The 144179-nt window shown below is 38.3% G+C and overlaps 1 protein-coding gene and 1 long non-coding RNA gene across 2 annotated transcripts in view; both read right to left on the reverse strand.

The window, feature by feature from the left end:
• Positions 1–34124: 34124 nt before the first annotated feature.
• Positions 34125–91114, reverse strand: LOC122798848. The gene is made up of 3 exons (XR_006364311.1): positions 91035–91114; positions 34548–34615; positions 34125–34234 (listed from the first exon to the last, which is right to left on the reverse strand). It is a non-coding gene; the product is annotated as an uncharacterized LOC122798848 (long non-coding RNA).
• A 25608-nt stretch (positions 91115–116722) lies between these two features.
• Positions 116723–144179, reverse strand: part of LOC122797666 (vitelline membrane outer layer protein 1-like) — a 190691-nt gene continuing 163234 nt past the window's right edge. Inside the window, exon 4 of the mRNA XM_044066207.1 lies at positions 116723–117174. Coding sequence (XP_043922142.1) covers positions 116877–117174 — 298 coding nt within the window. The 3' untranslated portion in view covers positions 116723–116876. The remainder of the gene's footprint in view (positions 117175–144179) is intronic.

A 144179-nucleotide genomic window follows, 5' to 3' on the forward strand; every position in this document is an offset into this window, starting at 1 on the left:
GTGCTTGAATTGACTTCATTAAGTATGCAAGGTGGGGATCAGAATAATACAACAGAATGCAGTGAATTGCAGTGGATACTACTTTTACAAGCTCACCTCCCACCAAGATTGAATGGGGCGGTTTTGTTAAAGCCAGTTTTGAAATACCACCCCTTAATGTCATTGAATTACCCTTCTGGGGCATGGCTTGTAGTAAATATTTGATTGGAGGACTTATCCATGAATGAACAGTCAGCTGATTTTGTATTTTAGAGATTGATTCTTTTGTGTTCTTTTTAGATATTTAAATGAGTTTATTTTATTGGTTTATGTATGGTCTGATGAAGCAGATTGTGAATCTGTGAAAGTGCTTACCTTTTATTTTACTACTTTGTTATTACTAGTTTACTTTTAGCCATATTGATTGGAGTGTTTATTCTTTTGGCATACTTTTATATAAAATACTTCTTTTTTGTCTAAACCACCAAAAAACTGTAGATTTATGCTTTTTTAATAGTTTTTATATTTTTTAGTTTGAAGGTAACTAATAGCTACACTGTCATTGTACTGACTGTTCTGCCAGTGTTGCATTTTGCCATTTTCTAATGACCGTTCTAACTTGAATTTGGCCATCCTTGGGATTCAGTAAACTCTGTGTAGGCTTCATGTGAAGCCTACGTGGAAATTACATGTGGTCAGGGTGATGTGTGGTGAGCAGCAGTGCTAATTACATATTTATGTTGCACACCGTGTTTGAATGTAAGCATGGTTTTGTGGTTGGCAATAGTGTTGCCAGCCAGGAAACTGTGTAAAGCAACATGGATAGCAAGCCTGGTTACCTCAGGGCACAGTAGCTTAGCGGGATTGTGCCGAATGCCACAATGATTACCAGGGCTTAACATATAGTTATATTTATCTTTCAAACACAATACAGGATAGTGTATACAGTGCAGAGTATTATGAAATCCCATTCCAGGTATTCTGTACAGACGTTGTTTACATTATCTGTAAGGGTACATGGACTGCCATGTGAAATAAACAGTCAGGGGAAGTGTGTGCATTGAATAGGGACACAGAGATAAATTGTAGGAATGAACACAGGGAGAGAGGACAAGTGAAATAACCTAATGTACAGCAGATGAAGGCATGTCAATTGTCAACGGAAGACAGTTGTAGCAGGAGCACCAATCACATATCGATATGAGACGGTACGACTGCACAGTGAAAATGTGTATTATGTGACTGTCACACAAGGTGACATAACAATGGGGAAGATGTCTTTGTGAGATAAGCATCCTTACATGAACAATGCAGAGGACATCTATCATGGATGTTGTATACACCTAGGGTAGGGTGCATATTGTGAAGTTGTGCAAACTGATTTGCCTGAATATGAGTGTAATCTCAGCAGAGGTCTCCAACAAGTGGGATGCAAGTAAAGGCTCATGAACAACAGTAAAAGAAGCAGACACAGTCATGGACTATATCAGAATAATACACCAGTAACCCCATTTCTCTGACATAACATATGTGATTCTGATTGATCAGAGATGGTTCTTCGGATATACACTTGTACAACTATTATGACATGTCACCAATCTATAAGGGTAATCATGCACACTGTCCTGACACTGTAACATCTGCTGGAGGTGTTAGTAGGGACACTGTTATACCTGTATGTGACACTATTATCAATACAGGCTAGATGTGTTGCTGGTGTGCATGGCATATATATATATATATATATATATATATATATATATATATATATATATATATATATATATATATATATATATTTACACACACACACACACACACACACATATATATATATATATATATATATACACACACACACACACACACACACACACACACACACACACACACACATATATATATATATATATATATATATATATATATATATATATACACACATACACACACATACATAATATATACAGACATATATGGCACAATCCACACTGTCACAAATGTTACCCATGCCATCAGTGTTGTTAAACAGCTATACATCATTGGAACAGGTACTATACATGCATATGGTGTTAACAACTTGATGGGTGGTCTGCACCATCAGACAGTAATGTATATGCAACAAAAAGAATACCTAGGTATGGCTTGTAAGAAGTGTGACAGCTCACCGTGGCAACGGTGGTACACTTCAGTTACACATCACTGGAAGATGTGTAGGGAGGTACATGAAGAAGGGTGCATTGTACTCAGTTACTGGTGTGATGAAGGCTGTGAACTATGGAGGTATTATGGCTTTTGATGTGGATGTCCTTTACATACTCAGTAGTGGTGTTACATACAAGTGAGTAGTCAGCACTATGGCTTTATACTGGTGGGCGCTCCATATGCCATCTATCCCAGGACACATGTCACACACCTATTGGTCTGATTATAGGGTCTGATGTCGAAATTATCCTTGGGTTGTGCATTTGTTCTCATGATGTAACAAATCGCCCCAAGTTTTTGTTTCTTTGCAGGTGTTGTCATGGCTGTGGCAGCAATCTTTGGTGTGTGTTGATACTGTCTATATTATACGAATATCACCATTGGAGTCAATGATCACCTACAACCTGTAGCTCTTCAGACAGCTGTTTGGACACAGGATGTGCATGTCATTCGTGATGTCTGTTACTTAAATAATGGACAGGGAGTAGCTGACAGCCCTGATGTATGGACCTGATCACTGGACCTAAGATACAGGTCACTTCACACATGTCAACATATTTAGATGCCATGTATGTGATACACTGGTCTATTCACTTGGTGATATAGGTGTTTACGACCACATCTGACAGTGCTGAGTGAATACCTCAGTCTGGATTTGTGTTAAATGCTTTGGGTTTGTCAAGTTCAAAAGGATATGCAGATATCATTGAGAAACTCTTCCAGCTGGGAATTAACCCTTATGTCACTAGATGGGTAATCAGTTGGCTCAAGGACAGAACACATAATCTGAAAGTTGGTGAATCAACCTGTACCAGTAGAGCTGTCACCATTGGTGTATCCCAGGGACCTGTGCCTGGCCCTTTACTGTATGGAATCTATTTCTCAACAGTTTAGGCTAAAGTATTTGGCCTTTGGCTTACCACATTTGCTGATTCCTGCATATTGGGTGCAATCATTGAGCCCACCAGTGATAATATACTACAGCAGGGGTTAACACAGACAAATGATTGGTGACAAAGACACACAGTCTACAAATAAACACAAAAATTTGTCTTTATTATGTCCTTCTGCAAAGTGCAATTCTCTGCTAATTACAGCATTGACAATACTCCCACTCTGCTGAAACTCAGTGATGCAAGACCAGGGAAACACACACAGCAATCTGAACTTCAACCACCAAGTGTCCACAATGGTAAGGAAAGGTTATGTTGTGCGCATCATAAGTCACGCCATAGTGTTCAGATCTGAGGATTATATAACAGCACTGTACTCAAACATCATCAGAATACCGATAGAGTGTAATGCATGTACATCACCAGATACATGCAACAGCTGGAAAGACCACAGGGGTTTCTCACTAAGAAAACGCAGGGCCTACAAACCATGCCATGATGTATGTGGATAGACAGAAAGCCATGCCACTGTAATCTGTATTGTATAGGATGAGGTGACTTTTGCCTGACCTACAGGCTAGTCTCTGACCCTGCCCTAGTGAGAATAATGAACATCCACAAATCAGATATAGGTGATAACATCAGCAGTGTCTGGTGAGGAGAATATGATAATAGCAGTGTCCCACATGCTGGTGTAAAAGGCTCTGTCTAATGTGATGCAGCTGCACAAACACACACACACACACACACACACACACACACACACACACACACACACACACACACACACACACACACACAGTTGACTGCAGTGACAACAGAACCCTTATCTATCTAAGTACACAGACTACAGAAGTTTGCATTTACGGCAAGCTCCACAGGTCAAGTCCGACTTGGAGCGTCTCAGACGTTTTATAGGAGGTGACATCAGCAGTGTCCAGTGAGGAGAATATGGTAATAGCAGTGCCCCACATGCTGGTGTAAAAGTCTCTCTCTAATGTGATGCAAGTGCACAAACACAAACACAAACACACACACCTCAGTTGCCTGCAGTGAGAACAGAAACCTCTATCTAAGTACACAGACTAGGGCTACCAACCACAACTTTGAGCTGAGATGCTAGATGACTAGAGGCTTCTGAGCTTCCCGAAAACCATATGCTGCCTGTTTTTCTGCTTATTTATGCTATTTATTGCCCTTATTATTGCCTGCCGCCTACATTTATGCTGTATTTTTAGACTGTGTACTACACTGTTGTACTGCAATTGTCTGCCTTACTGTGCCTGTTAAATTGTATTTTATTGCGTTTTCTCTGTTTACAAAGCTCTTTTTGCTATTTTCATTAAGTATTTAATGGTACTTTTCACTGTTGTAAAGCAATCTGTTCTGCTTGTTCTGGTTTTTCCATCAAGCGGTGTTAAAATAACTGATTTGTTAGCTGTTTAAAACATTTGTTAGAGTCTCCTCACTGATTTTCTGTTGTTTTAAACATTTTTAGTGTCTCACTGCTATTTTCCTGCTGTGTTAAAGATTATCTAGTGTTTCCCACTGAAACTAGGGTAGCTAGTAGCTGTAGCACAGTCCAGATACAGGTTTGCTCCATCTGGGTCTTTTTGTAGTGGCTACTTGTTCTGGGCATGTTTTCCAGGCCATCTTGGACTGGAAGGGGCCTTTTTGTACTGTAGTGAGAGAAGTGTGCTGATTGTAACCTGTCTGGTGAAGGGTGGTTTGTCTAGAGTTTGGAGTAAGTATCCTCATTGGTCCTTTTGAAATGTTTTAAAGTTTTTTTCAGGTTTTTAGCTTCTGTTATTTAAGCAGGTTTCTATTTGTTTGCACATTGCACAGCACACCACACTGCTGTGTTGTTCTGCGCCATAGTCAGACAGATACATTCAACAAATTTTCCCTTAGATACAGCATAGCACATTACTGTAGCACTCATCCTTAGTACTTTCCCGGTCAAAGAAATACTGCTAGTGAGCTGTAACCTATTAAACAACCAGCAAAAATACCCAGGCAGAAATATCCATCCACTGAGCTCCTCCTTGATCAATCCTGAAAAGCCCCCCTTAGTGACAACAGTCTTCAACCCAGCATTATGGACAGGTGGACCACCCTTGTTTCCTCTGCCAACCTTTTTGACTTGGGTCTCTTGAGGCAGTGTAGCAATTTCCTCATGTACACCGACAACCCTCTACTAACTCACTCCAGTACAGAATGTGAAATGTATCTACACCAATAATCTTGAATCCATGCTGTCTCACATTCAGAACAGTAACGCAGAAGAGGTTGTCAACCCATCCACCACTACGCATGCACATAGTACCACTACTCATACACACAGTATGCATCAAACACAAAAATCAACATATGCGGAGGTTCTCTCAGAAAACTTACTGAAACACCAGAGACCTCCAAAACACAAGACTGCTACAACTAACACAGTTCCCACAGCACCCATGACACATAGTAACACCAGCGTCTCACCTACCAAGCCCGTAAAGCACAACACTCAAAAAACATTTTTTTTTTGTCAGTGGAGACTCAATAGTGAGGCACACAGATGTCCCACTCAATGGGTTGGACAATGAGAAAGTTACGATCAACTGTCTGTCTGTGCCAGGATTCATCAGATCATGTATGCACTCTGGTCTCTCAACAACAAGTACCATTATGACTCTGTCATAGTTCATGTTGGGGTTGAACGACCTGAGATGTATCTCACTGGAGTATATGAAGAAAGACATGATTGAGCTCTCTGAGTATATGTGCCAGGTAGGTATGTCCCTAGCCTTGAGCAGCATACTACCCTCACCTAGAATGATGCCACAGTATAAACAAAAAAGATTGATTTCAATCATTAGTTTTTGGTGTCATTCAAAGGGGATCTAGTTCTTGTCAGCATGGGAAGCCATGGTTGGCAAATCTTGCTTCTTTGCCAGAGACGGTCTGCACCTGACACCTCTAGGCTTTCAGCTGCGGGTAAAGGCTCTTGCCTCCCCCATAGTGCCTTTTTTAGGCAAGGTCTCGAAAATAAGCTTACCGATGTGAAATTTGCCAATCATAACCAAAATAAGGGTCATGCTGCTAAATGCTAGGAGCTTAAACAAAAACTGCACACCCTGGATGCACTTCTGTCACTAGAAGATGTAGATGTGTATGCAGTCAGAGAAACCTGATTCAAGGCCTCAGAGAGTACCCTTGCCTTACAAGGCTACAATGCCTTCTGCACCTTTAGACTGCAAAATGAAAGTGTGAGAACCAAAGCAGACAGTGTTTCTATTTATATTAGAGATAGATTCACCTCCCATCTAGTTAGACTGGACAACTCCATGGAGTTACTGCAAGTTCAGGTTATGGTTGGTAAGACCCCCATTCAAGTCATAGCCAGTTATAAATCCCCCTCCATGGCTCATAATGCACATGAAACCTACTTGACCAAACTGGAGACAATCCAGATTTTACCAAAAACTCTGGTTATGGGGAATTTCAGTTCTCTCACCATCAACTGGGAAACCTACATCAGCCCTAACTCCCTAGCCCAAAAGTTTATTGACTTTGTTAACTCAAATGCCTTGGAACAAATTGTTCATATCCTGACAAGATGAACAAACATTCTAGATCTAGTCCTCACTAACATGTCAAAAAAGATGCACTGCTACAACTGTCGGACCCTCGTTAGTTAAATCTGACCACAAATCAGTCACCTTTGAGCTGACACTAACACCAGAACTCACAAAGGGTGAAATCAGACTGAAAAACTTCACCAAGGCAAACTATACCCTCCTAGGTGAAGTTATAAATGCATTCCAAGCCTCACCCTTAGCTGGAAGTGGTAAATACACAGAAGCTTACACTAAAGCCCTGTACAGTCACTTGCATAAGTGTATAGATTCGGCTGTACCAGAAATAATCAAAGCCAGAGCTACAAGTAAAAACAAGCCACCATGGTGGACATCCAGCATCACCAAACTTTACAATAAACATAAAAGGTTGCTGTTCAAGAAAAAAAAGGTGAGGCCCTAACAATGGAAAAATGCCCTCCTCAGCCTTAACAGGTAATTAAGACAACTTGTCAAATCATCTAAGGGCTTATTTGAGAAAAACTTAGCAAGTACAGCCAAAGCTAACCATAAGGCATTTTACAACTACATATGTAGCCTAAAAGGTAGGACCCAAGCATGTGCAGAACTAGTGATCAATAGTATCAAACACACTGACCCCACAGAAATAGCAAACCTACTAACGGATAGGTATGGTGAAAATTTCACTTCCTTATCCCCTCCAAACTTATCATCACAAACCTTCTCCCAAACTCCTCCCCACCCTATATATCTGAAGAGCAGGTCATCAAAGCCTTGTTCAAGGCAAAAAACACAGCCCCTGTGGGATCAGACGGCATCCCAGGCTGTCTTCTAAACAGGCTAAAACATGAACTAACATCACCATTAAGTACCCTTTTCAATCATAGCCTAACCACAGGCTTTGTTCCTGTGGAATGGAGAACAACAGTTATTCCCCAACACAAAGATGGACTAGTAACAGACCTGGGGAATTACAGACCCAAAAGCCTGACCAGCCTCATCTGTAAGGCCATGGAATGTATCATTATGGACCTCATAAATAAAAACATAGGCGATCTCCAAATCCTGGATTCTACCCAATTCGGCTTCATCAAGGGCAGATCCTGCCTGTTAAATATGGCGGATTTCTTTAAAAATGTGACCAGAGCCATTGATGAGGGCAAATCTGTTCACACAGCATACCTCAACTTGGCAAAGGCTTTTGACACAATCCCACACTCAGGCATTACCAATAAACTTAGCAAACTGAATGTAAACCCCTTCATTGTAAGATGGGTTGCCAATGGGCTCACAAACCAGACACACACTATCAAAATGAGTGACTCCACATCAACCAGCAGACCTACTACCAGTGGGATGTCACAGGGGTCAGTGCTGGGCCCCCTACTGTTTGGTATATACTTCTCAGAAGTTCAGGTCAAATCTAAGGGGCTGTGGCTGACCAAGTTTGCAGATGACTACAAACTAGGTACAATTATTGAATCCTCAAATTATGTCAGTATAATCCAGGAGGGTCTTACACAGACCAATAACTGGTGTCTTAGTCATGGTCTCAAACTGTAAGCAAAGTCATGCATCATCATTCCATTCAGCACAAGCAATGTCCCTTCAACTATCAAATCAACAACAATACCCTATGTACTCATGAAGTGGTAAGGGACGTGGGATCACAAGTTGACTGTGAGCATGTGTCTACTGTAGTAAAGAAGGCTTTCTATATAGCACACTTGATTAGTAAAGGGATCACCTCGAGAGCAAAAGAGATTATAACCCCTCTATGCTCGGCACTAATCCATCCCATAGTTGAGTATAACTCCCTGTTCAGCATGTACCGTACAATGCACATGAAGCAGTTGGAGAGACTTCAGAGGTTTCCAATAAAGAAGATCAAGGGACTCCAGCACATGTGTTACACAGACCGATTAAAGTCCCTGTCACTATTATCTGTATCGTATAGAGTTCTTAGGGAAGACATATGCCTGGCGTACAGAGCAATCCAAGACCCAAACCTAATGAACTTGCTGCATATCCATAAATCAAATGGGACTAGGGCTACCCATTCCAGGGACCTAAATATGGTCTGTGACTTAAATAGGACATGCTAGAGGGACTGATTTATCTCCAACTGACTGCCACATCTTTGTAATAGGCTACCAATTCATGTGAAACAAAGCACCTCTATGACACTATTCAACAGGAGCCTGGATGAGTGAATGGGGCATCAAAAGTTCTTATCAGGGATAGCACCCACAGCCCTCCTGGACATTAATAGTCATTACTAAATGTAATCTTGGATATTGACTAGCATTTCTATGGTATTACATTTGGATAAAATGGCTAGGCTTGAAATGACCTCTTGGTCAATAGCCTACTAATCTCCTATATTCCTATGACTACAGAACTCAGTAGTTTATGCAAGCACCATGACACAAGTCTTACTTTTGCAAGGCTGCAGGACAACTTATAGTGGACAACATCAGCAGGAAATGTTGGAGAGATGATTTTGAGATGCCTGCATGAAATGGATGTGTAGGCATGTGCAGGTGTCAAATTAGTGTCAATCCATGGGATTGGAGTGGTAACTATAGGATGCACACTTATGCTATTTTGGCTAGGTGATAGACACACACACACACACACACACACACACACACACACACACACACACACACACACACACACACACACACACACACACACACACACACACACACACACACACTTGACTGCAGTGAAAAGAGAACACCCTACCTAAGTACACAGATTACAAAGCTCAGTACTATACACAAGTTCCATGGCACAAGTCTTAACTTTTACAAGGCTGCAAGACAACTTATAATGGATGACATCAGCAAGGGATGTTGGAGAGAAGATGTTGGGAGCCCTGCATGGAAATGGATGTGTAGGCATGGCACAAGTCTTACTTTTACAAGGCTGAAAGACAACATATAGTGGATGACATCAGCAGGGGATGTTGGAGAAAAGATGTTGGGAGCCCTGCATGGAAATGGATGTGTAGGCATGTTCAATTGGGAAGATAGTTCTAGTTCTGCATGTTACCAGATTGAAGTGCATTGTATATCGCACAACAGTTGTTATTAATTTATGTAGTGTAGCTGATATATTTGTGAACAAGTGCTGAGAGACCAGGGTTGCAGTGCATGGGGGGAGGTAACACATGGCTGCATTGTAAATATGTGACATATTGTTAGATAGGGCCTTCAGTTTGTTATGTTTCCACATGTAGTTTCATGGCATGAAGTGTAAATGGACAGTAAACAGCACTAATACATGCTAATATTGACTTAGCATATCACAGCAGTGAGCAATAGGTTTGTGCGATGGATGGAAAAGTATTTGCACAAGCAAGATACACATTTCCATTACTTTCCCTGTTTGAAAGTAGTTAAGCAGTGTGCAAATGGGGTGCTCATTGATAAAATTCTGAGAGTTAGTATTGAGTGCATGAAACACACCTGCTACTTAACTGACTCTGTGGCAGCAGGTGTAAATGCATTGACACATTTCTTTTTGAGCCCAGATGAAACTAGGTTTGAATCCTGGTGTATGTAATACTTTGAAGTAAACAGTGATAATGCAATGATGTCATTCTTTATAGTACACTCAGCATGTGTTACCATGTGTTGACCTAGCATGACTGGGTTAAGCGGCATTGCACAGAGGTAACTTCAGCATTGTAGAGTTGCTGACCATTGCTTGGCATTGGTATGCAATGCCAAACTCCGTGCCAACACAGAGGCCAAAAAGTGAAGGGATCCATTGCTTTTTCTGTTACTTATGTGTGTTGTGTGTGATTCTATTTTTTACCAGATTATAGGAGTTAAAATGGGGTAGATGGGAAAGTGGTGAAATGGGGAGTATTTGGGGAAAGTACAAAGGGAAAGCAATACAGGAATGTATAGGAGGGAGATAGGAAAGAACAACATCTGTCCATTTCTGTAACAGTGTAAACTGAAAATATATGCAGAATATTAGCTGAATTTGGACAGTCACCTCCAGAAAGAGGGGTGACAGCAAAGTGATCATGTTGTATAGCCAAATGGACTGAATCATGTGTGTCAAGAAGATACATGTGCAAAATGGAGAGATATGTGTGGGTGATTTTTTTTTTTTTTTTTGTGGCACAGGTGCCCATTTTTTTTAATTCGGTAAGAGACAAATGCTGTTAAAGGGACATTCATATTTCTGGGTCAGGTAAGTTGGGTAGGTGAGGAAGCAAATGCAAACAAGCAAGACAAATAAGACAAGACTCAAGAACAGTGAGGGATACAAAAGTTTAGGGGACACCATGATTGGGATGAGGGGGAGACATCCCAGGCTAATGCCCATCAAACATGGAGAGAGTGAAAATCTAGTCCTCAACAACTGGACTGTAATCACTGTCCCACTACTCTGCTGGTGGCTGGAGTACTTGCTGTCCTCTTATTCTGCTGGTAGCTGGAGTACTTGATGTCTTCTCCTGCTACATACCATGAGAGAGCAGCCTCTTCATCTGGCATAATTGTAATGGTGCAGTGCACAACCCTATGCACAAACCCTGGCATCATCTGGGAGGTGATGAAATCCTGACCTCCACCACTACTCCAGTAGGGTACTATAGCACCAGCTGCCAGAGCAGTACTACATGAGGACACAGGTAGTGCAGGGGTAGCAGAGGCATTGCTGCCAGTTTAGGTCCCAGATGTGCTGGGCATCAGTGCTGGAGCCAGTGGAGCAGGGGCAGGCTGATCTACTAGGGATGGCCTACCTCACTGTGCTGTGAAGCATTTGATTTGTTACAGATGGATGACATTGAGACATTTTGATGCCATAATAGAAAATAAAAAAGAGAGTTAGGATGAGAGACAAAGAGATAAAATTAGTACCATCGTATGTGACATACAATGCATTAACACAATTATACAACTATTTTATCTGAATTATTATATTTAAGTATGCATCCTAAAGACTACACACTATAACTACATAACTCCGAACCTAACCAAACCAATGACAGTCCCAGTCACAGAGATATGCACTGAACACGAAGATGTAACCACTTTCCTTTTATTTGAATGTTAAAATAACAGCAAAACTGTAGTAGATTTCATCAGAACCATTGCCAACAGCCATAAACCTCTTTATATATGGTCCTAAACCTTTCAAAAATTGAATGCATGTATATTTTATAGATTAATTAATTGAATGATTTACATAAATTGATTAAGATTTAAAGTGCTCAGTGCATGATTCCACGATGTCTACCTATCACTTGTTTCTTTCCTTTTTTGCCTTAATTAAAACTTGTATTTAACTTATTCATCAAATATAATTAATATATGATATCCCAATACTACTTATTTACTACTAATACATATACAATTATACATACAAATTATTAAAAATGTTAAAAGTCTAAAATGTCCAATAATTATGATACTGTGATTATGCAGTCCCCTATACTGAACTAACCTGTCTTTACTTCTAACATAGCTTCTAGATATAGTATCAGGAGCCCCGGAGGAAGTAAAGCATTTGCTTAATTTGCCATCTTGTTTCCTTCTCTCTCAATGATAATTTTATATTCCTTGATATATTCTAATATACCAAATTCAAAGGAGTTACAGCTACTGTTACCATTAAGATGCATTATTTGTATCCTGTCTTTTATCCTATAATAATGCTCATATATTCTATTCCTCAGACATCTAACGTCATACCTACAGTAATAACAGGGACATTTTGTGCACTTGGCCAAGTACACCACATGTGTTGTCCTACAATTACCTTTTCGAAACCTTATAGTTGTACATTGGTGGTATGATGTGTTTACACTCATTACCTCCCCACTAGTTATTCCCTGTCCAGTTGGTTTATACCCCATACTCTTTTCATCCCAAATCTTGTCTTACACCACTATTCCTCCGCCTAATACTGGCTTATATTTTCCATAATAATCCCTTCGGGTATCCTCTAAGTCATTCCAGCAGCCGGATATACATTGCCTTTTTATTATCCTCTTTTGTGTGGGGGATGACAGCTTGTAACTCTTGAACCAAACAAAGTAATTACATCTGGTATTGAGATAGGTTATAAATTCATTAATAGTACTTTCATTTCCACACACTACAAGACGCCATCCAAAAATCTTAAATAACATGAGGAATAGATTACATACATGGGGCACAGGCAGCCCCATTTTCCTCTAAGATGCTAGAAAAAAAAGATCAACTACATCGGGTAATTAATGTGCAGTCATCAGTAATATATTGATTATCCAATCTCCCTAGGGAATCCATACGGTCCTTCACAATATGACCAATCTTTTGTGTTTAAGTTTTTAACAACCCATCACTTTACCAAAAAAGAAAGTTTTAGATTTGCTCCGATGATGATTCTGAAAAAGGAGGTTCTACTATATTTTTGTGGACTTTTGAATTTTAATATACTTATTATTTTATTATTATATTCATCGACATTATATTACTACTCTCCTCCTTATCAGGCTTCATTATTCTAAATATTGTTACTGGCCTGAATTTGTTTCATATTTGATATTCTTTATAACATAAGTTGTATTGATATTTTATACCTTTGTTCATATATTTATATAGCTCTTTAAGAACAACTTTTATGTATTTCATTCCTTTAGATAACAGTTTAAAATCTTTCCTTAGTTTGGTTGGTCTATAGTTATATATATGCTAAAGTCCCATACTATATAGTGTACATGTGATTCCTTTTCCCCCCAACTCAACTGTTTCCCAGCTGTCCTGTCTCCTCCTGTTCCACTTTGTTTTTGATCTCTCCATTTGCTTCCTCCTAAAAACCTTTTGTGTTATAAAATCCACCTTTTCTCCCAGTATTGTGTGTAGTGTTCCCCTTCATTCCATTCGTTTGTCAATTCATTTCTATCAGCATTATTCATGTTTCTAGCATAATATTAAAACTATCACCTTCACCCCTTTTCATACTGTTGCAAATCTCTCCTCAATTTTCTACATTTTCTAACATACTGTTTATTAATTTGATTTCACATTTCAAATTCATCAAATAGTAAGTCATTTGTGATAATTTGTCTAAAGCGTTCAATTTCAGACAGGACTACAAATTTTTCTATCATTGCATGATATTATGAATTTCATAAGCGAAAACCAAATTCATTAAACATTTTTGTACATTCATTCACCTTCTATTCATCCATCCATTTGTAAAATCTCAGGGAGGGAACAACATTAGTATCCAGACATTTCTTTAAATATGTATTATCTAACTGAATGTCTTAAGTTTCTTGCCAAAATCATAAATAATGTCCTGTTGTCCACATTCTCAATATCAGTCTCAGCATCCTCAGTTACTTGTTGTTACCATTAAAATCATAGTCAATTGCTAAAAAGTTAGCAGTGTTGTATCTTTTTTGCCTTTCATTACGTGAATGCTTATTGGTTTGAACAGTACCTTTAGCCATTGTTTGTCCCGCCATTGCATAGGTCCTCTTCGGTACCGTCCATTTTGGTCTGAGATGTTATAATGACCCTTCTCCCAATGTTCACCTATAATCCATTTGGATCCACACTGACTTCCTGCTAGCGGGTGACGTCCTCCTTGAATCTTCCCTTCCTTTGGTACCTCGACTTCCCATCTGGCTGACTAGCTCTATCAACCGGGTTAACTCTCCTTTCATTATTTGCATCCGATGGATGTCATCTCCTCGGTGGAAAAAAAATGGTAAATAAATCGTCAAGGAATCCATCTCACCACGACACAAAAAAAAAAACTTTCGACTGGTCAGCCCAACTATATAACTCGAACCTAACCAAACCAATTTGAATGTTAAAATAACAGCAAAAACTGGGTTGAGCTTTCATCACGGTAGTAGATTTCATCAGAACCATTGCCAACAGCCATAAACCTCTTTATATATGGTCCTAAACCTTTCAAAAATTGAATGCATGTATATTTTACAGATTAATTAATTGAATGATTTACATAAATTGATTAAGATTTAAAGTGCTCAGTGCATGATTCAAAGATGTCTACCTATCACTTGTTTCTTTCCTTTTTTGCCTTAATTAAAACTTGTATTTAACTTATTCATCAAATATAATTAATATATGATATCCCAATACAACTTATTTACTACTAATACATATACAATTATACATACAAATTATTAAAAATGTTAAAAGTCTAAAATGTCCAATAATTATGATACTGTGATTATGCAGTCCCCTATACTGAACTAACCTGTCTTTACTTCAAAACAACAAGTGGAACAGGAGACGAGACAGCTGGCAAGGAAACAGTTGGGGAAGAACAAGGAATCACATGTGAATAAAAAGATTATCACAAATAATGAAATTATACAACATAGTGATGTACACTATAGTATGGGTGACTTTAGCATATATAACTATACACAGACCAAACTAACTAAGGAATTTTTTAAACTGTTATCTAAAGGAATGAAATACATCCCTAATATAGTGGATTATGTTATAGATTTTAAAAATTTTAAGTTAAATTTAGCTGTATATTTTAAAGGGAAAAATACAATAGAAAAGGATGAATTCAAGAAAAAAAGTGTTTTTACTCCCCCCCTAAACAATACCTTGGCTACATATGAAAAAGTTGTTCTTAAAGAGCTATATAAATATATGAATAAAGGTATAAAATATCAATACAACTTATGTTATAAAGAATATCAAATAATGAAACAAATTCAGGCCAGTAACAATATTAAAATAATGAAGCCTGATAGATGAATATAATAATAAAATTAATAGTATATTATTTGATTCAGGCAATTATGAAGTTATATCTATCAATGAAGTCAACATAGGATACCACAAAATAGATTTAATTTTAGAAGAAATGTTATTAGATAACAGAATCAATATTAGTTTATATGAATTTTTAAAGGAAGATTCACCCATCATCAGTACTATAGTGGTCCACAAAAATATAGTAGAACCCTTTCCCGATCATATCGGGATCAATCTAAAACTTTCCCTTTTGGTAAAGTCGTGGATGGTTGGTTAAAAACCTTATACACAAAGATTGGTCATATTGTGAAGGACTCGTGGGATTTCCTAGGGAGATTGGATAATCAATATATTACTGATGACTGCACATTAATTACCATCATAGGTTCATAGGTTCATAGGTTCATACTAGGCTATCTGCCCTAGGGCATTTATAAGCCTAGCCAGAGTGTGTTTGGCTTATTTTAAATTAATTTTGCTATGCCTTTTAATCTCCCATCCACTCATCAAGATTCCTCTTGAAGAGAGTCAATGTCTGCCTAACCTGGACTGGGATTTTCCAGCATGTCCTATTTATTTCAGTGCTGAGGTTCAAGTCTCGAGAGCGCTCTCGATGGGATTTGGATTTTCTGAGGTGCAGCATGTCCATTAATTCGGGTTGGACATGGCTTTATACTCAGGCACAGATCGGCCTCTGAACAGGCGGTATGCCACTGAGTAGAGCTGGAGTTTTTTTTAACGGGCAGCATATGGCATCTGTTTGAGCCCATCCCAAAGGGGCATTGTACTCAATTATGGGCCTGATGAGGTGATCTAGATGTGAATCCAATGGATTACCACCTATGTGGTAATTTGGGCACACTGTTTTTGCCAAAGGGATGTTGGCCTGTACCACGAAAAATATAATACGAAACAAGAGGTCCCAGGACTGAGCCTTGTGGGACGCCACTTGTAACTGGTTTGGAGGCACCACCTGTGGAGGAGAGGACACACTGCTGCACGCCACTCTTTGGGTACATATCCTGTGATGTGCTTTTTTTTTTGCTTTGGAGGCTCTCTTACCTGATGAGAGATGTCAGGGGCAGCACTCTGTCTGGATAGATATTGTCCTTTTTGGTGGGGAGGGGGGAGAAGTTTGCACTGAACCTGTCAGCTAGGATGTTGGCAATGTCTGTGGTAATTCTGAGCATATCTGGGAATTCATAACTAAAGAAAGCCTTGTGATTATCCTTAGTGTCAGATTTTATTATGATCTTACCAGTGTGAGAGGGATACACCTGGTCTGGGGCATAGTGTCCCATGTTGTGGTGATGATCAGGTCCAGTCTTGTGGGAGTGGTAACAAGTTGTTCCATAGCATTTGAGTTTATAAATTTAGACTTTTGGGGCTAGGTGTTGGAGCCAGAGTAATGCTCCCAGTCTATGTTTTTACCCAAGTTGCACATGGATAGTCTCTCTGATGCTTAGGTGCTGTGCCACCAACCTGGAGGTGTGGGTATCTTTATAACCTGGGTGCTCGGCGTGAGCTCGGACTCTCGTCTGTTACCAGGACATATCGATGTTCTCTGTATGCTGGAGAGTTTGCTAAGAGTGCGCAGTTTGAGGTTTAGACTTTCTGGCATTGAGCATTATACATTTAGTTTCTTATATTGTGATACCCATGGAGGTGGTGGGTTTGTGAGCCTTTTGCCTAAAAAAAGGCACTGGGGGGTAGCAAGAGAGCCTGCCAATATCCGAAAGCCAGGGATGACAGGCTGACAGGCATTGGATCCCCTTTGAATGACACCAACACTAAGCCAATCGTTGAAATTGATCATCTTGTCTTCATATTTGGGCATCTGGTGAGGGTAAGATGCAACTCAAGGTCAGGGTTTCAGTCGCCGGGGGGCTACATGCTCAGAGAGCTCATGTCTCTCTTTTTCATATGTAGCCAGGAGGATACGCTCAGGTCATTCACCAAGGGAATAAAAAAAGGAGAGTAGCAATGGGGGCTGCCTGTGCTATGTATGCCAATCTATTCTCTTTAAATTGGAGGGAAAATTTATTCTATCTGTTATTTAAGATTTTTGATTTCGCCTTTGTGTGGGGAAATGAAAGATTTGTAGTGTGCAGGGAAATGAAAGTACTATTAATGACTTCACATTCAATAAGGACAAAAGAGTATAGCATTCTTAGACACTAGAATCACAATAGGTGACCATGGATTTAAGTCCAATTTATATGTCATCCCCACACAAAAAAGAGGAGCATGATAAAAGGGCAATGTATCCGAGCTGCCAGAATGAAATCAGTGTAAACACATCATACCAGTTACATGAACCCTGAAGATCCCCAATGTACAACTATAAGGTTTCAAAATGTCCCTGTTATTTACGTAGCTATGACCGTTAGATGAAGAACTTAGAGAAGCTATGTTAGAAGTAAAGACAGGTTAGTTCAGTATAGGGACTGCATAATATATTTGATGAATAAGTTAAATACAAGTTTGATTTACACTATAACTTCAGATTGTTGAAATTCATCCTTGAAATGTGCATATATTGCACATATGCTTGGTTCAATTCTACAGATTACAATTAACAGCAGGGCATTTATGCCACTTGTATAGAGTTTAATTTATGTAATTATTATTAAAGAAATGCAATATTATATAGTTGTTACTCATTGTATTTGAACCCATAATCTCTGACTCCAGTCTTGTACTTGACTAATGGTTTGTGCTACAGACTAATGCAGGCATACTTTCTTTTACAGGTAGGATATGCATGTTCAGTATCCTATAGCTGTATAGAAAACCCAAAATCTATCTTTAATTTTTAAAGCTACAATACTACTTCTCTTGTGTTATATACATACCACTTGCTTCCCTCAGTCTCTCCATTCGGTCAGCATGAGCCTGGTGATTAAAGTCTATTTCGGCATTGGCTGTGGAAAGAACAGAAAAGAACAGAAGAGCATTATGCATACTAGTCTTGCCTATCTTTAGCTTTCTATGTATTAAAAATACTCTGTTATTAGCATACTTACACAGCTGTGGAATGTCAGCAGTTTGAAATTCAGTCAACTACTGCTTGAGGGTATCTCTCTTGCATCTTTGTAGGTCATTAAAATGGTGCCTACAGTGTTCTCCAGTGCATGGGATGCCAGTTGCACTGGATAGAGCCTGAGCCAAACTATTCCAAGCCTCAGACTTGTACTGGGAGCCAAAATAGTCTCCCTTAAGAAGCCTTTGGCTGTGGTGTTTTACCAGGAGTCCAATAAATATCCTGGATGCCTGAACACCCCACCTCTAAATCCTAAACAGGGCACCTTTCCATTCCCCTCTAACACCAGACATGTCTAATACCAGAACTAGAGCAATGGCAACTAATGATTTCCCACCAGTTTCTGTTATCTTGTTTACTGGTAGTGTGTAATGCCGAACAATGATGCCAACCACATTTGCATGATGTTAAGAGGAGAGCAGGAGTGCCAAGCAGGGAGGACATAAATATTTTAAATTTGAAGGTTAATCTGAAACTTGACCATAGTTTGAGGGGTGTCTGCTGTTGAAGCTTATATTTTGAAAATTGGAAAGTAACTGTTAGGTGAGTTAAGTTTGCAGACATGCACAGGGGCATACATTTCATTACCTGACACATTTTCTTTTAGCTTCATACACTGATAAAATTGATTTTTAAGTATGGGATTCAAACCTAAGCATAAGGGACAAAACATTTTCTTCCACAGTGGTGATTTTTCATCTTTGCCACAGAAGTGCTACTAAGACATAGTCATGAATCATTCATAAGTACAGCTGACAGTTGGAGGTGTTACAAATGTATGAGTGTGACCTGACAAGGTTCTTATATATAGATCCAGTCGTGTAGTTGTTTTATTTAATAGTGAAGGTCATCCAAGTTCAGAGAGCAGAATTATACTTACAGAAATATAGTAGGCAGTATACCGTCAGTCATACATCCAAAAACACAATAAGGGTGTCTTAGCCCTCATACATATAATTCATATCATCTCCACTATCTAAAGTGTTATAAGTGAGAGTAAATCTAATGAGAAATGGAACAATGGTAAAAATACCTGGGATGTCCTCTATTAGAACCCAGGACCATGTGTATAGCAGCCCTACACTTACATCTGTTGCCACAAGAATGTTGAAATAACATTTTCATTGCTATAAACTAGACTGTCACAACAATAATAATAGGTTGCACACTGTGTACTAGAATCCAGGACCATCTATATTCCAGTCCTACACTTATACCTGCTGCCACAGGAGTAGTTACATGACAGTTCTATAATTTCCTATTCATTCGTACCTTTTGTGTATGAACCGCCAAGCAACACCACTTAGTGTGTTTGTGTAATGCCCCATAGAATTAATTAAATGTATCAGTTTTCAATTATTGACTGTTTGCATCCTGTCTTGCTAACTACCAAGAAATGTCACTTTGTGCCATTGCGCAATGAAAAGCAAAAATTGCAACAATGCATCCTTTTTGACCTTTACACTTTTACAGACACCCTGTCTGCAGGTGTTCTATCTGCTTCCTATGTGGGCCACTAATCTGGGTTTGCGTATTGCTAAGCATCGTCCAAACTCTGCTTCCCTTGTTTGCACTAAGCTGTGCAATGCGTAAACACTGGCAAAAAAGGGGGAAAGGTAGTTGAAATGAAGAAAAGCAATATATGAAATAAACAACACTACAAAATGTTTGTTAGTACACATGACATATTTTTACATAGTTCTTCATTTAAACTCTCAAGCCAGTGAACCTTTAGAATACAGTAAGGGTGTTGTATCCCTCTTTGCCACACAAAAAGCTTTACAGCAGGAAACTGAAATTATTCTGCATACAAGCAACTGCAACATCATTTACAGTACTAACAAACCATATGACAGTTATTTGTATATGTATTAATTTTGGATGTAGTGCACTGAGTGATCACACAACCATTTATGACTATTGCTTGCAAAAATGCAGCTCTGTCTTATCTCTCTGTGTTTATTGCTCATTCTTGTCTTATCTGACCAGTAATCTGAGGCATGGAGTCTGTAAGGCATTCTATATCACTGTACTTATGTGTGAGGATATTAAATGGCAATAATATACAGTTGTCAACAAATGAAGGGGAGGTTGGATGTTAATGAACAGAAACTGTGAAATGTGTGCTGCTTACTTACATTTCAAACCTTGATAAAATTACGTCTACACTTCGTAACTCTAACCTGACACACCCACTGGAGGTAGGGCAGTCTGCATTGCTGTTGTGTTTTCCTTCTCCCTACCAGTAATCATTCACAGTTGCTATCCATTAGCAACAAACACTTAGGGAGTGCCTGCATTATCTTTCCATCTGCAACATGGAGCCAGGTGTTTGAGATTCAGCAATTCTAATGAGTTCACACCTGATTTTCATCTTCACCTTGCTCACAGCCCTGAATCTACACCATAAAAAGGCAATCATGTAGTGAGGGAGCCTGGAGGTGATGAGACATGTTTATGTGGAGAACAGAGAAGAGACTATTACTATGGGATATTTCTGCATAGAAGACTACTGACCTTGAGAAGGTATGCTTGCATTTTTCAGCTAAATTTGTTAAAAAAAAAAAAAAAAATATATATATATATATATATATATATATATATATATATGTATATTTACAGATATATCATTTCAGCATTAGCAAATGCTACTTTTATTTGTATGCATTACTTAGAAGTGTACTGATGGCATGGGGCATGTTTGTCAGCACATTCCACAGGTATACATGATTAGCAATAGCTTAAAATGGAATTTTCTGTGTTAAATATGTAGGTATGTGTCAGGAACAGTTCATTTGATAGCACTTTTAGCATTTCACTGATAGTTTGTGAGCAAAATGTGTCATTTGCCTGTTCATTTGGGGTGGGGGAGCAAAGATGCATTTCTGTTTTGGCACAAACAAGGATATGTTGCTATTGTTACTTTCCTTTGTTTTGCATCAAAGCCTTGCTTTGTGTGTGAATGTAATATGTTACAACTACACAATTCCTGTTTTTTATATTTCAATATCTTGTTTTATGTTTCTCCAGTGGGTAGATGCTACATTTTCTTTTTTATGTAGAAACATGACTTTTTTAGTTATGTGATACTTATGCGTATCTTCCTTCTGTTGTGTTTTAGGTCACCTAGGACTATGGCACCCAGGTATCGCAATGTTTGAAAACTCCCCTTTAGTGACCTTGAGAATCAGGTCATTGTGGAAGCTTTTAGGCAACATGGTGGCCTTCTGCTTGAGAGGGGATATGGAGATATGTCTGGAAGAATGCACATTTGGCAACAGATAGTTGCTGATGTGAATACAGTAGGCAGCCACAGCAGAACATATAATCAGGTGCACCATAAGGCCACTGACATGATCTCATCTGCATGGAGGAGTTCAGCTGGAGTGACCCATGATCAGATGGGTACTGGGTGGCCTGCACCTTAGCCACCACTAACAGCAAATGAAGAGTTCCTGTCCACTGTCAGGGATCCAGACAGCTCCCAGAAGAGTACAGAACAGCATGTCCTTGACAAGAGGAGCTTCCAGGTAGGCTTATGTATCTCAATCACTAAATGTTCTTGTATAGTAAATTATTGACAGCAATATAACAGTTGTGTTTAACAAAAAAATTGTTTGTGGGGGGAATTGCAGATTGCTACAGTTAACAACACATTATGATTGATTACACATGGGCTTAGGTTGGACTTTTCATCCAAGTTCTTGTTGAAAGTATAGTTAATAGACATATAAAGGGCAAAACGTTTTAACCCCCTGTGGTACTATTAATTGTGATGATGTTGTCCTTAACTTTTCTTAACTTCTTCCAGGACCATCGTCCATGAGAAGCATAGCATCAGTTTCATTGATAAACCAAATTTCTTCTTTGTCAGTGGTGATGAGCATTTCAAAGAAATATATAATTTTACCCGTATGTGTGATGTGAGTGTCAGGACTGTTGTGTGTATTGCTGTACTGTTTGTAGTAGTGGCAGCACTGTTACTTTGTTAGCAAATATTTGACTATAGCAGTGCAGCTATTATTTTTTTTCCTGTTTTTGAAGCTTATTATCATAGGTGATCCTGACAGTGGAAGTGTAGGACTCTTACCACCTGATGTCAGAGTATCATCAAACTCTGATGATGATAGTGGCTGAACAGAGGCACAATTAGGGGGTGATGAGGTTTAATCTGACACTGAGTTTGACATTCAGCCAACCCCTGTAATTCCACTGGACACAGCCAGTAGGCCTACTCCAACCCATTCCAATGAGCTCTCAGATATTGGACAGGTGGTGGGTGAGACAATCAGGAAAGTGTGGTTACTGCAGCTTCAGTGCCTGTTGACTCTGGCTGTAGCCAAAGTGTGGGCGAGCTGACATGCAGGAGGGTTGTTAGGGGTGCACAGAGAAGGCCTGCTGTCCACCCTCCACCTGATCCAGGTGTATCTTCCTGTGACACAAAATGTATGTTTAGGGCCATCATGGAGGCACAGACACTTTCTTATAGGTCCTACAGAGAAATGCTTAGGGTTGTAGATGTGTTGCAGGCTCACATGCGTGACTGCCTCACTGCATTGCAGGTTCAATGGATTGGATGACTAACACATTGGGACAGGCAGTGACTATGATGGAACATCTGCAAGGGTGGGTGGCATCCTTGTTTGTGTAGGTCAGTCACATCATCTGCTGTTAGCCACTATGGCTGTGACTGATCATGCTCCCATAGTGGCACTACTTCCACTGCACTGTCAGTGGTTGAGGTGTCCACACCCAGACATGGCAGCCCATGGAGTCATGGTCCTGGGTGTCCTTGTGAAGGGAGCTCATCCAGCAGACATCAGTCACATTCAGGTAGCAGCAGTGCATCTGACCGTGGGTGTGGATGTGCCAGTGCAATTCCTGGCAGAGCTAATTTTTGTGGTCAGGTACGACAGCGATGAATTGCCACGTCTACCATGCACTGCTCACGCCTGTCCGACATACCAAGGTGTAGAGCTAGCACAGATCTTGGCTGTGTTTATGCAGACACTCACACAACAATTTAACCTGGAGGACCCATACAGACACACACACAGAATAGGTACATGGTTCAGCTGTGAAGCTTAAAGCTCATTTTATCTCATTGGCCATTTGTTCCATTATCCAAATGTCTGCCTGCTTCTTTTTCTTAGTCATGCACACTCACCATCCTTTTGTGTCAGCCTAGGCTTCCTGCCCCCCCCCCCCCACACACACACAACACCCTCTGCAAGTGATGATAACTGTGCATATCCCTGTTTTCTATCTTTTGGACTTAGGGGGTCCCCTGCACCCTAGTGGCAGGAGTGTGCAGTTAGAACTTGTCTGATCAAAGACTGCTGGAATGGGGCTCAGTTTTTAGCTTTTTATTGGTTAATTGGTTAATTTGTTTAAATCAGTTTGCTCATTTGCTACTGTTATATAAAAAAAAATACACTTTATGCATCGCGGCTTAGCGAGGGTTAAACTATTCCCAGCGCCATAAAGTCTGCTCTTCAAATTTTCCCTTAGAACTAGCCAGTTCTTTAGTTTTAGCACTCAAATCTGTTTCTTTGAGCTCAGCACTTGTTCAGAACTCATTGTAAGCACCAAATAAGCTACAAATTACTACAGCACTCAACTTTCCTCACTTGTCTAGAGGAAAACAGTTTTTAGTACTTAATAAATAAGCACCTATCCAGGCATGTCTAAGGGTCAGCTCCCGGTGTTTTCTCCTGTCTAGACCCTATGCACACTAGGTTTTTAATTCTGATAAATTTATATAAAGGAATTATCAATATACATAAAAATACCCCTCCCCCTTTTTTAACAAAAGAGTTTTTAATAAGAAATTTTAAAAGTATAATTTCTTTTTATATTCAAATGTATCTATTAAACTGATGTATTTTACATGTAAATGCATATGACTTTGAATGTGATGTCATGACTGATTTATTTTGGTGATTGGTTACTGACATTTGAAGCTACTATTTAATTTTGTCAGTTGATGTTAGATGCTTGAAAGTCTGATGAAACGTTTTTTAACGTGAAAGCACTCACTGTTTTTATCTGGATTCATTAAATTGTTAGTGTGCTTGAAAATCTGCTGTGGTGCTGCCCCTTTGTGTGTTTTTGGAAATTTTGTTTGTTTCTAAGGGGCACTTTATCCAGGACTGTTGTGTTTTTTTATTCTTTTCTACTGTCTACCTGATGAATCTGGACATCTTGGGGCAGTGCAGCAATTGCCTAATGTACACAGACAACCCTCTCATCCCACCACCCAACACTGCAACCTGTGAATGATGCACTTATATAGCCAAAGTGGAATCAAAGCTGTCTTCACCCAACACTGGACTAGACAGTCAAGAGGAGAAGGTAAACACTTGCACCACACCACACTCATCACATAGTCCCTCAAAACCTACATCACCAAAATACACACATAGCAACACAAAACACACACCTACATTCACGGAGGCTCTCTATAAAAATCTTCTCAAGTAACAGAGACCTCCAAAGCAGAAACACAAGCAGCCTCCACCCCCCAACACAACCCAAATGACAGATAGCCCACAAACTCAGTATGCCACTCAACCACAGCCCATAAGGCATAACAACATACCCAACACTCTAGTCATAGGTGACTCTATAGTCAGGCACACTGATGTTCCACTCACCAGGCTAAACAAGGAGAAAGTTACTGTCAGCTGCCTGTTGAGTGCCAGGATCTGCCACATAATGCATGCACTCAGGTCATTCCACAATAAGTACAAATATGACTCTGTCATTGTCCATGTTGGTGTAAATGACCTGAGATGTACCTCCCTGGACTACATGAAAAGAGACATGAAGGACCTCTCCGATCTTGTAGCCCAGGCAGGTATGACCCTAGCCCTGAGTAGCAGCCTGCCATCACCCAGAATGATACCACAGTACAAGGACAAAATGCTTGACTTCAACAATTGGCTAAGCTTCTGGTGTCATTTTAAGGGGATCCAGTATTTGTCTGCTTGGGATGACATGATTGACAGACCACGATGCTTTGCCAGAGATGGCCTGCACCTGTCGCTCTTAGGATTCCGGATACTGGCTAAGAGTCTTGTCACCCCTATAGTGCCTTTTTTAGGCAAGGTTCAAATGACAAATTCACCACCGTAACAGGTACAAGCAAGCAAATTCTGGGGGTAGTGCTACTAAATGCTAGAAGTCTAAACCTCAAAATGCATTCACTTGAGGCACTACTTAAAATGGAGAACATCGACATCTGTGCAGTGACAGAGACTTGGTTCAAGGCTCCAGAGAACACCCCTGCATTACCAGGCTATAATTCATACCACACCTTTCGGCCATCTAACCTGGAGGTGTGTTCATATTCATTAAAGATATCCATACCTCCAGGCTAGTTGCTCAGCATAATGCATCCAAGATTATCCAAGTACAACTAACTCTGAGCAAGACCACAGTCCAAACTGTAACTTGCTACAGATCCCCCACCATGCCCCAGGATTCCCACTCCTGATTTCTTGATACACTGGAAAATATTAGAGTACAACCCAACACCCTAATAATGGGCGATTTCAACTACCCCACCATTAACTGGGAAAACTACTCATGTACCAACTCTTTTGCTCAACGTTTTCTGGAATTCATAAATTCCAATGCCTTGGATCAACTTATCCACACTTCCACCAGGGACAGCAATATCCTAGACCTGGTCATTACCAACATGGGCGACCGGTGTTCCACACCAGAGGTCAATTCCTCGTTGGTGAGATCTGACCACAAGCTAATCACCCTAGACATCCACATCCCGCCTCCACCCTGCATTAGAGAAACCACCGTAAAAAATTTCTCCAAATCCAACTTCACGCTTCTTACGACAGAAGTGGCAAACTTCATAACACCCATGCAGATGGACAGTAGAGGTACGACTGCTGAATCCTACACAAATGCATGTTATAAGCACTTACATGAGTGCATGGATCATGCTATCCCTAACAGAACCAAGATGCTATCCTACAAAAAAAGGAAGTCAATCTGGTGGTCCCCTGCCATAAACAAACTATACAACTGAAGAAAGAAACTGTTGCAAAAAAAGAATAAAATCCCATGACTGGAGGAACTCCCTGGTCAGCCTCAGTAAGAAGCTGAGATCCCTCATTGAATCCTCCAAAGCTAGTTACGAAAACAAAGTTGCCACTGATTCTAAAGACAACCACAAAGCATTCTATAGCTATGTCAAGAATCTCAATAGCAACACTCAGATCTGCTCTGAGTTACAGCACAATGGCACTAAATATACAGAACCAACTGATATTGTCAACATCCTGGCAGATAGGTTCAGTGCTAACTTTACCCCCCTCTCACCCCCTAAAGGGACCATCTCTATACAGGAAGAATGCAAAGTTCCTGTAATCACGGCTGCACAGGTAAAAACCACACTCTCCAAAGCCAAGAAGACAGCATCCATGGGGCCTGACTACATCCCAGGCTGCATTCTACATGAACTACAGGATGAACTGGCACCCCACCTAAGCACCATGTTCAGTCATAGCCTCACCTTAGGCTTTGTGCCCACTGAATGGTGCACAGCAATGGTTATCCCACTCCATAAAGGGGGAGCTACCACAGACCCTGGGAACTACCGCCCCATTAGCCTAATGAGCCTGGTCTGCAAGGCCATGGAACGTATCATCATGGAACTTATAAACAAAGACAGTGGTAATCTCCAAACTCTGGACCCCACCCAGTTCAGGTTTGTAAAAGGCAGATCATGTCTCCTAAACCTGATAGACTTCTTTGAAGCAGTCACCAAAGCTGTAGACGAGGGTAAGGTGGTTCACACAGCCTATCTAGATCTCGCCAAGACTTTTGACACCATCCCCTACTCTGGAATTATAGATAAACTCACTAAACTAGGTATACATCCCTATGTCACAAGATGGGTTGCCAACTGGCTCACTGACAGAACCCACACTGTGAAAGTAGCAGACTTCAAATCCAACTTCAGACCACTAACAAGTGGAGTACCACAGGGGTCAGTCCTGGGTCCTCTCCTGTTTGGTATCTACTTTTCTGAAGTACAGGCTAACACAGAAGGTCTTTGACTAATGAAGTTCATAGATGACTGCAGACTAGGAGCCATAATCGAAACACCTAATGATGTGGACATCCTACAAAAGGGCCTCACTGAGACAGATGCCTGGTGTCAAAGCCATGGCCTCAAGCTCAATGCCAAAAAGTGCATTGTCATCCCCTTTGGTAAAAACTCTGTACCCATGCACTACTACATAGGTGGTAGTCTACTTAACACTGAAAGTGTGATAAGAGACCTTGGGACACAGGTGGACAGTAGTCTCTCCTTTGATAATCACATCGCCACAGTAGTCAGGAAATCATTCTACGTGGCACACCTCATCACAAAAGGTTTCTCATCCAGGAAAAAAGAGGTCATTGTTCCCCTCTACTCATCACTCATTAGACCCATTATAGAGTACAACACCCCTTTTGGTATGTACCTCACAAGACATATACAACAATTCGAAAGGCCGCAGAAATACCTCACAAAATTATGATGTTATGAGACATCAGTTTCTATATATTCCTGATAGCAGTTGCACTTTCAAAGTGTTAATAAGTCAACTTACAATGCCCCCAAATGAAAATCAATTATAAGGCAGAACTTCAGACTGTAACAATATATTCATGGGTTTATGTGGTGCCTATGGAAGGAAGACACATATATGTGTTATGAAATGAATCTAAAAACATCTCCACTAATAATGGGTGGGAAATTATAATAATTAATTAGCATGTCCAAAGTGAAAACATGGGCTGTCTGTGTCTTTATTATGTTTGTAAAAATATCACAGGCACTTTCTTTAACTCTTGGAACCCTCAGTTTACCACAAATATGCCCATTCTAATTGGGTACACCTTCTGTGAAGAGGTGGCATAAAATGTTCACAAACTAAAGCTATGGTGATATTTTTTCAGACCTCCAAGACATGACATAATTGTATCTTAACCAAACCTAATAATCTACACATAGGTCTCATTCTCTCTCTCTCTCTCTCTCTCTATATATATATATATATATATATATATATAAGATCAAAAAATAAAGAGGAGGGTTTCTAAGAATAAATCAAATAAAAAATTAGGATTCTGAAATACTCTGAATTATATGTTGTACTCAGAAATATGACTACAAATTCTATACACAAAATTCATGGTTGCTGAAATTTTAACTCTTTATTGGCAACTATCTTCAGCATAGGTTATTATGATTCTGCAGGAAGCTAGGAGACTTAGTACTAGAAAGGTACAGCTCTCAAAAGGGAAGATGCTTCTTCACTGGTGCCGAGTGAGGGAGTGGCAGTGGATCAGTTCCAATTGCTGGTGCCACTGAGGTACTGTTGCAGGTGCTGGGTCAGAGTTTTATGCTCTTCCTTAACCATGATGCATTGCTCATATCAGCTTATGACCTTGAGAGTTTTGCTAGACTGCCATTTTAATGCAAAGATGTTTTGAGCAAACGGCACTAGCTGAGGATATGCATATTTCCACCTTGTCATGACCTCATCAGCACAGCACAAGCAGAGTGTTTGACTAAGGTTTGGTTTTATTGGCCTGAAATTGTCAATTAAAATGGTGAAACAAGTTATGGGCATTCAGAATCGCCAATTAGCTGAAACACATGATGTTCTTAAGGATCATTTGCATATATCCCATGTGCCTGTGATACAAGGTTTGGGAGGTCACTCAGTGGAATTCTAGCTTTGCTAGAGTTTTCATTTTGTTTTTACTGATTGTTTTTTCAGTGACCTTCTTACTCATTGTTTTAGTTTGTTGTTCGGGATATATTTGCAGTGACCCTAATGATAATGGACATCAGCTGGGTATAACAGCCCTGTGTTTATAATGCTTAGTCAAACACTGTGCTTGAGCTGTGCTGATGAGGTTATAACAACTTTGAAATATGCAGATCCATAGCTAGTGGGGTTTGGCTTTATTGGTCTGAAATTGTCCATTAAAACGATGAAACAAGTTATGGGCATTCAGAATTGCTAATTAGCTGAAACCTGTTCTTAAGGATCATTTGCATATATCCTATGTGCCTCTAATACAAGAGGTTTGGGAGGTCAATCAGTCAAAGTTCTAGCTTTGCTAGAGTTTTCAATTTGTTTTTACTGATTGGTTTTTCAGTGACCTTCTTACTCATTGTTTTAGTTAGATACAAATCTATAGAATGTTCTCCTAAATAGCTTTATAAGTAGCTACTCTGTTGTTAAAATAATTCAAGTTGAAATAGCTAAAGTACCACAAAAATAAATACATAAATAAAAATAAAAAAGCTGCCTGCTCATGCCTTAAACAACTTGCAGCAGCCTAAACCTTCAGCCAGACTACTTTGCCTCTTCTGCTCACTGCCCTACTTCACTCTTTAAGTAGTAACAAGCTGATGAATAAAATCCTCACTTCATGTATGTGATGTATATAACAGTGCTACTGTCCTGTTTATTATACAGTTTTACAATACTTTACTACACTGCAGTCATATACTGTTTATATGTTCTATCTGTTTGTGCATGATTTCATCAGCATACACATGCTTTGAATAAGTGAAAGTAATCTGTCTCTATTCACTTTCTAAATTGTAAACAGAGTAAAGAACATATTTTCCAGTCAGCATAAAAATATCATTCCCTGACTGTGGCTAAAAGGAGTCTATTTTGGATCAGTCAACTAACTAGTTTAACAAAGTTAACCTGTAAATAAAGTTAGATTCGGAAATAGGGAAAATGGTTGTTTCAGTTTAAGGATGCTAACAAACAGTTTAGGATTTCTATTTTATTGACTAGGCATTTAGAATGGTTAGTCAGAAATGTATTTCTCTTGATGTAAACAGAATAGTTATTCTGGTAGGTAAGCAGACCATCTCTGAATGGTTGGTTGGTGGCATTTATTTTATTTTATTTTATTTGTTTAATGGGGTAGTACACCAATCCCAGTGGACTATTTGCAGGCAGAGCCCGGATGAATAGCATCACATAAGAAATTAACAAAACATATTTGATATAAAACATATACATTTTACTAGCACAAAAACATGCTACAACATTTAGCTCAAGAAGCAGTCTTTTTTTATTTTTCTTATGTTGAGATAATCTGTCTATCAGTCATAGCTTAGTGACTGATAATAAATTAACCTGAGGTATTTACTGTAACAGTAGATATCTGACCCTAGTTACGTCTCTTTAATGTTCCTGTCCCAGCCTCCTTTGTACAGGTAGGTATGTATCTAGTTAAAAATATTTAATGTATGTTAAATGTAGCTTTTTTCCTGCTCAATACAATATTGAGGGGTGCCTGGGTGACGTAGGAGTGCATATGAGTTACAGATTTGGTCTTGGTAGGGACTGCTGAATATAATGGATTTCAGATGTGTTGACATTTTGAGAGTGATACAGTATGGACCCAGTGTACTGTTACACTGTTAGTATGGTCACTGAAAAAAAGCTACTTCTCTACTCTTGTTGGAGGAGTGTTGGCAAAGACTGACCTGGAGAGTTCCCTGATTGTGGGTGGAACTGTTTGCCAGATATAGGTTGGATACCTTTGAGGGTATTGGCTCAAAAGAGTTTAGGAGCTAGCCTTCCAAAAATTCTATCAGCTAGATGCTAAGAGGAGACATGTGACTCATCTGCCATAGACTATTGGAGAGTATTATCATTGCTAAAAGTGCCGGAACTAGACAGTAACTCCTGCGAGTGTTTCTATGCAACTATTATTGTTACAAGGAGAGAGAAACAATTTAGGATATATGCTGTTATGGTTATGGTGAGCATCTGATGCAAGTGTAGTGAAAAAAAGAAAGATTTGCTTTAATGGGATGTGAAATTTTTATAGTTAGAAAATACAGGAATGAGGCTGATAATCAAGTAAAAGGTTAACACAATGTAAGGTCTTCAGAATTTTTAAATTAAAGGTATTATCTGATGCAACCAACTGTATACATGTTGGATTAGTTTGTCTGATGACAACACTTTAATCTTTTGACATACAGTAAAATCAAACAGTTTAAAAGACTGATGAGAAGTTTAATCTTGTTTGGAAAATAATAAAATAAAACAAATATTTGATATTGTATGTATTCATTTTGGTAAGCATGAAAGATATGGTACAAAAAGTGAGCTAATATAATTTACTTAAAAGCACTGTGAACTTTGTGGGAGATAGGTGTAGATGACATGGCCATTATAAGTTAAGTATACAAATATTTTGATGACCTGACTCATGGAGGAAGGAAGCTTCTTCAGATGCTGGAGCCTGGACAGTAGCTGGCATTTTGCTCCTTGATGCATCTTGTACAATATGATTGAAGTACAGATGCAATTATGTTTTACAAAGATGCCCTTGAATGACTTAACTGATGCTGAGTGCTAAAATGATGCAGCCTGCAGTCAAATACATAAGTAAACAAAGTATGTTATACTAAAATGTATGTGTTAAACATTAAGAGAAGTAAATATTTGCTTTGTATTGCACATGGTAAAGTCTTCTGTATTACCTTAGGTAGTCTCCTCATGTGCTCCTATGTGCACAGCCTCTAACATTCTGTTAAAACTTGAGGAAAGATCTGTCCTCTGGACATGGAAACTAAGACTGAAGTGTAATGCTAAGGTGACACCAAGCATATTTTTCATATTAATGACCTTGAGAAAAACTGAAACATGTACTGCGTTGCCAGTGTTGGCAGTTCTTTACTTTTGGTCCTAGTTAACATGTGTGTAGATTTAGATAGATAGATAAATAGATAGACAGGCATGTTTTCTGCTGGGAGGGGAACCAAACAACATAGAAAAAACACATACAGACACAGGGAGGACATGTAAAATATTTTCTTAATCTCTCTCAAATTGGTTTTAGCCCGGATCCCTCTTTATTTGTATTGTTTACTAATTTTTAACTGGGATAGAACACTGACACCCATATACCTTTTTTTTCATGTTAAACCCAGGGTTGCAAACTGAAAGACAGGAGCCATACCTAGCAATTTAACAAGAAGAACAAAACACATTAACAATAAGCAAAATGTGCCTCTACATTTCACTTTAACAAGCACATTAATTAGCAACCTATTCATCATGACATAGTTTTAAGATTTAAATTATATTATGAGTAAGTACTTTTTAGATTTGCATTATATATTGAGTTCATAACTAAAGAAAGATTGGAATTTAGTGTTGGATAGTTTAGAGAAAGAGAGGGCTGTGGAAAGGACAGGAGAGGTATGTAATTATGTTTGTAAGCCAGAATGGAAGGAGAGTCAGGAGTTGGAATGTAGAAATTGAAGAAGGAAGACTTCTACTTGAGAACAATGTTAGCAGTTCCATTGAGCAATATAGTGGGGAGGTGGGATTCAGACAAAAGCAGAACATGACCATGCTGTGATAAATAGAGTAGTAATGTTAGCACAATGTGGCAGTATAGGGATTAGGAATGCATGAGTGGCACCATAGTGTGGTCATGCTGGGTGCCATGCTTCCTAATGAATCTTCACAGCCACGAAAATGGCATTAACCATGCAGTTGAGATGACTGCATTATGACTGATCACATGACCTGGACACACACACACACACACACACACACACACACACACACACACACACACACACACACACACAGCTGGCAGCCCACATGTATGTGCCAACTGATTTTGTTATACCAATGGGAAGGAAATGGGGATATAGGACTGTTAAAATGAGGGAGAGCAAGCAGAGAAACACATACAAGGATTACAGTAAGGGAAGAATTATGTGGTGGAGAAGAACATATTTTTGAGTCAGGTATCCATTTTTTTGTAGAAGGATGGTGGGATGGGGGGTTAAGGTAGCATGGGGAAGTTGTGTGTAGGGAGGAGGGTATAGGAAAGGGAAAAGACTAGATAAACAAACATACAGTGAAGACAAAGACTGGCCAGGAAAGTTAGTGACACATCAGAGGGGGTGACAATGGAGAGATTCAGAGTGACAGAGAGTGAACAACTGGTGAGGGGTTGGATTAGAGTGCAAATAAGAGATGAGGAGTGACAGGAAAGGATGGGTAACACAATTATGAGAAATAGAGAGGAGTGAGGAAGGCCTGAAAGCTGGCCCAGAGGAAAACCCATCCAGAAGTCAGAAACCTTTGTAGTTGGAATAATGGGTTGGGATCTGACTCTGATGGCCAGTTGTTTGGGGTCAGAAAGCTGCACAGCTCTACAAACCATGTGGGTGGGGGGCTCCAGGATACCAATGCAGCCACTGAGTCACTGTACTACCATGGGTGTCACCAACTAAAGAACCTCACACAAAATGACCCAGGAGGACCCCCCTCTCCACAGCACTGTCTGATGAGCAGCCTATGGCTATCACCAGAAAAGCAGCAATGGAGACCATCGGTAAGCTTTCCTGGTCACCTCCTATAGGCTGACCTTCATCACTCTACAGAGATGCAGGCCTGGAGACTTCTTCTTCTTCTTCTTCTTTTGGCTTTTCCCAGTTAGGGGTCGCCACAGCGAAACTCCGGTCCACTAATGATTGGCAGTAGATTTTTACGGTGCCAAGGTGCCAGCCCCTCGCCCAACCTTCAACGAAGGCATGCCCATTCACACATGTCTTTTGAATGCCACTCAACCGCGGGGAGGACATGCAGACTGCCGGGGACATATTTGTTGGTGTAGTGGCTGGTGCAGAGCTTGGTGGCTGCCTCCTCACTTCTGGCTCCATCACAGCTGCTCCTGTAAAAAAGAAAATAAAAGTAGGAAAGAAAACCCATCAACAATGCAACATAATAAGAGAGCAGCAGAAAATGATAAAACAAAAGAATGATACAAATATAATTGTTCAGTTATTTGCTGTACATTTTATAAACTACTGTGTTAAATGGAGAAAAAATAAAACAACAAAGCAAGATAATAAATAGAAATTAAAAACATGAAAATACACAGTCATATTTTCTACAGCTTATTAAAATATAAAAAAGAACTCAGTCATATGTCGTACAGATTAGTAAAATATTGCATCACTGACAATACTCTGCACTATGCTTACTCTAATGCCTGGAGGTCTTGGCTTGCCTCCTCTGGCAGTCAGTCATGTTGTTCTCAGTCTTCTGGGTGCTGTAAAACAAAGCAAACAGTAATGAGTTCAGCATATCCCTGTCAACAGAAGACAATTCTAGCTCCAAGTGCTAGGCTTGCTGTATACTGACAATGCAAAAAGAGACTGCACCCAAGAAAAATATGTCTGTTCCTCCCAAACCTCTCCTTTCCACTGGCAGAGAAGGTTTGAGTGGTACCCCTTCAGGTCACTTTATTATGACAGCACTGCTTGCTAGAGCAGGTGATGCTAATGGCATCACTCACCACTGTGGAAAAGTGGTGCCAGGCATCTACTTTATAAAGGGGCTTCACATTCCCCCACCAGGGTGCCATATTTTTCAACCACTTAGCATATGAATTCTAGGCAAATCCAAAAATAATGGGGTTACAAAGGCCAAAATCAGGGACAGCTTTTAATTATTGTTCTTATAAACTTAGTTGATAGAATAACAAGTTTTGTATTAGTATGCATTTTCTTAAAGATATGAAGTCTGAAACTCACACATCTGTAATTATTTAGAGGCTTCAGTCCTAAATGATTTGCCAGAAAACATAGCTTTTATGAGGAACAGATCAAAATTATGAATAAAAAAATCTGGACATTCTGCAAAATTCTGGAAAGTTGAGATATGGCAGATGCAATGATTTTGCAGTTCCTACTGCACCAGGTGGGAGTACTGACCAGGTCCGAGCCTGCTAAGTCCATGTCCACTCACAAGGTCAGTTCCAGGAAAAAATGATAAACGGTGCATGCCTACCTGTCAAGGACATTACATAATGCACATCGACTGGCAGCAGGATAGCTCAAGGCCTGTCAACAGTAGCATGAAAGATGCGTGTGGTTTGTAGCAAAATGAAAAGTGGCATTAGCACAGCTAGGCTCAAAAGATACCCACTCCATACATAACCTCAAAGCATGTGAACATACATGATAGACACCAGGATAATGCAATGACTATGGTTGCTAACATGATGCAAAGTGCAATTCGCTTAGTCTGGCTGCAGAGATATGCACACCCTATGTGACCCCCCCAGAGCTTGTGAACAAGCAGGAATGGGCCCTGTGTCTGAGAATAAGAGTCACAGTTTTTCTTTTTATTGGTGTGATTCACAGATGAAGACACTAAATCACCTTATTAGCACAACTGGCACATGATGTGTCCCATTTTAGTGTAATACGAAGCATGGTCACAACTTTGTAGGAGACTGCATTATAGCCAACAATGCAGAGAATCAGAATAAAGTAGATATATGAGTTCACCACCATATAGGGAAACTGACAATAGACAAGAGAGCTGGTAATGAGCTTCAGGACTGCAGTCACTACTCAAAGGAGCATGGCAGCAACAGGCACTGTCACACAGCAGTTGAGTGTGGAGGGGAAGACTGCATAGAGCATGACAGTGGACTAACAATATGAGGGCCTCAAATTGACCAGGCACAGGGAACACAGTCAGGCACAGTCACAGTTGGGACCATATAGGTGATGCCACATTGCATTATCTGCATATGAGCAATGGACTGCAAGCATAGCTATAATGCCCACAGCTGCTACACTATGGCACAGTGTCAGAGCAGTTACATTATGTGCACAGGCTGTGGCCACCATAATTGTCCTAAGCATTGTATGCAGGCAGTGGTTGGCTAGCACAGATTTTATGCATACACACACACTGATCCACATTTGTAAGTCACAGGCATACATGTCCTAACATGGACCAAAGGAATGTTAAGAACTGGAGAAGTTCACCACACAGGAGGCAAAGGTGTTTCTATAAGCACTCTGCACACATGGAATGCATATCATTAAGAAAGGTAAAGCTGACAGGGTCTTCTGGGGCACGGTGTGGAAGGGATTTGTGCTGGGCATCAATGCAGAATGATCATAATAGGACAATACAGCAGGTATGTTGCAGGATCACTGATATGTTACTGAATGCCAGGACTAGGGCACTAACATTTGCCAGAAACAGGTTGACCACTGAAGGTGCACCACCAGCACAAAGACATCTTACAGAGGTGTTGGAATTCCAGGTATCACTTATTGTAGAAAGTGAGAGAACTCTCATACCTGGTGGTGGCTTGGATGTGGGTGTTACTTTTGCCGTCAATCAACAGTTGTGCTGGTTATGGCTCCAGGCATAGATGGCCACTCTGTGTGAAAGATGTTGAGTGTGCTGTGTGGCTTGATGATGACCTGCAAACACTGTCAGGAGTGCAGGGCATTCTACAGCAGATGTAGACTGACATTAGAAATAGTGACCTAGAAAGGCACACCTGGTGAGAGCTGTGATACCCCATTTGGGAGCCATTGATGCATCCATGTGAATGCCACAAACCACCCAAAGTGGTTGTGCTAAGGGACAGATGTGCATTACATAATTGCACTCCAGGCTTATGCAGTTGGTGCACACCATTCTGGACACATCTTCACTATTCACACTGTCTATGGCTGCCTCTGCCCCTGGGCACAGACATTCCCATGGACAAGGCTGATATTCTTCCAGCTCTACTGTGGACATACCCCACTGGCATGGTAATTAAGGTCCCACAGTTAAAGACATAATTTTCTCCTGTAGTTCTGCCATGTGTAGTACCTATCTGTACCCATACACAGACACATTGGCACCAATAATCTTCTGGAACATGGCAGTAGACACCATTGCAGGGTTCCTACACATGTACCCAATGCGGTCTACTATGTCTAGGACAGGATGTCTCTGGTCTTGACACAGTATGGCCACATGGTACAACCAGTCAGTGCTCTAGCTAAGGAAGGTCCATCTTATCACTAAGTAACCTGCTAGTCATGTGCATAGCTACCACATCCACCACCCATGACCCCTTCTGTTGTACTAGATTTGCTGTCCCCTGCCATTTTGCCCCGGTTTTGCAAATAATGATGACTGTGTCCTGCCCACCCCTCTGGCTTCTGAGAGTATGCAATATTTGATACTCAGTGTCGCCCATCAGTGCTCTGTAATGCATAGCCTGGGTGTTTTTGCATGCATCAGTTTCATTCTGTGTTACTATAGTCATGGCTTATTGTTGTGATCCAGAGGCTGCTTCTTTGTTAGCAATACAATGTATCACACCCATCTCTGCCTCACATGATTTCATGCCATAGCTGGTTCCTCTGATGGTTCCTCACCTGGCTCTTCCTGTGTTGCAGCCATAAGTATGTTAGGTAGTTCTGCGGCATTGTCATGTTTGTTTTTGTAGCACTATATTATGAGGCATGGGGCACACCACAAATATCTTCTTGCAGGCTTCTGGAGAATTCTGCAGTCCACCACCAGATGTATCCAGCACATGCATTCAGCGATGTTACATGTCTGTGACAGTGTTGTTTTAAAAACCATCTCCACTGTTGTGTGGGGGCTGCAGATGGTGGCCATCAGCCACAATTCCATAGTGTAGCCATCTTCCCCACAAACACAGTGGTAGACATTATTATAAATGGTCTACTGCCATGATCATGGGGCCAGAATATGGAGTACTGTGTGGCTTGCAATATGTGCAGCCACCAATTAGATGACCCATTTGATAGTCACTCCACATGAAATGCTGGCACAAGTTACACATACACCATATGTGGGGATCATGGGAACTGCCTGGATGACACATAGGCACATTGACTATAATACCTACTGCACTGCATGCCACCTGACTGTTGATGGAGTTGAAACTTTTCTGGTTGACACAGAGGATACCATGTGGAATATATAGAGCTTTGATGGCAACATGGATGTAGTCAGTACCCCCAGGACCTCAGGGAAATGGGCAATGACATGGTTCTCCCTTCTGCTGTTCATGGCAACTAAAAATACTCTTCCACATGCTGTAGTTTCATAATAAGGAAATGATATAGGATTTATGAGGCTGATTCTATGAAACTCCTAGTGTGTGTCCTACCAGATGCTGAAAGGTTTGTGTAACAAAGACAGTTAATGCTACACAAACATTTGTGTCCAATTGGATGTGTAGTCCAAATATCCCCTCTGATTCCGCATGTGGACTGCACATGTCTACTAGCTATGATGTCTGTGCCTACACAGTAGTGGTTTGCAGTGCCCTGGTCGTGGAGACTGTGGCATGTCAGCCACTGGTGAACTCATCTGTGACTCAGGGGGAAACAGTGTACCAATTTAGAGATACTGGCTCCTAAAACATGCTGACCAGCTACAGCAGATGCTAGTCCTGCCATCCATCTTAGTTGAGCGATACATCTGCACCCTGACAAATGATGGTGCTGAAACTGCCATGGTTCAATGCTCTAATCTTACACGTCTGTGCTTGATATTGTAGTTTGCAGACACAATGACTCTCTTGCATACTAGCATTCATTTGCATGCCATTATGCAGTTATTTGCATGCAATGCAAATAACTGCATGCAAATAACTGCATAATGGCATGCAAATAACTGCATAGCATGCAAATAACTGCATAATGGCATGCAAATAACTGCATGCAGTTATTTGCATACCATCATGCAATGCATACCACGTTATTTTCCTGATGGAGCAGTCATCCTATCTGTATCTCATTGTTTTGCTTAACACCATAGTTCTCTAACATATATTAATAAGCATGAAAGGGAAATATGCTTTGAGACTAAGTTCTAGGTAAAATTATTGTTCAAGAAGCATTTGTATTTTGCATCTTTAAACTGGTCACCTTTAAACTAATTTCTGATTTTTTGGAAGGATTCAAAATGGCCTTTACATTAAAGGGAAGAAATTCTCGGATCTTTGGAGGTAGCAGTAAGAAAGTATGATCTCTGCAATGGGGTTAATTATTTGCTGTTAACAAGTTGGGGGTGGGGATGACAGATTGTATGAGTTATTCTTTGCTGTGTTTTATTGTATGTGTTATTATTTTTAACTCCTGCCACCATTATATTGTACTTCCCCAAAAGTTTTCCATTTTTTTTGTTTGCAGTTACACTGATTGTCTATTTCTGATCAGTTCTCTGACATCAATAATGACTGCTGTTATCATTTGCATATTGTCCAGGTATTAATCCTGAATCATGATCATACCTCTCAATGCCTTAGAATAAAAACTCTGAATAAAGCCTAAAATAATAACGGGGGGGGGGGGGGCAAAGCCCAAAATAGGGACAGATTTTAAATATTGCTCTTATAAACTTAGAAAGTTGCTAGAATAACAGGATTTGTGCTAGCATTAATTTTCTGAAGGATATGAAGTTTGAAACTCAACTGTGTGGCATTATTTAATAACTTCAATCCCCAGAGATATATCAGAAAGCCACAAATTTTATGAGGAGCAGACCAAACATCCGAGACAAAAATCTGGACATTTTGCAAAAATCTTGACAGTTGAGTGCTATGATCCTGATGCATATCTTTATGGTGTGTTCAGACTTATTTTTACTTTTATACTTTTTACGGGAAATGTCACATTAAAATGAAATATATTTGATGGATTAAAACTGTACTTAAGTCGGTAATATATGTAGAAAAGATTAGGTACATTACCTGTGCATTATATTGTTAATCTCAAACTTGTGGAAGTTACAGAATACCATTGTGTAACTTCCAGGACTTGGTGTTCTTATTAGAGTGCTGATAAAAAGGCAGCCTTTTCTGTAAACAGGATATGTTTACCATTGGAAAGTGTGTCAGAAAGGCTGTTTACATACTGAGAAAAATGCAGTTAAACCAGTAGTGAGTCAGGCTGGTTCCTATTTACTTATCTTAGAGTGGATCCTGTTACATTTAACCACTTGTTTTCTGGCACACTGATAACTAAGGAACCATGTCAAAAATGAAGATGTGTGGTTTAGATTTACTTACTAGTCAAGTAGGAATGAGTGATTAACCCTTCAAAGATTTTAAGGGATGTATGTGATCGCACAAAGTGACACGTAAGAGACCTCTGGTGCAGAAAAATAACTGAAGGGGGGCCTTAAATGGAACAAAAGATGTGCTGAATCATGTTAAAATGCATTGCATGCAGTTTGTAATCTGGACTGCTATCACACATTTAAAGATCACAGCCTTTATTGTGAATGTGGCAGCTGATGTGTAAATACCAGCATTCTAGAGTCAGTGGTTTTGAGTACATGTGATACTATGACTAGTCTACCCATTCTGTTAGCAGTCACTGATTTGCATTCACACATGTCACAGCCTCAGTGATGCAAGACACCGGTTTGTGGCCCTTTCTTTGTCACACTACTTTGTTTACATTGTTTCTGTAGCTAATTGACTCTTTATTTCTTTACCTGTTTTAGTCCCCAGATGTATTATTTGTACTAAAAGTTTTTCACACTGTAATAAGAAATGCAGTTGAACTATCTCTGAGTATTTCCCCTATTTCGAGGTATGGCATATATATATATATATATATATATATATATGGGTCAGTATCAGTTGATCAAGTTTTCAAAAACTCAAACTCCTTATTGTTGAGACCATATGACTGAGTTTTTGAAAACTCGAAGCTTTTGAATGGAGATCACAGTACAGCGAGAATCAGGAAATTTACCCCTTTCCTCACTGAGTAGTGCAATCTCAGAGTTGATTTGTAGTGGGTTCAAGGGGGATTGCATCCCTGCAAAAATGTAAAAAAGGTAGATTTTTTTGATGTTTGAGTTTTCAGAAACTCGATCATATGGTCTGTTCGATATTGTTTACGAGTTTTTGAAAAGTCAGTCATCTGACATAGACTGATGTATGTGTGTGTGTGTGTGTGTGTGTGTGTGTGTGTGTGTGTGTGTGTGTGTGTGTGTGTGTGTGTGTGTATATATATATATATATATATATGTGGATCTGCTTTCAAATTTCGAATTACCTTTATAACAAATGTTTTATATATGTGTGTGTGTATATATATATATATATATAGGTCTGCTTTCAAATTTCGAATTACCATTATATCGAATGTTGCATGATCAAGATCATAACATTGAATTTTCACTATAATGAAACTAGAATGATCGAGTTTCAAAATATCGAATGTTTAAGCTGCACACAGTGTCTGTATCTTCTAGTTTGTAATATGGCATGAAGAAGAACAAGTTCTATGGCAAATATGACAACCTAGGGAAAATGTACTATTGTCTTTCTGGAAACTACTTTGTTGCAGAGATCTCAGCTTGAGGTCATGAGAGATTTCAGCATCAATTGAAAACTGCTCTCATGGGTTGCAATCACTTGCCTGAATCACCTGAATTCCACTCGCAGCTGATTGTGTCTAACATCCTGAGAGGGCATTTGTTCATGTTTTGTTGCTTACTACACAATGCAGTGAGATTGTAATACTCACTTGACAGTGGGTTGTGGGTGGTCCAAGGTCAGTGCATTTTGAAACAAATGTGAGATAGGTGCTGCATGCTTCTCCGCTCCTTCTATTAGATGCAGCCACTTTGGATTGAGAGTAAAAAAAGTAAGAAAAGTGTGGGAGAAAGGTCTCACACATGGGATGAGGTGCCCCCCAGAAAAAAGTCTGTACGTTACACATGCTCATAAAATGAGAAGCTCAAATGTACATTATTATAATACATAAGCCTTAGCTGTCATTTATGAGTTATTTTGTCGGACTTATTTTGATATGAGCTCATCTGAGCTGAGCAGATGGAGTACAGACTGCCATCATAAATAATTTTACATCCCAGTACAGCTATTTTGATTTATCCAACTAATTATGCCTGAAAAAGAAGAATGTCTAGCAGAGTTTGGCAGAGAATGCTGGCTGGACTAGTTTCACATAGCCATACCTGACAATACCATAACTTCTGCTATTCTAGCAGACACCATCTGTGACAGTCTGCTTACTCTGCCTTCAGTCATCAGGGTGAGATCCAGAAAACATATCATGTCTCCCTGTTCAGGACACTCTAGGAGAATTTATGCCAACAGATTCCCTCTCATAATCAGCTGTCGGGACTGGATTATCCTTCTTACCCTTTATTTGGACTCCAGAACTGATTATTTCAACTCTGTTTTTCTGTCATGCCTTAACAACTTAGTTTGTTATAAGATAGTTAAGAAATTTAAATCTGTGCCCTGGATCACACCAGAGATTAAAGTACAGACGTCCTAGTGAAACAAGTTGTGGTATTGATACCACAGAAACAAAAATAATAACTGTTTTATTAATTTTAGAGTAGCCTGACTCACAGTAAGGCTTTGCTACTGGGCAGTAAAAGATAGTATGTTACTGTCTATTAAAGCACTAAAAGGAACAATCCAAACAACTGTGGATAATACAGCTGCAGCACCTATTATATCCTGGCAGATCAAAATGACCCATTCACTCCCACTCACCAACAATTAGTTCATAGCTGAAAAACCATGTTCATCTTGACAATATTATACTTAAGAACACAGTCACCACTTCTTTTTCGGATATTAACTTCTGCACCATAGCTTTTAGCCCCTGTCAGTCTTCAAAATGTCCAAGTTAGCTTTATAAAAAACATACATTGAAGCATGAAACAAATTCTCTGTTATTGTTGAAAGTGTCCTGTCGCAGTTCTGACCTCACCTTATGCGTCATGGTATGTCATGCCTCCAGTGACATTTTACATTTTCCACCTATTCATACCTGTTTTATGAAGCATTGTTTAAAATTCAATCCTTCATAAATAGTGATTTCCCTACATGACATTTGCAAAAAGTTCACTGAATTTTACCCCTAGTGGTGTCAATGTAGGGAGAGTGTGAAGGTGCATTCACAGACTTTAATAGAGTCACCACAGTGCATGCACAGGGTCCTGTCCATTATACTTTGTGGACAGACGCTCCAGTGATGTCAGTGAGGGAAACAATAAAACTATGTGGTTGTATTCTTAATTAAAACATTTACAAAGCTTTTTAAAATTTATTTATCCTTTTTTTTGACTGTGTTAGTCCCATTAGGTTAGTGGCCTCTTATCATGGGAGACCTAACCTGGTATTTTTAATACCAGGGGGAATTTAGCCAGGGCATTTGGAAACTTTTCTTAATAGGTGCCATGGAATCATTTACATCCACCTGAGTTATCACCAACTCAAACAGATGGGACCTCAGTTTAACATCTTATTTGAAGGATGAAACAGTCAGGAGTACAACCCCACCCCCCCAAAAGCTGTACTGCAGTGACAGCAAGACAATCCCCTGGAGTATGAATAGAACCCACAGCCTTTTGGGCTTCCACCACCAAAGGCAAGTGCACTAACAGTTTCACAGTTAGTGCTGTAAGAAAAAGACCCCCGTATTTTGGTAAGATGGGGAGGAAAATATATTACAGTACTTAAAACATGCCTCCATGTATACATGTATATTAAATATGTTACAGTACTTACAACATGCCTACGTGTATACATGTATATTAAATATATTACAGTACTTACAACATGCCTTCATGTATACATGTATATTAAATATATTACAGTACGTACAACATGCTTCCATGTATACATGTATATTAAATATATTACAGTACTTACACCATGCCTCCATGTATACATGTATATTAAATATATTACAGTACTTACAACATGCCTCCATGTATATATGTATATTAAATATATTACAGTACTTACAACATGCCTCCGTGTATACAAGTATATTAAATATATTGCAGTACTTACAACATGGCTCCAAGTATACATGTATATTAAATATATTACAGTACTTACAACATTCCTTCGTGTATACATGCATATTAAATATATTACAGTACTTAAAACATGCCTCCTTGTATACATGTATATTAAATATATTACAGTACTTACAACATGCCTCCTTGTATACATGTATATTAAATATATTACAGTACTTACACCATGCATCCATGTGTACATGTATATTAAATATATTACAGTACTTACAAAATGCCTCCATGTATACATGTATATTAAATATATTACAGTACTTACAACATGGCTCCATGTATACATGTATATTAAATATATTACAGTACTTTAAACATGCCTCCATGTATACATGTATATTAAATATATTACAGTACTTACAACATGCCTCCATCTATATATGTATATTAAATATATTACAGTACATACAATATGTCTCCATGTATATTAAATATATTACATAACTTACAACATGCCTCCATGTATACATGTATATTAAATATATTACAGTACTTACAACATGCCTCCATGTATACATGTCTATTAAATATATTACAGTACTTACACCATGCCTCCATGTGTACATATATATTAAATATATTACAGTGCTTACAACATACCTCCATGTATACATGTATATTAAATATATTACAGTACTTACAACATGCCTCCGTGTATATTAAATATATTACATAACTTACAACATGCCTCCATGTATACATGTATATTAAATATATTGCAGAACTTACAACATGCCTCCATGTATACGTCTATTAAATATATTACAGTACTTACACCATGCCTCCATGTATACATGTATATTAAATATATTACAGTACTTATATATTACGTTCAACATGGTTCCATGTATACATGTATATTAAATATATTACAGTACTTACAACATGGCTCCATGTACACATGTATATTAAATATATTACAGTACTTACAACATGCCTCCATGTATACATGTGTATTAAATATATTACAATACTTACAACATGCATCCATGTATATAAAATATATTACAGTACTTACAACATGGCTCCATGTACACATGTATATTAAATATATTACAGTACTTACACCATGCCTCCATGTATACATGTATATTAAATATATTACACTACTTACACCATGCCTCCATGTGTACATGTATATTAAATATATTACAGTGCTTACAACATGCCTCCATGTATACATGTATATTAAATATATTACAGTACTTACAACATGCCTTCATGTATACATGTATATTAAATATATTACAGTACTTACAACATGCCTCCATGTATACGTGTATATTAAATATATTACAGTACTTACAACATGCCTCCGTGTATACATGTATATTAAATATATTACAGTACTTACAACATGCCTCCATGTATACATGTATATTAAATATATTACAGTATGTTCAACATGGTTCCATGTATACATGTATATTAAATATATTACAGTACTTACAACATGGCTCCATGTACACATGTATATTAAATATATTACAGTACTTACAACATGTCTCCATGTATACATGTGTATTAAATATATTACAATACTTACAACATGCCTCCATGTAAATCAAATATATTACAGTACTTACAACATGCCTCCGTGAATACATGTATATTAAATATATTGCAGTACTTACAACATGGCTCCATGTATACATGTATATTAAATATATTACAGTACTTACAACATTCCTTCTTGTATACATGCATATTAAATATATTACAGTACTTAAAACATGCCTCCTTGTATACATGTATATTAAATATATTACAGTACTTACAACATGCCTCCTTGTATACATGTATATTAAATATATTACAGTACTTACACCATGCATCCATGTGTACATGTATATTAAATATATTACAGTACTTACAAAATGCCTCCATGTATACATGTATATTAAATATATTACAGTACTTACAACATGGCTCCATGTATACATGTATATTAAATATATTACAGTACTTTAAACATGCCTCCATGTATACATGTATATTAAATATATTACAGTACTTTAAACATGCCTCCATGTATACATGTATATTAAATATATTACAGTACTTACAACATGCCTCCATCTATATATGTATATTAAATATATTACAGTACATACAATATGTCTCCATGTATATTAAATATATTACATAACTTACAACATGCCTCCATGTATACATGTCTATTAAATATATTACAGTACTTACACCATGCCTCCATGTGTACATATATATTAAATATATTACAGTGCTTACAACATACCTCCATGTATACATGTATATTAAATATATTACAGTACTTACAACATGCCTCCGTGTATATTAAATATATTACATAACTTACAACATGCCTCCATGTATACATGTATATTAAATATATTGCAGAACTTACAACATGCCTCCATGTATACGTCTATTAAATATATTACAGTACTTACACCATGCCTCCATGTATACATGTATATTAAATATATTACAGTACTTATATATTACGTTCAACATGGTTCCATGTATACATGTATATTAAATATATTACAGTACTTACAACATGGCTCCATGTACACATGTATATTAAATATATTACAGTACTTGCAACATGCCTCCATGTATACATGTGTATTAAATATATTACAATACTTACAACATGTCTCCATGTATATAAAATATATTACAGTACTTACAACATGGCTCCATGTACACATGTATATTAAATATATTACAGTACTTACACCATGCCTCCATGTATACATGTATATTAAATATATTACACCACTTACACCATGCCTCCATGTGTACATGTATATTAAATATATTACAGTGCTTACAACATGCCTCCATGTATACATGTATATTAAATATATTACAGTACTTACAACATGCCTTCATGTATACATGTATATTAAATATATTACAGTACTTACAACATGCCTCCATGTATACGTGTATATTAAATATTTTACAGTACTTACAACATGCCTCCGTGTATACATGTATATTAAATATATTACAGTACTTACAACATGCCTCCATGTATACATGTATATTAAATATATTACAGTATGTTCAACATGGTTCCATGTATACATGTATATTAAATATATTACAGTACTTACAACATGGCTCCATGTACACATGTATATTAAATATATTACAGTACTTACAACATGTCTCCATGTATACATGTGTATTAAATATATTACAATACTTACAACATGCCTCCATGTATATCAAATATATTACAGTACTTACAACATGCCTCCGTGAATACATGTATATTAAATATATTGCAGTACTTACAACATGGCTCCATGTATACATGTATATTAAATATATTACAGTACTTACAACATTCCTTCTTGTATACATGCATATTAAATATATTACAGTACTTAAAACATGCCTCCTTGTATACATGTATATTAAATATATTACAGTACTTACAACATGCCTCCTTGTATACATGTATATTAAATATATTACAGTACTTACACCATGCATCCATGTGTACATGTATATTAAATATATTACAGTACTTACAAAATGCCTCCATGTATACATGTATATTAAATATATTACAGTACTTACAACATGGCTCCATGTATACATGTATATTAAATATATTACAGTACTTTAAACATGCCTCCATGTATACATGTATATTAAATATATTACAGTACTTACAACATGCCTCCATCTATATATGTATATTAAATATATTACAGTACATACAATATGTCTCCATGTATATTAAATATATTACATAACTTACAACATGCCTCCATGTATACATGTATATTAAATATATTACAGTACTTACAACATGCCTCCATGTATACATGTCTATTAAATATATTACAGTACTTACACCATGCCTCCATGTGTACATATATATTAAATATATTACAGTGCTTACAACATACCTCCATGTATACATGTATATTAAATATATTACAGTACTTACAACATGCCTCCGTGTATATTAAATATATTACATAACTTACAACATGCCTCCATGTATACATGTATATTAAATATATTGCAGAACTTACAACATGCCTCCATGTATACGTCTATTAAATATATTACAGTACTTACACCATGCCTCCATGTATACATGTATATTAAATATATTACAGTACTTATATATTACGTTCAACATGGTTCCATGTATACATGTATATTAAATATATTACAGTACTTACAACATGGCTCCATGTACACATGTATATTAAATATATTACAGTACTTACAACATGCCTCCATGTATACATGTGTATTAAATATATTACAATACTTACAACATGCCTCCATGTATATTAAATATATTACAGTACTTACAACATGCCTCCATGTATACATGTATATTAAATATATTACAGTACTTACAACATGCCTCCATGTATACATGTATATTAAATATATTACAGTACTTACAACATGCCTCCATGTATACGTGTATATTAAATATATTACAGTACTTACAACATGCCTCCGTGTATACATGTATATTAAATATATTACAGTACTTACAACATGCCTCCATGTATACATGTATATTAAATATATTACAGTATGTTCAACATGGTTCCATGTATACATGTATATTAAATATATTACAGTACTTACAACATGGCTCCATGTACACATGTATATTAAATATATTACAGTACTTACAACATGCCTCCATGTATACATGTGTATTAAATATATTACAATACTTACAACATGCCTCCATGTATATCAAATATATTACAGTACTTACAACATGCCTCCGTGTATACATGTATATTAAATATATTGCAGTACTTACAACATGGCTCCATGTATACATGTATATTAAATATATTACAGTACTTACAACATTCCTTCGTGTATACATGTATATTAAATATATTACAGTACTTACAACATGCCTCCTTGTATACATGTATATTAAATATATTACAGTACTTACAACATGCCTCCTTGTATACATGTATATTAAATATATTACAGTACGTACACCATGCATCCATGTGTACATGTATATTAAATATATTACAGTACTTACAAAATGCCTCCATGTATACATGTATATTAAATATATTACAGTACTTACAACATGGCTCCATGTATACATGTATATTAAATATATTACAGTACTTTAAACATGCCTCCATGTATACATGTATATTAAATATATTACAGTACTTACAACATGCCTCCATCCATATATGTATATTAAATATATTACAGTACATACACTATGTCTCCATGTATATTAAATATATTACATAACTTACAACATGCCTCCATGTATGCATGTATATTAAATATATTACAGTACTTACAACATGCCTCCATCTATACATGTCTATTAAATATATTATAGTACTTACACCATGCCTCCATGTGTACATATATATTAAATATATTACAGTGCTTACAACATGCCTCCATGTATACATGTATATTAAATATATTACAGTACTTACAACATGCCTCCGTGTATATTAAATATATTACATACCTTACAACATGCCTCCATGTATACATGTGTATTAAATATATTACAATACTTACAACATGCCTCCATGTATATCAAATATATTACAGTACTTACAACATGCCTCCGTGTATACATGTATATTAAATATATTACAGTACTTACAACATGCCTCCATCTATACATGTCTATTAAATATATTATAGTACTTACACCATGCCTCCATGTGTACATATATATTAAATATATTACAGTGCTTACAACATGCCTCCATGTATACATGTATATTAAATATATTACAGTACTTACAACATGCCTCCGTGTATATTAAATATATTACATACCTTACAACATGCCTCCATGTATACATGTATATTAAAAATATTACAGTACTTACAACATGCATCCATGTATACATGTCTATTAAATATATTACAGTACTTACACCATGCCTCCATGTATACATGTATATTAAATATATTACAGTACTTACAACATGCCTCCATGTATATATGTATATTAAATATATTACAGTACTTACAACATGCCTCCGTGTATACATGTATATTAAATATATTGCAGTACTTACAACATTGCTCCATGTATACATGTTATTAAATATATTACAGTACTTACAACATTCCTTCGTGTATACATGTATATTAAATATATTACAGTACTTACAACATGCCTCCTTGTATACATGTATATTAAATATATTACAGTACTTACAACATGTCTCCTTGTATACATGTATATTAAATATATTACAGTACTTACAACATGCCTCCATGTATACATGTCTATTAAATATATTACAGTACTTACACCATGCCTCCATGTATACATGTATATTAAATATATTACAGTACTTACAACATGCCTCCTTGTATACATGTATATTAAATATATTACAGTACTTACAACATGGCTCCATATATACATGTATATTAAATATATTACAGTACTTAAAACATGCCTCCATGTATACATGTATATTAAATATATTACAGTACTTACAACATGCCTCCATCTATATATGTATATTAAATATATTACAGTACATACAACATGTCTCCATGTATATTAAATATATTACATAACTTACAACATGCCTTCATGTATACATGTATATTAAATATATTACAGTACTTACACCATGCCTCCATGTGTACATATATATTAAATATATTACAGTGCTTACAACATGCCTCCATGTATACATGTATATTAAATATATTACAGTACTTACAACATGCCTCCATGTATACATGCATATTAAATATATTACAGTACGTTCAACATGGTTCCATGTATACATGTATATTAAATATATTACAGTACTTACAACATGGCTCCATGTACCCATGTATATTAAATATATTACAGTACTTACACCATGCCTCCATGTATACATGTATATTAAATATATTACACTACTTACACCATGCCTCCATGTGTACATGTATATTAAATATATTACAGTACATACAACATGCCTCCATGTATATTAAATATATTACAGTACTTACAACATGCCTCCATGTATACATGTATATTAAATATATTACAGTACTTACAACATGCCTCCATGTATACATGTCTATTAAATATATTACAGTACTTACACCATGCCTCCATGTATACATGTATATTAAATATATTACAGTACTTACAACATGCCTCCGTGTATATTAAATATATTACATACCTTACAACATGCCTCCATGTATACATGTATATGAAATATATTACAGTACTTACAACATGCATCCATGTATATATGTCTATTAAATATATTACAGTACTTACACCATGCCTCCATGTATACATGTATATTAAATATATTACAGTACTTACAACATGCCTCCATGTATATATGTATATTAAATATATTACAGTACTTACAACATGCCTCCGTGTATACATGTATATTAAATATATTGCAGTACTTACAACATTGCTCCATGTATACATGTTATTAAATATATTACAGTACTTACAACATTCCTTCGTGTATACATGTATATTAAATATATTACAGTACTTACAACATGCTTCCTTGTATACATGTATATTAAATATATTACAGTACTTACAACATGTCTCCTTGTATACATGTATATTAAATATATTACAGTACTTACAACATGCCTCCATGTATACATGTCTATTAAATATATTACAGTACTTACACCATGCCTCCATGTATACATGTATATTAAATATATTACAGTACTTATAACATGCCTCCTTGTATACATGTATATTAAATATATTACAGTACTTACAACATGGCTCCATATATACATGTATATTAAATATATTACAGTACTTAAAACATGCCTCCATGTATACATGTATATTAAATATATTACAGTACTTACAACATGCCTCCATCTATATATGTATATTAAATATATTACAGTACATACAACATGTCTCCATGTATATTAAATATATTACATAACTTACAACATGCCTTCATGTATACATGTATATTAAATATATTACAGTACTTACACCATGCCTCCATGTGTACATATATATTAAATATATTACAGTGCTTACAACATGCCTCCATGTATACATGTATATTAAATATATTACAGTACTTACAACATGCCTCCATGTATACATGTATATTAAATATATTACAGTACGTTCAACATGGTTCCATGTATACATGTATATTAAATATATTACAGTACTTACAACATGGCTCCATGTACCCATGTATATTAAATATATTACAGTACTTACACCATGCCTCCATGTATACATGTATATTAAATATATTACACTACTTACACCATGCCTCCATGTGTACATGTATATTAAATATATTACAGTACATACAACATGCCTCCATGTATATTAAATATATTACAGTACTTACAACATGCCTCCATGTATACATGTATATTAAATATATTACAGTACTTACAACATGCCTCCATGTATACATGTCTATTAAATATATTACAGTACTTATACCATGCCTCCATGTATACATGTATATTAAATATACTACAGTACTTACACCATGCATCCATGTGTACATGTATATTAAATATATTACAGTGCTTACAACATGCCTCCATGTATACATGTATATTAAATATATTACAGTACTTACAACATGCCTTCATGTATACATGTATATTAAATATATTACAGTACTTACAACATGCCTCCATGTATACGTGTATATTAAATATATTACAGTACTTACAACATGCCTCCTCTGTGTATACATGTATATTAAATATATTACAGTACTTACAACATGCCTCCATGTATACATGTATATTAAATATATTACAGTACTTACAAGATGCCTCCATGCATACATGTATATTAAATATATTACAGTACTTACAACATGCCTCCATGTATACATGTGTATTAAATATATTACAATACTTACAACATGCTTCCATGTAAATTAAATATATTACAGTACTTACAACATGCCTCCGTGTATACATGTATATTAAATATATTACAGTACTTACAACATGGCTCCATGTATACATGTATATTAAATATATTACAGTACGTACAACATGGTTTCATGTATACATGTATATTAAATATATTACAGTACTTACAACATGCCTCCATTTATACATGTATATTAAATATATTACAGTACTTACACCATGCCTCCATGTATACATGTATATTAAATATATTACAGTGCTTACAACATGCCTCCATGTATACATGTATATTAAATATATTACAGTACTTACACCATGCCTCCATGTATACGTGTATATTAAAAGTGTGATGGAGCACTTTAAAGTAGCTACTGCTTCCATCTCCTTCCCTGTCACCTTTCCCATAAATCACTGTAAACATGTTCCCATACTCTGGAATTTTATGATAATAATCCCTTAACGCCACAAGGGGGGGGGTCTTTCTGTTATGCTCACTAACTATTCAGCTTCTGCGCATACATGTCTTTTTTTTATACAATATTGGAAGAAAGATTCACTCCCAGGTTTACCATTTTATCAGCACAGACAACTTAACATACAAGCTGGTACTTTGATTCTTGACTTGACAAATGCATTGAATAAGTTCATGACCAATTCTTTCTGCTAATAGAATCTGCAGATACTATCCAGTGGTTCATCAAATTCTACAAAGGCAACTGCCAGACTCTAACATGAGCTAATAATGCTGCCACATGACTACCTATTAGATGTGTGATTTAAAGAGGGAAAACAGCAAATTATGAATCTCGCTATTACTTCTTTTAAGTGTTTTTGCAGAAGGCCCCTGCACCCTCCAACATTCCTTTTTTTTTGCAAATGGTAATTCTGAGACTGTTGTACTTTAGACTACATAAATACTCTGAGATACAGTAATCTCAGATTTAGCATATGTTTGCGTCTGCTGCTCCAGGGAACATAGTTATGCTCATTAAAACAACAGACACTCTTGCTTTATCTGCTAGTCCTTCTGGATGATTCATATGCCTCTTTGCTTGGATGACCTCAGTTTTCCATCTTTGTGAGTGGCACATGGAAACTCTTTGGTGCCATGTAACCCAATGCACTGATAATGTGAACTTGCTTTGTACAGCCCCCTACTCTGGTAACTGTATGACAAGTGGTCCACCATGCATTTAACTGTGTGTAAACCCGAATGTCAGGTTAAGGTCTCTATCCAAACATCATTAAAACCATGGGATGCTTGGGTAAATACCAGATTCTTCATCTGTTCTGGAGTTGCTTACTTCTACTGTGGAACACTCACCCACTGAAGTCATGAAACCTACCAAGATTCTTGGTGTTATCACTGATAAGGAGTGCTGATTTGGCCTCGGTTTCATGACTGTCATTACAAAAGCAGTCTGTAGCTCGGCATGATTACAGAGACAAGGCTTTTATGACCAGCTCTAATGTAGCAGCTACAGCTGGTCACTTCATGCTGCTCTGCCCCCTGTTTGCTTCCCATGTACTAACTGATATGCTTACAACATCACACTTAAACGTGAGCTGCTCTGTGACAAGACATACACTTTGATGTTAGTATACCTTTCCACTTTAGCCACTGAAAATCCTTCAGGAAATGGTTGCATCTAGAATCACCTGAAGCTCCCCCAGTTAATGGCTTGCAGCCAGTTTTATGTCAGTATATGCCTCTCATTATCTAATATCCTGAACTGTTATACCTCCTCAAGACCACTTTGTTGTACACATATTTTATTTGTACAGATCCGACCAGCTATTATTAGGCTAGGAAGCCTGACCTACACTGTTTACATGGAGAGAACATGGAGACAAGCTTTCTACTGTCATAAAGTAATTTGTCTAGAAATAAGGATCAAAACTGGCTACCGTACCTTATTTAGGCAGTAACTGGTATTGTAACTGTGAAGTTACTTGACTTGGCTAAGTACACAAGGTATATCTCTCCCTTTCCTTAGTTCTTTCTCTCTAGTTTATTCACTCTTCTCACTACCTCTACATCCTGTAACTAATAACATTACCCCTTTTACTGCATTAATGGTGTTCTCACTCCCACCATCCCTGCTTTTATCATTATCAGTGTCTTTATAATACCTAATTCTTACCTTCCCAGCCCTCCTTTCCTCCTTCTGCTCTTCCTACTAGATTTTGTAATCTTACCTTTCCATGCCCATGTCATGCTCATTCCTTTCCATGCCCATGTCATGCTCATTCCTTTCCATGCCCATGTCATGCTCATTCCTTTCCATGCACATGTCATGCTCATTCCTTTCCATGCCCATGTCATGCTCATTCCTTTCCATGCACATGTCATGCTCATTCCTTTCCATGCCCATGTCATGCTCATTCCTTTCCATGCCCATGTCATGCTCATTCCTTTCCATGCCCATGTCATGCTCATTCCTTTCCATGTCCATGTCATGCTCATTCCTTTCCATGCCCATGTCATGCTCATTCCTTTCCATGCCCATGTCATGCTCATTCCTTTCCATGCCCATGTCATGCTCATTCCTTTCCATGCCCATGTCATGCTCATTCCTTTCCTCTCTCTGTTCTTTCCATAAAAAAATACTGAATATTGCATTTGTTAACAACCCAAGGTTTTATACCTTGCGTAATGGCATTGGATACATTTAATCTCCTCCAGCAAAAAACAGCAGCATATTTATCATTGTTATAGGTTATGCTATTATATATGCCACATTTTAATGTATATTACCACTGGGCATGGTTTGTATATTTCAGCAGAATACCAAGTTTACAGGTTTTTGCATTCATTGTGAATACTAACACAGTGTATGGAACACTGCTGTTACACTCCAAAAATGGCAGAAAGATAAGTTTGCTAAGTACCTTTCTGATAGTAATAAGGTGCTTTACAATTTAGCAAGCACAATTAAGATAGGGTCTCATGCCAGGGGTTAATAGCAGGCATTGACAGCCGACAAAGGAAAATGGCAAAAGGTAAAACAGCTTTGAAAGTACATGTTCACTCTGCAATACTTAAAATGTGGCAGAATGAATTATCTATCAGCTTTTTAAAGCCATTCTTTGCTCAGAAGGACAATTTGTATTTTCTTTTGTTTGTTTGGCAACACTAATGTTTTATCAGCTTTCAAAGGCTTTAAAAGGTGATAAAACACTTCACAATCATACTCCTGTTTTTCTGTAACTCTTAGTACACAGAGCAGATAAAGCCTGCCTACCACAATATACCTTTAACAATCTTGAAAGGGCTAACAGCTGGTCAGCTAGCTTTTTAGCTAATGATAGGCCATCTTTATATTCTTATATCTCCCTCATTGTATTTGGATGGATGGCACTGGTTTACAAGCTCAGGTTCTTCTTGCTCACCTTTGCCAACAAAGTCATTCATCTACCACCTTGCCCCACTATCTCCTCTTTAGTGTCCTAGTATTGTCTGCTTAGACAACTAAGATCATCTGTATTCCAGATAACAGTGACAAAAGTACATGCCCAAAATAGAAATATAGTGCTAAGCCACCCCCCATTATGAAACAGCTTCTCATTAAACTTATATAACATCCAGACTAAATGCATACTAAAACGTGCACTAAAGCTGAACTATCCCTGCTAACAAGATGCATTATTTGTGGTATTACATAGCTGGACAGCTACGTCATTCACCAAGCAATATTAAGTATACTAGAGTCCTTTTATTCTTCTCATTTTTCCACAGACTTTACAGACAGGTCTACTTAGAAAAATGTAATTTTATAATATATTCTACATGATTATCTATAGCTGTCTGCACACTTTTTTACACTCTAGACTATTTCTATCCATAGATCCCCATATACAGTTGGCACTTATTTTTGTTGTTTATGATCTTTTGCTCTTTGTTGTCTCTGTTAACTTTTCTGTCACTCCCTTTTCCCAGTATTGTGGGATTTCAGTTCTTTTCTGTGTATTACATATTATACTTCTCTGCATTTTTTCTCCCTTTTTACTCTGTCCATAACACATCTACTCTGCTGCTTATCACTGCAATAAACTCTACACATATACATCCATGTATAAAAAACTACTAGCAGAGAAATGCACATTTCCGATGTGCAAAAAGAATTGATGTTATGGAAGTGTTTTTGCTTTACTATTATGAATAAGTTTTTCCTGTTAATTTCAGTTTCTGTTAGAAGGATTCTGTTAACAAATTAATATACTAAGCAGGCATGTATGTCTATTGTTAATACGATTTATGCGACACAGACTAATCAACCTAACTTATTATAATTATTCAGTTTGCATTAGTTTTTATTGCATAGGTTGTTGCAGTTATATAATTATGTTCCTAATCTTCCATAACTCTTCAGAAAGTATTATGTTTTCTTTTTACTTTACACATTTTCTCCATGGCTTCTTTCTTAACATGTTCTTCTGCTAAGTAGGGCTAACTCAGTCAATAAAGTAGAGCAAACTAAGAAATACATGATGTATTAAAGAACAAAATGTTCTTAACACACTGTAAATATTGTATAAGTTATTTTTTTATCCGATTATGGTGTTAAAACTGTTTAGCTTTTAGAAAAGCACATAAGTATATGGGTCTGATGAGCATAGTTGCTCCCTGTGTTGATACAGGTGCTCATGTCACCACTAGGGCTTGGGTTAGGGCCGTAACATAGGGCCTCAGTTGCTCAGATGCCATCAAGGGTGCAAACACAAACAATCCTCATGTGGCCCATATAATGGCTTCCCCTGGGATGGTCTTGCCTCTGTATGGTACAGGCCATATCTCCCCTCATACTGGAGAACAAATGGACTGACCTTGGTGGGAGGATGGCTTGTTAGTCAGTAGGTGTGAAGCAAAAAGATATATAGAAATAAATTTGGTTTGTATTTAGTGGAAATGACTGCATCACCTGACTTATCACTTATAGTAGTGAAGGCCAAGATTTTTTGGTCCAGCATACCCTCTGACTATTAAGCCTTTCTAGTGCTGCTCATTTGACTCATCCATTCCTCAACTTCTCCATTTTGTTATGAGGTGATGGCGGGAGGTCCAGCTATCAGGAGGGGTGCATATGTCTTTTGGGGACTTGAGACTTTTCCTAACTCTAAATGTTAATGATACATAATTATATTAGTAATACATAATTATCGGCCATGGGATGGTTAAGGCCAAATGGGATAGGTTATTTTTAGCACAAAAGGAAAATTGTCTAGGCTTAAAATGGTCTGCTAGGGCAGCTAGCCTAGTACTTACCTATGAACCTAAATCCTTCCACCATTTGCTGATGTATATATATATATATATATATATATATATATATATATATATACACATTAGGTTAAGTGGGTAAGGGGCATTGGCCTGAAAGTGTGCTGTGCCCTGGGACCACACACTCATCATGCCTGCTCTTTCCTACCCCCCAGCCTGCCATTCCTTCTGAGCTCCAGCCTCTGCCAGACCTCAATAAAGGACGGTTCACACACTGCCTTCCCACCAGGGTAGGTGCTTATTTAACTTGAGAAATTAAATTATATATATTTTTTTTGTATAGTTAACTTGCCATCCTTGTTTTTTGGTATCTTGTTAATATCAAGTCTTTTTTGATTTTATTCAGTATTTTGTTTTATGTTCATTCTCTTTGCCTGTACCATCAGCTGCCAAGCTGTTAATCAAACTTGGGTTGCCTGGACCATAATTCGGATTTTATTCATGTATGGTGCTGATGCAGAAAAGTGATAGCCAAGCTGCTGTTTACCAGCATACATTTTCTTTTTAATCTCTACAAATAATGCAAATTTTTTTTATTTGTAACAACAATAGACTGTTTTACCCTTGTTGCAAAGCTGTTTGAACTGATGGTAGAATATTGCCACTGCACATAAAAGTTGATATGTCAGCATGCTGAATGTTCCTAAGCCCTTTACATTATAGTCACATGCCCAACATGTATATATGGAAAAATGGATGTTCTCACATCAACCCTTGGTGTATAACTGGCAGCATGGTTGCCACAGACACTTAAACCATTTAGTAGCCTGAAGCCCTTTCTGAAGTTCAAACAATGACACTGCAGATGGTAAAACCTATTTACAATAGATTTCTAATGAATGGACTGATTTGCAGTATCAAGTGCATTTGTGAAGTCTGTTCTGGAAACCTGTCAGCCATGAGACAGTCTGCCTTTGAGTAAGATTGTAGTTGTTTGTTTTTTTAATATCACAGTAGCCTTTGCTAGAGCATATGGGAGGGGCAACAAGATGATAGTTGTGCAATAAGTCAGAGGAACCACTCTTATGCAAAGGAAGGACATTAGCCTCTTTCCATTGTGTAGGAACAGTGCCTTCTCTGATGGTTCTGCTAATAATTTTAGATATAAATGATAACACAATGACAGTCACTAGTTTTTAGAAAATGGATAGTGTAGCATCAGAGGAAAAAGATCACTGAATGTTTTTGGGTGAATTAGAAGTTTCTGTGTTTGTTTTCGCTTGATTGGGTATAGACAGAAGCTATTCAGCAATGTCATGGGAGTGGTGCCATCAGTAGTCAAGTAGGTCTCGTCAAAGATTTTATGTTGAAAGTGAGTAGTTTATTATTAGGATACAGGCAGTTGCATATGGCTTCCCGGTAATTTCTGTCAGCAGCTGTTACATGTCATAAGCTTTGAAAGTAGGGGTATTTAGTGTTCTAAAATAGTAATTTTGTGCTGTTTATCATTTCCTTCTACTTCTGGTGGCTAGATGTCACGCAGTTACTAAGCAACCGTTTGTACAGAGTTGAACAAGACCATGACATTTTTAGCTAATTTGTCATAGGTGGCGAGGATTGATACGTTATCAGTTTTAATGGGATAATATGGTCAGTGATATCTGAAGGGGCAGTATTAAAGTAACTCAGTGAAACATCAATGGATAGAGCACAGTCAATAGAAGCACAGTTTATACCAGAGTGCACCTGCAGTAAAAGGTAAAGTCTAGGGTATAACATCCTTCTAGGTTTCAAACACTGGTAGTTGTGAAGGTTACTGGCATAATCTGAAGTAACAAAGGTGTGTGAGTAGTCACAGGGAACTATGCTAAAATATCAGTGGTTCTGATGTTTTGAGGTGACAGACACAGAGCCCAGTCAATATGGTTTCTTTAGCCTGTAGCTGGGTCAATCCACATGCACTGGGAAATTTAGTAGACTAGACCATGTAGAGTTATGTGCTCATATGGATGAGGTCCAGCACACACCAAGATCCAACATTACATGTGACTCAGAGCTATTTTGTTAGGTGAGGTGGGTTTAATGTGTCATCTGCTAGTCTTGATGCAAACTTAGGAAAAATGTAAGTGCAGGCTGGAATGTTTTGAAATGTCTGATACTCACAACCTCAGAAAAGGTTTGGTTGTACATTTTAGCTTGATGAAATCTAAAACAACTGTTTGGAAGTGCTTATACATGACCAGTACCACATTAACAGTACATCCCAAGGTCAAGCTTCTTATGTTCAGTGTTTCATTGAACTTCACTCACTACACAATAAGGAAGTTGGTCTTCCCATAGACTTATATTGCTTGCATATGGTTGGTCAGTAAGGTAGGGTTGAGACACTCATTGGTGCTTGTAAGCTTGGAGTGGCACCAATACAAAATGAAGAGATGAATTTGAAAAATATATATATATATATATATATATATATATATATATATATATATATATATATATATATATATATATATTCCTCTTTTGCAGTGATGACTCTTACACTAAACCTGCTGATCCAGACTGGTCGTTGAAAACAGAACTTGCTATGTATGGTTATAAAATAAGTTGTTGTCTATCTAAAATAGCTCAGTAATTTGACCCATCATATTGAGAATGGCATCAGGTCCTAAAAATTATTTCTTAAAGCATCAGAATCCCTATGCAGCTAAGGACAGAGATGGATCTATGGAAGAAAAAGAAGAAAAAGGCAAAGACTTGCCTGTTGCAGCTTTAAAACTAAAACTGTAATTCCATTAGTATAGGTTCAAAGATTCTTAAGAAGAAAAGTTCATGGATAAAATAAGTCCTATTCACTATATAGTTTCATGAGAGGTAATCAGTGTTTTATTTTCAAGGTCTTTATGACACTATCTTGCTTGAAAGTATGTATCTTAAGCTCATACTACATCACAAATTTCTTGCCAAAAATTAACATTAATAACACTAAAAATGGACAGATATATTACACAATGGCTACTCTAACATTAGAACAGAATACACTTTTAAGCAGTCTGAGAGGAAGTTACACTTGTAATATAGTAAGTAACTCATTATAATTTTCTTCTTTGACAAGTGTGTTACACATGTCTGACACAGCTCAAAATAGAGAAACGTACACTAGAAGTTAAAAGTGGTCCTAAAGTGTGTAATTAGATAATGAACTATCCAAAGATGCCATAGACATGAAATTAAGCTCAAAACATTCCCAACAGGTAAGCAAGGTATAATAGATTCAGTGCCTGGTGGTCCCTCTGGAAAGGGAAGCAAACCCACTTGTTGTTGTGTCTTTCGGCTTTTCCCGGTTAGGGGTCGCCACAGCGGAACTCCGGTCCGCTAATGATATGGCAGTAGAGTTTTATGTGCTGGCTTGCCAGGCCTAATGCACAACCTTCAACGAAGGAACGCCCATTCATGCATGTCGCCACACAGAAGACGCTCTAACAGAGAATCGAACGGGCAACGTCTAACTGTGAGGCGACAACTAAATTTGAAAAAACATAATTTGAGAAAAATACATTTTTATTTAACTTTTAACTATCAGATATTATCTGACATATTTTTAAATGGACCCTAGCTTCTAATATGGAAGAAGGCAAAACTGAAGATGATAAATCTGAGGAAGGAGCTTAGTAAGGGTGAGGATGTAGATACCCATTCTTAATTTGCTGATTTTGATGTTATTATGGTAATAATGCCAAGATTTTGAAAGGAGAAAGTGCACAACTAACCACTTTATGAACTAATCAAGTCTTTTCCTTTATCTTCCTCAGCCCCATCACTGCCTTTCTCTACACAAATACACTCATTTTATTTTATTTGACATTTGTTTACAGGGATAATCCTACTGGGTCAGCAGAACCTGTTTTCAGCTGAGATCCCGTGAGAAAGGCTCCAAATACAGATTTATCTAAAAGCAGTAACATAACACTCAGTGCATTACAGTTTCATCACGTAAGTTAAAATAAGGGTAGACATATATTACAGTCCCAGAAAGATACCACATTACTGTATATAACCAACAGTGAGAAAAACTTTTGTTTCAAATGATGATTGTTATCAGAGTAAGGGAAAAGTCTAAGAACGAGTTAGTGTCAAGTTAAGAATGCATAAATATCAAATTGTAAAGGATAAAATAGTTGAGGGAGATGAGCATAACAGATATAGAAAAGTGACATTAACCTGGAGGAGTGCAGGTGCACAGCCATGTGTTATTTAGATATTGTTTTAATGAAGTTTTGAAGACTAGTAGACTGGGAATTTGTCTAATAGGTAGGGGGAGAGAATGCCATACTTTTGTGACAGAATACGTGTAGAGACACTTTCCAGTTTTTTTGTCCTTAGATCTTAGGGTTCTGTTTGGTTGGTAGGGTTTGTCTAAGTTGGTCAGAGCTGGGCAGACAGAGGCTTTGTAGGTTAAGTTGTGCACAGTTAATAGCTGGATATAATGGAGTTGGTTTGGGAGTTTAAGCCAATTAAGGTCTTGTAGTGATCTACAGTGATGTGTGTGGTATTTGGAATTAGTGGCAAACTTTGCCTGTTTGTTGTAATGCTGTTCCAATTCAGATTTAATAGAGATCTGTAAGTTGGTAAGAATAGTGGCACCATAGAATAGGGAGGGAACTGGACAGTTTTAGCCAGGGTGACTTTAGTTGTATTGCTTAGAAATGTTTGTTTCTATAGAGAAGTCCTACGTTCTGGTGGGTTTTCTTTATATTTTGTTGGCTACAGAGGTCAAATTTCAGTTGATTATTAATAATGATTTCACACAGTTTGGTGTGCTGGACTATTTCAATAATTGTATTATCTGTTGAATGTATCTCAAATTCATCTTTTTCAGAAGTGGGATTTTTTTGAGTGGAAGGGGAGAAGTTTGTTTTTTTTAGGTTTAAGGAATAGTTGAGCATTAGTAAGACAGGTTTCCACGGCAGTGAAAGACTTTTGTGTGTTGGTGAGTAGGTCAGGAAGTGTGGTGGACATGCAGACAATAGTGGAATTATCTACATATTCTACGAAAGTTCCAGGGGATGATGAAGTATGTAGGTTGTTTGTACATATATTAAACAATAAGGGGCCTAGGGTAGAGCCTTGTGGGACTCCTGTAGGGTTATGGAGAAGGGGGAAAGTTCATATGACCACTTTATGGCTTGTTTCCGATCGTGTAAGTAACTTTGAAACCACTAACTGTTGTATGAGAAAAGCCTAAGTTAGAAAGTGTGTTCAGAAGCAAGGGGTGAGAAACAGTGTAAAATACTTTAGAGAGGTCAAGGAATACTGCAGATACATAGCTTCCTGCTTCTCTAGCCCTGTTCATGGTATCAGTAAAGGATATTAAAGTTGTAGATGTGCTGTGGTCAGGGCGGAATCCATGTTGCATTGGTGTGAGTAGATTATACTGTAGTGGGTATTGCATTAGCTGTCACTGAATACATCTTTCTAGAATTTTGGAGATAGAAGTTAGGATAGATATGGGACAAAAACTGGCAGGTTCTGAGGAGTTTCCTCCTTTGTTGATGATCGTGATATGAGACATTTTCCATATCCTAAGAACTAGTGATTCTGATATAGATATATTGATTAGGATACCAACTGCGTAGGCAATGAAGTCAGTGGTTAGTTTAAGGTACTGATGTGGGAGATTATCAGCTGAGGTGGAGCAGGGTTTTAGTTTTTGCAATAGCTTTGTATGATAGTTGTAGGTATGGGATGCAATGAGAAAGTGGTTAAGCTATTGGTGTGGCATTTATGGCTCTAATATTGGACAGGGTCGGAGCTACACTCATACTTCAGCAAAACATTTTTTCTATGACTTGTTATTATTCTCAAACATTTTAATTCCTTGGAAAGATATTATTTTTTTTCAGATGCGTTTAGTCACTTTTTCAAATTCTGTCCTCCATTTTGGATCAAATAGATTCAACTAAGACTAAAACTTGTAAAATAATATATTGGAAGCAATTGTGCCTAGGTGTGAGGAAGCAAATATATTTCATGCATTTATTCATACCTTTGATTATCCACTTAATTGATTCCTTTGTTGCAAGAAGGCAGATCCTATTGTGGCGTTCAGTGGGTAGGAGGCACAGAAACTAGTCTTGGATATGGATCTCTCCCATTGAGAGATATACACATGGACACACACACACACACACACACACACACACACACACACACACACACACACACACACACACACACACACACACACACACACATGCACACACACCTATGATTCACCTGTGATATGTCTTTTGAAAATGGCTGGGGATTGAAGCAGCCAGCAACACTCACATGGACACTGAGCCTCTCTACAGAAGATACCAAAATTAACTTTTGCAGTACTGTACCATCCACTAAAGCAAATATGGATCTATAGCTTCTAGAGCACTGAATATTTGATGTCTTATATTGGAACAGCAGTATTTGTCAAGCTACCCTTGTGTTTCAGGATGTTTTGAAATGCAGATGAAAAGAGGATTATTAATTTATATGATACTGCCTCAAAAATGTTTCCATGTGTTTTTTTAAACACCTTTATTGAATTATCACTTGTGACATAGGCAAATTTACATTTATATAAAAGTAATCAAACTGTATTAACGAGTTCATGTTTACAAACATTATACTTCACAAATACTGCTGTATATCATATAACCAAAGCAGCATTACATAAATTATTAAATTCCTGCCTTTTTTTAAACAAGAAACATCTTTATTAAACCATCACTTATGACAGGCAATCATATAGTTATATTAATGAAAACAAACCATACTGACACATTCCCAGTTGCAAACATTATACATCAATTATAATCTATCCAATCATTTTCAGTCAAACATTACATAGCTTATTTAAGTCCTGCCTTCTTTTAAACCTCATTCCTCCGATGTTTGCATTGGTCCCACAATTGCCATTTTTCCTATATAGTTTGCTCCTACCCTTTTCTAAAGATCTCAATTCCAGTTGTTTTATCTCTTTTACTATATTGACCACTTCTAGTATAGTTGGTTTAGATTTTGATTTCCATTTTCTAGTAATTGCTTTTTTTGGTAGCCACCATAATTAGACACAACACGGCCTTACCATGTCTCGGCAATTCCGATTCTGTATCATAGCTCAGAAAAATTATCTCCCTCGTTGTACCAATCTGCCCACCCAGCATCACTAACATTGCATCCCACAGGGAATCTTTAAAGTCCTTCAACTCATCGCACTCCCAGAGAATATGTTCCCAATTACTTCTTTCTTCCCTGTCACACCTCCAACATTTGCTATCTACCTGAAAAAAAAATTCTATGGAGTCTACTTGTGGTATAATATATATATATATATATGTATAAACATTTCCAAGCAAAAATCCTAAATCTTCTAGATTTTGTTGCATATTTGCAGATACACATTAATCCTCCCATTGTTTCTTTGTGAAGTGCTTATCCAATCTCTCTTTCCACTACTTTCTACTCTCCTCTGATTGATTCTTATAGTTATCATGCAATATTTTATATGCTCTACTAATTATTCCCTTTTTAATGGCAGCTTATGTGCTAGATTCTACTAAAAACACTACCAGTGCTGGTCTTTCATTTAGGACCCCCTATTTGTTTCTCTTTGCTTATACTCTGACATCAATCTTGACAGGGAAGGCAATCTCTAACCTGCAGTCCAAATCAATTCGTGGCATCTTCCCATTCTGTCATCTTTCCCTCTCTAGTTATTTGCTCCCAATACCTTGGTTCCTTTGGCAGTTTTCTCTAATAATTTCCAGCCCCCTCTTACCTATTGTCTATATCCCTAATTGCAGTTATTCCTATCGGCAGAACCTCCTTTCTCAATTCCCATGTTGGCTTAGTTCTGGGAATACTTTCTGCTACTTTATAGATATAATATTCTGCATGATTATTGTTATTCTCCTTAAAGGCCTGCATCCAAAATTCCAGTCTGTCCTTATTTCTTGAGCTTCCCCTCCTGTTTCATCATGATAGTTTTCTGCTTGTGCTATGTATAGTAGCCTTAACTGTGTAGCTCTGAAATACCCCTTCAAATCAGGTAATTCCAATCTTCCCTGTTCTGCTGGAAGAACATTTTAACTGCTTGCAAATTACTACCCATATCCATATAACAAAGCTTCCATTTTCTCAGTTTTTGTATTATCTTTTGTTTAGTGTTTTCCCACATATCCTTATCTGCCACACTAGAATCATTTTTAATCCATACTCCTAAATACTTCATTTTATCATGTCCCCATAAATATGGATATTACTGAGCCAATTCATATGTGGGTACATAATTTACCACTATTGCCTTTGTTTTAGCTTCATTAATTTTGTATCCCAAAAATATTTTAAACTGTCTCAAAATGTTCCACAACACTGTAATGTCTCTTTCTGGTTTTGTCAGTTATAAAATAATATAATCTGCAAATAGAGACACCTTTTCTTGACTACCATACCAATTATATCCTTGTATTTCTGAATCCCTTAATTTCTTTTCCAGTGGTTCTAAATATAATGCAAATAACAAAGGGGAAAGAGGACATTCCTGCCTGGTTCCTCTGCTCAAGCAGAAATTATCAGCGAGGACCCCACCCACTTTAATTTTTGCCACCGATCCTTCATATATCTTTCTAATCAGTCTTATAATTTTAACAGGAAATAGAAATACTTCCATTGCCCTGCTCATAAATTACCAGCTTACTCTGTCAAATGCTTTTTCTGCATGAAGACCCACCATCAACAAAGGTATTTTCTTACATTCTGATTCCCTCTGGATCATCATTGTTCTGCTAATGTTGTCATATGTTTGTCGTATGTTTGCCTGCCCTCCACAAAACCACACTGATGCATACCTATCAATTTTAGCACTCCTTTTGCCATTCTTTTAGCCATTGTTGACATGAACACTTTATAATCATGGTTTATCATTGAAATGGGCCTGTATGAAGCTGGATCTGTTGGATCTTTACCCTCTTTAGGTATTACAGCTACCATTGCTTTCTTCCAGGATGTTGGCACTTTTCTTAAAATACTATCAATACTACAAAACCTTCCAGAGCTTTATCAGTTTTTTCCCTCCTAGTTTCCAGATTTCCACAGGAATACCATCTATTTCCGAGGGCTTTCCTGTAGATTGGGTATACATAACAATTTTTATCTCATCTCCTCCTATCCTAACCGTTAGCAATTGAGCCTCATCTACCATAAACATTTCCATCTGTATATTTTTTTGATTTACATATTTCTCTGCTTTACAAAGACTTTCATAGAATTTCTGAAATATTTCTAATACCTATACAGGATCTCATTACCTGCCTTGTTATAGGCTCCCTAAGTTTGGCGACTTTCTGTTGCCCAAGTCGTTGTGCTAAAAGTTTTTGTGCTCTAGTGTTATTATCAAAAAACAGTTGCTTAACAGCAATCTTTCTAAACTCGGCTATGTTATCATGGTAATCCCTTATTTTCTGCCTAGCATTCGGTAGTTGATCCTCTTCTTGTTCTGTGAGATTCCCCTATTCTGCAATACTTTATCATTTGTCAGTCCCTCTAAATAATCCCTCTAAATAATTCTTGTTACTTCTTAAATATAGCTCCCTTTCTTTTATTTCCACACTATTTTTAAACTCCACCTTAATTTTATCCCATTCCCTAGCTATATTTTCAGAAGTAATTTAGATCCTCTCCAATAGCTCCTGAGTAATTTCCACTACCCATTCCTTAAATTCCTCTCTTTTCAATAGATAGGTGGGAAAGCACCAGTGTCATTTTTATTTCATTACCCTGTGTTTTTATTTTAGTTATTATTGGTGCATGATCTGAAATAGTTATTGGGTGCATATCAAGACCTTCAATTAAATGCACATGTTCTTGTGAAATGTAAATTCTGTCTAGCCTAGCCCCATTTTTATGTCTTGGGGAATAATGTGTAAATTCACTCCAAACTCCTATTACTGAATTCACATCTTCCATGCCAAATATTTTCAAACATTTCTTCAAACATCTACCCTCCTTAGTTATACTTTCCCTTTTGCCCCCCCCCACAGACATATCTTCATTGCTGCAAATCAAATTCCACTCCCCACCCATAAGTAATATTACTTGCTGAAAACTGATTATCTCTCCCAGAATTTTTTTAATCTCCATTATAGCAGTTTCGGGTGGAATATAAATACATGCAAGTGTAATCCTCCTTCCTTGCCAGTAGCCACTTAGCACTACAAATCTGCCATTATTATCTTTTTTTATCCTCTTCTATCACTATTGGAGTTCATCTTGAAATTAATGTAAGTACTTCTCTTTTCCTTTGTCCCAGATATTCCACTGAATAATCATCCTGTAAACACTTCTTTATCAAATTCACATGTTGAGTCCTTTCAAAGTGTATCTCCTGCAACATAACTATTTGCACTCTAAATTTTTAATATAATTCACTATTCTTTCTTTTTGTATTTATCTGTGAGACCATTGACATTGAATGACATAACAGAAGGCATCATTGTATTAAAAAGTTATTAGTCCCACCTTTTATGTACAACAACTTTTTTGTTAAATGTCTAGTTCCAGCTTTTGTGTTAAATGCATATATGTTTGGCAGGCTGAACTTTTATATAGTTGTTTCTTATCATATCCATTTGAGCCTATGTCACATCTTACAAAACTTTTTTTTGAAAGCCCTCAAACAAAAAAAAAAACCCTGTCAACACCCCCCTAAAACCTATTAATTTAATACTAACACACAAAACTGTGTACATCTTCAAATTTTGAAGTTTTACCTTCTTAATAGGAACAAATGTCCCAAACTGACAGCCATACTCACATACTTGAGTTAACATGAAAGAAAGGTTATCCATGCTAAGATGCATGGTGCAGCCTGTGCCTCTACTAAGTGGTAACTGGTTTGTCTTATCTTTATAGCTCTCCCAGTTGGAAAACCCCCTGAATGCTTTCAGAGAACATTAACTCCTAACCAGTTTTCCTCTTCTCCCCCAGACAGTCACTCTTCACCAAACTGTAACCAATTTCTCTTTATCAAATTGTGTCCAGGGAGGTATGAGAACCAGACAATCAAGACAGTCAATTTCTTTTTATTAGATGTTTTCCTGTGGAGACATGAGGGCTAGATACAGAATTGCTAGTAAGCATGCATTCATTTGCAAGAAAAAGCTTCATAGCATTCAGTATTATTTTTAATTTACTTGCTTTCTCTTTAAACATGTTACTAAATCAATCTAAGGTCCTTAATCCAGTCATTCCTGCATGCAAGAATGAGAAAAAGCACATTAAATTATCTTTTGTCATGCTCTTTTAACCAGACTTTTTTTTACATTGCAGTGCCTACAGTTCTTAAAACTGAACAAGAACAAAGAAAGAAGGGAGAAAGAAAGGGAAAAAAGAAGAGCAGCACCTATTTACAAACCCATTACATTTAAAAATAACTTTGAAACTTTGAAAACTGTACTTCATAGCATGCAAAGAAAACTATACACCACAAAAACAGTACTATTAAGAAAAAATGTTTTCTTTACTTACAGTTAAGTTTCTGCTCTCTCTTCCCTCCCCCAAAGCATGTTTCTAAACATTAATTGCACAAAGTAGGGCATATATTATAGAGTCCCCCTCAAGTCTAACAAATTCTGAAAAAGTCCAATATTTCCAGATTTTTTTGTTCTGTCATATTTCAAAAACAATTATTGCATTGTAATCCCATATTAAGTTACTGGTTTTATTGCTGTTCCTCTCCATCTCCCAGATACTGTCTCTGCTTCATTTCCAATGTACTCTTGATTCTTCTAGTCAATTATTGTGCTCCCTTCCTTCTCTCCTACATTTTCCATTGAAATAGTAGAAAATGTTTCACAAGTGCTGTCTCTCTGTGGTCTTTATTATCAGAAGAACAAGATGCAGAATTTCCTTCTGTTTCACAGTTCACTTTTTGTTGGACAAACATTTGTGTTTCCTGCTTAGCATGTACTTCATCAGAAAATGATTTTGTACTTCCAGGAAGAATACCTTGAAGACAGCTGGGTACAGCGATTTGAATCTCACACCAGCATCTCAACATTCCCTGAATAGTGGAATAAATTTACTCCTCTTCTGCCTGGTGTACAATGAGAAATCATTCTCCACAAACACTCTGCTGTCTCCCACTTTTAGTATTTTGTCCTTCTGCCACAGTTTTGTCAGAATCAACTCCTTCTGCTGGTAGGATTGCATCTTTATTGTTAAAAGTCTAGGTTGCTTTCTCATAGCCAGGTTTGGAGCATACTCACCATATGCCCTTTCAAGTAATAACACCTGATGTGGGAATACCAGTCCAGTTGCTTATTTATGCTTTCACAAAATTAATGCAATCTGTTCCTTCCAGCATCTCTGGTATAGCTGAGAATTTCAGGCGTTCCTTACATGCTCTGTCCTTTAATTCTATTATTTTTGAAATATCTCTTCTTGAGCATTCTCTTATTCAGCCAGCCTTTTCTTCATTTCAACCTCTGACTTTTGCAGCTTTATCACTTCATCTGAGTATCTCTTTAATGTTTTTTCCAGCCTTTTGTTGTTTGTGTTGATATACCCCATCAGTGTTTTGTTTATTTTAACCATGTCTTTGTGTAGTTGTCTTATATCTTCCTGTATGTTACTGGACGTCATGTCTGGAGGTTGCATCACTTTCAGTTGCAGAACTTTCCCCAGTCAGTGATTCTTCCTCAAATTTTGTAGCTGATCTTTTTTTTCAAGCGTGTTGTATTTCTTTTTTCCTGGCATATAGACTGTACATTTACTAGCCAGTTACTGAAATTACCCATAAACACAAAAGTCTACTGGCTTTCTCTGCTGAGTTTCTGTTTTCACTCTGATAAAGCCAGAAATAAGCTCGTACTCAATGTGCAGCCATCTTAGAAATCCAAAATTTCTCTAAGTTGATAAGTACACCTTCCATGAGGCTTGTTTTTGGTTTAAGGGCAATTTCTGGCACTATGATTAGAAGACAGGCAAAGATTTATAAGAAAACTTTTGCAGATAAGGTATTTCCAAAAAAGGAGCCTCTCTATTTCATCAGATGTCCTCTTTAATGTTGATGTTAACTTTTTGATTCAAGATTTGAAAGTTACAGTAAGTATAAGGAGCAGACCTGCTAATCATCCCGAATTACTCTTTTTTTACTGAGTTTTGGGGTCCAAATGAAGGGGTGCCATGATTCCCAAGTGGCACCCCTTCATCTCCAATTTCTTTGCTTTTGTTTTTTTTTTTAATTTTTTAAATTTTCGGGCTGTCGGAGCTGACGTCACCACGTGCACGATGACGTCAGCTCTGTCAGCACTACCAGCCAGTCGGAATTGAGCTCAAGGCGCTCACGTCATCATTTCTGGCTGGCTGCGAGGAGGCGGGAAGTGCTTTGCTGAGAATTTGAAAGAAGAATGCTGGCTTTTCTGCAGTTTCAGACAGAAACTGCTTTGCTTTGTAAGCGACTTAAATCTGCTGCCGCCGAGAGAAATTTGCTTTGTAAGGAAAGAATGCTGGCTTTGCTGTAATTTCGGTCCTTTATAAGGGACTTAAATCTGCTGCCACCGAGAGAAATGCTGGCTTTGTAAGGGACTTAAATCCACTACCATTTTCACTGCTCGAACTTTGCTTTAGGTAAGGAACAAAAGGTGTTTGTGTGTGTGTGTGTGTGTGTGTGTGTGTGTGTGTGTGTGTGTGTGTGTGTGTGTGTGTGCACGCGCGTGCACATCCTCCTTTCAGATCCAGAAAAGCATTACTTATTTTATTCATATAGCTCTCACTAAAGAATAGATTAAATGTGTGGCTTTATAAAATTAGGACAGTACAAAGAAGAATATCAGTGTGTTTATGACAGTGTGTTATAGCACAGAAGCATACAGAGCTCTTATTGAGAGTAGATAATTACACTCTTTGATGGGAATTGCAAAGAAATGTTGTAAAAATATAATTAGACTCTAAAGCATTCACTTGAACTCCATTAGTGGATAAAATATTTTTGTTTAGGCCATCGTAGGACATGTTAAAAATGTGACAGTCCTAGTCAGATGAACATCCCCCTGTGATAAACTGTTTTTAGTTGTGAAAGCATGTCAGATGAGATTGGCTTAATAGGATTAATTTCAGCATTATTTAGTTGAGATGCATGATGCTCACAAATTGCCCTATGAATGCTCATGTTACAGATTTTGATAGTAAGTCTGATGAGGCTTTTATTAATGTATTACTCTGTAGCTGAGGCTATCCACTCACCCAGTTGCTTCTGTGAATTTTGTTTTCTTTTAACATGTAATGAGCTATTTCAGATGGTCACACTTAATATTAACTCTCGTGTGTGTGTGTGTGTGTGTGTGTGTGTGTGTGTGTGTGTGTGTGTGTGTGTGTGTGTGTGTGTGTGTGTGTGTGTGTGTGTGTGTGTAAATGCCCCCATTTAAAACACCTGGTGACTAGAGGTACTCAAGCTCAAACCCTTTACCTTGGGTACAGGGTAAAAAAGCCTAAAGTCCCTAGCCACCACCACTTCTGAATTACAGCTTCATGTTTTTTATCTGTTCCTCATAAAATCTGTGGTTTTCAGGATTGTGGCAAATCACTGAAGGATTGAATTCACTAAATGATGACAGGCTTTTGAATTTCAGACTTCATATTCTTCAGAAACTAAATAGCAACACAAAACTTTTTAGTCTAGCAATTTTCTAAGTTATAAGATTAGTATTTGAAATTTGTCTGGGCAGTTTTGTCATTATTGGTTCATGCATTTTGTTTCATTGCCTAGTGCCTACTGGAAAAAATGTTCAAACAATAAGTTTAAAATGCACTCCTCTGTCTAACAAGTATGCTGTATTATATAAGGAATATAATTTAATAAAGTCAGGAAGGTGTATTAAATAAGACATGTATGTTTCTTGTTTTGTGTGCAAGGGGCCAATGACTTGAAAACAGCCCAAAGGTAATCTTTATCTACCACTGGTCAGATGTATTTTCTTTGGATGTGGTGTGTGGTTTTCAATGCTGTTTCACTGGCAGAGAAGTTTTAATGCCAAGTCTATTTCCATTGTGAGACAGTATTGCTTTGTTTAGCAGCTTTGTTTAGCAGATGTCTTAGTGTTTGTGCATTGTGCTATAAAATGTAAAAATAAAATCCAAGTAATCATTGTAGAAGTAAAGCAGTATGTACACATTGTTTATAGTAAATGGGGTGAAATAGACAGGTAATGGGACATTGGAATGGCTGCAGGGGGACTCTGGTGCCATATTTTGGTTGTCTGTTCTTCAGTTTGCTTTTGAAAGTTGGCATCCCACAATTCCATTGGAGTGGACGGGGTCACATAATTATGTGTGCAAATTTGATGTTAATCAGCATACAGATTTGTACCTATTTTTCATGGGCCTTGTCCAGATTTTTGATGTTTCCAGGTTAAGAGGCATGATAAGGAGTCCTCATCAAATTTCTTGAATGTAACAACTATTTGCAATAAGCAATCTTTTGGATAAAGACCCCTTTTCAGAGCCTACTTCCTTAAATGTGGATCTTACAAGAAGGATTACCTTCAGTTAATGGGAGATCCCAAAAAAGAATTTTTAGGCCAAGTCAACTTGCTTCTAAAAAATAATTCCACTATATTACTCTTTTGATCCCCCAATTTCATTTCTGCACAGAATCTTCTCATCATATTTTTCTCCATATAGAAAGAATTTTGGTGGTTGAAAGCAGAGCAGTATGATTTTTAAGCAGTTGTAAAGTGTGTTAGTTAGAATATTTTAGACTGATACCTCAACTATCAAATTTAGGGTTTCCTACAAGACCAGTACTATCCTGTCTTCACCTTGGCTTGACTCTGAAATGACATAATAAACCAAGCTATTTTAACTGTGGCATAATATAGTAAACATGTTTATTATGTTAAGTAGACTATCACACTATTGGCTTGTTTAACACAGATATCTTCTTATTTTAATTAGTTTATCCAGACGATAAATATACTTTATTAACCCATATTAATCAGATAAGATGTTAAATTGAGGTCCCATCTGCTTTAGTAAGTAGCAGCTTTCATGTATATAAAAGATCCCACAGCAATTATTGAAAAGCACGGGGGTTCTTTATTGCAAATACACAGGAATTCACAAAATATTTACATTACAATAAACAGGTTCATATATACATTGTATAAACATGTAAAACACAACAAAAGCTTAAACTTTTTATCCCTTTTTTGTTACAACCCTAATGCATTTTAATTGCTTCTCTAATATCCCATGTTCTTTTGTGCAAATTCTCATTTGCTTTCAACGTTTTGATAAACTATAAGCATGTCACAAGTATTTCAATGACCTTTTCAGTACCTTTAACAGAAACATTATCTTACACCCTATGTAATATATCCATATTAACACATTTTGACTTAGCTATCTTTCAGTTCTTTAAATTTTATTTGCCAAAAGCACCTTATTCTTTTACACAGTAAAAACATATATTAGAATATTCCTTTAGCACCACAAATATTACATTTTCTCTCCTCTGCATACTATAAGTCCACTGCAGGCAGGGTGAAATAAAACAAAATATTATTCAGTATAAAGCAAAATATGAGTCCAATTGGCTTTGAAGATTCAAATAAAGCAGTGTCTTAGTTATCTCTTGTAATAGTATTCAGTCCACAACACCCCCCTGGGCACAGGCTGTCTTGAAAACAAGAGTCTGAAGCTATTGACCTCTTCCAGGTCCAGCTTCTGACTCTGTAAGTATGTATTCCTCAGGTTACACTGAATAAGTTATCTCCTTCTGGGATCTCTCCAGGCCTTCCTTCAGATAATTCTCCAAGTAAGGAACTAACTTCCTGTTTGCTTTTTGCAGGCTAATTTATGGCCATGTTAGCTAGATAATGCAGTGATTGCTTAACTAGGGCTATGTTAGAATATTGCCATGCTCCACTTATAGGCATATTGCATATGTTTTGAAATGTAACATGTTCTAACAATTCTACATCATTGAAGCTTACATAGGTTCATAGTTAACTACTAGGTATGCAGTCCAGGTAACCACTGAGGAGCCTAGCTCAGTTCCCCAAATGACTAAAACACTATCTGCTTAAGTGACTTGCTCAATGTCACACAGTAGGCAAATGAAGGCTGAAGGAATCAAACCCCATAACCTAGGGAGCAGCTCCTTAGCTCATAGAATTAATCATCTGGACTAACTGCCAGGTAATTGATTCTTCAACTGAAACCATAAAAAAGGGAATTTCCACAGTTCCCTGGCCAAATTCCCCTAATCAGTATAAATATCATCATTTCTCTCCTGAAAAAGGACTGTAAGCCTAGTGGGACCAAAATGGTAAATAAACATAAATAAATACATATACTGTGAACATTTTTTAATGTATGTCTTCTGTACTACTTGTACATTGTTAATAACTGGAATTCATACATTTAATGTATGCATATATTTAGTTATATGTTTACTACTGAACACCTCAGAAATTTAAAATTTGTTTGCATACTTCTTAACTAATGTTGTTTCATACCTTTTCTCTTCTCGACACTTCATAAATTGCGTTTTCTAACTGTTTATTTCTTTATTTATGGGTAACCTTGGGTCCCCTTTGTAAACTGAGCCTTGCATGTTATGTCCAATGTGGTTAACAAGACATAAATAAATGGAATTTCTACTGAGAGCAGAAAGGTGCTACAAATATACTTTTATCCATATCAGACCCATGACCATTTTCAAATTAATTTAAGTTCTTCCAGCTGCTTTTTCCAGTAAAGAAATCTGATCAGTGAAGACCAGTCCTAGACGTTTCACCCAGAGAAGATAAATCCTAGTGAGGAAGTTGAAGACTGCGACTATCCAGAACCTGGACCTTCTCATTCCTCGGGGAGCCTGGAGTTTGACCTCGGCTTTGAAGGACATTTATGGGTACATTTCAGCAATCAAATCTCATATATTTTCTAGGTTTCAAGTGAAGCATCTGCTTTACACATGTGCAGTTCTCACCAGTGGCCTAGTGATTGCTTACAGAGTCTTTTCCAAGTATTTGATATTACTAATAGCATCTTTCAGACTCAGGTACATCTAAATTTATCCTTACCTAAACAGCTGCCTTCTAGAGACTTTGTTACAGAACCAGCTATGGGATCATTTGACATTTTAATTCCCTTTTTGGATTCATTTTACTTATTCTCAAAAAAACTTTCCTCATTACAACAAAAAACATATCTCAGAGCTTTGATAGACTTACTAAGGGAGAAAGTACAGTTGTGTACCTACCAGAAATGTAGATGTTCGAGTGTATTCACTGTTGCAGTCATTATTCTTGGGTTATCCTGCTGGCAGGCTACCCTCAGTTGGCCAGAATTCCAAAGTCTAGGTCCAGCGTTGGTTGCTGTCGCCTCTTCCCTGACGTCAGTGCGCCAGGGGTATAAAAGATGCAGACAATGCCATTTTCTTCAGTTTTTCTTTCCCCAGATGTCAGGTGACCACAAATTGGTAGGCTGCAAAATATGCCAATAAAAATGCATGCACAAAAATAACATTTCCTTCATCTACAAGCAAATACACCAAATAGGTTGTATAGGATAGAGAAGTGCAGATAGGTCCCAGCAAAGAAAAAGGGGGATGGTGGGTGGATGACCTGGACTGCAACAGTGAATACACTCTAACATCTACATTTATGGTAGGTACACAACTGTACTATGTTCATCGTGTTTCACTGTTGCAGTCATTACTCTTGGGTTGAATCCCAAAGCTAAGGAAGGGTGGCTGGGCTAAATAGGATTAGGAGAGGCCATAAGGCCCTGCAGAACTGCAGTGGCAAAGCCTGCTCTAGATTTAGAGTACAGAGGTAGGTGGTAGTGCTTTTTGAAGGTGTGCACTGAACTCCAAGTTGCAGCCTCTAAGATATCTTTGGTTGGTACTCCTCTTTGGAAGGCTGCTGAAGTGGCTGCTGCTCTGGTGGGATGAGGCCTAATGCCCTTAGGCACTGATTTGCCATGTTGAAAATAGCAGAAATGGATGCAATGGCCTATCCATTTTGAAATAGTCTGTTTTGAGATAGCCTATCCTTGTGATCCTGCAGCATATGACACTAAAAGTTGCTCAGTCTTTCTGAAAGCTTTAGTTCTGTCCAAGTAGAATCGTAACTGCCTGTGTATGTCCAAAGAATGCAGAATTTTTTCACCCTTGTTCTGTGGATTAAGATAAAAGGTTGGCAAGTGAATGGTTTGGTTAAGGGCCACATTGGACACCACCTTAGTCATAAATGCAGGGTTTGTCCTCGGAGAAACCCTGTCTGGATGAAAAATGATGAAAGGTTCCACAGCCATGAGTGCTTGTAACTCCGAGACTCGCCTTGCAGAGGTTATTGCTAGGAGCAGAGCGGTTTTCCAGGATAAGAATTTTATATCTGATGTTGATGCTGGCTCGAAAGGAGGCAGTGTGAGTTTTTCCAAAACATAATTGAGGTCCCAGGCCGGAATTGGTGCTTTCCTTGGAGGCCTAATGCTTTTGGCTCCTCTGAGGTACTGACTTATTAAAGGGTGAGAAAAGATAGGTGGTTCCGTATTGTAATGGGCTGAAATGGCAGAGGCATGAATCTTAATTGATGAGAAGGAAAGGCCTTTGTTCAGCATCTCAGTTAGGTATTGTAAAATCTGAGGGATATTTGGTACACACGTGTCAATGCCTTGTTCCTGGTTCCAAGCACAGAATCTCTTCCATTTTTCTGCATATGATTTTCTGGTGCTGGGCCTCCTGGCCTCCAAAATAACATCCATAACAGCTTTTGAAAGAGGAGTGTTCTGAATGGCTACATTATCCACCATGCTGCCTGATTTAAGGTCCTGAGTTGGCTGTGCAGGATCTAATTGTTTTGTTGGGTCAGCAAGTGAAAAGTCTGAGGCAATATCCATGCTGGACCTTGATATATGCTCTTTAGAATTGGGTACCAGTGCTGGCGTGGCCAGTCTGGTGCAATCAGTATCATTTTTGGCTTCTCTTGTCTGACCTTTAGGAGTACCCCGGGAAGGAGAGGCAGTGGAGGAAAGGCATATACCGTTAGATTTTTCCAGCTGAAGGATAGGGCATCCACTTTCCATGCTTGCTTGTGATAAATCCTTGTGCAAAATCTCTGCAATTGGCAGTTGTGAGGGGAGGCAAATAGATCTATGTCTGGGCATCCCCATTTCCTTATTATCATGCTGAAGACTTGTGGATCCAGTTTCCATTCATGGGGATCCATGAGGTTTCTGCTTAGTTCATCTGCCAGAGTATTTGTTTTTCCTGGCAGGAATTGTGCTTGCAGGTGAATTTGAAAAGCCAATGCTGTGTTCCATAAGGTCATTGCTTGTCTGCAGAGGGGGTAGGAATGTGTACTTCCCTACTTGTTTATGTACCACATGACAATCTTTATCAGTAACTGTCCTGGATGAAGCAGGTCCTTGAAAACTGTCAGGGCATTTTGAACAGCTAGCATCTCTTTTTGATTGATGTGAAGATGCATCTGGTTTGCAGGCCATGTGCCCTGAATACATTTTCCTGCCATATGGGCTCCCCAGGCATAATCTGATGCATGTCAGTGTCTGTCAGGCTGTGGGTAAACTGAATGGCAGACCCTTGTTGTGGTGACAGGCTTCTGCCCACCATCGAAACTCCTGTTGCAGGCAGGGAATGAGTGCAATTACTGTCTCCAGACTGTGGGAATGCTGAGTCCAAACACTTTTTAGATACCATTGTAGTTTCCTCATATGCAGTCTGGCATATGGAATTAGTAGAATGCAGGATGCCATGAAACCGAAGGCCTGCAGGATTTTCCTTGCAGATAGGTGGGTTTTTGTTGCCAATTTCTTGAAGTAAGAAGTCAGTTGCTCTTGTTTGTCTGGCATGAGATGAGCCATCTGGGCAGTTGTATTTAAGCTTGCACCCAGGAATATTATCTCTTGAGAGGGCATTAGTTTTGATTTCTTTTCTTTTACTGTTTACCCTAAGCCAATTAGTAATCTTTTTACAAACGCCAGATGCTTTAGAAGTATGTCTTTGTTCTCTGCTTGAATTAGGCAGTCGTCCAAGTAGGGATATATTTGAATTCCTTTTTGTCTGCAAAATGCAATTACTGGTGCCAGGCATTTTGTGAAGACCCTGGGTGCAGTAGATAAGCCAAAGGGCAGTGCAGAGAACTGGTAATGCATTGAGCCAGCTATGAATCTGAGGTATCTTCTGCAAGATTGTCTGATTGGGACATGCAGGTATGCCTCTTTTAGGTCCAAAGTTATGAGCCAAGCATTCTTGCCCAGCATGGGCAGTAGCTGCTGTACAGTCAACATCTTGAATTTTGGAACTTCCAGAAATGTATTTAGTATAGACAGGTCCAGTATTGGTCTCCAGGTTTTGTCCTTTCTGGGTACTAGGAAAAGTCTGGAGTAAAATCCTTGCCCCTGCTCTTGTTGTGGTACTTGCTGAATGGCCCTCATGTCCATGAGGGCTGTAATTTGTTTTTGTGCCTCTGCTCATTGATTGTATGGCAGGTCTGGCATACCCTTTGACCTTGGTAAAGTGTGAAAATGTAACTTGTAGCCTTGGGACACTATGTTCAGGACCCATTTGTCTTGGGTAACCATTTGCCAATTTGATGAAAAAAGTGCTAGTTTTCCCCCTAAGGGGGCTGCCAAAAGAAATGTGCTTGGTACTGTTAGAGGAAAGTCATTGGGACTGTTTCCTGTAAGGTTGTGATTTGTCTTCTCCGCTTTTGGAAGTAGGAGCACCCCATTGTTTAGGTCTGTATGAGCCTTGGGGCTGAGATCTGCCTCTGGGACGCCTGTATCTGCCTCTTTGTGGTCTGTCTGACACTGGAAAGGACCAATTTTTGGAAGGCCAGTTCCTGCTAAACCTGGGTGGCTGTACCTGTAGGAAATCCTTGACTGTCTGCATGGATTTTGCTTTATCCTCCATTTTTTTCAACACCTCATCTGCTTTAGTACCAAACAAAGTATCATGCTGTAATGGTGCATCTAATAATTTTGCTTTAACATGATCAGGCAGAGTCTGTTCCTTTAACCAAGCATGCCTTCTAATAACAGAACCTGTAACAGTGGCCCTGCAAGAGGCCTCCAGTGAATCATAACCACATTGCAAAGTATGCTTTCCCACTTTTTCAGCTGCATGCAATAAATCCTGCAATTCCTTGTTCTCTGAACATTCAGTATTTGTCAACAATTTCTGTTTAAGCAGTGACATTAAATATTGCTGATATTTAAGCATATGAAACTGACAATTTAAAGCCCTTACAGCCAGGGTAGCAGAAGTGTAGACTTTTTTCCCCCATCTGTCTAGAGCCCTGGAATCCCTATCAGAGGGGACAGGGTTTTTTGCAGTGGAAACTTTAACCCCCTTGGGACCCTGAGATATAGTTTCTGGGTCAGCAGTGGGGTTTTTATATAGGAATTTATGAGAATCCGGGACCCTGTAGTATCTGTCTGGCTTAAAAGGTGCAGCGGGTAAAGAGTCTGGGGACAAGCCGGACTCTGAAAATACATCATCTACAATGTCTAGAACAGGTGGAATAGCAAGGGGTCTGTGCTGAGGAAGTAGCAGAAAGTCTCTGAGCCTTTTCTTAGATTCAGAATAATCTTGGCTCTCCCAGTGGAAATGGTCCCTCATGGTATGCAGGGTTTCCCCAAAAGAATAATCCTCAGGAGGAGAGGCTGAAGGAATGGATTCTTCAGCATCAGAATCCTCATAGGGAAGCATGGAGTAATCCTGTTCAGAAGAGGAATCAGAGGAAATAGAAACCTGATCAGAAGAATCATACTCTGTCTCTTGCCTAGGCCTCTTATCAGGAGGGGGATGAGAGCCCCTGATCAAAGTAATTAGGTCTTCGGCCATTTTTAGCATCTGTTTTTTAGGCATGGAAGTCTGACTAGGAGAATTCTGTACTTGTTTCTTTGTCTTTAGTGCTGCTTTAGTCTTTGTCTTTGAAGCTGAAGATGGCTTTATATATAGTTGTGTAGGTCTGAAGACACCCTCAGAAGTCGATGCCTGCTCAGCGGCTCTGGACCCATCTGAGGGAATGATTTCCAAGCGTCCAATACCTTGAGTATCCAGAGGCCCAGTCGGCTCCATGTGGGTGTCGGAAGCGGCCTGTGGCTCTGAGGTAGCGGGTGCCAGGGGCTGCGAAAGCGCCTCACTGAGAACCGGCAACTGGCCTAGTAGAGGCTTCATCGTCGGTTTTGGACCTCGGATGCCTATCCTTTTCTTTGTCCTTGCGTTTTTTGTAAACTCCAGTTGTCAGCTGGTCTGACGGCATTATATAATTAAATCTTCAGCCAAAGTAATGAAATGCAAAATCAAACCGACGCTTTATAGTGCATTGGTTAAATCTAGAACAAAACCGACAACTAGCAACATTGTGATCAGGGCCTAGGCAAGGAATACAGTAAGAGTGAAAATCCTTATGAGGTATTTGCTTCCCACAAGAAATACAATTGTTAACTTTTTGACATTGGTCTGGAGCAGGAAAAAAGTTTCCCCAATGGGGTACTTAGCTTTAATGAAGACTTCGGTTCTGAAATTCGGATTCGAAAATCTCAGGAGTTGGCCGACCAGCACTTGCGAACTGCTTTTGCTTCGGGCACCGCGCGGCAAGAAAGACTGAAGAAAATGCCATCAGCTGCATATTTTATACCCCTGGCGCACTGACATCAGGGAAGAGGCGACAGCAACCGACGCCGGACCTAGACTTTGGAATTCTGGCCGACTGAGGGTAGCCTGCCAGCAGGATAACCCAAGAGTAATGACTGCAACAGTGAAACACGATGAACATCCTGTATCTTGCACAGGATATGGAGTAGGAGGTAGACAGTTTGCTTAAGTGGGCCACAACTCAAATTTTGTCCACTTGCCAGACTTTTCCTTAGTATCCGAGGATATGGCTACCAATACAATAATAGCTCAAAATACCAGGTTCTATTTAAATAATTTTCAGCATAAACAAAGGAATTTGTGGGATCATTCTGAAAATGCAGTGGAATGAAATCTCCTTGGTTCCTTGAATGTGTTTTCCTTTGTGGAACTAAATATTTGATGTGTATGGGAGACATATATATTTTACAGGGCCTAAAACTTTCTCATAAGCTAAGAAAGCTGCAACATTTATCCTTAAAATAACGATTTAGAATGCTTTATAATTAGCTTACTCACAATTTCTCAGTTTTAGCTATGGCAAGTAAAGGAAAGATACTCAGCAAAATATTAATCCCTTTTTATTATTTTAAAATCTGTAACTTCTGGGACTAGAATCACTGGAGAACCTAACAACTGCTTCTCAGGAATCATCTTGGGAACAGTACTTCTTTTCTGCTGCTGGTGAGAGAAAGAACAGAGGGACATTCTTTTCTTACTTTCCTAAAGAGTACCAGTCACTGGAAAGAAATTTCTTGTTAGGAGCCATCTTGGATTTAATGTTACTTATTTGCTACTGGTGAGAGAAGGAGCAGAGAGTCATAGCTTCCTGCTGGTCTCTGACTGGGCAATGTGAATGGCCTTCCCTGAGTGGCCTGGTTGCAGTTTTCGTGAGAACTTTTCAGGGCCTTTGTGCAGATTGGCTGTCAATTGTGTCTAGATGCTGTAGGCAATATCTAGGGTATCTACCAAGACAAGACTAAAGCAAGCGTACTGAATCCAGGAACAGCTGGGTTAGTACTGCGTCTTAGGAAGCAGCTTGGGATTAATGCTACTCTTTTATTTCTGGTGAGAAAAGAAGGAAAGGATTATTGATTCCTAGCTGTGTGCAGCTGTGTTGAGACCTGCACTGTCTCCACCACCAGTCAGATAGCACCTCATGTAATCAATTCCAAACCTCATAGGCACTACGCCCCTTTAACCCAAATTAGCACCTGAAAACATGGATTTGTGCTTTCCAAATATCTCAGTAGCAAGACTGTTTGAAATGAGCATCCTGAGACATTGTAGCAATTGTTTACTGACACTGACAGCGTGTGAGAAATGCAGTTATTTAATACTGTTGGAGGAAAAACTCATACATAAAGATACTACAGACAACCAGATTGTCAGTACCACACAACACCACACTAAACCTGTCACCCACAGATCCGACCAAACACATAGACATATGATGAGGCTCTTAAAAGTAACCTCCCTAAACTACAAAGGTCTCCTAACTATAAGCTAAGAAACAAGTAGCTTCAGCAACCTCACAAACACACAACACAGGCAGCACACACCTTGAAATGAAATATATATAAAAGACTCACCATGTCTCAATTCAAAAGCGAATAAGGCAAACCTCCACACAATGGAACATCCTACTCATAGTTGAATCCACTGTGATACACTGATGCAGCACTCACCAGGCTGTGCAAGGACAGCGTCATGGTCAGTTGCCTATCACATGCCAGGATTCACCAAATCACGCAGGGACTCAAGTCCTTGCATCACAAGTACACATATGACACAGTCATAGTACATGTGGGTGTAAATGAAGTGAGATATACGTTCCTGTACTATATGTAGGTTCAAACGTTCATACTTTTAGGCTAGCTGCCCATGTAGGCCATTTTAAGCATAGCCAGTTTCCCTTGGTGAGACTCAAACTCTGTAACTTTTGTCTGCAAGGTAAACACTTTAACCATTATGCCAACCCCTAATCCAAAGACAGAGACTTGATAGAGATCTCAAAATATGTGTCTGAGGAAGCTATGAACCTAGTCTTATCATCACCAAGAATGATGCTGCAATGTGAACAAAAGATTATTGACTTCAACAATTGGATTGGTATCATTCAATATATATCCGCTTTGTCGGATGGTAGACAGTCCTAACTGCTTTGCCAGGGATAGCCTGCACCTATATCCCCTAAGGCTTTCATACATTGGCTAAAACTTTGCCCACACCCCATAATGCCTTTTTAGGCAACATTAGTCCTCAAAAACTTCCAACATGATAAAATAGAATACAGATAACATAATGGTATTGTTGCTGAATTCTAGGAGCCTTAGCAAAAAACTACACTCTCAAGTGCTCTTTACATTGGAAAACATTGATGTATGCATTGTTATGGAGACCTGATTCAAGACCACTGACAGTACCCCATCAGTGTGGTGTTTCAATGCCCATCACATGTTCAGGCCCACTGCACCTGATGAATGCACAAATGGTAGTGGTGTCTCCAAATTTGTTGTTGTTGTGTCTTTCGGCTTTTCCCAGTTAGGGGTCACCACAGCAGAACTCCAGTCTGCTAATGAGTGACAGTAGATTTTTACGTGCCGAGTTGCCGGCCCTGATGCACAACCTTCAACGAAGGTACACCCATTCATGCATGTCTCCACACAGAAGATGCTCTAGCTGAGAATCGAACAGGACAATGTCTTACTGTGAGGCGACAACGCTACCACAGCACCACCACCGCAGTATGGTGTCTCCAAATTTGTAAGTTGGACATGAAAGAGTTCTAGATTGTTATCTTGTTTAACTAGTCTGGAGGTGAAATGGTTTTTTTTTTTTTTTTTTACAAATTTGATGTCTCCAAATTTGTAAAAAAAAAAAAAAAAACATTTCACCTCCAGACTAGTTAAACAAGATAACAATCTGGAACTCTTTCATGTCCAACTTACCATTAACAAAACTCTTTATCACATCATGGCTAACTACAGGGCCCCCTGACTAACTAGAGGATCCCCTCTATGTCCCCATCAACCTGTAACTTATACTTAATTAGTCTGGAGTCCTTATGCATTAAGCCAAACACTAGTCTCCTAGGGGACTAGTTAAAGTCCATTAAGTGGAAGGCATGCACATTCTTTAACTTGCATACCCAGAGATTTCTGGACTTCATCAAAACAAACTCTTTGGACCAGTTAGTTCACATCCCCTCCTGAGACGATAAAATCCTGGAACTGGTCCTCACCAATATGGGACAGTTATGCTCCCTACCAGTTGTAAAGCCCTCCATGTCATTCCCTGATTAGAACACAAATCAGTTAAATTCATATTAAGACTGAAGCTAGAACCATCCTTCAATACCTCGGTATTCAGAGATTATACTAAGGGTAATCTATGGAAACTTGGTGATCCCCTGGCTAAATTCGACATCCCCTTCCAACTTGATGGCTCCAAGGATTATGCAAAATCCTTTACTACCAAATTCTATGCACATGTGAATAGCTGCATAGATGCATCTGTCCACCCTCTAAAGTAAATACAATGCCAAATTCAAATATAAGCCCACTGTGGTAGAACCCAAATATAAACAGGCTCTATAATAAAAAGAAAATTCATTGCATATAAAAATAAATATAACTCTCAAGGTGAAAAAAAGCTCTTGCTAAACCAAAGCCAGATATGAGGCAAAAATTGCCACCTGGGAAAAGGACAACCACAAAACCTTCTTCAGTTATGTTATGAAACTTAGAGACAATGCCCAACACTGTGCACAGCTAATAGTAAATTATATTGTATACCCAGATCCAGAGGACATAAGCAGTCTATTAGCTGATAAATTTAGGTCTAGGTTCATCTCCTGCTAACCTCCTACATTCCCAAATCTCATACCTGCATCTACACCCCTCTTTAAGGAAACAAGTCCCATAGCCCTCCTTCAGGGAACAAGTCCTCAAGGCACTGTCCATGGCCAACACCACTGCTTCTATGAGGCTGGATAACGTACTAGGCTTCTTACTAGTCAGCCTGAAGCAGGATCTGTCAGACCCCTACCGACTCTATTCAAACAGCTTCCAAACAGGCTTTGTGCCAGATGAATGGAGGACAGCAACTGTTGTGTCCTTCCACAAAGGTGGGGCATCAGAAAAACAGGTAATTATAGACCCTTAAGCCTGATGAGCCTCATCTGCATGGCTATAGAAAGGATCCTTATGGAATTAATAAATAAGGACACTGGTAACCTACAAACTCTCTACCAAGGCCAGTTCAGATATGTCAGAGGTAGATCCTGCCGACTTAAACTGGCTGACTTCTTTGAGAAGGTTACTGAAACAATGGATTAGGGCCAAGCAGTACACATTGCATATCTGGACCTTATAAAGGTGTTTGGTACCACACCAGACACAGGTGTCATAGATAAACTATTCCAGCTAAACGTTAATCTCTATGTAACTCATAAGACAGCAAACTTAATCACAAACAGATATCAGGAAATTAGAGTGGTGGCATAAATACCTGCACAAGGGATCTAAAACTATTTTGAAACATAAATAGAACATTTTGGAGGGTTAGATATGTATCACAGAGAATACCACTTCTTTAGAATTGTCTTCTTCTCCACATAAAGCAAAGTACTTCTCTTACACCATGCAAAAACAATATGGATGAATGGATGAATAAACACAAATTCACCCCTGATTTAGCACTATTGTCCCTTATGGATATGGGCAACATGTAAATGTTCTGCTCATCTCTAGGTCATTCATACTTAAATATAAGGCCTAAAAACTTCACGGGAATGTATGTCCAGGCTTTTAAAGTTCCTCATGAATCAATAGTCTAGTAAGTGCTCCCCTGAAAAGAGGTTACTAGTCCAGTGTGGCTTACCCAGTCAACAAAGGACAAATAAATAAATAAATAAATCCCTATGAACCTAAATAAATGAAAGGATTATATATGGCCTTTCTTTTTCATTTTTCTATCAAACATAAGTTTATAAAGTGCTGCCTCTAGTCTTATTTAACTTATGCGTCCATATTTTTCCCCTTTCATGCTCTTGTACTGAAACATCCATCACTGATTACTAATTAAGCAATTACTCAGTCAGAAAGCTTTGTTTAACCAGGTGAAACACTTTTAGAATCACAGAAGTGAAAAGAAAATGTTAGTGCTCATATGAGGTATAAACGTAGGATGGCCAGCATTCTGTGTTGACATCACTGCTACTGACCAACAAGAGCCAATGGAGCCACGATATTGAGTTTTCTCTTAAGAGCTTTTTCCTTTCAGTTAGGAAACCTGTAGCATGGTGATCAAAGTCAGATTACAAGCACACACACACACACACACACATTTTTATTTATTTATATTGCTGACCAGGTTAGCCCCACTAGGATAGTAGCCTCTTTTTAGGGGAGACCCGAGGTGGTATTTATACTACTAGGGGGAAATTTGTCCAGGGCATAAAGGAACTTCCCCTATTTTTTTCAATAGGTGCTGTAGGATCTTTTACATCCAACTGAGTTACCACCATCTCAAGCAGATGGGACCTCAGTTTAACATCTCGTACAAAGGAGGCATTATTAGAACCATAGAAGTGAAAGGAGGATATTAATGCTGACAGATGTTTTTTTTTTTTTTTTGAAAGAAGGGAGGGTGACCTATCTGGCACATCCACACAACAGTATGCTATAAGCCTGCTCTTGTAGTTTAGATTTAGGAACAGCCATGGGTCATCTCCAACTTGCCTGCTGTCTCTGTGGTGAGTTAGTACTGAACATCCATTTGTTACTCTCATTCCTTAGCAGAGTTTTGGGGGTTGATGGACAGACAGCAGTTGTGAGACCATCTCTGGACTGACTGAAAGTCAGTTTTACATGCACCAGAGCTCCATACCTTAGGTACTGCTAAGCCTCATGGCATGCTCCACCTCCATTAATGTGAGAGGAATATCTGAATCTCTTTAATGAAAGAGATAAGTTTGATTTCTGGAAAACACTGAAACATTCATGTCACACTACCTGACCACCAGAGTATGCTGATGTGGAGAAATGTGAAACACTGCGCACTGACCTGTAATTTTGTCTGGAGGGCAGGACCAGGAGTGGTACTGCCAAGGAAGATGAGAAAGTTAGTGAACACTTTTTGCTGGACTCTTTCTACATCTCATGCAGGCCTTGCATAGGTAGGTCCTGTATCCAACCCCACAACTTATGTAGACTCATCTATTCCCTCTACTAATCGCCAGATTATTGTTGGAAATGTAATAGTGAGATCTGTTATTCCCATTCATGTTTAGCATCAGGCCATCGGTTGGGGGTGGGTACTATGCCAACAGGACTCCTTCACCATGACACTTTTTGTTGCTTTATTTACCAATAAATCACCAGGCAGTGTGCAGTAACTTCTAAGGTTGCATAAATAAAATCCCTTGCATACTCAAGGCAGATGCATCACTTAAGTACTCTGTTTAACTGCTGCAATATCCCCATGCTCTCCTACAAGGAATGTATGCAGTAGATGTTCATACCTTCCCTGTGTGCAAACGAAAGCAAGCAAACACCAGCTACATATTTCTGGGTGTAAATGATGATGGTGCAGCTTGATGGCCTGTTACTATGACAGCTGATTCCACTGACAGAAAAAATGTAGCAGGAAATTGAAATACATTACTTCAAAGATAGATTGGTGATGAAAATGATTGCCAATCAAATATTTCTGAATTAACTAAAACAAACACGAAGCCTCATGCATACCAAACCCATGTAATAACAAATCACAGGCTAGTCTGTACCTATATTAAGCCCTTTCACAAATGGATTTGTACCACAAACAGTAATGGTATGTGATTGTTGCAACTGTTAACACAGCTGGATGTGTATGCGCCCACAAACTTTATAATATTACAAGTCAAAACTGAATATTAGACATCCCAGTAATATCGCTATACATATATATATATATATATATATATATATATATATATATATATATATATATATATATATATATACATATATATACATATATATACTATACACACACACACACACACACACACACACATATATATATATATATATATATATATATATATATATATATATATACACTGTTTACCGAAACTGCTTTCACCGAAAAAGCAGTTTCGGTAAACGGAAGGTAAAACACACAAACACATACACAAAAACAAAAAAAACCACATACATACCATGTTTACACAGGGGGGGTTTGCCCCCTGCACCGCCCACGTGGGGGGCTCCACCCCCACACCCCCCTACTTTTATATTCTCACTCCAAGATCGCACTACAGTGGGGAAAAGGGAATATTCCTTTATCCCCACTGTAGTCCGATTTCGCCCACTACCACTTCTCTCGGTTCCCTGTACTTTTAAGAAAGTTTCGCGAAAGCACTTTTTTTGTTAAAAAGTGCTTTCGCGAAACTGTGACAGCCCGTTTCACTTTCGGTGAAACAGTCTTACGGTCGACTGTCCTAGACCCATACATATATACAAGTTCATATATTTGAAGAAAAGTAATACATAAAATACAAAAGGTGTACATTTTATTTGGCATGACAATATATGGGGTTAGCAACAAACATAATTAAAATGTCCTGGAAATAAGGTCTCTGTTGAAAATAGCATGAAATGGAAAAGATAAAACATTGCAGTAACTAGCAGATTTTTCAAAGAATCATTAATTTTGTTTCATAGTAACAAGATGCATATGACTGGAAATGAAAGTATTCTTGGTCAACATTTTCTTGACTTACATTGCATAAAACTCTAAATTATAAGAAGTTGATTGAGAGGATCACATACAGAGTTTCTGCAAATTATTCCTGAAGCGTGGAAGCATGCAGCTTAGGGATATCCTTTGAGGGTGTAGTTTGCCCCAGGGAATGGGAAGGAAGACATCAGTGTTACCTCTCAGTCCATTCACTGTAACTTCTATTTTTATTTATTTATTTATTAATCAGACAACCTCATTGAATAGTGGTGTCACTTTCAGGGGTGACCACGGAATTCTTGCTCAGAGTTACATGTTTGCTTGAATAAATCAAACCCACGACGACTACAGAATGACGCTTGTAAATAGCTAATCTACTAAACTTCTAGCTTTTTAAACTGCAGCTTTCTCCTTTCATCTTCTACAGTCTCCACCAGCCTTTCTTCAATTTATATATTATCGGAAATTAAACTGAAATAGTAAACATTTTAAAATGCATAAACGTAAAATCAGTTAGAACGTAAAAAAGAGCTGTAACTCCATAGCTCTCAAGTGTCTTATTTTGTAACATGTTATTCATTTTAGCCCACAAAAATCCTCTTTACTATGGAGAGATGGCAATCTTCCACACTGCCTAATGAAACGTAGAAGCATAAATTCATAATAATTTATTATACTCTATCTTTGCATGGTAAAAACAGATATTAAAAGCATTGCGGTATTTGCTTTTACTGTGTTTTGCACTTCCACTCTCAATGTTTATCATTCATGTGCCAAATTTCCTTACATCTCACGTACACATTTTAGTGAAGAAAGGTTGAAGTGGATCCAATAATTTCTAGTAAGAAGAATTTCAGCAGTTCAAAAACAGGTTCTGTTTTTCATCTAATTTTATCTAATCTCTACTGTACTTTCCAGCACCCTGTAACAGACCGTGGCTTTTCATCTAGTTGATGCTGCCACCTGCTGGTCAGATGTGTCTGAAACCAGAACATTAGCAACATTTTCTCCCCAAATAAAACTACCAAAATATCATTGTTATAACCTTGTTTTTGGTATTCAAGGGATTTTTATTGTATTTTATTTTATTTGCACATATAAGTGAATTGGACCACATGGACCCGTTTTCATCTACAACACTGTTACAAAATAAAGAAGTTAAATTCAAAAATAACATGGTATTAGAATGTACTTATAGTAAAGTCATACTGCTATTTAATACAGTATACTCACTGCATGAATGATAAACACTAGACACTCCTGCTTCAAGAAATCCCCGTTCCAATTAGGCAAACAAAAACAGTGAGTGAAAAAAATGCATAGCATGGAGAAAACTGGATCAAATGTGGCATTGTTTAAAACTTTTGTAACAAGTATTATTTAAATATAAATAAGAGAGAGAAGAAGTGCCAAAAAGGGATCAGCCAAAAGGTCACACTGAGCATAACAAACATGGGGACAATAAGAAATGATTAACTGGACCAACTACTGCACCTACATGTCTGGCATGATTTAAAAGGCATATTTACCACCCTGACATTTTTTCTACCTTTGCTGCTTCCATGTGATTCCTTTTTCTGTGAAATATAGCTATGCGCTGTCCTTTTCTTCCTTAATCTTAACTTTTGCCATATGCTGCATAGCCATAGCATTCATTCCAGTGAGGTTACTTGCATGTCTTGGTCATTCCCTCCTTGTTTTTTGCAGTGTACTGTAGTTCATCTGATAAATGCAAACTACACAGAAGTAGTGAATGACCATCTCAGGCATTCATACAGGTTCAGTGAATGTCAAAGGTATTCAGAGAAGAGTATACAGTGTGTACAAGAAGGAATAGAAGCTGCTGGTGGTATACATACAGGAAAATGATACAAACACACAGAAAAAGGAGCATGCTAAAGAGATTCTAGCTTTCTCAGATATTAAAAGCATTGCGGTATTTGCTTTTACTGTGTTTTGCACTTCCACTCTCAACTTTTATCATTCATGTGCCAAATTTCCTTACATCTCACATACACATTTTAGTGAAGAAAGGTTGAAGTGGATCCAATAATTTGTAGTAAGAAGAATTTATGCTTCTACGTTTCATTAGGCAGTGTGGAAGATTGCCATCTCTCCATAGTAAAGAGGATTTTTGTGGGCTAAAATGAATAACATGTTACAAAATAAGACACTTGAGAGCTATGGAGTTACAGCTCTTTTTTATGTTCTAACTGATTTTACGTTTATGCATTTTAAAATGTTTACTATTTCAGTTTAATTTCAGATAATATATAAGCTGCTGGTGGTATACATACAGGGAAATGATACAAACACACAGAAAAAGGAGCATGCTAAAGAGATTCTAGCTTTTCAAATAGCAGCTTCCTTAAATAGCAGATGAGTGACAGATGACCATATCTCCATGAGTGATGGATGAACAATTCCACACTCCACAAGTGATGAGTGGGCAATACCAGACCCCAGGAAGGATAGATGACTAACAGCTTTGGATCCCTGTTGAAATGTAAACACTCAAAATGCCAAGTGCTGAAAAGCCCCCTCCCCCCCAAAAAATACTGAAAACCCAGGAGAACAAATCTCAAAAATCGCTCTTCTCCTTTTAAAATTTATTTTCATAGGGGGGCAAAGCTCCCTCCATACTTCCAAACTTATATATACCAACTCTGAGATTGCCATACCTTAGAGAAAGGGAATATTCTGAGAAATGGCATCTCAGACTTAGTATATCTCATTCAAGCTTATAAAACCATTTTGCATACTTCCAATTCACACCCATAGCTCATTATGGTGTCCTGACACTTTTCAGGCATGGCTTCTTTAATCAAGTGACTTATCAGCTAATAAAAGGCAGTATTAGAAAGTGCAAGGAGTTATTAACAAAATGACACTAAAATTGTTAATCTAGGATGTCCTACAATAGACAAATTAATCAATTTGTCACATATTCATATTTTCATATTTATGTTCATATTTTGACAGCTGAGAGCCCTACATGTCATTGAGGGGTATGGTATGAAATTTGATTGTGTTAAACAGGAAAATGCATGTCCATTTATTTCACAGTATACCTGAAATATTGCTAGCTGTTTGTTAGTAATATGAAAATAAACAATATTTCAATATGCATTTAATATTTCAAAAAGCAAGTGACCTACACATTATTGTGAGACATCAGGTGAAACCTTAGATGTTCTTGAAGAAAAAAATCTTTGATGCTTGCATTGTAAGTTGGACATCTTTAGTTATTTTAAGTGTTGTTTATACTGCTAACTATATAGTTAAGCACATGTTTTCATATTTCTCTATCTCATTAAGTATGCACTCATAGAGGAATTTCTTGTTGTCATGTGAAACCTTATATCTGGTTAGCAAAAATGTTCTAACAATATAGGTATATATAGGTAGTACAGTGTTCAAGATATGACAGTTTCTGAAAGTTTACAAAAATATAATTCTGGGTTTGTGTACATTATAATATAGTATTTATGGAAGGACTATGAATGCACTGGCTACTATAACTGTAACGAACAGTTCTTACTGATAACATTGCTATGTGTATAATTTTAATAGCTTTTTGTGTTCACAAATTATTTACATTTGTTTGACTTACGCTTTTTAAGTTTATTTTTCAGAAAATTCTCTGGAATACAAGATGTGTCTAGGCTGCTAGAGGTGTGACATTCCACACCACATAGGTGATAATAAGATATGTAAGTCCAACCCTTCAGCCATTCAGTCTCCACATTCCAGGACTCACTGCAGTAGGTCTTAACATTTCAAATGGTTACCACAAAATCACACTTTATCCCAGAAGAGTGACCAGTACCAGATTCCAAAAAGGACAGGCTAGATGAATGAATGATCAGTTCATAGATTCATACTTGGCTAACTACACGTGTGGGCTACTTTAATTCTAGCCAGTTACCCCATATTGTCAAAACTTTTTTTTTTTTTTTTTTTGGTCTGAACCTCTCTGTGTTCTGACTGTGCTTCTCAAATTCTTTGAAATATACAGTAATAAAACAAGCATTTATTATAACTATGACCAGCCTTAATATTGCTACAACTCTAAGGATTTGCACTAGGTTTTTCCATCTGAGAATGTGTGTGTGTTTTAGCTGCTTTTTCTGTATATATAGACTTGTTTGTTTTGTTTCTTTTATGTTTGTGTGTCTGTAAGTTGTTTTTATTGCATTCCTGCCTGTGTGTGTCCGAGGGTTTTTCAGCACAAGTTTGTTTTTTGCTTTATTTTTAATTGGTGAGCTACACACACTTTTTAGTGCAAACTTGGTCACAGCAGTTTACTGTGTTTCTGTACCTAATTTCTTTCTTTTGTAAAAATCCTTGTATTTCTTAATACTGAACTAGTCTAGTCCAGTCATCAGGTATTGCTTGATCTCTAAGGCTGTGTCATAGTTCCCATGTTGTATATCATATTTGGTGGGTTGTGTTGTCTTTGTTCACCAGGGGAGTGGGCTTCTCTGTTCAATATCTGTCAAGAGAGAGTGGTTCCAGCCCAGTGACACCTGCATGGTATGGAGCGTTTTGTGTCATAGTTCCTGTGTTGCCCATATTATTATTTGAGGTATTGAGAGCTTCTTATTTGGATGTGAGGTGGGAGAGCTCTGGGCTGAGTATGAGTCCCTTGGTGGTATCTTCCTGTGAGGTGGTTCAGCCCAGTTGGGCCATTTCCATTCCTGTATCTCTTCATAACCCCTACTTTAAAAAAGCCAGCTTTAGCTGACTGTAACTTTTGTCTTAAGTTTTGCTTTTATTTTGTTTTTTGCATGAGCTGCACTCAAGTGCCCTCAGCCAGCGCTAGTTACATATTTTATTTTACATTCTGCTATTGTTGAAAAAAAAAAAAGAATAAAACCTTGTACCTTGTATCTGCAAGGTAAACACAGGCTTAACCATTATTCCAGCTCTTTCAAGTCCCCTGTATAAAACCCGCTTGGCCGTTTTTTGCTTTGTTACTCCTCAGCCAAGCTCCTTTTGGTCTGGCAGAGTGGTGCTAGCAGCAGACAGACCAAAAGAGCGAAAGAGCGACTGCTAACCTGATAAAAGTGTTTTTTCCTGCTACTATCTGGGCGACTGTCTGATCTAGCTAAACTGCAAGTATTTCTGCTTCTTGAACTGTTTTAAACTGTTTAAAGTTGTTTTTGCACCTGCACTTTTAAAGTTTGTCCTGTTTGTTGCATTTACCTGTTGAGGCTACACACTCAAGTGCGCTAGCCTGTGTTAAATATTTATTGCATTTTCCTGCTGTTTATTGCAAAAAAACAAAAACAAAAAACAAAAAAACAAATAAATTATCCTTGTTTCCCATCTTTCCTAACCTAGAGTAGTCCAAAAACAGGCTTTGCAGTATTCTGGACTTTTGGAAAGTTCCTGTGTTGCCATTTCCTTTCTTGGATTAAGGGAGGCTTCTTTGTTCACCAGTGGCAGTGGGGAGCTTAGAGCAGCCTATCTATCCCTGGAGAGTGTTCCCAGCACAAGAATCTAAGTCTGATCTGCATTTTGGGCCAATTTCTAGCTCTTTCAAATCCCCTGTACTGCGGCCAAGCTCCTGCAAATGGTGCTAGTAGCAGAGAGGCTAAAAAGAGCGACTGCTAACCTGATAAAAGTGTTTTTCTGCTACTATTCTGCTTCTTGAACTGTTTTAAACTGTTTTACCTGCAATTTTAAAGTTTGTCCTGTTTGTTGCATTTACTTGTTGAGGCTACACAAGTCTGTTACATATTGTGCAATTTCCTGCTGTTTGTTGCAAAAAGAAAAAAAAAAAAAGTTTTCCGTTCCTGACCTAGAGTAGTCCAAATACAGGCTTTGCTGTATTCTGGACTTTGGAAATTTCAGTGTTGCCATTCCTTTCTTGGATAGCTTCTTTGTTCACCAGTGGCAGTGGGAGCTTGGAGCAGCCTATCTGTCCCTGGAGGAGTGTTCCCAGTGCAGGAATCTGGTAGTCTGTTTTGGGCCAATTTCTAGCTCTTTCAAGTCGGATTTTGTGCATGCTTATTTGGGTTTGAGCCTTGGAACTGATCTAGTTCTCATAATAAACACCCTATTCCTACGCTAAAGCCTAGCACTTGCTCAAGCAATTATATAAGTCAGCACTAAAAATTAAAAGCACTACACCCTCACAAACTCCCCTTTGAGTAACTTGTTCCCCATTGGCCCTTTTTATTCTAGCATGTCCAAAGGTCAGTTGTCAATCTCCTCTCTAGTCCAGCTGGTGAACCTGGGAATCTTGAGGCAATGTTACAACTGCCTAATGTACCAACCCTCTCCTCCTCCCAACAAATTCCAACACATGTGAGAAAATGCAACCATATAGCCAAACTGAGGCTACTCTCAACTCAGTAGGAGGAGAATCTCACATAGACCTACCAGACAGCAAACCAAACACATAAACACACAAAACTCTAAATAAAAGCAGAGGCGGCAACACATAACTCACAAAGCCAGTGTGACAGTCACAGCACACCTGATACACTTGTAATAGGTGACTATCATCAGGCACACCCGCCACCAGGCTGAACAAGGAGAAGGTCACGGTGAGCTGCCTGTCGTATGACTCAGTCATTGTCCATGCTGGTGTGAATGACCTGAGACGTACCTCCCTGGACTACATGAAAGAGACACAGAGGAGCTCTCTGAGCATGTAGCCGACCTTGAGTAGCATCTTACCCTCACCAAGAATGATGCCACAGTATGAAGACAAGATTATCAATTTCAACAATTGGCTTAAGTATTGGTGTCATTCAAAGGGGTTCCAATGCCTGTCAGCCTGGGATGACATGCTCGACAAGCCACGATGCTTCGCTAGGGATGGCTTGCACCTGTCACCCCTGGGCTTTCAGATATTGGCAAAGGCTGTTGCTACCCCCATAGTGCCTTTCTTAGGCAAGGCTCAAAAGACAAACCCACCTCCATAGGTATCACAAGGGATAAGAAACTAAGAGTAATGCTACTCAACAGAAGTCTAAACCTCAAGATGCACTCAAAACTCTCCTTAGCATGGAGAACATCGATATCTGTGCAGTAACAGAAACCTGGTTCAAGGCTCTCGAGAGCACCCCAGCACTACCAGGTTATAACTCATACCATGCTTTTCGGCCCCAAAACTTGGACTGAACCACAAAAGGAGGGGGAGTATCAATATTCGTCAAAGATACCCACACCTCCAGGTTGGTGGCACAGCAAGAAGCATCAGAGACTATCCACGTGCAACTAACAGTGGGTAAAACTGCCTTCCAGTTTATAGCCTGCTACAGACCACCCTCCCAAACCCAGGAACCCCACTCGGCCTTCCTGAGAACACTGGAAAATATCTCTCTCCAAACACCATTATATTGGGTGACTTCAACTACCCAACCATAGACTGGGAGCATTACTCTAGCTCCAACACCCTAGCCCAAAGGTTCCTAGAATATATAAACTCATATGCTATGGAACAACTTGTTACCACTCCACAAGAGGAAAAACATACTGGACCTGATCATCACCAACATGGGGACTCTATGCTCCAGACCAGAAGTGTATCCCTCACTGGTAAGATCAGACCATAAACTAATCTCACTGGATATTCACATCCCGACCCCACCCCATGCCCAGAAAACCACAGTGAAAAACTTTTCTAAAGCAAATTTCACACTCCTCAAAACCGAGGTGGAATCCTTCAGCCCCGGCCTGTGGATAATACGCCCAGACCACAAAATCCTTTATAAACGCATTCTATGAACACCTTCAGGAATGCATGGATCATGCAATCCCAAATAAAACCAAGACCCAATCCTCCAAAGGCAGACGTCCTGTCTGGTGGACCCCAGCCATAAACAAACTATACAATAGAAGGAGGAAGCTACTACATGACAGAGCAAAATCCCAAAAAGGGAAGGCATCTCTGATCAGTATTAGCAAAAAACTACGGGCACTCATAAAATCATCTAAGGCCAGCTTCGAGAGAAAAATTGCACAGGACACTAAGGATAATCACAAGGCTTTCTTTAGTTATGTTAGGAACCTGGGTGGGAATTCCCAGATATGCTCAGAATTAGTCCAAAATGACAAAAAATACACCAAACCCACAGACATTGGCAACATCCTAGCTGACAGGTTCAGCAAACTCCTCCCCCACCAAAGGGCTAATATCTATCCCAGCAGAGTGCTGCCCCTGACATCTCAGATGCTCAGGTAAGAGCTGCCCTCCAAAGCAAGAAACACAGCATCAATGGGACCAGACGGTGTCCCGGCTGCGCCCTACATGAACTCCAAGAAGAGCTAAACCCAAACCTAAAACTACTGTTCAATCTCAGCCTTACTACAGGATATGTACCCAAAGAGTGGCGTACAGCAACAGTGGTCCCTCTCCACAAAGGTGGTGCCTCAACGTTTCCTGGAAACTATCGCCCCATAAGTCTCACTAGCTTGGTCTGCAAAGCTATGGAAAGGATCATCATGGACCTTATAAATAAAGATATTGGGGACCTACAGACACTGGATCCTACCCAGTTTGGCTTTGTTAAGGGCAGATCCTGCCTATTAAACCTGGTCAATTTCTTTGAAACAGTCACCAAGGCCATTGACAAGGGGAAGGTTGTCCACACAGCCTACCTGGACCTCGCAAAAGCCTTCAATACAATACCCCACTCGGGCATTATAGATAAGCTCACCATCTTAAATTTAAACCCCTATGTCACTAGATGGGTTGCAAACTGGCTCAAGGACAGAACCCACATGGTTAGAATAGCTGGAGCCATGTCAGACTCCAAACCAGTTACAAGTGGCATCCCACAAGGCTCAGTCTTGGGACCTCTCTTGTTCGGTATATATTTCTCGGAGGTACAGGCCAACATGGAAGGACTGTGGCTGACCAAGTTCGCAGATGACTGCAAACTGGGCGCCATAATAGACTCTCCAGCTGACACAAGCATCCTCCAAAAGGGCCTCATAGAAACAGACAACTGGTGCCAGAGCCATGGCCTCAAGCTAAACGCCAAAAAGTGTATAGTCATCCCCTTTGGCAAAAACAAGGTGCCCACAAATTACCACATAGGTGGTAATCCATTAAGTACAGAAGAAGTAATTAGGGACCTGGGGACCCAAGTTGATAGCAATCTCTCATTTGACAACCACGTGGCCAAAGTGGTTAGAAAAGCATTTTATATAGCCCACCTAATCATGAAGGGATTCACATCTAAATCAGGGGAGGTCGTGCCTCTTTACTCATCCCTCATCAGGCCCATAATTGAGTACAATGCCCCTTTGGGATGTACCTTACCAGACACCTGCAGCAACTGGAAAGACCCCAAAAGTACCTCACCAAGAGGATCAAGGGGCTCAAACAGATGCCGTATGCTGCCCGGTTAAAGAAACTCCAGCTCTACTCAGTGGCATACCGCCTGCTCAGAGGCGATCTGTGCCTGATGTATAAAGCCATGTCCAACCCGGAATTAATGGACATGCTGCACCTCAGAAAATCTAAATCCCATCGAGCAGGGACTTAAACCTCAGCACTGAAATAAATAGCACATGCTGGAGGGACAGATTCATAACCCAGAGGCTCTCTTCACTCTGGAATAAAATCCCAGTCCAGGTTAGGCAGAGTCCCTCATTGACTCTCTTCAAGAGGAATCTTGATGAGTGGATGGGAGATCGTAGGTTTACCCCGGGTATCACTTCTGTGTCACTGTTAGACAGAGGCACAGTATACTAACCTCGAAAAAGGGCATAGCAAAATTAATTTAAAATGGGTGGCGAAAGCCATACACACTCTGGCTAGGCTTATAAATGCCCTAGGGCAGATAGCCTAGTATGAACCTATGAACCTATGAACCTATAAGAATAAAACCTTGTCCCTTGTATCTGCAAGGTAAACACCTTAACCATTATGCCAGTCTCCCACCCTGACCCATGAAGGATGTATACTAACTCAACAGACCTAAATGGAGGATATTTTTCTGGAAGGAGGATCTAGCTTGATGGATGTATTGAACCTACAGCTTCAAGACCAACAGTTGCAGAGATTCTAGCCTGAGTACCAGAGAAGCCCCCTCCAAGTATGAATTTAGAAGTGAGGAAGTGCAGACACACTCAGTACAAATGTTTCTGCAAATGATTAGCTAGTTGGGTAATGCAAAAATCACCTTCTGTTATCTTTAGAAAAATTGTTCTCATGGTCCGAGTCATTCTATGTAAAGTTTTCTACAAATCACTGTTTAGCCTCTCTTGCAAAATTTATGGTGCGATCCAGAAATAAAGTTTTTATCACTGCACACCAAAGGACCTTTGTGGTTACACAATTTATAGCAAAACACATGTAATTCAGAGGATAGATTGGTGATGAAAATGATTACCAATCAAACATTTTTTAATTAGGTACAACAAACGCAAATCCTCAGACATACTAAACCCATGTCACAGCACATCACAGGCTGGTCCGTACCGATATTAAGCCTTTTCACAAATATATCTGTACCACACACAGTACTGGCATTTGACTGTTGTGGATGTTCACCCAGATGGAGTACATGTGCCCACAAACTTTACTGTATCACAAGTCAAACTTAATATTAACAAAACATAATATTCCACTAATAAATATATATATATATATATATATATATATATATATATATATATATATATATATATATAAGCAATTCAGATGATCATAAATGTGGGTATGTTTTCAAAAACATGAGTCATCATGGTACTGCAGTCATTTTGCTCACATATTGAAAAGAAACAGAAAAATTGGATCATCGGCCTTATGACCAAGTACGTTAGAAGACATATAAAGCAGCATGATATGTTTAAAACGGTTTACCATTGAAAGTTCGCCATGCAATTGCACAGCTATGAAGTATTCAAACTACAAAAGTTCAAATACTTCATATGTGTGCAGGTTACATGAGCGAACGTTATATTTGTGAATGGATTGTGCATTCACAAATGTAACGTTCGATTATGTACAGGAATCACGGTATAGTGTGGTTAGGGAAATACATCCCTTTCCTCACTGTAGTGCGATCTCGGAGTTAGAATATTAAGTTGGGGGGGCTTGCCCCCCTGCATAAATGGGATGTTAGGTGTAGGGGTTAGGGAGTTATGGCAAGGATGGCATTGTTGTTAATGCCGTGAAATGTCGTTGTCGACATTTTTGGCATTAACAGCTATTTTTCAACAATAGGGCCATTAGGTTATTTGTACTTTTGACAAAACAATTTGCTGATTAGTACCATTTTTTTTTTTTTAATTTTGACATTTCAATAGTAAACCGTTTGAAACACATAACACTACTGTCAGCCATATTTTGAAGGAAGGCAACCAAAGCGTACAGCATAATGCACAATAGATGTATATTTTTGCATGAACCCCTAGGATAACTTAGAAAACATAACTAGATATGAAAATATATAAATGGTCCTCAGGCAGCATTACAGTATATAGATCCATGCAAATATGTAGTCAACACTGACTCATAAGAAAGTACCCTTGGTATGTATAGAATGTATTTGTACTCAGACACTAGGCCCCAAATACAGTAACACATAGTTTAATATTTAAATACAGCTATATATATCTATCTATCTGTATAGCTAGATATAGCTGTAGTAATATTGTAATACAACTCTATATATGTATGTAAATATATATATATATATATATATATATATATATACATATATACAACACATACACACACACATAGTAATTCAACCCTCTCTCTCTTTATATGTATATATATATATATATATATATTTATTTAAATCCATGGCACATCATTGAATGGCCACAATATTTAATGGCTGCACATCAAGCTGTTCATTCAGTATTAAACCAAATACCATTTTCCTAGGTGTTTTAAACTATCCAGCTATAAAGTGGGGAAATCTACACCACCACTAGTCAACAAGCACAGAGTTTTCTGGACATTGTTAGTACAAATGTCCTGGAACAATTATTCAGAGTACCCACTAGGGAGAACAACATCTAATATGGGGAAATCTTGCAATGTCCCCTGCATGTCTTTGTCACATTGCCCCACTCAGGCATAGTAGAAAAGCTAAATAAACTATGAATGAACCCCTATGTCACTCACTGGATTGATATCTGGCTCACAGATTGGATGCAGGAGATGAAAATAGGGGAAGCTACATCTACAAAGAGACCAGTCACCAGTGGAGTCAACCAAGGTCAATACCAGGATCTCTCCTGTATGGTATCTTTTTCTGTGAAGTAAAAGCCAATACTAAAGGGCTCTGGCTGACTAAGTTTGCAGAGATCTGCAATCTAGGAACAGTTATTCAATCCCTAAATGACTTAGTCATCCTGTAGGAAAGTTCTTACCAAACAAATAACTGGTGCCTGAATTAAAGATTGAAATTAAATGCCAAAAAATGTATTATCATATCCTTCAGGAAGTCATCTACCCCAGGAAACTATCACATTAACAATACACGCCTGAGAGATGACCCACTTGTTTGAGATTTGGGAACTTAAGTGGACAGTGTTGCAACCTTTGACCAAAGTGTCCACTGAAAATTCTTCTATATTGGGCAGCTTATAAACAAAGGGATTGCAACTAGAGCTGATCATGCCATTGTCCTCCTCAGTAGGCCATTTATTCAGCATAATGCCCCCTTTGGCATGAATCTGTCCAGACACAGGAAAGAACTGTAACACCCACAGAGATGCCTTACTAAAAATGATACAAGGCCTAAACAATATATCATACTTGGACCGCTTCAAAGCCTTTCACTATTCTTTGCATCCTACAGATTGCTAAGAGGTGATTTGTAACTGGCATGCAAGGCATTTTCCAACCCAATACTGATGTACCTACTGCACATCAGCAATTAAAATGGCATCAGAAATACTCGCTCCGGAGATATAAACCATCAACAGAAATGTTTTCTGGGACATATATATCTAATACAGGATACCATTGCTCTGGAACAGCTACCCTATCCATGGGAAACAAAGCTTATCCCTGACCATCCCTGTCCATATTCATGCGCAGCTTGGATCTTGCATCTATGGATGGTTATAGAAAATTTTCCCGCAGAACTGCCCTCTGTACTACTAAAGGACAAAGGCAGGTCCTAAATGCTTTATTCCATGCATGGGTCCCCTCAGGTTTTCTATGGTATGAACCCAGTTATTCTCACTAGGGTTAATATATAATTATCAACTATGGGATGGTTAAAGCCAGTCTAACACCAAACAGGACAGGTTAATTCAAGCTTCAAAGGGGAAACTGGCTAGGCTTAAAATGGCCTGCAAGGGCAGCTAGCCTAGTACTTACCTATGAACCTATGTTTACTCTACAGAGTCTTACAGGATCTTAAGCATACTGCTTAACTTTAGAACAGCTTACAGTCCTTCTCCAAGTTTTTATTTTTAATTTTGGAAAAGATAAACCATAACCCATGGGGTGGACCATGGGAATTACTACCAAATATAAGGAGTTATTGTGGCAGCTTAGGCTGAATGCCACTAGTAAACCAGGTATAAATGATCATGTTTTAATTGCTCCCATTCTCAAGGTGAGGGTGGCTAAGCTATAAGAATAGTTTTGGTAGTTTTTTCATAAAAAATATTTTCATATTTTCATTTTCTTGCTTTTTAGTTTCATTCCATATTGTGTTTCAACAACCAGCATAATCAACTTTGTATTGTGTTCCCAAATAGGTTGGGTCATCTGGTCAACTTTATTAACTGGAGAAGCTGATTGGTTCTTTATTAATTATTAATCAACAATAGGTTTGTACTTTGTGCGTGTGTGTGTGTGTGTGTGTGTGTGTGTGTGGTCATTTCTGTCTTCTTTTCAAGAACATTGTAACAAACTTCATTATAACTACAGACCGTATACACACTTAGACTGTATCCAACTATCTGGTATCATTTTTTTTCTTGCATTTACAATTTTCTCATTGTTTCTTTTGGTTAAGGAACACAATTATAGGCAGTCCCTGAGTTACAGACATTTGACTTGCTGACAACCCATAGATAAGAACGGGCTGCCGCAATGTTAGAAATAACTTGAAAATAAATAAAAATCTTTAAATTTGCCCAAATCTTACTTAAAATTAAGAATTCTTTTGTACCTTCCTTTTTCCCATTCATGAAGCTGCTTGCACATCTTGTTAAAGCAGTTACTTCTGCCTTCACAGAGAACAAGAGCTCTGATTGGTTAACAGATCACTGTGTTGGCCATCTGATTGGTCAAGACTGTTAGCTTTTACAGTACACAGTATTGAAGTAGTTACTATACTGTACAGTAGAATGGGAAAATTACATAGAGGCTCACTAGGGTCTACGTGACAGTAGAAGGTCTGGCAGGGGTGTAAAAGTTCATGAAAGAGTGGAAAACATTTGTGGGTGATGCCTGTAGTACAGAAATGTGAAGTGAAGCTTAAAAAGAGGTAAGTTTAACATATTTTTTTTGTATGGCATATTCTACTTTTCTGTACTGTATTGTTGTACAGTACAGTAGAATGTTACATGTACATGTTTTGACTTACATACAAATTTGACTTAAGGACAGACTAAAAAAATGGATCTCGTCCTTAACCTGGGGACTGCCTGTATTTTCTTTCAGTTGGGTTCATAGGTAAGTACTAGGCTGTTGGCCCAAGGGCCTAAGTAAGCCTAGCTAACAAGGTTCCCTGGCTTACGCCACCCAAGAAAGTTATTTTCCTGTGCCCCTGTCAAGCAGAGCCACAGAAGTGGTCCCTGGGGTGTATTTCCTATTTCCCATCCACTTATCAAGATTTTTTCTTGAAGAGTGCTGATGAGAAACTTTGCTTGACATAGATGGGTAGCCTGTTCCAGAGTATGGGAAGTCTCTGTGACAGGAATCTATCCCTCCAGCATATCCTGTTTACTGTGGTGACAAGGTTTAGGTCCCTAGAGTGTGTAGCTCAGAGGGATTGGGATTTCTTTAGGTGTAGCATGTCCAGCAGCTCTAGGTTTGACTTAGCTTTATATGTTAGGCAGAAATCACCTCGGAGTACGCGATATGCTAAGGAGTAAAGCTGGAGTTTTTTGAGACGGTCAGTGTAGGGCATCTGTTTGAGGCCAGTAATCCTCTCTGTGAGGTACTTTTTGGCCTTTCCAGCTGCTGCAGGTGTCTTGTGAGGTACATTCCAAAAGGAGCATTGTACTCTATAATGGGTCTAATGAGTGTCGAGTACAGGGGAACAATGACCTCTTTTTTCCTAGATGAGAACCCTTTTGTGATGAGGTGTGCCATGTAGAAGGATTTCCTGACTACTATGGTGATGTGATTATCAAAGGAGAGACTACTGTCCACCTGGGTCTCCAGGTCTCGTATCACACATTTGGCGTTAAATAGACTGCCGCCTATGTGGTAGTTCATGGGTACAGAGTTTTTACCAAAGGGGATGACAATGCACTTTTTGGCATTGAGCTTGAGGCCATGGCTCTGACACCAGGCATCTGTCTCAGTGAGGCCCTTCTGTAGGATGTCCACATCATTTGGGGACTCAACTATAGCTCCTAGTTTGCAGTCATCTGTGAACTTCATTCCTAAAGGCCTTCTGTGTTAGCCTGTACTTCAGAGAAGTAGATACACAACAGGAGAGGTCCCAGGACTGAACCCTGTGGTACTCCACTTGTCACTGGTTTGAAGTCAGATTTGGAGTCTTCAACTTTTACAGTGTGGGTTCTGTTAGTTTGCCAGTTGGCAACCCATCTTGTGACATAGGGATTTATACCTAGTTTAGTGAGTTTAGCTATAATTCCAGAATGGGGGATGATGTCGAAAGCCTTGGTGAGGTCAAGATAGGCTGTGTGAACCACCTTACCCTTGTCTACAGCTTTGGTGACTGCCTCAAAGAAGTCGATCAGGTTCAGGAGGCATGATCTGCCTTTCACAAACCCGAACTGGGTGAGGTCCAGAGTTTGGAGGTTACCAATGTCTTTGTTTATGAGTTCCATGATGATACATTCCATGGCCTTACAGACCAGGCTCGTTCAAGCTAATAGGGCGATAGTTCCCAGGATCAGTGATGGCTCCTGCTTTGTGGAGTGGGATAACTGTTGCTGTGCACCATTCAGTGGGCACAAAGCCTGATGTGAGACTATGATTGAACATGGTGCTTAGGTGGGGAACCAGTTTGTTCTGACGTTCATGTACAATGCAGCCTGGGATCTTGTCCGGTCCCATGGATGCTGTGTTTTTGGCTTTAGAGAGAGCAGCTTTTACCTGCATAGTTGTGATTACAGGGACTCTGCATTCTTCCTGTATAGATATGGGCCCTTTAGGGGATGAGAGAGGGGTAAAGTTAGCACTGAACCTATCTGCCAGGACGTTGGCAATATCAGTTGGTTCTGTAATTTTCATGCCGTTGTGCTGTAACTCAGAGCAGATCTGGATGTTGCTATTGAGATTCTTGACATAGCTTTAAAATACTTTGTAGGGATCTCAGCTTTTTACGGAGGCTGACCAGGGAACTCCTCCACTCATGGGATTTTACTCTCTTTTGCAACAATTTCTTCCTTCTGTTGTAGAGTTTGTTTATGGCAGGGGACCACTAGATTGGCTTCCTTTATTTGGAGGATAGCGTCTTGGTTCTGTTTGGGATAGCATGATCCATGCACTTGTGTAAGTACTTGAGTGCATCTGTGTAGGGATTCAGCAGTCGTAACTGTATTGTCCATCTGCATAGGTGTCATGAAGTTCACCACTTCTGTCTTAAGAAGCATGAAGTTGGAGATGGAGAAATGTTTTACCATGATTTCCTTAATGGGGGGTGGGATGATTTGTTATGGTCGGATCTGACCAACGAGGAGTTGACTTCAGGTGTGGAACACCGGTCACTCATGTTGGTAATGACTAGGTCTAGGATATTGTTGCCCCTGGTGGAGGTGTGGATAAGTTGATCCAGGGCATTGGAATTTATGAATTCCAGAAAGCATTGAGCGAAGGAGTTGGTACATGAGTAGTTTTCCCAGTTAATGGTGGGGTAGTTGAAATCACCCATTATTAGGGTGTTTGGTTGAACCCTAATATTTTCCAGTATATCAAGAAAAGAGGAGTGGGAATTCTGGGGCATGGTGGGGGATCTGTGACAAGCTACAATTTGGATTACAGTTTTGCCCAGAGTTAGTTGCACTTGGATAACCTCAGATGCATTATGTCGAGCAACTAGCCTGGAGGTGTGGATATCTTTAATGAATAAGGACACACCTCCGCCTTTGGTGTTCCGGTCCAGTTGGCCGAAAAGTATGGTATGAGTTATAGCTTGATAATGCAGGGGTGCTCTCTGGAGCCTTGAACCAGGTCTCAGTCACTGCACAGATATCGATGTTCTCCATTTTAAATTGTGCCTCGAGGGAGTGCATTTTGAGATTTAGACTTCTAGCATTGAGTAGGATTATCCTCGGTTTTTGCTTGCCTGTTCCTGTTACGGTGGTGAATTTGTCATTTAAACCTTGCCTAAAAAAGGCACTATAGGGGCGGCAAGAGCCTTAGGCAGTATCCAGAATCTCAGGGGTGATGGGTGCAGGCCATCTCTGGCAAAGCATCGTGGTCTGTCAACCATGTGGTCCCAGGCAGACACTGGATCCCCTTATAATGACACGAGAAGCTTAGCCAATTGTTGAAGTCAATCAGTTTGTCCTTATACTGCGGTATCATTCTGGGCAATGGCAGGATGCTACTCAGGGCTAGGGTCATACCTGCCTAGGCTACAAGATCAGAGAGCTCTTCCATGTCTCTTTTCATGTAGTCTAGGGAGGTACGTCTCGGGTCATTCACACCAACATGGACAATGACAGAGTTATATTTATACTTGTTGTGGAGTGACTTGAGTGCGTGGGTTACGTGGCGGATCCTGGCACCCGACAGGCAGCTGACAGTAATGTTCTCCTTGTTTAGCCTGGTGAGAGGGACATCAGTGTGTCTGACTATAGAGTCACCTATGACTAGTGTGTTGGGTACGTTGTTTTGCCTTATGGGCTGTGGTAAGTGGCACACTGAGTCCGTGGGTTATGTGTCATTTGGATTGTGTTGGGGGGGTAGAGGTTGCTTGCGTTTCTACTTTGGAGGTCTCTGTTGCTTGAGCAGATTATTATTGAGAGCCTCCACGAATGTTTTTGTGTTTCTATATGTGGATTTTGGTGGTGTAGGTTTAGTGGGACTATGTGATGAGTGTGGTGTGGTGCAACTGTTTACCTTCTCCTCTTGACTGTCAAGTTCAGTCTTGTTTGGAGAGAGCTTTACCTCCAGTTTGGCTAGATAAGTGCATCTCTCACAGGTTGTGGTGTTGGCATCATGCACTTTATATATGGAGGCCATTTTTATAGAAGGACAGTATTAGGCCATGCAGTATCTTCCCGTTACTCGTTATATGATATATTTTTATAAAATAGCTTATGCTGTTTCAGTAGAACCCTGAGTAACAACTGAATGATGATCTGCTCATATGGTTAATCTGTGTCTTTTCTGGCAGTGGGATAGAAGTACTTTTGATTAGGGAGATGGATGCTGTGGTTTGATGCAAGTTCGTTGCTTTTTTATTGGACTTAGTGATAGTGTATATGATTAAATACATTCAACAATTTACTTTCCAGGAGACAAATGTTTTCAGTAGGTGCAACAGCCTCATATGTGTCAGCCTACTCTTGATTAATGTAGGATTACACATCATTTCCTTGATGGAATACATTCTTGGCTGTTTAATATGCACTAGGGGTGATGAATATTCAGTTACTCATTCATGTTTGGCAGTTAGCACAGAAAGAAGACTAAATGCTAACCTATAATGAGCTGCTTCCTGGGTACAGGGATTGATTCCTTCCTTCTCCATTTGCCTGCTGTATGACTCTGAGTAAGTTATTTAACCAAACTGTACTTCCAGGTTACCCTTGAAATAGTACAATATCATCCAGTGGGTTTACCCAGTCAACAAATAAGTAAATAAATAATAAACAAAAAAAATCATCTTCCACTACCTACTTTATCCTATTCAGGATTGTGGGGGAGTGAAAGCTTATCCTGTCAAACAATAAGTGTAAGGTAGAGAAAAAATCCTGGATATGTGCGCACACACACACACACACACACACACACACACACACACACACACACACACACACACACACACACACACACACACACACACACACACACACACACACACACACACACACACACACACACGTCATTCATGGACAACAGATGGGTAGTCAAAGTGCACTCTTCCTGAATTCATTTTATTTACATTAAGATGCCCAAATAAAAAGCATTTTGAATACACTTGCTGTGTGTCTACTACCTTAGCTCGATAATTCCTCTGTTTGGTAACTTTGCAGTGGAGCAACAGAATTTGAACTAAGTGCAGCCTGACTATTTACCATAAGCCCTTATATAGATATATATATATATATATATATATATAGATATATATATATATATATATATATATATATGGATTCACTTTAGAAGCTCGAAGTACTGAAATATCGAAATTTAGTATTTCAAGCCCATAAAGTGGAATCCTGAAAACCTCAGAAGTGCGAAATTCAAAACCTCACATACCGGAGGTTTTGAATTAGCGCTTCTGGTGTTTCGCTGTGGTTATGGATTAAGGTAAGTGTTGATGTGTTAAGGGTTTTGGTAGGGGCTGTGTGTGTTAGTGTCTTTTGTTGCTGTGATGTGTGTGTGTGAGGAGAATGTAGCTTGTATGGTGGTTTGTGTGTTTTTGCATGTAATGCGACCTCAGAGTTAGAATATTTAAGTGGGGGTGTGGCCCTCCTCATGGTGGTGCAGGGGGCTTGCCCCCCTGCTTTTATGTAGTACAGAGCTTGTGTGTGTGTGTGTGTGTGTGTGTATGGGAGGAGGGTGTGTGATGTGAGATTTTGAATTTCGCGCTTCTGAGTTTTCGTTCTTGTTAGGTTTTGACTTTATGGCCTCGAAATACTGAATTTCGACATTTCAGTATTTCAAGGATATAAAGTGAATCAATATATATATATATATATATATATATATATATATATATATATATATATATATATGGGTTTATAGACTATACGTAATGAATATTCAATTATTTAATGATTCAGTGATTTAAAGATTTAAGCCTAGGGCATAAGGAGGCTAGTTAAGGGCTTGGCATTAATTTAGACCCTGGTGCATAAAACAAATCCTTAAATTATATGTCTAAAGAAGACCTACATGTTAATAAACTGTACACCTAATACCAGTAGGCTGAGTATTCGGTAATCTACCAGCCCTAAAATGAAAAAAATAGAGATCAATTTTGAATTAACACCAGATAAATAAACTAATACATTAGTTTAGACCATTATTTATAAAAAAAAAACAACACCCAGTATTGCAGAAAACACATCCTACTGCACTTCTACACCAAAATTAAATCTGACCTTAACAAGCCTATAAGCTATTAAATAAAGTGATGAGGAGTCAAGTCTATTTACATATGATAACAATTCACATTCAACTCCATGTTTGGTAAATGTTTTTTGAACATGCTCAAACTTAGCCAGAACTGAGATCCCCAGCACATAAAAGGAACCTTAATATTCGATCATGAGGTGAATATTGGCAGAACATAACTTAACCATTATAACCTTATCTGTAAAAATGAAGGTCCTAAAATACTCTTATTAGTCCATAACATTTCCTAACAACACAATTATCAAGAGAATCAAATGAAAAAGATGAAGCAACAATTACACCTAAATCCTTAATTTGTTTAACCAAAAACAAATGTAATTATCCAGATCATATGGTTAACAGTTATTAAAGTGCACAACAGAGCATTTGTTGTTAAATTTCATACCCCTTTCCTGTACCCATGTGGATAACTTATCCAGATAATTTTGCAAACTGTATTAGCTATTATGCCTCCAACCTTTAAATCATCTGCAAATTTGTACAAACAAATGTGTTTAGATGATGGGCAATCACTCATAAGCAACTCAAATAGCAGTGGTAAAAAAAAAAAAAACACGGGGAACACCACATTTAACAGACATATTTTGAAAGTATATTTTTAATCATAAGTTTGCTTTTTGACCTACCAACCAACTTCTAATCCATCTTTTTACAAACTCATCCATATCTGTCCTGCTCAGTATATCATTAAAAACAGAATGTGGAACTGAATCAAGGGCCTTAGCCAGATCCACATAAACCGCATCTATAGTTAGGTCTTTGTCCAACATGTTTATCGTATATTTATAGAAATTCACCAAATTATTTAGACTCGGTCTTCCAGATATAAATCCATGGTGGTATGTATCTGAACAGAAACTAAATATATGTTTAAATGATTAGCTTAGTGCCCTCTCAAAACACTTCCCCAGGATATACTTCAAACTAATTGCTCTGTAATCACCAACAGTGTAATCAGGGTGATTTTTATGTACTAGAACAACAAAGGCCTCTTTCCAAATTTTTGGTAAAAGACATTCAATTCAATTTTTGTGAAACAAAAAAAAAAAAAATGGTCATTAAAGACATCAGGTCCAGTTGCTGAGTTCTTTTTTCTATAATCTAATGATAACTTAATTGGAAGACAGCTACCTACTAAATTTGGTGGAAAATAAGTCTATTTCATTTACAGGAGACCTACCAAAAATCAGCAAGTAAATTGGCCAAAATTTCAGGGTCAGTTATATACCCTGAACCTTCTCTTAGTACCAAACTTAGATATATAGGTAAATGTGTTGTCATGCAAAAAGTTGAAACCACTTTCATCAGTCACTGCTCAACAAAAATACTAACCAAAAAAAAAAATCAAATGACTGGCTGCAAATTTGATTGAAAAAGAAGAACAAATGCTCTCCTTTTCAGAACAGTGAATTAAAAAAATAACTATAATATCAGACAAATGTTGCTAAATAATGATACTGCTAGCGAAAGCATTTTTCATAAGACAATGTATAGGGCTAAGGTTAGGGGCGGAATTAGGGTTACTACACATTAGTAAGGATGGGCAGGGGTGCACATTATCTTATGAAAAACCCTTTCCCAAACAGTACCAATACACATCATTTGGACACTTCCCATACTTTTCTAAACATACACAACACTAAAACTGTCCACTTACCTCTAACCCTAACCAGCAAACACTAACAAATGCACTCCCATTCCTTATGCTGAAAATTCCCATACATTATCAGACAACAACACTGAATCTGTCCCCTTACCTAGCCCTTACTCTAATCCTTATCTTCAAACATTTGTACACAGACTGCCATCACTAATGACAAAACCTTTGGGATAAACATAGATACCCATATACCTTTACCAAACACACGTCCCCAAAACCCCATGATGATTATAAGCTGCGGTGGTGCAGTGGTAGCGTTGTTGCCTCGTAGCAAAAAGTTCTCCCATTCGATTCTCGGCTGGAGCGCCTTCTGTGTGGAGTCTGCATATCCTCCCCACAGTCGAGTGGCGTTCGAAAGACAAGCGTAGAATGGGCGTGCCTTCGTTGAAGGTTGGGCATTGAGCTGGCAACTCGGCACCCATAAAAAATCTACTGGCAATCATTAGCGGACCGGAGTTCCGCTGTGGCGACCTCTAACAGGGAAAAGCCGAAAGAAGAACATTTGAAATTCCTACAATTGACAAACATGTCATTTGACAAGATTTCCCTTTGACAAAAAGGAACACCACCTAACTGTGTCAACACTGTAAAACAGACAAAAAAAAAACTCCAGCATCAGAGTTGCTCCTCATAGTTTATTCCAATTTTATGTTCACAACATGGCATTAAAATAATCAGGAGCCACATTTTTCCCAGCACTTGTGACTTCTTCAGTCAAAATATAACATTTAAGACAAGGCACAAGCTGTTTAGCTTTTTGTAGCACCATGTGATCAAGACAAACTTTCCATAATGTAAACAACAATGTCAAGTCATCCATTTTAAGTAAATTGTCAAATATATACATTAAAATAATATATACAACTTAAAATTTTATTTTAAAGGGAGAAAAGTCTGTAATCAAGCTATAAGTTTTACTAATATCAGCAGTATGTTGCAGAAAGTAAATAAAGAAACCTCACCTTCTGGTAGAAAAAGTAGGAAAATGCATACACCCAATACAAACCTAAGTCAAAACACATACATGCAAAATGGCATACAGCAAAGCATAACACACCTCAGGGGAATTCCAACTCTTAATGATTAAGAAGTTTTCAGAATATATTCCATTGTACTAAATATATTCATAAAAAACTGAAAAAAATAAATAACAATACAATAAATTGTGAATATAAGGAAAAAATAACTTCACTATAACAATATAAGCTTATTATTGTAACCACTTTACGAAAATGCAAAAAAGTACCACCAAAGACCAGGAACTGAAACCTCCCAGCACAATGTCAGCATAAGTTCTTTAATTCAACAATATATGTAACAAATCGCAGCACAACAATCTCTCTTAGCGCCTCGGCTAAAACAGCCTTTACAGAGTAATAATAATAAGCAATTGTCTCGTGGTTTGTTATAATAATAGTAATAAGCATATTAGTTAACTTAAAATCAAGCACATCAAACTTAAAATTAGTGCCAACTTTTAATAATAGGATGATATCCAAAATAAATGCCATTATGTCAAATCTATTTTTAAATACTTGGATAACATGTCTTGGATCAAAATTATATAAATTCATTTAAACCAGGTACATATCATGGACCCAAATTGACAATCCAAGCTTTTTTTCTGTTAAAAATTTTTGTCCACATAGATTTGTGAATATTTAAGGTGTCCACCTTATCAATTACTATAAAAAGAAAACTAATCTCTCTCTCTGTATGTATGTATGTATATATATATATATATATATATATATATATATATATATATATATATATACACACACACACACACACACACACACACACACACACACACACACACACACACACACACACACACACACACAGATCTATATCACATAATCGAACAACCTATTTAGTGAATGCCTCTTTATCAGACTTTATTTGTCAAAACCACTATCCTTTGAATGATCATTTTAGTGAATTTCTTTCCCAGGGAAAAAAAAAAACAGTGGGCCATCATTGGGAATTTGTCCTTTTCCCCACAGTAGTGTGATTTCGAAGTTTTTATATTTAGTTAGGGGTTGGGGACACAGTGGGTTTTAAATTTTGTGATTTTTGTGATGATCGGTAGTTGGTCTAGTGGTTATTGTCCCTGGTAAAAACATCACTAAAATGATCATTTGATGGATAGAAGTTTCGACAAATAAAGTTTGATGAAGAGACATTGATTGAATAGGTAATTTGACGATGTGATATAGACCCATTTATATAAAAAAAGCGTATTTGTAAACACACTTATGATATTGCAGGGCCAGATTTAAAAAGTACTTTAAGTAAACATGCAAAAAGTATGCAAGCTTTAAGAATTATGGTTTTATGGTGATGCAAAAATTGGCCAAAAATCCAAGGAGTAGCATGTGAGAAATCCAAATGGAAAAATGTGAGTTATTGTAGCAGCTTGAGCTTTGTACTTGATACACCTCCTGCAATCAATGATAAACTTTCTATTACAAGCCACCTTCTGCTAAGATGAGCTAGATTACAATTTTCAAAACTTTTTATTATAGTATATTCAATTTAGTTATTTTTTACTTTTCATTAAAATACTTTTATAAGTATATTTAATAATTTTGAATCTTTATAGTTGTTTAACACATTCTGTATGTTTCCACTAATAGATTATGTATGTAAGTTGATGTTGACATGTTACTTTGTTTTACTGGTGCAACTGGGATTTAAATTTGCGTATGTGTGTTTGTCGGGGGGTTAACTTCAGATTCTGAAGAAATCTATTTTATGAATGGGCTTAATCTGGAGTAATTGTTAATAAATTTAAGGTGTTACACTTGTTTATGGGTATCCACACTTCCCTTTTTTATTACTGATTTGTGTTTTACTCAACAAGTTGATTTCTCTCTCTCTCTCTCTCCTCCCTCCCTCAATATAAATATTTTTTTCCTAAGGAAAATAATGACTGATATCTTCTGATGTAAGAAAGTTGTTCCATTATCCTGAGAACTGCTGTGTACTGTAAGTGACACATTTTTTTCTTTTATTTACATTTATTTTTTAGTATTGGGTTCCTCCCAAAGCAGTACATTGTAGTCCTAGACATTTCAAATGGAACTTGATAAGACTTTGCCTTATATACCAGAAAAAAATCACTTCTAAGTAGAAATAGAATACAATGGGAGTTCCTAAAGCCTTTCTGAATAGTCAGTGTTTTCCAACCCTAAGATTTTTCTAAAAAGAAGCAGCGTACCTTTTCAAAATATCCTATGGCATAAAAGACTATAGAATACTGTACTATTCAACAGTGGGTAATAAGTATTAAAATGGAACAATGATCTCACTGGAATGACCAGACTTGCCATTTAGAATCAGATGGGCTACAGAATATGCTTTTCTGACATTATCAAATACACAGTGGTCAGAGTATAAGTTATTTGTGGTGTAATTTTTTATGATCTTTCCTTTATTTTGTATTCATAATGTATGCCCTTTTGCCACATCATAAAACCTTATTTACTGTCTAAAGATGAGGTAATTAATAATGCATCTGGTATGTAGTTTCTGCCAATGTTCCTGGAGAACTTCAGTATTTATCCGTTTTGCAATTGTTAGCATATCTGCTTATACAAAATCAATTTCCCACTGTACATCTGAAAGCAATAGTCCAAAAGGAAGATACCCATAGTAGAAAGGCCTTTGGGATACTAATTATAATCTCATTTGGAAGAGACTGGTACTCCTTACCCCTCAAAGAAAATGACTCGTTGTGTACTCTTGCTTAGGTTTTCTCCTTTGAATTAGATATGGATTGGGATTTAGTACAATTATTTGCTTATGTGCAACAGTCCTAAATGCCTCAGCTAGGTCAAGATAAGCAGAGTGTACTGTCAGTCTTTCAAGTGCTGTTGTTACCTCTTCAAAGCATGCCCAACATTCAAAAGGCCAACACAATCTCCCCTTATGAAACCCATTCTGTTCTATATCTAGTAGAAGTAGGTCACCTGTGAGATTTTCCACTACTTTATGTAGAATTCTGGTTAGACTGATTGATCTAAAATTATCTGAGCCTGATGCGACCCCCTTTTGTGAAGATGTACCACTACAGCCTTTTGTCATAGATCAGCGACATGTCCATATGCTACCATTTTGTTTAGTAAGAATGATAGAAAGTTAGTTAGATCTTTCCTTGATTCTACATAGGAAATCAGCAGCTATGTTGTCTAACTCCATGTGATATGAATTTTTCATTTTACATGTGGCATCCATTATTATGTCTATAGAGCTCCATGAATGTGAGTGTGATGTAGCCTACTTATTTGATGACTAACCATTTCTTGGATAAAGACAACCATTTTTCCTGACCTGTAGCTGCCAAGCGTATACTATAGCTTTGCAAACAGGGCTCACATAACAGATTGAAAATGTTCTCTAGATGCATGACACTTTCTCACAATAAATAATCAGTCACTGTGCCTTTTTAATGTCCAAAAAAATTTAAATCTTAACAAATGTGACTTTTTAGTGTTTACTGTATTAACACCTAGTTCAGATACACAGTGACAACAACAGCAATACTTGTAAGTTATTAGTTTTACTCATAACCATTTAAAAGTATTTCAAATATACAAAATACTTACTATGCACAAACATTAGCTTCATGGGAATTGTTGTGTTTCTCAATTTATAAGCCTACAGAAGAATTCTTACTCAGAAAAATGATTTTCTGCAAATTATATATACAAATCAACAAATGAAGACAGCAAGAAATGCACAAAACATTCAATGTTGTACATATCCTATTTTTATTATTCCAGATGGCCATGTATTAAGCTTTCTTCCAGTTTTTTTCTGTTAAACAGTACTGTTAAATATGCAATAATTGCACCTTTTCCTTACTAAGAATCTTTACGTCAGGATAGTGTGTGTTTTGCTTGCTGGCATTTACATGTTAGTTAAAATGAATGAGTATAGATTCATATGAAGATTACTCACAGCAAAAAAACTGGACATCATTAAGTGATGTGTCATCAATAACAACCCCCTGATACAGTTCCTGTTTGGTAATAATGCCACATATTGCACTATTTTTGCACTCATTACTCCACCCACCATACTCTCCAAAGTCCATCCCGGCTCCTTCAATAATAGCCCCATTGTTACAGTAGAACTTAACGTTGTTAGCTGCTGTGTCATCAAGAACTCCCTGGGAAGGTTCAACCTTCAACTGGAACTTCGTTAAAGCACCTCTTGGACACCACGTAATTTGAGTCCAGGTTCCATATCTGTAAGAAATGATTGTTAATTAGATATTGCTTTGTTACAAATTGTCAGTCACTTTCTAGAGTCTCTGTCATCCATGCTCTTAAAAAAAACACAAATAATGGAGCAAAGTTAATTAGCAGCAGTTAGAAATTAATAATGCAGTCTGTTTATATTTCATTATTAGGCGTAATCATATTATTACTGTTAATAGTTCTTATTTATACAAAGAGCCATTTGTAAATGCAAAAACTTTGCATGCTTTGCAGATGAAAAATACAACCTGTAAGATACATTTGAAGGTCTGTGTAAATGTGCATGTGCAAATCAGATTTGACAATGGGTATGGACAAGACTTTCGAGATGCTGCAGGGAAACAAAATACTTACAATATTCTTTTCAAAATTCCTATAACTGCCTAGTCACAAGGTTGTGTTCCCCAAATGCCATGTAGGTTAATCAAGTCACAACGTTGTGTTTCCCAAATATCATGTAAGTTAATCAAGTCACAAAGTTGTGTTCCCCAAATACCATGTAGACTAATCAACTCACAAGGTTGTGTTCCCCAAATATCACGTAGGTTAATCAAGTCACAAGGTTGTGCTCCCCAAATACCACGTAGATTAATCAAGTCATGAGTTTGTGTTCCCCAAATATCATGTAGGCTAATCAAGTCACGAGATTGCGTTCCCCAAATGTCATGTAGGTTAATCAAGTCACAAGGTTATATTTCCCTAACACCATGTAGGCTAATCAAGTCACAAAGTTGTGTTCCCCAAATATCATGTAGGCTAATCAAGTCACGAGGTTGTGTTCCCCAAATATCATGTAGGTTAATCAAGTCACAAGGTTGTGTTCCCCAAATATCATGTAGGTTAATCAAGTCACAAGGTTGTGTTTCCCAAATGCCATGTAGGTTAATCAAGTCACGTCATTGTGTTCCCCAAATATCATGTAGGTAAAGTCATGAGGCTGTGTTCCCAAATATCATGTAGGTTAATCAAGTCACGAGGTTGTGTTCCCCAAATATCATGTAGATTAATCAAGTCACAAAGTTGTGTTCCCCAAATATCATGTAGGCTAATAGCTACAATGGGAGTTAATTTTTTCCTCTGGTCTAGCAAGTACGATCCTAATTTATGCAATAGAACTGTTAAAAGCTACACACTTTGCTCAGATTATTTTGTACAAACAACATAAAATCTCTTTTTCAATTAAACTCACGCATTTTAGTTCAGACAAAGATGACATCTGTCTCATTTATAACAAGTTTTGTATAAAATTAATAAACTGCATAATAAAAAATACTGGTGGTTGTCCAAGTTAATAATCAAAATGCAATCTCATGAATTTATTGTTTCCTCAATATTTTGCCAGTCTTTTCATAATTTTAAACCTAGGATTAAATGCAAAATTGTCATGCATTTTTCAGAATGTAATTTGAAGAATACAAAATTACTTTTCAAGTTATAAAATTACATTGTAACATGCGGCCTAAAATACCAACTGTCAGATTCATGTAGTACTTCCTTTAAAGCATACTATTAAATGTGCAGTAACTCTAACTAGCATTACCAAAAAATGTTATTCTACAGTAATATGGCATCACATTCCTTGCACACTGATATTATGACACATTCTTCAACATCATTTGATGTGAGACAAAGATCATATTTTGAAGGTAACTAAAGCTGTGATGCTATACTCACCAGTTTAAATGCAGGGCTATCTCTTTGGTGTTTACAATATTCTGCTATGTTTTAATGCAGTGCATTATGGCCTTCTTCAAAAACTAAAATTATAAAAAATGAATGTCTCCTAGAAGAGTGACTTTACAAAAGCTTAGTTTATGATTGTGGATTACATCTCATCAAAAACTCAGTTCCTCAGAAACCATCCTGCTAATACTGTAATACTTGATTTGATGTTGTCAGTCTTCATCTATCCTTGACCTTTGGGTACTCCGTTCCGATTCTCGGAACAGGCTTGTCCGTTACACAGCTCATGCCAACCAAAAGCTCTTGAGCTAAGACTCTACCCACAATACTCCTTTCTATATTACCTCAGATCTCGTTTGACACTCTTGTTGCAAGATGCATCGCTTGTTTTCTCTCGCAGCTACATAAAATTTCTTTAGTTACTAATAGCTAATCCCATTTTCCTGTTTATATATATATATATATATATATATATATATATATATATATATATATTTTTTTTCTTTATATTCTCTTTTTTTCTCTACCCATCTTTCTGGTTGAATGAGTGTTTTCTCTTCCATAACTTACAGTATTCTGTCCCTACCATTGTTGGTAGTACCCCTCCCTTTGTCCTTCCTTCTCTACTTGTTTGTGTCACTCTCTACTACCATAGTTGGTATTTTCTTTCTCCTTTACCAATCCCTTGGTAACCCTCTCTACCATTGCTGGTAGGTTTCTTTCTGTTTTCTTGGTGTGTGTGTGTGTGTGTGTGTGTGTGTGTGTGTGTGTGTGTGTGTGTGTGTGTGCGTGTGTGAGAGAGAGAGTGTTCCACCTGTTGATCTCTATTTTTCTTTTGTGTTTGTCAGCATGGCTGAAAAATCAAAAGGCACTACGGGTTTTAAACAGTGCTAGGATTGTGGGCGGAAAATGCCAAACTACGATGGACGCACTTTCTGTGTATATTGTTTGGACCCAGCCCATTTGGGCCAGGAATGTACTGTCTACCAGGCCTTTAGTAACTGTGCCTTGGTAGAGTGAAGGAATAAATTAATTTTAAAAGGGCTTAACAAGTCTTCCCCTCAAAAAAGCCTTATCCAAGGCCAATACATCAACTTCTAAAATGGACTCTGGTACCAAGACAAGCCACTCGGTGCAGACTTCTCCTTCAGCACTGGTGCTAAAAAACATAAACCTTCCATTTCAACCACTTCCACGGAACCAAAAGCTAAGGTTCCAAGACGTTTGGAGCAGACTACCCACGTGGCACCACAAACCTCTGTGCCAGTCTTGTCAGCACTGACTTCTTCAGTTTCCCGCTCAGTGCTGACCTCTCCTACTGCACCGCAGCAGACATTGCAAATCCTCTCAGTGCTGAAATCAGAATTTATATACACACTCAGGACAAGATATTCACCTTCTAGTGACCCCTTCATGGGGCAGCTACCCAGTCCTTTCCTAGAAAGGCCAGAATCCTCTTCTGGGTTATCTTTCCATTCCTCTAGGAGTCTCACAGAAGGAGATTTTGTGAGGTTGGTGGATCAGCTCCTAGTGGCTGGGGGTCTTTCTGTCTCCTCCCAGACCCCTCTCCCCTCTGGAGTTGGGGTGTTTTCTCCCAGGAATCCACCCAGACTTCCTCCTCTTACCTCCTTGGAGGCTTTAGAACTTCCCACTCTGATCCCACTGGTTCCAGCTGATCAGCTGACAGCCTTTTACCCTTTGGTTCCAGGATCTGCTCTGACTTCTTCAGTTCCTTTGGAACCGGTAGACTTCTGGGGCCATGGCTCTGCTGTCAGGTTCGAGGGTTTTGGATTGGCTCCTGCCTTTTATTTGGAGTTGTCCTTAACTATGGGGACCTTGGTGGGTATAGGCCCTTCCTCAGCTCCTGCTTCAGAGGTAGGTCTGCCAGAAAAGGGTGTGACCTTGGTTCCAAGGTTCTCTTTCTTGGTTCCAGGCTCCCATCCCTCTATACCTCTCAACCTGGAAACATCAAAAATCTGGACAAAGGCCCATGAAAAGTAGGTACAAATCTGTATGCTGATTAACATAAAATTTGCATACACAATTATGTAACCCCACCCACTCCAGTGAATTTGTGGGATATCAACTTTCAAATGCAAACTGAAGAACAGACAAAAATATGGCCCCAGAGACCCAGACCCTGTAGTAATTGATAACCATTTTCTTTTAAATGCGTAGCAATGATGTTCACTGGGAAGGGAGAAGATGATGAACCTTAGGATTTTGTTTTTGGTGACTTACAGACCGCAGTATGTTGGTTTTATGGTAAAAGAAGGGCATTTAATGGTAGGCAATATTCTAATCTTAGGAAAAAAATATTATAGTTTGCTAGGACCTCCAAAAGTCATTCTTCATGGCCTACTGATCAGTGGCATAGCTACAGTTTGTGCCACCCGGGGCTGTCTTTGAGTTTGCTGCCCTTCCCCCCTCACAAAATTTTGGTCGAATGGAGCCTCCTCATATACAGCCCTCCCCCCTGCAGCCATTCCAATGTCCCATTACTTGGCTTTTTCACCCCATTTACCATAAACACTGTAATGTGCATACTGCTTTACTTCTACGATGATTTGGATTTCATTTAAAACTTTTATTTTACAGCACAAAGACTAATAGACATCTGTTAAACAAAGCAATGCAGACGCACAATGACAATAGACTTAACATTAGAACTTCTCCGCCCTTGAAACTCACATTCATTGAAACAGCATAGAAACCCACATTCAAAGAAAATACATTTGGCCAGTGGCAGATAAAAATTAAATTTGGGCTGTTTTCAAATCATAGGCTCCTTGCACACGAAACATACATGTGTTCTTGGATACACCTTCCTGATTGTATTAAATTATATTTGTTGTATAATAAAGTACAGTTGTTAGACAGTGTTTTAAATTTATTGTTTTGAACATTTTCCCCGTAAATGATTAAACAAAATGCATGCACCAATAATGACAAACTGCCCAATTCAGAGCATTTCCATCATAAAAGTCTACTCAAACTTCTACAATCCACCAGTATCAGTAAATATGCAGAATCACTGCAGAAGTAAAAGTCATCTAAATAATTTCACATTAATAAGATCTGTAACTAATGAAGAGGTTGCTGCTAGCAAGCAACTTTATATTTCATTGTTTCATCTACAAATAAAGTGCCTGTTGCCCTTGAGGAATAAATTGCCCATGTTACATTAAAAAAATGGTAAGCTAGTAATATTGCAATAGGGAATGGATGGCAAACTGATAATAGGTTCATAGTTACTAGTTATCACCATCAAAGTGGACATTCTCCGGACTGCAGCATCCACCCCCTTTATAAGTACAATGCAGTACAATATCAGCAATGCATCTACATACTGTGGGAGTAGAACCCACAGCCTTCTGCATCAAAAGCAAGTATTAAACCTGTTATGGTATTAACAATGCAAGCATACTCACTATAAGCAGCACTAAACTTATCTTCCCCTGAAGCTCTCAACTCCGTGTAAAATCCACTCGACACTCAACTGTGTCTCTCAACTTTGCAGCACAAGAAATCTGGAAAAAGCCAAAATCTATTGGGGGGGGGACAAAAGCCCAAAAACCAGAGACACATTTTAAACATTGCTTGTATAATCTTGGAAAGTTGCTAGAATAAAATGTTATGTTACCATGATGCATTTCACTGCCAAGTCTTGGCCCCAGGGCCCTGTGCACTATAGTCAGAGCAACATACTGTTTCCTGAAAGATAGGAAGACTGAAACTTAAATGGGTATCATTTAGTGATTTCAGTTCTCACCATAGCTCTCAACCTCTTAGCACAAAACAAATGGACAAAGCCAATATCCAAACATATTCAGTGAATTCAGTTCTCACCATAGCTCTCAACCTCTTAGCACAAAAAGCCTGGACAAAGCCAATAATGGGGGAATACAGCCCCACAAAATAGGGACAGATTTCAAATACTGATCTTATAAACTTAGAAAATTGCTAGAATAAAAGGTTTTGCATCACCATGTATTTTCTGAAGAATATGAAGTCTGAAATTAAAATGCCTGTCATTATTTAGTGAATTCAACCCTTCACTGATTTGCAACAAAAATCCAGAAAACCACAGCTTTTATGAGGAATAGAACAGAACAAAAATATGAGGCAAACATCTGGACAGTTTTCACAAGTGGTAGTTGGTAGGGAATTTAGGCTGTTGCTAGCTGTACCCAAGGTACATAGTTTGAGCCTGAGTAACTCTAGCCACCAGGTATATTTTAATGGGCATTTTATGCACACACACACACACACACACACACACACACACACACACACACACACACACACACACACACACACACACACACACACACACACACACACACACACACACACACCATACCTCTTACTGCAAGAAATCTGGACAAAGCCATACAAAAAGTGGGACAAAGGCCCAAAAATAGGGACATTTTTTAAATATTAGTCTTATAACTTTAGAAAGTTGATAGAATAACAAGATTTACATTAGCATGAATTTTCTGAAGGGTATGACATCGGGAACCCAAATGACTCATTATTTTCTAACTTAAAACTTTAGTTATTTGCCAATAATTTGACAGAAAACCACAATTTTACAAAAAAAGACCAAAAATATGAAGCAAAAATCTGGACATTCTGAAAAAATCTGTACAGTTGAGAGGTATGCATACGCCAAGGATTTTGGAAACAGAGTCGATGTTGCAGTTTGTCACATTCAGGTTGCATTAGGTGTGCACAATGTGTTTTGGATGTGCACAGAATCTGTAATTATCCTACAATGAATTGTTAAGTATTGGACTGCTTGCAGCATGTCTTCTGAAATCATGTCTGCAGCTGGTCCATGAAAGTCTTCCTTCAGTTTGCTGTGCTGTCCACAAATAGCTTTTGGAATCTGGCCCAATGAGTTCTTTTAAAAAGCCTGTACACTGTGTCATCTTTGTTTTACTTAATTCAATAAATCCACACCTTATTCTCATTTAATACTCATATTTCTTTCTTCCAAACTTTATATTTTATTGCAAATGTCTCCACACATTTTATTTCATCCATTACGTCTGCCTTATCCCAAATCTTACCAATGTATTGCTTAACTGGCATTATGGCTCCTCATTGGTCATGCAAAAAGTCAGCATTTTCAGCTCCATTAACCTTCAGTTATCTCACATTGGTAAATTAATGTTCTGTTGTATGCCATAAATCATGTCATAGCTCTCCCACCTCTATTGTCACTTATTTTATATCAAAGCCATACCCTTTTGACTTGGGTTGCATCTTTCAATCCTTCATGTCACTCATTTCTTCCTCCAAACTCATATTTTTTACCATCATCACTAACTGACTCCTTCACAGACTGCTATCTCAAATTTTACCTCAAATAACCTAATTTAACTAAACAAATATGACTGCTTATTCACAATACATGGAGATAACCAGGGAGGGAGACAGATGATTTTTCCAACAATGCAGTATTTTAATGTTCACTTCTGCACTCTGACCTTTTCAGAAGAATAAAGTGGTTGGAAATGTTACCAAACATCGATAACTGCATCATTTTTTCTGGTTTTGCTCATGTCATGAGCCCAAAACACAGTATTGCCTGAAAAATTTCATGTCTTTAGAACTGCTCAAAAAAGCATACCCCTTTAACCATTTTTAGTGGACATTTCATGGCCATCTGCTACAAATGATCATGTCATCAAGAATGTGATTTGTAATACCTGGTCATTGGTCTACCAGACAGACAGGGATCAACTGACTACAAATACAAAATTATTATTGTGGTGAAAACGTTTATATATTTTGATTAGCAGATGTTGTCTGGACATGTCTTGTAACTGCAAGAATGATTTGAAGGTTTGTCTTGTCAAACGATTTTCCACTTATCAGAACACCAAAAATTGGGTTCTGTTTTACTTAGCCTTTATTAATTATGATAGATCACTGAGCTGAAAACTGATTAATCCAAATGTACCCATAGACTGGCCATTTTGACTAAATGCCATCTGAGCAAATATATTTTTAATTGGGTATCCTGGTTATAGTTTATTTTATTTGATGCTTTATAGTTGTGTTATATATTTGGGAAACTGGGAGGTGATTATTTCACAATGCAATTGTGCAATTGAACTGTTTCATGATTTGTTAGTGTGCCAGATGATTAGTCTGTATGACAAATGTACAGCTATAGAATTTTGTGTTTCTGTGTTTTTTTACTTACTTGGATTTATGCAGACCTCAATATCTGTTCTAAATAGGCACGTAACCCTTTTTTCCGTTAAATGAGAGAGTGAAGCCCTCTGTAGCTTCATTTTAGTCTTTCAGAATCATTCTTGCATGAGATCCCCTGACTTGTCATGCAGTCTTAACACGAAGCATGGATGTACAATGGAAAACTCCATTTAATGTTGTCATAAAGTCATTAGAGATTCTTACTGATCTGCTTTTCTTTACCAATTGTGCAGTTTGTTCATTAACTTTTATTTGCTTTAGCAGGAAGTCCTTCATGCAAGTATCCATTTATTTCAGCCCCCCCCCCAAACCTGAAACATATGATACATGTCTCATTTTTAGAAGTGTAAGAGTTATACTTTCTGCAGCACAAACTTTCTTCAAATATCTTACTGTGTTTATCTGATAGGCACGTGCGCATGCACACACACACACACACACACACACACACACACACACACACACACACACACACACACACACACACACACACACACACACACACACACTTCCCTTGCAGCGTAAGTTGAATAGCAATATAATAAAATAATGAACCAAATCCCTTGCAGCAGCTTGTACTAAATGAACCATATGCGGAAGAAAAGAACTGCACACACACTTCCCTTGTAGCATAAGTTGAATAGCAATATAATAAAATAATGAACCAAATCCCTTGCAGCAGCTTGTACTAAACCGACAATATATGGAAGAAAAGAAGTGCACACACACTTCCCTTGCAGCATAATTTGAATAGCAGCAATATAATAAAATAACGAACCAAAATTCCCTTCCCTTGCAGGCTTGCAGCAGCAGCTTGTGCTAAACAAATCATACGTGAAAGAAAAAAATGCTTGTCCTTACCTGGAGCAGCCAGAAATGCTCATGCATTACCTTCGAGCCCAGTTCCAACAAGCTGGCAGGCTGTTCACGGAGATGACGTCATTGCGCATGTGATGATGTCAGGTCAAAAGGCTGAAAAAACAAAATTAAAAATAAAACCTGGGAAAATCGGAAATTAAGAGGTGCCACTTGGGAATCATGGCACCCCATTATTTGGACCTCAAAACCAGTAAAAACAGAGAAAGTCGGTACGGTTGAGAGGTATGCATCTCTCTTCTGGGGGGCTGGCCTTCTAGGCAGTGGAGAGGGCTTTGGTCTCTGCAGGCTCTCAGCTGGCCCCTTCTCTGCTGGAGTTTTATTCCCAGACATCTTCTTGCCCAGAGCTGCTGGCAACCTCCACGCCTGGACAGCGGGCACCTAGGCTGCAAGATTCCCCTGCAGAGGGCTCCTCTTCTTCCGAGTCCTCCTCAGAGATTCCCACCGAGGAGCCTCCCCGGAAGAAAAAGTGTTAGAGGAAACACTTAGATTCCCTTGAGGAATCGGTCGCAGAAAACACAGACTTTGATGATGGGGAGGGTCCTCCCTGGCCACCCCTGGAAGACGTGTCCTTCAGAGAGATCCTCAAACAGAAGGGTAACTGAAAGCCCAAAGATAGTAACTCTGAGGAGACAGTGTACTTGCAAGCCTTTGGTGCTCACCCATCTACTTCTTTGGTGACCTCTCCTGCTGACAATCTCATTAGTGGGCTTGGAAGGCTCCTGATTCCATAGAACCAATTCCTTCGAGACCTGACAAAATACAATCTGCTCCTGAGGACCACCAGCAGTGGGTAAAAGGGTTAACAGTAGATGCCATGGTGGTGGCAGCGGCCACCAAAAAGGAACTAGCTGAAGAGAGTTCCTCTGTTTATCCTCCCAACTGAGAGTCCAGGGCAATGGACAGATTTGGGAAAGTGGTATACACTTCTTTGACCTTCACATTAAGGTCTTTGAATTTTTTCACACATTTCACTAGGCTCCAGAGGGATCTGATCAATGCGTTATCAGATAACCTAGAAGGAGCTGTGTCTGAGGAGGTCCAGGATAAAATAGCATCCCAGAGTGCATTTCCAGCTCATCCATGAGGCTAATTGTGCATGCAGCCAAAGGGGTGACCAGGTTAACTGATTCAGGCATTGCCATAAGATGTCACACCTGTGTAAGTTTGCAGAGCCATTCAAGTCTTCCTTCATCAATGCTCCTTTTGACAGATCTTGATTTGGATTAGATGGCGAGGGATAGTGTATGCTTTTATGTAACTTGCTTGCCTCAATAATTACTGAATAACTGACTGTACCTTATCCCTACTAGGTGATTAGTGTACGTACCCCATCAGGATAGCCACTAGCCAAACCCTCCAAATATTGTCCCCTACTTACTCCTTATCCACTCACTACTACAACTGCCTTTTCCCCCCTCCACTCCACCCTTCTGTATCCCTGTGAATACACTCTCACACATTTCATTCTAATCCTCTCCTCTCAAACTTATTAACCATCTCTCTTCCTACACATCCTTCTCACTCAAATCACACTCTGTCTCCCACCATGCAAACAAAATCTGCCTATGCTCTAATACCCTTATTTCTAAGCCTAATCCTCTTCTGCTTACTTTACCTTACTAGTCTCCCAAATTTTCTGCACTCCCCTCCCTTTCATACAACTGCGATTTACATTAAAAAAGACTTCCCTTTACAACCCAAGTGTCCCCCCACCTCTGCAAACATAATGAATTTTTTCTATTTCAAAGGAAGCTCTTCCTTACCCTTAGTAAACCACTTCCCATACCCACCAAACTCACCTCATTAGGTTCCAATATCTACACCTATGACCCATTAGAAAATAGATACCTATCCATACTGTACTCAAAATTTATCACCCTCCTCCAACGTTCTCGAGACATACACCCTAACCCAGGGCCTTCATATAACTCCACCTCTAAACCACATTCACATAGCTCTCCCCTGCACCACAAATCTCTTCTCCTTGCCACACTTAATGCCAGGAGCCTTTGTAATAAAATACCTTCCTTTCATGCCTGGATCTCTCATAACAAACCTGATATTGTCTCTATCACAGAAACCTGGTTAAAACCACACATAAAAGATACCAAAATTATGCCCCCTAACTATAAACTTATAAAAAGTGACAGACCTCAAAAGAAAGGTGGAGGAGTAGCCTTACTCTTCTCCTTCTCCTTAACAGTAACACCCTATACTAAGCCCATACCCTCATTTGACACTGCCGAGCTAACGCTCGCTCTTCTCAAAGTAAATAACAATAAAACCTTATGCATTGCCTCCTTGTACATTCCTCCTGGTAACGATATCCCTATACTGGAAAATATTTGTGCCTGGTTCACTTCCAACATAAATAGTGAGACTATAATCCTAGGCGATGTCAACATAAACTGGTCTTCCATTGACTCATCTACCCCTTCTCAAAGTATCAACCTATATCAATTCACACAGCTAATCAAAACCCCTACTAGACCAAACAAAGATTACACCACAGGTAGCATCCTTGACTGGATACTAGTCTCCCACCCAAACCGAGTTTCTGATAGTGGTACTCTCGCAGACTCACATAGTGACCATCTCCCTGCCTACATATGCCATTCCCCCTCCACTATCCTCTTTCAACACAGACACATTACCACCCGCAACATGCAAAACTTCAACCCCCTAATTTTCTCTAATACCTTAAAACAGATAGACTGGAACCCCCTAAAGTCCCTCCCTTTAGATGCCGCAGTCTCACATTTCAGTAACCATACACTCGCAAACAACAAATGCAGTAACTCAATGAAGGCTGTCTTCCACATAAATCCACCACTACCAAAGAGCCGCCACCAACTGTTCTTTTATTATACACAAAAACACAGATTTAGCTTTCATCTCCAAACCTGGAGACCTCATCAGAATCAATTCCAAAAGCACATTTCCTGTTCTTATATACTCAAGACAATTGAGTCACAAATTAAAAAATTGAAAAATTAATAACATAATATATAATCCTAAAATAGTTTGTCTCCCAGTCACCCCCTCTATCCAAGTGATCAACAACCTCGACCACCCAAAATTTAAAATCAGCCTTCTCACATATAAGGGAGTGTCTATATAAGGCATTATTTATTGATGTCTCTCAAATATACCCCACAAAATTTACAATAAACCAAATATACCAGACCTTTAGTGTAACAACTATAGTATTTATTAGCTTTCAATGTAATATTGTGGGAGATGTGCCCAGTGTCCATTTATAGCCGGTGAAAAACATATAAAACTACCCAGTGTTAATATTACATTGAAAGCTAATAAATACTATAGTTGTTACACTAAAGGTCTGGTATATTTGGTTTATTGTAAATTTTAAAACAGAACGACATTTAAGAAAAAGTTGATCACTTGGATAGAGGGGGTGACTGGGAGACAAAATTGTTATATAGGGAGATGATATGGCAACTCAGGCTAGATGCCTGTAGTGGTAAGGGCTTTAATGACCACATCTCCATAACACCAGCCCTCAAATTAAGAAACATACTTAAACCAATTGAACCACCCCACTGACTATTTTAACAAATTATTTTAGTACTAAACTATTTTAGGATTATATATTATGTTATTTATATATTTATTTATTTATTTAATCAATATACCACTATATTGATTTGAAATGACATTTATTCAATACTGTTTTTACATATATATATATAACATATATATATTTTTTTCTCATGATATATTTAACTATTTTATGTATGTGTATATAAAATACATAACACCCAAATATGTGTTGCAACAACTATGTAGGAGTTTGAAATGCTTTTACCCTGTCTAAAGATATCCATTGATTGTTTTAAACTGCCAGCCACTTCATTGTTCATTGTTTTATTGTTTTATTGATTAATTAGTTAATTTTTCAGTTTTTTAATTTGTGACTCAATTGTCTTGAGTATATAAGAACAGGAAATGTGCTTTTGGAATTGATTCTGATGAGGTCTCCAGGTTTGGAGATGAAGAACAGTTGGTGGAAGCTCTTTGGTAGTGGTGGATTTATGTGGGAGCAGTCTCACATTTCAATAGAATTTTCACTGATATACTTAACCACTTCGCCCCTAGTAGAACCAAAAGACTCAGATCCAAAACAGCCCCCTGGCTAACTAAAGACACAAAACTACTTATGCATCACCGAGATAAAATCTGGAAATACTACCAAAAATGCAAAACTCCCAACTCTCTTGCGGAATACAAGCAACTGTGAAATCAAGTAAAAAAACAAATAGCCACTGACTGCAAATCCTACTACCTTAAACTTCAAAATAATCATAAAACCAACCCCAGAAAATTTTGGAATAGTATTTCATCAATATTATTCCCAGGCAAAAAAGAGAACCCTTGCCCTGACCCAGACACACCAGATCTCCACCTAGCTACCCAATTTAACTCCTTTTTCATTGACTCCATAGGCAAACTCACCTCTTCTTTCCCTAACAACATCCCCCCCAACTTAACTGATAACAAAAACTTAACATCCATGAACCCTAAGTCCTCCCCTTTTACTCTCAAATCCATTCCTACCCACACTATAAAAAGCTCCTACAAAAGTTAAAACCTTGCTCTAATGCCCCAGATGACATTCCATTCAAATTTTTCCAACTAGCTGCTGATGGCTTAGCCCTTCCAATCAGCATCCTAATCAATCGTTCCATTCAGGAGTCCTATGTACCATACCTCTGGAAAAAAGCCTTTCCCCCTCCATAAAGGAGGTACAAACTGTTCAATCTCCAACTTTTGCCCTATTGCTATCCTATCCCCTATCTCTAAGATACTCGAAAAATGTATTCACCTCCAACTATTACCCTACCTATTGGGCAACCAACTCCTAACTCCTACCCAACACGGGTTAATACCAGGACATAGCACCACCACTGCCCTTCTTTCCTTCCTCAAAATCATTAACTCTGCTTGTGACTCTGGGAACATAGTTTCTACGCTCCTCCTCAACTTATCTAAAGCTTTTGACACTGTCTCTCATGTGCTTCTACTTTCTAAACTCTCCCATCTTAATCTCTCCTTTTCGTCTATCAAATGGTTCTCTAGCTATCTCTCAGCCAGGGAACAAGCTGTAAAATGGAACTACTGCACTTCCTCTTTCCTTCACACCCCAACAGGTGTACCCCAAGACTCTAGTTTGGGTCCTTTACTATTTAACATTTTCATCAATGATTTCCACCAAAAGATCCCCAGTGCTAAACTGGTGCAATATGCAGATGACTCCACTATCATCTGCTCATCCCAAACTCTTCTTTTACTAATAAACCTTACGCAAGAAGCCTTCTCCTCCACTGAGTCCTGGATGCTTGACAATCACCTAGCCCTAAATTCCTCCAAATCTAAAATAATGATCTTTACCCCTTCTAGACATGCAGCTGCTGACAAAGCATCCTTCTCTATACTTAGCCTAAACAAAACAACTATTGAAATAGTTCCCCATACAAAACTTCTGGGCGTTCTTATCGATGACCAGCTAAAATTTGATATCCACCTACAAATCAATATTAAAAAGACTCATCAAAAACTTGGTATGCTTTATCGACACAGGCACTACCTTTCTCTGTCTTCTAGACAACTCCTATTTACCACCTACCTCCTACCCTCCCTTTTGTATGGAGCTTCACTACTCTCTAACCTCCAATCATGCCTAAAATCTAAACTTTCCTCATGTTATAAACAAAATTTCAAAGTTTGCCACAGGATCCAAATCCTCTACTCACCATTGCAACTCCCTACATGCTCTAAATTGGTTGGAACTCCCAAGCTACCTAAATTTCCTTCAACTAACTACAGCACTCAAGCTAATTTTCAAACCTTCTAACTGTCCATCACTCTCCTCTTCCCTAAAACTTCACCAGTCACATAAAACACTTAGATCCACAAATCAGAACCTCTTAGAACTTTACAAGCCTTTACACACACCAAGGCAACTTCTACTATCATTCTCCCTTGCCAGATTATGGAACTCTCTTCCCCCTTACATTAGAACTACCCCTAACCTACCATCCTTTAAAACCCTACTCCACTCTCACCTCTACTCATCCTACCTGATTCCGGATACCTATCCCTATTCTATTCTACTCTAATCTCTGCCACTGCTTCAATTCATCTCTCTAAAATTCCTTTGACTAAATACATGTAGTGTATTAAATGAACATAAATTTATTGTTTTTGGTAATGTCTTATAAGTGATTGACTCAGCTCATATATTTCAAGATATGTAAAATCTTGCCTTGCTGTATTTTGAATGTTAAACTGTTGTTTTCATATGCTGTACTAATACATTGTATATTGTATTTTTGTCTGGAGCTTTTCTCCTCAGGCCTCCAATGAAAACGGGCTACCTTGGCCCAATGGACTTTCCCAGTTAACAAACTGAAATAAATAAATAAATAAATCTTCTTTATTCAGCCCCAAAGTCAAAGAGACTCTAGCCAAGTGTGAGAAGGATGGAAAGACCCTACTCTAGTTATCAGAGGAGCGGAAAGATGTGGTTCAGAAAATCCCAAGGGACTTTTCAGGACACATGTGGTGGAGGCTCCCCTCAGGGCAGAGGGGGAAGCTCTAATGGGTCAAGACGCCTACCCTGACGCAGAGGTGGCCCGCAGAATCAGGGATCCAGAGAATCCTTCTTTGGGCAACCCTACCAGTGCTCCTGAAAGGGGGGAAGATTGTTTACCTCTGGAAGCAGTCAGGGGAAGATTTTCACTGCACTCAACAGCCTGGTGGCAAGCAACTTCAGATACTTGCATGCAGAGGATTATTGTCAGAGGTTACTATATCCCAGTCACCCTTTTTCCAAGATCAAAATGAAGACTCCTTGATGTTCCACCTAATCAGAGGGACCAAGCAGCCTTAGAGATTCAAAAGCTTCTAGAGAAAAAAAATCCAGGAAGTCCCACCAGACCAGATAGGATCCGGATTTTACTCAAGGTTCTTTTTAGTGCCAAAAAACACAGGCGACTTGAGACTAATTTTAGATCTCAGCCTGATGAACAAGTTTGTTCAGCAAGCAAAATTCTGGATGGTCACGGTTCAGTCTGTACTTCCCTTTCTAGAGGAAAACAATTGAATGTGCTCAACAGACCTCCAAGATGTGTATTACCACATAAAAATGGACAAACGCTCCAGAAGGTTCCTCCGCTTTCATCTAGAAGCCAGTCACTTTCAGTTCAGAGTGCTGCCCTTTGGTCTCACCAAACCCTGCAGGGTGTTCACCAAATTTCTAGCAACAGTCACAGCTTACTTGAGACTGCATGGATTCAGAGTGTTTCCTTATCTAGACAAGTGGCTCATCAATGCTCCCACCAGGCATCTACTGCTTTAAGCAACAGACTTCATTCTGCACCTGTTCGCTCATCTGGGCATCACAGTGAATCGAACAAAATCTCAGCTAAGTCCCACTCAAGATCTAGCGTTCATAGGAGCTTGTCTGAATACCATCTCTTGCATAGCTTCCTTTCCTCTTCACAGGCTACAGAAGATAAAATCCCAAGTACAAGCCATTCTCTCCAAAGACAAGGCTCCTGCACTTCTAGTCCTCCAAGCTATCAGGAAGCAAGTGCCTTGGACTGTTCTTCCCATATAATACCCCCACCCCATCTGGGAGGCATCCTTGGTCACTATGGCCTTGGGTTGAGGGGGTTCCCTTTAGAAACAATTGCAATTCATTCAGGCAACATGTCGGTGATTTGGTACATCAACAAGCACGGCAGTATCAAGTCTTACCCCCTGTGTTGGGAAGCACTCAGGTGTGGCAATGGCCGGTATCCTCCAACCGCTTTCTAACAGCAATGCACATTCTGGAGAGCTCAAACATGATAGCGGACAAACTGAGCAGATGCATACTCCTACCTCATGAGTGGTCTCTTAATCCCAGAGTGACGAAGGAGATTTTTTGTCACTGGGGCCATCCTTGCTGCAACCTTTTTGTATTACCCATGAGCAACAAATGCAGCAGCTACTTTATCCAAATTCCCCCACAGGGGGAGTCCTCGAGAGATGCGCTCTTCTTGATTGGCCTTTTGGACTACTCTAAGTCTTTTCCCCTTTCTCTGTCATTCCCCTTTTTAAGAAAGCAAGCAGTTTGAGAAGCAAAGTGATCCTCATTGCGCCCTTTGGGACTTGACAAGTTTTGTTCCCCTTCCTATGGCCTTACCTAATTCACCGTCCATGGATTCTGGACCCAGCTCCAGACCTGCTGTCTCACCTGCAGGGACTGGTGCACCCCAACCTTCAAAACCTCATTCTTACAGCTTGGTTCCTCCAATTCCACTAGTCAGCAGGCAGAATAATTTACCTTCCCCAATTCAAAAAATAATTTACCTTCCCCAGTTTAAAAAATTCTACTGGCTTCCCATAGACCATCCACAAGGAAACTCTACCTTAGCAAGTGGAAGAGATTTTCCATTTGGGCATGCGATAATGATCTTAATCCCTTGTCTGCACTGGTGGAGAAACTTTTGGAATTTTTAGCCAGGCTTTTTGATCAAGGAGCTTCTGTTTCCACAATTAAGGTCCAGTTACTGTAGCTGCCATTTGTAATTTGCATAATGGCTTCGAAGACCATTCTTAGCATTGCAGGCCCTTTCTATCTGTCCTCCCTTTAGGAACAATTGCAATTCAATCAGACAACATGTCAGTGTTTTGGTACATCAACAAGCAGGGCAGTACCAAGTTTTACCCCCTGTGTTGGGAAGCACTCAGGTGTGGCAATGGGTGGGATCCTCCAACCACTTTCTAACTGCAACGCACATCCTGGGGAGCTCAAACATGATAGTGGACAAACTGAGCAGATGCATACTCCTGCCTCATGAGTGGTCTCTCAATCCTAGAGTGACGAAGGAGATGTTTTGTCACTGGGGCCATCCTTGCTGTAACCTCTTTGCATCACCCATGAACAACAAATGCAGCAGTTACTTTTCCCTGATTCCCCCTCAGGGGGAGTCCTTTAGAGACGCTGTCCTTCTTGATTAGCCCTTGGGACTACTCTATGTCTTTCCCCTCTTTTTGAAGAAAGCAAGCAGTTTGAGAAGCAAAGTGATTGTCACTGCACCCTTCGGGACTTGACAAGTTTTGTTCCCCTTCCTATGGCCTTACCTAATTCACTGTCCATGGATTCTGGACTCAGCTCCAGACCTGCTGTCTCACCTGCAGGGACTGATGCACCCCAACCTTCAAAACCTCATGCTTACAGCTTGGCTCCTCCAATTCCGCTAGTCAGCAGGCAGAATAATTTACCTTCCCCAATTCAAAAAATTCTACTGGCTTCCCATAGACCATCCACCAGGAAACTCTACCTTAGCAAGTGGAAGAGATTTTCCATTTGGGCATGCGATAATGATCTTAATCCCTTGTCTGCACTGGTGGAGAAAGTTTTGGAATTTTTAGCCAGGCTTTTTGATCAAGGAGCTTCTGCTTCCGCAGTTAAGGTCCACTTAGTTGCCATTTCTAACTTCCACAATGGCTTCGAAAACCATTCACCAATTTACCATAGATTATGTAGAGTATTCCTGAAAGGAGTTTTGCGTTTAAAGCCTCCATTTAAAGACCCTCTAGTCCCTTAGGATCTGACATCGGTTTTGCAGTCCTTGGTGCTCCCTCCCTATGAACCAGCAGTGACATGTCATTTAAAATTTCTCTCATGGAAAACTGTTTTTCTGAGAGCTATTACCTCTGCCAAACAAATTTCTGAAATTTGAGCCTTATGATCAAAACCCCTGTATTTGGATTTTTCATAAGGATAGAGTTTCACTAACTATTGACTTGCCCTTTTCTTTCCCAAATTTTCCAACAAATGTGAATATTGCTTATACTTGCTGGATGTTCATAGACAATTATGTTTCAGCCTCAGCAGAGCTAAAGAATCTAGACAATCATATCAGTTGTATATATATTTTTCTGCTCAAACTCTAGGAAAATGTGTTTCAAAAGTTACCTTGTCAAAATGGATAAGAGACTGCATTACTTCTATATATAATAAAAAGAATCTCAAGTTCCCTGTGCCTGTGAGAGTGCATTTCACTAGATCACTAGCCACATCAGCTGTTTTCCATTCCAAGGCTTCCATGGATGAGATATGCAAAGCAGCAACCTGGGCTACTCCACATACTTTTATCACTTATTACAAATTGGATCTGGAATCCAGGGGAAGATCTTCCTTTGGGTCTATGATTCTCAGTAATAACCTTCCATAAGACCACCCAGGGTCTAAAGTAGCTGGGAACTCTGTGCCAAAGGTCAAGGTTAGATGAAGATTGACATCAGATAAAGAAGTTATGTATTTACCATAATGTTACATCTGTTTTGTCTTTTTTCATTTATCCTTGACATCCCACCCTCCTTCCCCCTCCTGTTGACTTCCTGGAGGATTGGACGGTTGCCCTGGTAACTTCATCAGGTTTGACCTTGGACATGGCTCCTTCTTTTGGTTATAAATTGCTCTGTCTTTCTATGTGGCTGCAGACTCAATCTGAGGTAATATGGAGAGGGGTATTGTGAGTAGAGTCTTAGCTCGAGGGTTTTTGGCTGGCGTGAGCTGTGTAACAGTTGAGCCAGTTCTGAGGATCAGAACCGAGTACCCAAACGTCAAGGATAGATGAAGATTGACAACACAGATGGAATGTTATGGTAAGTATATAACTTCTTTTTTTTTACAGGTGGCAAGCCCCCCCCCCCTGCATCCCCCATGTAAGGGATTTATCCCTGCACTCCTTACATGCATACACTAAATCCATAGTCACACAACACCGGGAAAAGGAAAACCACCTCCTTAAAGCACACAACAGTCATAAACAGTATTTCCTCTGTGCCCATGAAAATACCCTTGGAAATAGGACAAACAATATGCTCAACCCAAAACAGCTCTTGGAGCCACAGAGAGATCATAAACAAACATCAATCCTGCTAGGAATAAGAAATCCAGCTCTGAAATGCACAAAATAGTAATTCAAACTGCAGACAGGAGCTGAAGAAAAGTACAGGTGTGTAAGTAAACTTAACACATTAGATGTTAGAATGATCACTGCTGCAGTACCCTTAGCTGTATGGATTATATCCTGCATAGGATATAACAGCCAGCCTGCAAATGGTAAGGTCATCTTACATGCACCCAAACCATTATCAGCTCAAGCAGAGCTGAATAAAAGCAATGGATTGAGTACCAAGCTGTTCAGTGATTTCTTGCCATCTGGAAGAGGAAGGCTAGAGCCCTGAAAAAGATCAATGCTAAATAATTAAAAACGAAAGCCCTCAATAATCCTGGCAAGAAAAACATACAGAAATAAGGGGAACTGAGGGAGGTAGCAACTACTGCAGCAGTGATCATTCGAACATTTACTGGTATGGTAAAGTTTACTTACACAACTGTACTATATTCATCATTTGATCACTTTTGCAATAATCTTAGCTATATGGATAGGCTACCATTGCTTATAGTGACTATGTAGGAGGAAAAGTAAGGATTCAGGAGCCCCTGGAGAATGGTTTAGTAAAGGTTGCTCTAGACCCAGAGCAGGAATCTAGTTTGCAGTGCTTTGTAAAGGTGTTTATAGATGAGAAAGTTGCTGCTTCCAGAGTATTTTGAGAATCTATCCTTTTCCAAAAAGCCACAGATGAAGCCAAGGCCCTAGACGAGTGAGCCTTGACCCTATCTGGAATTGCCTTATCGTTGTGGATATATACAAAAGGTAATATCCTCTGACTATCATTTGGAGATAGTCGGCTTTGATAAGTTGTTCTTCATTCTTACCTTCATAAGAAATAAATAACTGATCCCAGTTTCTGAAAGTTTTAGTTCTGTCAAGATAATATCTGAGTTGTCTGTGGACATCCAGAGTATGCAGAATCCTTTCACCTGCATTTTTAGATTCTGGAAAGAAGACAGGGAGATGGATAGCTTGCGCTAAAGTAAACTCAGATACAATTTTAGGACTTAAAGAATGATTCATTCTCAATGAAACCCTATTTTTGGGGAAAATGAGATAAGGAAGGTCCACCATAACAGCTTGTAACTCAGACACTCTTCTTGCAGAAATCAGAGCAGTCAGCAAAACTGTTTTCCATGTTAAGAGCATCAGATCATCCCGATGAACTGGTTCAACTGGAGCAATTGTTAGCTTCTCTAACACAAAATTAAGATCCTATGGAGGAGCCACCATATTTTCAGGTGTCCTGGAATGTAATACCCCTTTCAAAAACATTTTAGTATGATAATGCATTGAAAGGGGAGGATCCATGGGTAGATATGCTGAAATGGGTGAAAAATGGACCTTAACAGAGGAGTGAAAAAGGACAAGGATAGTCTTCTTCTTCTTCTTTCAGCTTTTTCCGGTTAGGGGCTGCCACAGCAGAACTCTGGTCCGCTAATGATTGGCAGTAGATTTTTTTTTTCGGTGCCAAGGTGCCAGCTCGATGCCCAACCTTCAATGAAGGCACGCCCATTTACACATGTCTTTCGAACACCACTCGACCACGGGGAGGACATGCAGACTCCACACAGATGGCACTCCAGCTGAGAATCAAATGGGAGAACCTCTTGCTATGAGGTGACAGCACTACCGCTGCACCACTGCAGCTTCTAAAAAGGACAAAGATAATAATTCACACAAATACTGTAGAATAAGAGAAATTCTAATCTCAACAGAATCCTGGTTATTGACTTGGCACCATTTGCTAATGTCTGATAATATAATACATGATTTCCTAGTAGTAGATTTATTTGTCTCATTTGACATTTGTTGCATTCTTACAAAATAGATGCCTAAAAGGTATTAAAATGTTATCACCCAGGAAGTTAGATGAAATTGTTTCAGGACTGGGTGTATCAAACACTCCCTGTCTAGTGTGAGTAGGTCTATTCTGCGAGAAAGTTTGTGGTAATTGGCCTTAGTCATTTCCAAAAGAAATGACCACTGTTGCCTTGGCCAGAAGAAAGTCAAAGCAATGATCTTTGGAGAGTCCTGAATCTTCAGAATGATCCTGGATATTAGTGGAAAGGCTGGAAAAGCATACAGAAACAGTCTTATTTAAGGAAATGAAAATGCATCTATTTTCCAGGCATGGAGTCTTGGAGCAGAATTTTGCCACTTGCTTGTGAATGAAGGCAACTAGATCTTTCTGAGGTGTTCCAGACAGCTGGACCAGTTCCTGGAAGACACTCTGATTCAATTTTCATACCTGTGGGTCTGTCCTAGTCCAACTCAACTTGTCTTTCTCAACATTTGCTCTGATGGGATGTAAGATGCTTGTAGAGTGAGGTTATGCTGAAAAGCTATATTACAGGCTACAATTACTAGTATGCACAGAGGGTAAGATCTGGTTTGTCTATGTATCACATTACTCTTGTGTAATCTGCACACCAAAGGTGATTGTGAGAGAGTTGAGAGCATTTATTAGTTCCAACATCTCCTTTGCATTTATGTGTTTTGTTCTGTGCTTTTTTTCCATAGTCCCTGCACTTTTATTCCTGTGGACAATACTCCCCAAGCTGAGTCTAAAGTATGTGTAGTTACAGACTATCCTGGAGATGGAAGGAAAAATTGGTGACCCGGATTCAGATAAAACTGGTTTCTTCACCACAGGACTTCTCTTTTTACAAATCCCAACACAGGAATCTGGAATGTCAGGGGATGTTGAAGTCGATACCACACTGATTTTAGTTAACAGTGAATTTTTCTCATGTGGAGCATGGCTAGCGGAATCATGAAAATCATAGATGCCACAAAACCCAGTATCCTAATAAATGCTTTGCTACGGCCTTAGTCTGATTTGAGAAACTCAGGAATATATCTCAATATAAATTTATGAATGTGATGAAGCGTCTTTGTTAGAAGTGAAAGTGCTTATTCTTACAATAAACTTTTTTATACCTGGGAGCCGAGTTTGTGCACTCACTATTTGCTTTTTGGTGGACTTTATTTTCTTGTGTGAGGCACTTTATTCTTGGAACTTGTGTTTATTTGCTTCAATATAAATTTACTTTTTTTCCTGTAGAAGAAAAACTCTTTGAACTGGGGAATCTAGGAGACATCAAAGGAAAACAATCTTGTGAAAAGGAGTCAAACAAGACTTTTGGAGGTTCCTCTGACACTCCAGTCTGAGAAGGAGATCTTGCACCCATTTGAGAGATTCCTGACACTTTGAAAAAGACTCTGTAAAGATCTGAATAAGGACAAATGTAAATACATGTCAGTCTGAAATAGGCTATCAGTAGAACTAAACAATTTGTGAATACCATGGGAGCAGTGAATAACCCAAAGGTTAATGCAGAGAACTGAAAGTGTGATCAGACGCAAACCTTAATAAACACTTGAAATATGGTGTTCTAGGAATGTGATGATAAGCATCCTTTAAATCTAGGGTCACTAAAAACTTAGTGAGAATGAAAGGCAACAGGTCATGAATAGATAACATTCTGAACTCTGGAACGTTCACAAACTGGTTAAGAAAGGAGAGATCTAAAACTGGTCTCTGTGAAGCTTCTTTCTTTGGTACCAGAAGCATTCTTGAATAAAAAACATTTCCCTATTAGAGAAGGAGAGATAGCTTCTATCCCAAGAAAAGGATGAGGGATTCCCACTGCCATCTGTTTCCCTGATGAATCACTCTCAGAAGCCATTTGTCTGAGACTATCTGTTACCAAAGAGAGAAATGAAGATCCAGATTTTGAGGAAGATTTAAAGGTTTGTCAGGGTGGAAATGGGGATGAGCATTCTGTAGATAGTCATTCAGACTTGGGTTGTTTTTGTTTCTTGGGGACATCTCCTTTCATTTCAGAGCCCCATTACAATCACTTTTTAAAAGTCTGCTTGCCAGCAGTTTTTTGTATCTGCTTATTTTGTGTTTTGTAAGTTGTTGCAGTGGCAGATGTAAAACTTTTGACAAACTTGGAGAAGGAATGCTGAAAAATCTGAGAAACTTCCTATATCAGTTTCTCTCTCATCACACTTTTTTCAGGATCTCAGCAGCAGATCGTCCAAAAACAACTTCCACATCTAAAGGGAAATTCAAAATTTTAAGCTTCAATGTCTTCAGATAAAGTTTATTTACACAACCAAGCAAACCTTCTCATAACAGCTCCAGTAGCAGCAGCTCTGGAAGTGCCATCAGCTGAATCATAAGCACACTTTAAAGAATGTTTACTCACTTGAGACAAAGTTGCAATACGATTACACAAAAAAGATTTTTGCTCAGAAGAGGGAAAAGAAGCTATAGTGTTCTTCATATGGTCAAAAGAAGCAAACATAAACTTTAATGTGTGAGCTTGTCAATTAAGTATTCTATAAGTGTGTCAGAAGAATATATATTTTTTCCAAATCTTTCAAAGGTTTTCCAATTATTATTAAAAGGCGAGAGATTAGCATTTACCAAATGTTTAGTAGCAGCAGAATTTACCAAGGAGATAATTGCTGGATGAGACTGGGGTTCGAAAGTAATTAATAAGATTAGGGAACTTAATGCAATTTAACTGCTTTCTTTGGGAGAGCAAGCTGGCTATTGGGCAAGTTACAGGCTGTAATAAAAACATCTTCCATTGCTGGAAGAACAGGATGAACAGGAGTAGGTTCAGGAAATTCCAGTTGTAATAAATCAAAATATTTCTTTAGAGACAGAGGAATATAAATTGTTTCCACTGAAACAATCAATTCATTCTGGATTTGGTTTAAAAAAAAAAAAAATCCTTCTAAGGGACTATAAAAAGAAACACTCTCGTCAGAGTCAGAATAAGTTACCCGTGGAGAGAAAACAGAATGTGTCCTCTTACTCTTACAATAATTTTCCTGTTAAACTTAGACTTCCTTTATCTCTTACCAGTAAAACCAGAACAAGAAGGGACCAGAGCCTGAACTTAGCTCAATAAATCACTCCTGTCTAAAGTTACAGAGATGGGGGAAGGTAAATGTTTAACTTTTTGACAAGAATGTCTCTAGAAAAAATTGTTTCTGTAATAAAAGTAAAAATGTAGAAATCCCCCCAAGAGAACTTAACTGCCCAGCAATAGAGAATTGTTAACTGAGTGTCAATCCTCGAAAGCCTTAAGAGGATCATTCTTTTGTTGAGGGAAATCTTTGAAGTCCTTGGTGTCCAGATGGTTGCTTTTCTTCAGCTCTGCTCAAGCTGATAATGGTTTCAACTCATGGAAGATGCCATCAAGTTTTCGAAGCTGTCTGGCTGTTATAACCTATGCAGAATAGACTCTATGTAGCTAAAACCACTGCAGCAGCGATCAATATGATGAACATCTACTTTTCAATTTATGTCAAAAGGTAAAATGTCTAAATGTTTCATAGAAATAGAACATGATTAAATATAAATCAATTTACTGTGGGGCTTACCTTCATACAATGACTGTAGAATCACCCATCAGGACAGAACTGTTCAATGTATTTGTCATGTTTTTCTAGGTAAGACCACAGAGAAAATCAGTTGAAAACGTAATGGTTGCATTATGGCTCGTAATAGTATAATCCTTAAAATATCCTCCAGATTGAAGTTCTGAGGAGAAACACCATAGTATTTACTTCAGTTTTCTGTGATATTTGATTAAAGGAGCCAGGTCTGCAGTTCAGCTAAGATGAGGACTCTGCTGTTCCTGATGGCAAGTTAGAGGGGGAGGGAGTACGTCTGCATTACAAAGTATAGTTATGGGCTGAAGATAACAATATATTAATTTCAGTTTTGTAAGCAGTACTTATAAAGTCATAAAGACAGTTTTTCTCTTTGTTAGAATATGTGTCATCCATTTCTTTATACTGAAACTGGGAAATTTGGCATCAGGAGGAACCACTGACATTTTCTTTACTTGAAAGTTAACAAATTACACATCACTAGTTGCTGGAGAAACAACACATTTTCAGGTAACATTCTGGGAGTCTAGACTCACCAGTGTCATTTTAATACAAGAGGTGGAGTGGTGGGACTGTTCACAGTTGGGAGGGTAGCCTATTTTCTTTTTAACTAGGGAAGAGGATGGATATAAAAAAAGCCAGTAAGATGTAACTACATTTTTCGGGTGGCATTATGAACCTGTCTAAAATAAATGCAGTTGTTTTCTTTGCTGTAATATGTGGTTCACGAAAATAATATGACTGTATTAAACAGAATCCCTTCCCCTACTCTTCTGTATATACTGAATCAGTATTGCCTGGTTGAATAGTCACACTGTCAAAGCAAGCTGTACTATATAAATGCCAATAGATGTTAGAATATAAAGCCAACACCTTTCAGTATCTCCAGTTTCAAGGACTTGTACCATTGTGGGATATAAATATTAGCAATGAGAATATGAGCCTATATACGAAAGAGCTATGAAAAAACTGCAAGTGCAAATGTCTGCAGTCGTAGGAAATGTTCTATTTGACTCACACATGCAGAACTGGAAGGACTACTGTGAGTTGCTTGCATTTCTGTTGCTAATGGCACTGAAACATAGGTTTGTAGGTAAGTAATAGGCTAGCTGTCCCTGTGGGACATTTTAAGAGTAGCCAATTTTTGTTCTTGTTATTGAATTAACCTATTCCATTTTGTGTTAGAATAGCCTTAACCATCCCATGTTTTTTTAATTATTTGTTCTAGTGAGAATAACTGGGATCTTACCATAGATAATTTGAGGCGTCCCATGCATGGGATAAAGCATTTAGGAGCTGCCTCTGTTCATTGCTAGATACATCAAATGAAACAGAAATTAATGCCAACCCAGTGGCATACAGGGATAAACCCCTGACTATACCCCACATCACCTGAGCTTGGTTAGTGGTTTGGATACTAGGTGGTGCTAGTTGGGGAGGGCATACCTATTCTATGGGAGAGGGTAAATACTGGCATGGAAGGTCCATTTTTTAGGTTCTGCTGGAGGCTGGGGCTTTGAACAATCACTGGAGTGGGTATATGGTGTCCTATAGATGAGTGGTTTCCCTAGGATCCAGAGTGGACATGTCCTTAGAGGCCACTCCTCATTGCCTGTCCAAGCCTACCAAATAGAGTCAATATGATATGGATAGGGCCTTGGGAAAAAGCCTTGCTGTACATGACAACACAGATGGTGCTGACAGCTTGTAGGCTCTCTTCCATCCACACACATCAGTCTGTTCTTCCTTTTTCCACAGCTCCTGAAATGGCTTCTGCCTGGAATATACTGGCCTGTTTCTTCC

Source organism: Protopterus annectens, chromosome 3.part1, assembly GCF_019279795.1.
Source record: "Protopterus annectens isolate FY-2018-M chromosome 3.part1, PAN1.0, whole genome shotgun sequence".
Taxonomy (NCBI): Eukaryota; Metazoa; Chordata; order Ceratodontiformes; family Protopteridae; genus Protopterus; species Protopterus annectens.